Genomic DNA, 118087 nt, shown 5'->3' with positions numbered 1-118087 from the left:
AAATCCCTGGAATGACTTTTCAACTTCATAAAGAATAGACTGCGACAGATTCTCCTGCAGGGAGGCCCTCGTGCTCAGAAGAGGGAAATAATTGCTCACTGGAACCTTTCTTGGTCACTGATTTATTAACTATTTTATTGAACCCCTTTTATGTGAGACATATTGCAAATGGGCATTTGCTTATAATTGAGTGGATGAAACATGTGATCGATAAGCAAGTGCTATCATGTGAAATGCTATAAAATTTAGAGAAGAGTCCTGAGGTCAATTACAGCTGGTCTTGCCAGTCTGAGATGGAGCCAGTTTCTCTGCTGGTGTTGGGCACAGCATTCCTGGAGGAAAACGTTTCCAGTCATGGGGCCCTTTCCTGTAGGGGACAACAACCTGAGCCCCCCACAAGTAGTACCAACTCTGCTTTTCCCTATACACACATACCTATGACAAAGCTCATTTATGGACACAATAATAGATGAACAGGAGCCACTCCTAAAATAGAACAATCTTAACACCGCACTGTTATACAAGACACACAGACTTGCTGTCCCTCTCCCCAAATCTTATTGTATCCCACCACCGTTCCTCTTCCTGGGGTGACGTGGAGTGATACTTGAAGGAGGCACTGGGTGGCTTCTCTTTGGCATACCCAAATTGCCAGCACTGCTACTGCTTTTGTCAGCTTTTGTTTTGTCGTGACCAGACAAAGCAAATTAGAGGCGGGAAAGTTTATCTGGGCTCAAGATTTCCGAGGTCTCAGTCTGAAGGTGGCTGACTCCGTGGCTCTGGGCTCGGGGAAGAGCCCAGCGGAGGAAAGCTGCTCAGCTCCTGGTGGAGTCAGAGAGGGGACAGGGCCCCAGAGAAGAGGCACCCTTCCTGCCCCGCTCCAGCCATGCCAACCGACCTACAGTTACCACCCAGTCCGTCTGTTCAAAGCAGGATGGACTCATCCCCCTCTCATAATGCCATCATTTTACCTCTGAATATCCCTGCATTATAGGAGTTTTGGGGGATACCTCATATCCAAACCCCAACAACTCCTCTTGTTCTTTGAAGCCATTATTAAGGAAAATGAGGGTTACTTGAACACAAGCACTGGGATCTGATACTACGACAGGCAACTTGAAACAGCTACTAAATGACTAACAGGGGGGTAGAGCATACTGTGTGGATATGCTGGACAAAGGAGTAACTCACGTCCTGGGCAGGACCTCTTGGAGGAAACATCATGCTGCTCAGAATGGCATGGGATTTAAAATGTACGAAGGCTGGGGATGTAGCTCAGTGGTGGAGCACTTCCTTGCCTAGCCTGCACAGGCCCTGGGGCGTGTTTGAGGGTGGAGGATGAGGGGCTTACGAATTACTTCTGGAATTTTCCATTTAATATTTTTAGACCTTGGTTGGTCATGGGTGACTAAACTCTCAGAAAGCGAAACCACAGATAAGAGGAGTACACATAAGCTACTGTACACATAAGCCTGGAGGCAGGAAAGAGCTTGGCAAGTCTGCCCATCCAACAGAGGGACAGAAGCTCCGTGAGAGAGGGAGGTGGGGCCGGAGGCTGGTAGGGCCACAGGCCCGAGGGCTCCTCCACAAGTGCAATGGGGAATTATTACAGTATTTTTAGCAGGAGGTTGTCATGACCTACAAAAGGCGTACATTTCTCTATGCACAAACTCAGGTAAACAGAAATGTGACTCTCAAATGGAATTTAGCCCCACTGACTTTTCCTGCACAATTCAGCTGCCTCCAGCTCCCAGCAGCCTGTCTTAGGAAAACGCTTGGTTACCAGGGCTTCTCTCCAACCTCCTGTCCGTCCTTTCTCCCCAGGCGTGCCTGGGTTTACCACAAGGCTTCCGCGAAGTCCTGGGGTTGCCTGGGGTGGGACAAGAGGCTTTGTCTGTGCACACCACTGCAGGAATGACTCCTCATTCCCTCTTCCACACTTGCAGGCAGGGCCCTGCCTTTTGGGTGGGAACTGAGTCTCCATCTTTCCACGTGTTTCTCACTCTGATGGCAGAGGTGCCCCATTCTGTTCCCCAGAGGCAGTGTGACAGGGTCAGCACCTTCCCTGCAGGAGGTTAAAAACTGTCTCCATCAAAGCCCTCCTTGGTCAAAGGTGAAGCTTTGCCGTCTTCCCACTCAGTGTTCACCCCCACAAGCACCTCTGTCCTCTGCTCTGGGGGACTTAGGAGCATCTTGGACTTTTCAGACTATGGATTGGGTAGTCTTGGGGCCCAGACTTGTGTCAACTCAAACCGGATGGGGGTTGGCTTCTGCCCACCTGCTTTCTCCACCCACGTCTCGCTCAGGCTGCCTGAACTCAGCTCTGTGCTTTCACAACGTTTTGGGTTCCTCTGCCCCTCCTCTTCCAAGCAAGGCATATTTTATCTCAGCTGTGGAAGCTGCAAATCAGATCTGAATCTTTACATCGGGCCCTGAGACCAGGGGCTCCTGGACCTAGGAGTCAAATATTTGAAAACTCTCTGATCAGAAGCCGGTGCCTCTGCCTGTCTGACCTTGGGTAGGGGAAGAAAGGCCCCAGGATGACAAGTGAAGGACTTTTGCTGGGGGTGGGGGGGGTGCGGGTGAGATTGGAGAGAAAAGCAGGAAATTCACAGATGAATGCTTTGGAATCTGATAAGCATTCAGACTTTCTAAAATGTCCCCAGTGGCTGCATGGAACCTAGGGAAACAGGAAGGCCAGTGGCAGGCTAGAACTTAGGTGACTCAGGCTGAAGAGACAGGAAAGAACAGAACTATACTGATTCGTTTTGTATGTGTAAACCTTGGTGCACTCTGCGTGCCTCTAAATCTGGGACCTCCTTGCTTGTTTCCAGGCCCCTGGGAAACTGGTTCTGCATATTTGTGCAATTGATAAGTTCCACGTCAACCCATTAATCTTTTTAACCTCTTAGAGTCATCTGCTTATATTTTTGTTTTGCAGAGGATGAGCCATGCTGTGTGAATCCTGGTTACTGGCAAGGATTGGCCAAAGAAAGCAGCTGTCTCCTGTGACACACCCAAGTCTCCTCTCCTGGGAAAGCCCTCAGGAGGAGTCTCCTCTGTCAATAATTAAACAGTTCCTGAAGGCTGGCAGGCTGGAGGGAATGTGCATTTGCTGTTTGTTCTTAAAACGTGTCTGATTTCTGTGTCTTACTTTTATATATAATTATAATGTACTAATTAAAATAATGATAAGAGGAGAGAGATCAATAGAGTACAGCAGGCGAATGGGAGAGGGAAGGCAAAGCGGGTGAGATTGGCCAAGTCATGTTCTCTGCATGTAAAAACATGGCATGATGAAGCTAACGACTATATATAATTATAATGCACCAATTAAAAAAAATGTGCCTGGTTTCTCCCTTTAGGCCAAAGCCAGTGAGTTGCAGGATTGGGAAAACCCGAGTCGGATTAGCCTTGGCCAAGTCCTTGCAAGCTGTCTTCCTCATCCACCAGAAAGGAAAGATTTGCTGGAGGGTTGCCAAGGTCCATGGGAGACTCGCCCCTGACACTCATGTGCCTCCTGCCAAGACCTCCTGTCCCTTTGGTGGAAAATCTGCCCCTGCTGTGGGAATGATCATACCGTCTACAGGAGTCTGGGGGACAGAAAGCATGAAGCAATCATGCATGAAGAGCTAGTTCTGCTACCCCAGCCCTTACTGCTGTAACCACTACCCCTATCACATACTCTTGGGAAACAGGAAATCCTCCTAAGAGCTCGGTGATGACACTGGAGCTACTTCACCAACTCTAGAAGAGGATTTCTTAAGAGCAAAGCACGGCTCTCAAGGTAGAAAATCAAATGCAGAGCAAAGGGGCATTTGGAAACAACAGCTTTCAGGGTCCGTTTTCTGGAGTGGCAGCCTGTGACCTGAGACGTCTTTTATTTATCCTCAATAGAGGAGTGATTCTTCCTCGAGAGGGCCTGTAGGTCTGCAGCAGTGGGAAGCAAGCCCTTGCTCTTGCTTATTTAGCAATTAATCTTACCAGGCCGGATGAGCGGGCTGACTTACACAGGCCCATCTGAAAAACGCATTAGGAACCCAAGGCCCTCCTCCCCCGCCGCGCTGCTTTCTACCAAAGGTAACAAAGGCTGAAGTGACCCAGGATGAGGGGTGAGGCGTGCACACTGAAGCCTGGAAGCAGCACAGAAGCCTCTAGACCTGCGGTTCCCAAACCTTTCGTTCTCAGGACCTGCTCACCTTCTTAAACGTTTTTGAGCCTCAAAGAGCTTTTATGTTTTTTTTATGAGTTCTATCCATTGGTATTTACCACACTCAAAATTAAATTGGGAAATACGTGAAAACACAGGAATGTTCAAGCCTGGTGCTCTTAGGGGAAAGATGACCCTGATGCACATCAGCTGCGGCTGGGAAGCAGCACTGCACACTCTGTGAGTGAGGAAGGCAAAGGCTCCTTCAGCAGAACAGCGTTGACCTCAACACCTTGAGTGGTGCCCCTGCAGGGCCCCAGGGCCACACTTTGAGAACTGCTAACAGGAAGAAATGTACATGGTTCCTGGGTCCTAGCTGGAGGCCACTGACAACAGAATTCTCTGCACAGGGGACCCTCGATTATTGCTGTTTAGTTTAAAATCTATAGGCCAAAGAGATGATGACAGCATGCTATGGAAAAGAAGCGGATTTTTATTTTACAGGGATTAAAAATTTGTCTCCAGAGCAGGTTCATAGTAAGAAAAAAAATCAGTAAAATTAATGCCAACTTTGCTTCCACTAATTCTTAGTCCTTTGGTTAAAGTGCAGTGAACAGATGGTTTGGTCGCTGTGTTATTTAGCTTTCCATTGCTGTGTCAAAATACCTGAGATAAATCAACTTAAAGGAGAAAAACTGGGGGGCTCATGGTTTCAGAGCTTCCCAACCATGGTCAGTTGTTCCACTGGTGTTGGGCCTGGGGTAAAGTAGCACATCGTGGCTGTTCACCTATGGCGGCCAAGAAGCAAAGAGAAGGCAGGGTCCCATGTCCCCTTCAAGAGCAGGCTCCAAGGACCTAGCTTCCTTCCACGGGGTCTTATCTCTTAAACTTTCCACCACTCTCAAATAGGGCCACAGGATGGTGATCAAGGCTCCAGTATTGGGCCTCTGGGGACATTTAAGATCCAAACCATCACGGTCACTGAATTTAAAAAGCAACCATTACCACCACCCACATATTTGTAAGCAGCCCCTCTGGGAGGAGCACATGAAAGCCCTTTACCAGGTGCTCCATGTATCTGCAGAGTGCTGGGCGCTTCACTTTCATTAGTTATGACACTCTATGGACAGATGAGGAAATTAAAGTTCAGAGAGGTGAAGTAAACCATCCAGGTGGACCAGCTTGGGTGCAGGAAGCAGGGTTTCAAGTTGGGCAAAGCCTTCTTCTTCTTCTTCTTTTTTTTGTTTAGTGGTGGGGGACTGAACTCAGAAACTGAGCTAAATTCCCATCCATTTTTAATTTTTGAGACAAGATCTCACTAAGTTGCCCCAGATGGCCTTGAACTTGCCATCTCCTGCCTCAGCCCTCCAAGTTGCTGAGATTACAGGCATGTGCCACTATGCTTGGCTCCAGGATGTCTTCTTGCAAGCCGGCTGCTTACCCAGCAAGCCTGTGTGCCCTCTAACCTATCTGAGCATTCAGGGCTTCTGGATCACCCAGCCTCACCCAGGCTGGTCCCGGGTATGGGTGACCCGTTTCCACGTCAATTCAACACCTGGTGCTTACTCGAGTGTCATTACATGCCTGGCCTGGTGCTAGGTCCTGTGGATGAATCATGGAACATGTGTGGGAACAAAAATAATGGACAGTGTGACCCCTGCCTTTGAACTTACTAAAATAAATGCTCAAAAGTGGAAAACCACCCAAAGATAAAAGGTGGCACACAATTCGTGCCTCATGGGAGTCGGAGTTGAGGAAGGTCCTTGGCTTTCGGAGCAGGAGCCCACTGGGGTCCAGGGGCGCCCCCAAGGCAGCAGGAAGAAGGAGCCTTTGTGCTGGGCTGTTAGGAGAGTTTGTTTGTTTATGGAAGACGATTTAACTGGAGTCAGGAGCCAGGCTTGCTGGGGTCCCAGTCTGTCATTCACCAGATGTGTGAACTGGGGCTTCTTTCTAGACTCCCTAGGTCCTGCGGCAGCTGTGACATCTGCAGGCATCCCGGCTGAAGTTCGCCATCTCACTGGACGGCTTGTGCCTTTGCTCCCCCACGGCCTAAGGCACACCTCCCCAGGTCCTCCTCAGCGCCCGCCCGCCTGGGTGGGGGCAGCCAGCCCCTAGACCAGTGTGGCCCGGCTCTGCAGGCAGCAGTGCTGGGTAAACAGAGCTGCTGGCAGGCTCACCCTCTTCATAGTTTCCACTCTGAGCTCTGCTCTCTGAAATGCCTTTGAAGTCTCACAGACCTGGGCCCCAGCTCCAGCCCTTCCACTTCCTCGTTCTCTATCCTTAGGCAAGTTGCGTTAACCTCTTACAAACCTCATTTGTTCACATGTGAAATGATGGTACTGATCCCCCCAGGGTTGTTGTGAAAGCTGACTGTTCATCACCCAGGCCGGAGTGGTACCTTGCAGGGCCTGGGCAAGGTGGAGCTGTGAGCTGCTGCCCATCTTTGGAATGCTGTGCCTATAACCTAAATGGCAAGCAATTGAAGTTGTGAAATTTTGTATTGGATTAATTTATTTCTTTGTTTCAATTTTATAATCATCGTGAAACTGGGTCATTGTGGAAATATAAAAAGGAAATTAAAAAAAAAAACACTGCTGGTCCTGCTAAATCCCTCCAGAGGGAGTCGAGAGAAGGGAAGAAAAAGTGAATGAGACTGTGTTGTAACGTTTTCTGTTTTCATTTTTGGTTTTGGTGCTACGGATCGAACTCGGAGCCTCGTGCATACCAATAAGTGCTCTACCACGAGACACAGCCCCAGCCCTGTTCAACACTTTGGTTTTCAATAAGCAACAACAAATGCCTGTTTATTCCTGATGTGGTTTGGATGTGGTTTGTCCCCCCAAGGTTGCGTGTGTCGGGGGCTTGGGCCTCCGTGTGATGGTGTTCAGAGGTGGGGAGGCCTTCAGGAGGTGAAGCTGAGTGGGAGGTGGTCGGAGGTGCGCCCTCAGGAGGGATTAGTGTGTTCTCCTGGAGCTCTGGCTAGTTCTTGACTCCTGAGAGCAAGGCTGAGCCCTCCCCTCTCCTGGGCTTCCTATCCGGCAATGGGATCCGACATGCACTCCTGCCAGACGACACCTGCCATGGTGCCGTGCAGCCAAGGGGGGCCTTACAGTAGCTGCTGTCGCTGACAGCTCGGTCCTTGTCCCCAAAGCCAATCCAATAACAAGGACATGGTTTTGAGAAAAAGGAAAGAGATGGTTTATTGCTTTGCTAGCAAATAAGAAACATAGGGGACTCCTGTCCCAAAGGCTGTGATTCTGCCCATCCGCAGGAACAGGGGGCTTTTAAAGAGGTGATTCAGAGAAAATGAGGTTAGGGAGGAGAGATCCGGGAGGAGAAGGTCAGGGAGAAGAAGGCTGGAGGAAAAAACATGTAGTTTCAAAGCCACACGAGATACAGTCAAAGCCTCAAGTGTGAAGGGAAAGCGGGGGACAAGAGGCGGGTAAGGGAGAAATGAAAGACAGAGACCAGGCAGAGACACACATCAGGGTTTATTTGTCAGAGGTGACAAATAAAGGCCATCTCTCTGCAGCAGAGAGAGGCAGCACAGGCTTGGGTCCAGGACTTTTATGGGGCAGCTCAGGAGTCAGAGCTGGGCAGGTCCTAAAGCAGGTGATTAAGGGTGGGGTTGGTGTGAGGGAGTGGTGAGCCTTTCTCAGAAACACCCTTGGGCGGAAAAGTGAACATTTTTCCTTAAAAAGGTGGCTGTCACTTAAGATGGCCGTCCAGATGCTAAGCAAGGACCTTTGACACGGACACCATGCTGTTTCATCTGTTGGCCTAGGAAACCGAGCTCAATAAACCTCTTTCTTTGCACATGACCCAGTCTCAGGAAGTTTACTATAGCAACAGAAAACAGACTGATACAACACCTTTTCTACACTAAAGACTATTACAAGGACTAGTGATTGTAAATGTATAATAATTCCCTCACAAACAGAGGGTGGGTAGCCACAGAAAACCTGCTTTTTTTTTTTAACCCCTAGTCCCTTATGAAATTCAGCTCTCCTCATTGCTATTCTCCAAACAAAAAAAAGGAAGAAACGATGAAAGGAAGAAAAGAGAGAGAAACTGCTTTGAATGGCCCTTCATCCACTCCTGTGGTGGTTATTAGGCTACTGCTAATAAATCATTGATGCACTGAGAATTTCTGTTGTTTTCTTTCCTTTGACTCTTTTTTTTTAATAAGTTTCAAGCTAGGAGAAAAGATAGCTTGTGATTAAAAAATATATATATATAGAAAAAAGTTGAAACGTGTGTCCACGGCAGGTGAGACTCAGTGGTGATGTTGGAGAGGCTTTATTGATTATTGGATATGACTGAGTCATGCTGGAGAGTGTTGGTAAAGATGGTGCCCGGAGCGCTTCTCTTCCGGGAGCTCAGGTCCAGGACGCACTGAATGGCGTGCAAACCGTCACCTCCAATCCCTGTGAATGGCGCGAACTTTGAATGTCGCACCTCCAATCCCTGAAGTGGCGTGAACTCTAGGCCAATGAAGAAGTAGCAGCCCACTCGCCCTGCTCCTCCTCATCCTGCCTTAAGCCCATAAATATCAACCCCCTGTTGGTGCTCCCTCTCTCTCTTACTCTCCCCCTCTCCCCTCTCCCTCCCCCAACTCTTCCCCCCCTTCTCTTCTGCATTGGCCGCTAAGGTCCTGCTAAGATCCTGCTAATAAAATCTCGGACAGGTAAACGGTTGTTTTGGCTTGTTGGGTTTACAGAGCGTTTCCACCGTTCTTTACAAAGAGCTTTTTAGTTTGCCTGCTCCACTCACATGCGCTTTCCTATTTGGGGCTCATAAGTACCCTTGAATGAAGTTTTCATTTGGGATGCCTTCAGCCCAAGTGACAGATGACCCAATTCAGAGTTAATAAGAAAAAGAAGTTGCAAGTTTTTTTTTTTTTTTTTTTCTGGCTCACACTACAAGAAGACCAGAGCTCTTCTCCACCGTCCTCACTGTCATATCTTCTCTGACTACTGGTCCTGAGCTCATCAGCTTCCCATCCCTTCCTTGGTAGGGGGAGGGCCAGCTTCCTACTGCGGCGTTTCCTTAAGAGCAAAGATGCTGCTTCCCCGCTAAGCCTCAGCAATCCTCTCCCGGTGTCTCATCCAGGCAGGCTTAATCATGCCTGTTTCTAAATGGATATGGCCGGGGGCAGGCGTCTCTGACTGACATAGACTGATCAGCTGGGGTGTGGTCGATGCTAAGCAGTCAACCACTCGACCTCAGAGTCCTCTACAGACATCCAATTGGGGTCATATGATCACGGGTTTGCAAGCTCAGCCTTTGGACCAAATCTGACTGCCACTTTTTGTAAGTAAAATGCCCTTGGAACACAGCCACGCACAGATGCTTGGGTGTTGTTTATGGCTGCTTTCATGCCACGAGAGCAGAACTGAGTAGAAGTGACAGAAAACAGTCCACAAAGCCTACGATATGTACAATGTGGCCTTTTACAGAAAGTTGACTGACCCTTGTTCTAGATGGAGAAAGTGGATGAAGGTTCAACAACCTGTCCAAAGTCAAAGAGCTAATAAGAGGCAGAGAACAGATTCCAAGGCCCGCTGCTCTCCCTGCCACCAGCGTCTCCTGGGGACAGGCCTGGCATTCACACTGGCACAGATCTCTTGAAATGAGCACATCTGCAACGACTGATGGATTTTCAGACACGACACTTCCACATGCTCACAGTAATGGAGGGTCAAGAAGGGCATGAGGAAATGGAAAAGGAATTCTACAATTTATCCTAAAACATTTGACACCATATTTTATTTTATTTTATTATGGTACTGGGATCAAACCCAGGGCCTCTACCACAGAGCCACATCCTCAGCCCGACACTATTTTAAAAAGACACCAAACACTAACTGGAATTAGAGTAGAAATTTTCAATAATCAGTAGGATAAGATGAAAGAGGCTAAAAAACGAATGTCACAGAGATGAAATGTGGATCGATGCTTACTTCGACAAGTTCAGTTCACAGGATAATGTCAGTTTTTAAGTGAAGGAGAAACAGCGGCCTGAATGAATGAATGAGTGAATATAGTCCTCACGGCAGCTGGACTTAATGGGTTTCCAACTCTATGTTGGTGCAAGAGCCGGAAACACTCAGCATGAGCCATACTTGGGATTTTGATTTGAGTCTTTCACAGGTTCCTGATGACTTCCTAATGAGGTCACATTCTGAGGTGCTGAGGGTTGGGACATCGACATCTTTTGAGGGGACACGATGGAAACCTCAAGCCTGGTCAGGGCACCTTCATCCGTCCAGCCCCATCTGAGTTCAGCCTGGCAGTCCTCCTTCCTGCCCTCCATGTGTGGTCAGTGAGAACTGGATTATAGGGAGACTCGGACAAAAGCCTCCCGAATTTACTTCTCTGTAGGAGCCCCCCAAGATCCTAGACGTTGGCATGCACCTCGCTCACCAACCGCCTCCCACTGCTGCTTTGTTCTGACCTGGGATGTGGCTGCACAGGACCAAGCTCCTTGTCCCAGCACCCGTCCAAGGCAGCCTTCCTCCCACCTTCATGCTGCGTTTTAATCTTTGAACAGAAGTTCCCGGCTTTTCTGAAGATCTCTCTCTTCATGACTGAGCTCAAAGCCCCTCGTTTGGGAGTCCCTCTCACTCCTCCAGATAGAGTGAGAAGCAGAGGGGGTTCTCTGTGTCCCCGAGTCCCTGTGGGCCCTTACAGCCCCGCGTGGCTCACTGAGTTGTAAACTGTCTTTCTGCATAAAAATGTGAGTCCCTCCAGGCAGGAAATGTACCTTTCCCCCTATGCCTCCCTAGTGCCGAGTGTAGTATCAATAAAAAGATTGTGGCTGTTGGAATGACTTTACTGCCTTTTCTCCTACGGAGGCTTTCTGTGAAGAGAGCAGGGATCAATGAGCCGCCTAGTTCCTGTTTCAACCATGTCCCAGGAGAAATCCCGCTGGCCCAGGTCTACAGGTGTGTGTTTATCCATGAACATTCCAGGTGAGGAAACAGGCACCTGTCCTGTGTCCGATAGTGGCAGGTGCTGACCCACTAGCCCTGGGCTATTTGTAAGCCACTGGCCATTGTGAAAAGGGCTGTTTCTGCAGGCGTTGCCCGGTTCATTTTCACAGGAACTTCTCATAACCGAGCTGCAACGGTCCTCAAGTGGCAATTCATAGACACTTTCTCTTCCCTCTCGGCTCCTGGGGGTCCCCCTGGTTCTCTTTCTGCATGTCTGCTCCTTTGCAGGCTGATTTTCTCTTCCCCATAAACCAACATGCTGCTCTTTGGCTGTGGCAGATTGCACTTTCCAGAGTCAGCGGTGCCTGGACCTTGATTCCTACCCCGTGAGGGGCACTCCCCCGGACAGCTGCGGTCCAGGTTTCCTCTTCTGGGATCTGGACCGGGGCTGGTGAGTCCTTGAACCACAGCGGATGGCAAAACAGTGTCCTGTGATTCTAGGCTGAGTTCTGAGAAGGACGCTGCCCCTCTCTCTTCCTCGTCCTCTCCCTTTCTGCTAGACTTGGAGCCCTGTGTTTGAAGGAGTTGGGCCACGGGGAGAGGCTCCCCGTAGGCCTCCCAGCTGAGGTCTCTGCTGACAGACAGCAGCAGCCCCAGAGCGCAAATGGGGCTGTAGCCTCCGGCCTTCACAGTCACCGGGCAGAGGCAAACCATCCTGCCCCGCCTGTCTGAACTCCTGACCCAGAAACTAGCGAGAATCGGTGAGCAAGGACGAACTGGGGCGTCATTGGTTATGGACTAACACGGCAAATACACCAGAATCCCCTTGTTGCTCTCTGCCACTCTCTTCCCATCGTCACCTCCCCGGCCTCTGCAGGGGAGCCTCCTCCCTTGTCCACGGTCAGCAGGGCGTTAGAACTGCCTCTGGGGCACTTTCTCCCCAACAGCCTCAGAGGGTTCCACAGAAAGACACTCTGCATCTCCCCCACCAGATAGACATCTCCTGTTCACTGTTTCTGCTCTTGGCAGGACAAACCTTCCAATCCAGAAACCTCAGCAGTTCCTTCCTTTCTGTCTGTCTTGTCCAGCCATCTGTCAAGCATTGACTGGGTCACTTCGTCTGTTTCTGGCTGTGAGAAATACAAACGCCAGCTCAACGTGGTGTGGTGGTTTGGGTCCAGTCAGGAGACACACACAGAGGACATTTATTTATTTATCTTTAAAATTATTGTTTTTAATAAATTGACTAATGAAAATTGCATAGATTTATCAGGTTGAACATGATGTTTTGAAATGTGCAAGAACTCAACTATTGCAGTATAGCCAAACTGAGCAAGTAAATGTGTATTTCTGATCTATTGAGGGCAAGGTTAGTGTAAAGGATTATTAACGGAGAACTAAAGAGGTCAGGAAACCCTGTATGGCTCCCTCTGGCTGAGAGTGGACCCAAGGACGGGCAAGCCTGCAGAGATTCAGACCTCATTGGATAAGGCATGGGTCAGGCCAACATATAGCAGGGGACGGCCCTGGCCTGGCCTGGCTGGAGCTGGTCTGCCGTTAGGTGGGCCGGGTCACTGTCTGTTAATACATTCAGGGAGCAGGTGATCAACCCCTGTGGCATGAAAGTGCTGGAAATGGCAGGAGAATCTCTTCAGCAATGTTGTTATGGAGCCCTGGGCTCAGAACCCTAGACGTACACCTCACTTTAAAGGAGAACTGTACGTATAGCAATTCCTTTATTAGCACGGAGCATATAGCCAAGGGTAATAAATCAATAACCAGCACGCATGGCTTACACACACGTATTTATTCTTTCAAAGAGCAAAAGATGAGTTTCTGGCCAGTTCTAGGGTTCTGATGAAGTGGAAGGAGTGACCTCATCTCCTTTCATAGCTACTAGAGCAGTTTTGAGTGACTTCTGTGGACATCACTACATCCAGGGGCATCTCTTTGTACTGGAGAGAACAATACTTTCCAGAAGATCCCAGGATGCTTCCCGTCAAGTTCTGGCATCAGGACCTGATCACGTGCCCTTGTTCTGGGTGTGAGCACGGCTGGGAAGCAAGGCTCTTGCACCTTCAGCCTCTTAGTCAGAGTGGGCTTTTCCAGCCAAAAAGGGCATGGAGAGGCACGCAGGAAGGCCGCCCACCTCCCAACCTCAGGCCTCTGTCCCCATACCCCTCCATTTCCATGCCACTGCCCAGGCCTTTGGTGTCACAAGGCCTGAGATCCAGCCCTGCCAGGGTTAGCCAGTGGGGAACTAGGCACTTTTGGAGAAGATCACAAGGCTGTCTGCTGACTATTTTGTCGCCTTAATTTCAATACTTCAAGTAAAGCAGCTTTCAGTCCAGCCTGCAACCAGGTGGATCTTCCTGAAGTGTTACCGTGACAATCTCTCACACTGAGTCTCTTACTGAGGCCGCAACTCCTGAGTCCCAGAGCAGAGTTCACATCCAAGCTTTATCACTATCTAATTGCATGAACTTGGACAGGGTGTTTAATTTCTTTATGCCTGAATTTCTCACCTTTTAAGTGAGGATCATAGCATGACCCAGCTCACCAGATTCCTACAAGTAGATGATATGGGAATGAATCCTCTCGAGTACACCTTCAATATGCATTGTGGTGTCAGCTATTTTTCTATTTTTCTTCTCCATTTTTTACCAATTGAATCTACATTTATTAAGTAACCATTTAAGAACCTTTAGGAGCTAACCAGAATAAAATGTTTCTAAAATTATATTAAAATTGATTAATTCCACCAGATGGAGTGCTATACACCTGTAATCCCAGCTACTCAGGAGGCTGAGGAAGTAGGATCACAGGTTCAAGGCCAGCCTGGGCAACTTAGACTTTGTCTCCAAATAAATTTTTAAAAGGGCTGGTGAGATAGCTCAGTGGTAGAGCCCTTTCCTAGGATGCACAAGGCCCTGGGTTCAATTCCTAGAGCTACCAAATGCATACACGCATACATACATTGGCTATGAGCTCTTTGAGGAAAGGACTGAGCACAATTTTGGCCAAGAATGTTTTTCTCTATTGCCATGCGATTTCCATTCAAGCCAACACGCAGTGTGTTAGATTTTCATTGCTGTGATCAAGATACCCAACAGAAACAATTCAGAGGAGGAACAGTTTATTTTGGCTCACAGTTCCAGACCTTTAGTCCATGATTGGCCAACTCGACTCCATGGCTCTGAGTCCCAGGTGAGGCGGAACATCATGGTGGAGGGGTGGGTGGAGGAAGCTGCTTCATTCACGGCAGCCTGGAAGCCGAGGGGGAGGAGAGAGAGGAAGGAAGGGGCTTCCGGGGAAGAGGAACCCTCCAGGCATGGCCCCAGTGACCCCTTCTCCAGCCACACCCACCTGCCTGCATTTACCTGGGTCAGTCCACACACACTAGGGACGACTGATTAGGCTACAGCTCTCTAATCTAATCATTTTACCTCTGAACATTCCTGAATTAACACGGGAGCTTTGGAGAGATACCTCCTATCCCAACCACAACAGCTTCGCTATCTCTTCACCAGGCTTTGCACTTGCCTTTTGCCTTGCCTGTAACATCATTTCTCTATTCTGCTCTAACTTATTCTCTCAGGATTACCTCCAAAGCAATCTCTTCCATGATGGGATCTCTTTCCCAACTTCTCATTTTTTTGGGGGGAAAAAAGTCAAACCTACAGAAAAGCTGAAAAAGCAATTCAAGAGTACAGATATAGTTTCACCTACATTTGCAATGGTTAATATTTTTAACATCTTCTATCTACACACATTTTTTTTTCTGAATCACTTAAAAATTGCCAACATCATGACACTTATCACTAAGAACCAGGCCACTCTACATAATTGCATTACCATTATCTTACCCAAGATACTCGACATTGGTTCAATATTATTTACTACATAATTCTTTGGTAACAGTTTATTTCTCATCTTAGAAATCAAGGAGCACCCAAAAGAATGACAATGTGCTTTCAGGGTCTTTTTTGGTAGAGTCAGGCTCTCTTGGGTGTTCTGAAAAGTTTCTGAAATTTTTCTGTAAGCGTCTGCCTGAGTTCCAGAGACAGAGACCTGTTTATCCTCACTCTGACAGCTCCTGGTTTCTGTTTCAAAGGGGAGGTTACTGGCCTTACCTGCTGGTGCTAAGGCGCAAGACACTGTGCAGGGATGTCCTCAGCAGAGGTCTGTTTCTGTCCTTGGTCTATCACTTGAGCTTGTGTTTCTAGAGCCAGGCCAAATGCCAGGTGCAAGGAGATTGAGCCATTGCAATGATATAGTGGTTGGAGCACCTGGATTCCAAGCCTGGACTTGTCCCATGAGTTGAGGGGTGGAGCTGTGTCTTCGAGTTGCCATAACAAAGTGCCACTGGGTGGCTTCAGACAACAGAAATTTATTCTCACAGTTCTGGAAGCTGAGAGTCCAAAATCAAGGTGTGGGCTTGGCCCTGCACTTTGAAGGTGCAGAGGACTATTGTTCCAGCTTTTCTCCTATCCCTGGTGCTGCCTTAGGCGCCATTTGGCTCACGGATGCTTCAGTCCCCTGTTCTCATGTCTGGCTCCTCCCACTTGGTGGGAGAACAGCAGTCATGCTGCTGAAGAGCCCACCCTACTCCAGCACCAATTCTTCCTACCTAATCCGTTAGCAATGGCCCTATTGTCAAATAAGCCCACATTCTTAATACTAGCAGTTAGCACTATATCTTTTGGGGGACACAGTTCAGAGGGTCTTGGACTAATGTCTCTGAGTCTGTTCTCTCAAAGATTTGCTGCAAAATTTAAGTGAAATACAAAAGAATTATTTCTTATACGATGCAGCTTTAGAGTTTCTTCTTTTTTTTTGTACCGGGGATTGAACTCAGGGACACTCGACCACTGAGCCACATCCCAAGCCCTATTTTGTATTTTATTTAGAGACAGGGTTTCACGGAGTTGCTTAATGCCTCATCGTTCCTGAAGCTGACTTTGAACTCATGATCCTCCTGCCTCAGCCTCCCGAGCCTCTGAGATCACAAGCGTGTGCCACTGCCTCCAGCAGCCTTGGAGTTTCTAATATATGGTTTATATTAAAGATGCTCCTATTGTCTCCAAATATCTCTTAAACTTTTTTTTTCTTGGGTTTTTGGCTTCAATTATAGAACATGCGTAGCATTTTATTATCATGCCTCTTTATTAAGAAACTCCAGGAGCCGGATTGATGGCGCATGCCTATAATTTCAGCTAATTGGAAGACCAAGACACAGGTTCACAAGTTTAAGGTCAGCCTGGGTAACTTAGTGAGACTATCTCAAAATAAAAAATCAAAGGGCTGGGGATGTAGCTCAGCGGCAGAGCACTTGTCTAGTGTGCACAAGGCCCTGGGTTTAATCCCCAATGCTACCAAAAACATAAAACAAAATGCCCCCCTCAAGACTAAAAACAAAACCCCAATTTCCTGGGGTTGAGCCTGTAGCTAAGTGGTAGTGTGTGTACTTATCATATGTGAGACTCTGAGTTCAATCCCCAGCAGCAAAAATAAATAATAGAATAAACAAACAACAAACAAATTCTGGGTCTCATCTTCAGAGATTTTAATTCACTAGGTTGGGATGGGGCTCATAAATTGGCATTTCTACAACTTGGCAGGTGATGCCAAAGTGGCTATTGTAAAGGATCACTTTTGAGAACCAGTGAGGTAGACAAGTTTTTCCAGCGGAGAGCCATATAATAAAACATAAAATACTTCAGACTTTTTCAGGCCATGGTCTCTGTGGCAACTACTCAATTTTGCCATGGTAGTCAAAAGCAGTCAGACAACACCCGGGGAAATCGGTTGTGTATGAGCTCCAATAAAACTTCATTTGCAAAAACAACTACCTGGATTGGTGAGACCACTGGCTACAGCAGCCACCTTGACTACGACAGTGCTCCCATTTTTGGGGGAGGAGCAGTGGTGTTCTTCGAACTCTAACATTTTGGAATTGTCCATTTCACTTTTCTTTTAGAATGTTTCCCAGTATGAATTTATTGTTTTATCCCAACTAGATATAAGTTAAACTTCTTGGCAAGAATACTATCTAAGTGATATTGTGTACTGTATGGAAAACTTGTGAAAGGCTTTGAAATGGATTAGAAGTATTACTGGTCAATTTCAGCAGAAAGCTACTGTTGTCTAGTACACCCTTGTGGGTTTCAATAGTTCCTCCTTATCTGCAGGGGATATGCTCTAAGACCCCTAGTGCTTGCCTGAAACTGGACTGTATGTACTATGTACTATGTTGTTTTTTTCTATCATACATATGAGAAAGTTTATAAATTAGGATCTGTAAAGGATCAACAAATCAGAATAATTATAGCAAATTTTTAATGAAACTATTTAAAACTTATGCATGATTTGTTTCTGGAACTATCCACATAATATTTTCAGAGCAAGATGGACTGGAAAACTGAAACCGTGGAAAGGGGGGATACAATGATCTGATTCCATGGGATCACGTAGGTTTTATTCTCTTTGAGGTATTTATAACTATGTAAATTGTAAATACTGATGGTGATATATATGATTGATGTCAAAAATACAAGTTGTGTCCACTAGGCATACAGTTGATTTGTGAAGGACTTCATTTCAGCATTCCTGACTTTCTACGTATGTGTTGGATTTTCTTTGTATTCTCTGTTGAATCAGATATAACATTGCTGATTATCACAATAATGAGTTAAAGAGTATCTTTGACATATGTTCATTTCACATCTGCATCTGAGTCATGATTATACCCTCCTTTAAATATTAACCTTCACAAATTTTCATTGTATCACTTCAAAAAGCAGAAAATGCCAGTTTTTTTTTAAATTGGATACTAATTTTAATTACATGATTAAGGTGATTATGCCAGATCTTTTCATTGTAAAGATCTCCCTTTACCAGGGAAACAGACTTTGGGGTAATATTTGAAGACACAGATAAAATTCTGGTTCACAATAATTCTTCACTTGTTGGTTGTCAGTGATGACCCTTGCCTTTTCAATTATAACGTGCAGTTGCAAAACACCAACCCTGTCTTGATGCCCACAGTTGACATCTGAGCTGCTCCCTGGGAGCCACTCTAGGCTATACAGCAGAGCACATGCTACATAGCACATCAGCTATGTCACTGGCACTGTCTGAATTGGGCTCAAACCCTACCTTTTTCCATTCATTACGTACACCATCACGTAGTTACTTAATTTCTGCATGCCTCAATTTTCTTACCTGTAAAATGGGTAAAATAAAGGCAAGCACCGTACATCTCAGCTATACGCCCAATCCCTGTATCTTTACTTTTCCAAAAGCATGCAAGCTTCGGCTTAAGTGTCCAGATTTATCTTATTTTCACCGTGCCTAGCTCACAGCCATTCCTTAGTATGGCCTCGAGATGACAGCTGAATGTAGGAATTAATAAACCTTTGTCAAGTGGCACTTGCTCGATAGTGTTCCCTTCCATTTACATCTTACTGCTTGTTGCTGTGGGTCGCCTTCCTTGCTGCAGGAAGCCCATGCTTGGGAATAACATCTTCACTGAAGGTGTTGAGTCCCTCAAGGGCAAAGATTGGGCACCACATGCAGGACTCCAGGAAAATCGTGCTCTTTACGCCTACGGATCCGCAGACAGGGCTGGGCTAAGGTGTTTTCTGCAAGGGCACTTGGACTCAAGCCCCCTCATTTTGCCCTCCCAGGGGGTCGAGGCTGGGGACGGTTGTTCTCAGCTGGGAAGCGGCCACGCTTGGATCCAGACGGGCGCGCCGGCAGGGTAAACTGAGGCCCGGCTCGAGACTCCGACGGCAGCCTGGAAGCGTAGGCCTCGGCGGGCACCTGGCGCACCCCGCCCGCGCCGCTTCCTGTCCAGCGCGTGCAGCGCTCACGTGACCCGGACCGGGGCGGAGCCCCGAGGGCCGCGATCACCTGAACAAGGGAGTCACGTGAGCGGGGGGCGGGGGCGGGGGCGGTGCCGGCGGCGGTCACGTGACGCGGTTCCGGGCCGCCGCTGAACCCAGCCGAGCCGCGCTCCCCCCCCCGGCTGCAGCTCTCGCTCAAGCTCCAGCTCGCCCTCGGCTCCACCTCCGCCCTGGAGACGCGACCCTGCCCCCGGCGCAGCCCCGAGCGGCCGCCCGCCGCCTGCCCCGCGCCCGCCGCGCAGCCCCGGCCCGGCGCGATGGGGGCCGCCGCCGGCTGCAGCGCCCACCTGGGGCCGGCGCCCGCGGGCCGCCCGCCGCGCGCCCTGCTCCTGCTTCAGCTGCTGCTGCTCGTCGTGGCCCCGGGGACCGCGCAGGCCCAGGGCGCGGAGTTCCCGGAGCTGTGCAGGTAGGTGGCCCGCCGGGGCGCAGGCTTCGCTCGCGGTGCGCTCGGCCGGGGCCGGGGTGGGGGGCAGGGAGCGCTCGGGGAGGGACTTGGTCTCCAAGTCGCCTGTAGTCCGTGCTTGGATCCGCCCCGCCCCCGAGGGAAAGTTGCCTGCGTGGTGGCCGAGGAGAGACCGTAGGGTCCCGTGCGCGCGGGCGGGGGGCGCGGGAGGACGCGCCGTCTTGGCGCTGGCCCGCGGAGCCCTGTGCCTGGCCACTTGTGGCTGTCACTAAGTCAGGGCGGCTTTGTGTGCGACCGCCGGCCGCCCGACCCGACTGGGTGTCACTCTAGGCTCCTCTTGTCCAGCGCCTGCCCTCTCACACCAGTGCGTCTGCGAAGTTGGAGGAGGAAGAGCTATGGCTTCGCTTTTGACCTACTGCATGTTCCATTAAAGTTCCACCAGCGAGGCTTCGGCTAGGCCCCCAAGTGTGGAAAGACTCACCAGTGAGTCGGAACCCACGCATATGGCCTTGCAGTTGGGTCGTGTTGGTTTCGTTTGCTGATTGATTTCCTACTTACGGGTTTCCATTTTTTCTTTAAGTGGGTTTTTGGCAGTATATGACTTTGTTTTGTAATTCTTTTAATTGGGGGTCGGGGATGGTCATCCTGTGTTGGCTTTCAAGACTTTACCCCCTCACTTCTCCAAGCCAACTTCCTGTCTGGTTGCTCACATGATGTCATTGTCTCCGGGGTGGATTATTCTCGTGGAGTCTTCTGCTGTGGGAACCGCGATTGTGTAATCACTGGTCCTATCTAGGTTTGTTGGTGTTCCACTAGGACCAGGAGGTGGGCCTGGGGAACTGCCAATTCCAGGAGTTTTCTGACCTTCTCTGGACTGTTTAGATTGATGGAAAAATCCAGCTTTTATTTATTTTTTAAACTTGGGGGTAAAAAGCAAGCAGGACGAAAATTCTGAACAGTCAACAGTTTCTCTTTTGGCAGATGACTTTTCAGAATAAAGTGGAGTCTACTTTGAGCTGAGCTAGGGTTTATGGGGTCCTTATTTTACCTTTAACCAGATGTAGTTTTTAAAAGTAGTACTTTGAATTCAGAATTTGCAGAATTATTCTTTTAGGGAGGTTGAAGCTGACCGGAATAGAAACCCATCTGGGTTCATTTATTCTTTATTTGTTTACCTTTTTTTAGGGGAGGGGAGGATGGTGGGAGGGAGAGTTTGCTGTTCTGTAGTTTGTAGGCTTGTGAACTGGGAGAAGATACATTGTTGCTGCAACAAATTCATGATATGGAGGAAGGGAGGCAATTTAGGCAAGGTCAGGCCCACTCACTTATAAAACAGGAAATTTGGACTAAAGACTACTTGAACCAAGAACATCAACAAGAAATTAGCACAGTTGCACTAGTGGTCAAGTTGAAGTCTTGGTCTTGTTAGTTAATTGCATATTCGCTTTTTAACAGCTAAAGTTTCACTTGGCCTTGAGGGGAGAATGACATTGCTGTTTCAGGGGCCCTCACTTGTGCATTAGGTTAGTCACTACAGTGTCTAGAACCTGTGTTCACTCACCTTCTCTCCAAGTGGAACACGGGCCCACATTCCAGTATGAAGAGCCTTTGTAACTACATACTCCAGCCACAGTTACCTGTGGCATAATGGCCAGTGCTGGGGAGGGTTCTTAGGCAGATGAGCATTGTTAGCGTAAGATGTAACCTCTGTGGTCCTGGAATCGCTCTAAAGTTGTCAGATTTCTTCAGGACAGCAAACCTGCCAGTCACTTCAGAGGTGGGTTTTCACATGACCTTTCCCCAGTCACTGCCTCATAGTTGCACGTGGAGACTGCAGTGGCCCTAGCTTCACTCCTGGGGTGGGGTGCAGTTCCTGGTGCAGTTGGTTTTTGGGAGAGGTGAAGGAAACTGGAGGAACCATTTTGGTCGTGGCTTTCAGGACCGCTGTGCGCGTGGAGAGGCCTGCTCCTGCACAGCGTGGCAAAGCCCGGCAAGTGTAGCTGGCTCCAAGCAGCACTTTAAATAAGTGTTTGCTCTGTGAAGAGATTCGGTAATACGTTTTGTGAGTGGCCAGAGGAGTGCTGTGCCAGGTGAGCCCTGAGATGTGGGAAAAGTTAGGGATTGTCCTCAGCTGCTTCCTGGGAGCCAATAGAAAGGACTTGTTTCTTGAGGCCAGTGTGACTGGCCTGGGCAGAGCTCCTGGGGCGGGAAGGAATGTCCGAAGGTCAGTGGGGCAGGATCAATGAGAACAAGAGGAGAGGGCAGAGGCCAGGCCATGCAAAACCATCAGAAGTGACCAAAATGCTCTCTGCCCGTCTGTCCCTATATTTACTACCACATGCTTTAAACTTTGTAAGATGCTGTATTATGTATATAAAAGCAAGTTTTCACCCTTTACTTAGATGTTAACATCCTTAATCAGTGAATCTTAAGTGTACTGATAAGAAAAATGCACTGGTGTGGCTCAACTTTAGGTAGTACGATGCTTTAAAATTCATACAGAACACATTTTCCCCAAATCTTTTAGGTGTAAGGGTATAAATGCTGGAAAGTTTTTATTTTATTGAGGACAAGAGAATAATGAAGCCAGCTGGGAGTTGAGGTTGGTTAAGTTGCTATCTCTAAAGATTTTTTTTTTTCTCCTGCAGTTTTTCAAAAGGAACAGTGCTTATATGCCTAATCTGGGCCACATGTTAGCTTGGATCACATCCATTTGTGTATATGTTTCTTTTAACCATAAATGTGTGCAAAAGTCTATGCCTGATAATTATGGTTACATTAGGCCTCATGCATTAATTCTTAGAACAGCATTGCAACAGATTCCTAGGGAATGAATGTCTAATTGGGCTTCACATCTTTTATCAAAGTTTCATAGAAAGAAAGATTTTTAGAAGACAGGGCTGAGAAAAATAATTTTAGATGTTATCCTCTCTATTTCCACCGTGGCACATCAACTGTATTGTACTGGGCAGAGAGAATTCAGCAGTTTCAGAACTGGGTCCAGTGGCAGAGTGTATCTCATCACTTTGTGGGTGCTTTTGTGTGTCACCTTCTTTTTCTTCTTTGGATTGTCCCAGCCGTGGAGATTTCTTGGTAATGTCCCAGCTGGTCATGGATGGTGTAGGGGGGGTAGAAATAGCTGCTTGAGTTTATGGGAACTGCCAAGCTGTGATCCGAAGTGTTGTCCACTTGGCTTTCCCACCAGCAATGAGTGAGATTCCACTTTTCCACATCCTTGTCAATATTTGGTCTTGCCTCTCCCACCTCCAGCACGGGGCAGGGGGAGGGGGTTGAACCCCAGGGCCGTGGGTGTGCTAGGCAAGCACTGTACCACTGAGCTCCATCCCTAGCCCTTTTAAAATTTGGCATCAGTCTTGATGTGCTGCCCGGCTGGCCAATGTCCTTCTGCTTGAGCCCTTCCAGGAGCTGGGGTTGCAGGTGTGTGTACCATGCTGGTTTGCCAGTCTGAATTTTAGCTATTCTAGTGTGTTTATCAGGTATCATAGTGTTTTGATTTTCATATTCCTGCTGCTCATGGTGTTGGACAAGAAAAGAGCATCTTTTCTTGGATACCTAATGATACAGACTCACCTGGAGTGTCTTGTAGAAATAATGTCTTGCCTCCCCCACCCCTTAATGGTTTGTTTGGATCTCTTTATTGGGTTTGAGGAGTTTCTTAGGGGCTGTGGGCACAGGCCCTTTCTTAGATACGTTACATGTGTCATGCTTTCCTCTAGTCTTAAGTGATGTCCTTTGAAGAGCAGATACTTTTAAAACTTGATGACTCCAACTTACCTATTTTTTTTTTAATGGTTCATAACTTTTTGTAGCTTGAGAAATCTTCATCTGCTTCAGAATTTCACCACCTCAGCACTGTTATTATTGGTGCTAGATAATTCTTTGTTGGAGGGGCTTTCCTTTGCATTTCAAGTGTTAAGCAGCATCCCTGGCCTCTACCCACTAGATGCCAAGATCACTTTCCACCATGCACCCCTCCCCCAATGTAGGCAAAGAGAAACATCTCCATACATTTTTCTTTTTTCTGGTACTGGGAATGAACCCTGGGCATACTTTACCACTGAGCTCCATCCCCAGCCCTTTTAATTTTTTTTTTTTTTTTTTTGTGTGTGTGTGTCTGTGTTGAGACTAGGGCTCATTCTGTTGCTTAGGGCCTCACCAAGTTGCTGAGGCTGGCCTTGAACTTGCAATCCTCCTGCCTTAGTCTCCCGAGTTACTGGGATTACGGGATTGTACCTGGCTCCACACACATCACATGACCCTTGGGGTGCAAAATCTTCCCCAACTGAGAAACAGTGGTCTACCCCATGGTCACAAAAGATCCTCTCCTGTGTTTGATTCTACGTGTTTTAAAGTTTTATCTGTAGTGTTTATCACTATGTCTACTTTTGTGGTTTAATTTTTATGTATGATGTCAGGAAAGGGTGAAAGTGTATTGTGTTCCATAATATATGTAGTCTTATTTACTAATGTTGTATGTGGGATGTTGGCAGCTAAGCTTTTAAGTGAGCCTGGCTTATCTTTTGTTGTGATTTACTTGGCTGATGTTGTTATCAGGAATGTTTACTTTGTGGACAGAGCTGGTTAGCTTTTAGTATTTTTCTAAGTAGTGTCACTGTTTTCATACAAGTTGGACATTTTCTGTTCGGTGAATTTTGGTCAAGCATCATAGCAGCACACTCCTGAGACCTTGGACCCTAGAGAGGTAGAGTGTAATTGGGGAACAGTCTTTGATTATGATTTCAGTTTTTTTTTTTTTTCTTGTGGTACTGGGGATTGAATTCAGTGTGCTCTCTGTCAGCTCTTTTAAAAAATGTTTTAAGACAGGATCTCACTGAATTGGCTGAGCCTGGCCAAGAAGGACTTGGGGTCCTCCTGCCTCAGCCTCCAGAATTGCTGGTATTATAGGCGTGCACCATTGTGCCTGGCTATGGGTTCAGTTTTATCTACTCTCACTTGTCTATTCAGATTTTCTACTTTTTCTTGAGCCAATTTTGATAATCTCTTTTCCTAGAAGATTGTCATTTTAGTTATACATTTATATGTAAATATGTACAATGCCACTCTTTTCATATTTTCAAAAATACTCTTTATGTGTAGGTAAATTTAAAAGTTCCTAATGCTTATTTGTACACGTTTTTCTTAATTATATTTACCAAAGATATATTTACCTTCTTTTAGTCTTTCCAAATTTTGTACACGATCTATCACCAATTTTTATTCATGTATATCCTCTCTTTCCATTAATTTTTCTGTTTCTAGCTTGAATTGAAAGCAAAGATCTTTTATCTTAAATCCTTTTACATAATTAAGAAATGTTTAGAGCAAATGTTCAAAGCGATGTTTCTGAGCCCCACCGCCCACCCCCCATCTCCATCTTCTGTATATTTTGTTCTGGGACCCAAAAGTCTGTCTGTTTGGGCTAGGATGCAGTTTAGTGATAGATTTGATCCCCAGCACATCCCACCCCCTGCCACATACATACATATTTTTAGTAGTTAAAACTTTCTGGGTCCAGTAAATTTTTATAATTTTTTTTCCAGGTGCTGTAGCCTGGATGTGGTTCGAGTGGTCCCTCAGCTTCCTGTGTTGAGTTGAACCCCACTGTAAGGTGTTAAGAGGGTGGAAACTTAATCTAGCCCTGGTCATGAGGATGAGATAAAGCCGTCAGGGTGGAGGACCCCACTGGATACTGGTGACTGTGTAGGAAAAGGGAGAGCCCCCCAGATGCTCCGTCACCACTCGGGTCCCCTTGGTCCTGCACCCCAGGACCGTGAGCAGAGTAGACCTCTTTATAAAGTCACCTGCCTCACGTGCTGGATGGTAGTCAGGTAACAGCGTCCACGTCCACTTTAGGCTTTGAATACAGCCCTTGCTGCCCTGCTGCTGCAGTTTATTTTTAGAATGGTCCTGTTTCTCTTCCTTTCTCCCTGCTCCTCCCAAACTTCTCCCCTCCCTACTCTCAGGGGAAACAGGATCACCTTTCTTCCCCATTTTAGGCAGATTTATCCACCCTTGAGCACACACCCACCACAGGAACCAGGAATCCAGACTTTGGGGATGGCACCCAGAGATCTCAGGAATTAACAAGTGAATCACCACTTCCACAGAAGCCTTTGAATCACCTCTTTAAAAGCCCGGTTCCTGCCGATGGGCCTCTGAGACAGGAGTCCCCTGTGTTTCTCCTTTGCTAGCAAAGCAATAAACCTTCTTTTTCCCTTTTCTCAAAACGGTCCTCATTATTGGGCTGGCATCAGGGACAAGGACTGAGCGTTTGGTAACAGTGATGCAGCATGGACTCCTTCCTGCCCCAGGGTTGTGAGTAAGTGTGGTGGAGTTTCCCTGTGGCCTCACACCTAGGCAAGTCGGGGTGTTGTACGTGTTTGAAGAAACAGTTGGTGGGGGTCAGGGTTCTGGCTGGGCTGTTAAGCTTTTCCCTCCACCCACCTTGTTCCTCTTGACTGGCGGGTTGCTTGGCACTGGTGTGTGGCTGCCACTTTGGACAGGGTTGAAGGCGGCGCCTTGCTGCACTCCTGCCCTCCCGTTGGCCCAGGGTGATGTGTGCTCATGGCTGCCTCTGTCACCCTCCGTGCACGCTGCCAGGTTCTGCCCGAGGGCTGTTTGCTTTCCTTTTCCTTGGGAGTTAGTCACCTCATGGCGTTGTGTCCTCCTGGTGCCCGTGATGCGTGGTTGTGCCTGCTCTGCGCAGCGTCTCAGGGACATTTGTTGCTTCCTTGTGCAGCTGTGCAGGGCTGGGAGCAGTTGTTGGACCATGGCTGTGAATTGTGTTGGAGGGAGGGGCGCTGGGGGGCATGCCGGTGGCCGGCTGACCCTGCTCATGGCTCTTGGCAGCGTCTGTGTCCTGCCTGCCCCTGAGGGTTGAGTTGGCTTTGTCAGATCACTTCTCTCCGGTCTTCCTGGGACAGGTGAGAGTCACTTTGGGAAGTCACTTTTCTGGTTTTGTGTCCAGGTTCTTCCCCAAGCCTTGGGCGAGTTGCAGGACCTCAAGGTCTTGGTTTCCCCCTGAGTCAGATGGGACGCCACCATGTTTTCAGGCTTGGTGTGGGAGTTAGAGTGTTCCAGATGTGCAGAAGTGGGCTGGTGGCTCTCCCCGCTGGGGTCCCGCCCTGGATCAGTAACAGGCTTCTCCAGCCTGTCACCAGGCCTGAGGAGCTCTCTGTTGGTGTCCTGGAGACTCGGCCTCAGCTGGCAGCACTGATGCTTGCCTGTTGACTCTCCATGTGAGCTTCCTGTTGAGGAAGAATGCTTTCTACTGTTTGAAAAAAGTTTTAAAGCCACTAGACTGCGGTTCTCCAGGTCCATTTTTCATCCAGAATCCTGAGATCCTGAGTTATGCAGTCACCTGGGCTCCCTCCCAGCTCAGACTCCCTGGAACAATGAGGAGCTTGATAAGAGGTGTGGGGCTTGGGTGGGTGCCAGGTGCGGCCCTTCCTGCTCCACCCAGCTCCTGCAGTGAGTGGCCAGGGGAAGAAGAGAAGACCTCCTTGTCGTCTGTGAAGAAGTCAGGAAGTCCCCATGGCTTCTGCAGGGGGGTCAGCAGTCAGAGGGCTTCTGTCCTCACCTGGACCTACCCAGGCTTCCCTGAGGGCGGGAGTGCGTGCCCCCCCCCCCCAACCCACCTGGCTGTGCAGCTGAAGACCAGCTGCTGCTGCCTAAGGCCACATCGTGTCTCTGTGTTGGCCAGTGCAGGGGGCAGGTCTGCATGAATCCTCCAAAGGTGGGGGTCCCAGGCCCTCCCGTTCCTGTTAGCACAAGGCTGGCTGGTCAGACCAGCTAGAGTCGTTTGGTGGGATTTTTCTTTTCCCTTTTGTGGGCTTCTAGATCCCCTGGGGCAGCCATTGTTCAGTAAGGCGCTGTGGCTGGGGAGGGCAGTTCCTCCGGATGGGGGGCAGATTCCTGCCTCTCACAGAGGAGCAGAGCTGCCGAGCAGAGGATCTAAGAGATGAGAGACAGTGGATTTTAGGACCCAGAAGGACCAAGGGAAAGGTGAGGGAAGGTGTCAACCCTGAGCAGTGGCCTTTGCCACTGGGTCTGCCTGGGGGGCGCCTGGAGAGGAAAGTTGAGGCTTTTGCCTGCATTGTTCACCCAGTGTGTGTCCTGGAGCAGAGCCCTGCAGGAGAGGCCCGACCACAGGGTTTCGATTGTGTGTAAAAGTTGATGTGGTGCCATCTGGGTGCTTCAGCTTTCCTCCAGAGTCAGTGGTGAATTTTAGAACAGCTGTTTTGTACTTCAAGTGAAAACCTCCCTCGACACACCCTGGCCTGCAAATAGAACACCAAGCCCCCAGAAGAGAAGCGCTAGCAAAGCGGGTTTCCTAGAAATGACAGCGAGGCCCGTGAGTCACCCCATCCTTCCCCACCTCCTCCCTCCACCTGTCCCTGTTACTTTCCACACGCAGAGTGAAGCCGCCACTTCTGTCCCCGCCATGGACCTTTGGCTGTGGGGGCTCTCTACATGTCCCCAGTCCTTTCTGTGAAGTGCCCCCTTGCAGGGAGGAGCCTTCCAGGACCTTGTTGGGACACACCAGCGTGGCTGAGGCACTGGGGCAGCAGGAGAAAGCAGGGACGGCGGGGACAAAAGAGACCAGGGTCAGCTGGGGCCAGAGGCCACCGGGTGACTTTGAGGCTTTCCGAGATTTTGCTAGATTGATGGAGATGTGCAAGTTCTAACTGCTTGGACTTAGTGCTCAGCTGCTTGTTATCCCCTTAAGTTGGCCGTGTTTTCCTGGCCATGATGTGGTGGAGATAGCTCGTTCCCTGCGGCAGGGCAGGCCTCACTGGCTTGGCCACTTTCTGAATTTGTGACCTTGGGTGGTGGCCTCAGGAGGCTGGGGTGAGGTGTTGCACCTTGAGCAGCAAGAGAGTGGAGGGAGACGGTCAGAAGTCGCTCAGGAATCAGTGCCCAGATTGTTGGTAGGTGACATGCGGCAGCCCCTTTCTGTGAGCACAAGGTGAGAACTGACTGTTTTGAACCGGTTTCCCTTTCCACCGCTGGGTGTTGGTTTCTGCTGGGCTCAAGTGCCTGTTCCAAGGTTTGACCCCTTCATCTTCAAAGCAGGGACTTTTGTCCTGCGTCCACTAACTGGCTATTGTGAAGGACCAGCACCTGGTGGCCTCATTAGCCCTGTGGACCTAGAAGGCTGACCTCCCCGTGCTTAGGGCTCTACAGGAAGGGCACTGGGTCCAGGAGGGTTTCTGTGTCCTTGAGCAATGGACAGGGTTGGGACTGCGCTGAGCACGGGCTGGCTAGCTCCAGTCGTCCACGTATGGGGAGAGGAGCGGCAAAGCGCCAGAACCCAGACCCTGACTCTCATCTTAGGAAATCTCACGGAGCAGGTTGGGGTGGAAGCACTGGCCTATCCAACTGCAGCACAGGGAGTGGCCGTGCCTTTGTGTTGGGAAGGGCACTTGGCAGCTCAGTTCAGCAAAGCCCCTAGAGGAAGTGTGTCCTGTGTCTCCCTGCTCCTCTGGGCTCTCTTCTGGTGACAGCAGCTGGTGGCTAGGTGGCATGGGGTTTTCGGGGAGGCCCAGTTGCTGACCTGCCCTGAGCAGAAACCCCAGGATGCACTTGTATGTGTGTCTGTGTCACCTCCATGTCCTGGACTTGAGGTCAGCTCCATTGGCTCTGTTGATGTGGCCCAGTGTTGAGAGCCACAGTTTAGTTGGAATGACACCTGTCATTTTGCTAGAGGGAATGGTTGAAAGTGACCCTGCTCCGGGATTAGGGCGGATCCTGCTGCCTCAGGTGCCCACTACTTTGAAAGTCCCCTTGAGTTCTTGCGGGGTTCTGGGAGAATTGGCGCGTGGAGAGCCCGGTGAAGGGAATGTGAACCTGGGAAGTGTGTGTAGAGGGCTGGTGAGAGTTCGGGAATAAAGAGTTGCTGTTTGAACCTACAAGGCTTTGTGGTGGCACAGTTACTTGTGCCCAGCCAGACTGCGGCAGCCCAGGACTAAGCACCCTTCCAACTAAGCACCCTTCCCACCCGCCTCTCTAGTTCCTTCCCAGTGTCATGTGACATCTTTGGGGAGGCCTAAGCTAATTTACCTTTTTGTAAACTCAACTTTTAAGCAGTCTGAGTCCTCTTGATCCAGAAAAAAGCCTGGATCCCAGGTCTCAGAAGCCCTGTGTTCCTGGTCTAGGTTCGTCCCTCACAGTGACCTTGCGTGTTAGCTGGTTTTATAGACAAGGAAGTCAGGGCTTAGAGACTAGGTGAGTCTCCCCAGCCTGTTGCTCAGGGGAGGGACAGGGTTCAGGCCCTGGGGCCCTTCCCGCTGTTGGGAGAAGGGCCCTGTCTCGTCCTGGCTGTTTCACTTACACTTAGGATGCTGGCCCTGGTTGGCTGCCCTGTTCCTTAGGCCTGTTGCTGACTTAGAGACCATGGCTGATGCAGAGCTTCCAGCTGGGCCCCCTGTCCAGCCAGCTTCCTGCTTCCAGACCCTGTGTGATTGCCTAGGAAAACCAAAGGCTGTAATGCCTGGCACTTTGTGCCTTTAAAAAAAAAAAAAAAAAAACCAAAACAGGCCTCCTATCTTTATCCTCTTTGTGGGTTTGTTAGAGTAGGAAGTGAAGTACTTCCTATATAAGCCTGGGCCGCGCTGTGGCGAACTCCTGTGTTCCCCAGCCTCACACCAGGGTAGGGTCATCCTGCCAGATCAGATTTTCCCTGTTCTGCGGCGGGCCTGGGGGCCCTCCCTCCTCACGTGCTCTCCCCCTTCCTGCTCTTTGCCTTCTTTCTTAGTTTAGGAGACTGGTCCAGATTTTTGAGGTTCATGGGCTGGCCATGTGAGCTGGGACGCCGAGAATAGCAAGGGTCAGTGAGGAGCGCACAGTGTCCTGAGTGTTCTGTTAGAAAACCTGGATGTGTAGGTTGGAAAGACTTGTCACCCCCTGTCTCCAAGTGTGGGTTTGAGGCTCATTCACAGCATTCCTCGTGCTGGTGACTACAGCATCTAGCTGGATGGAGTTAGCTGTATGTTGCCAACTGTTGTTCTTTTTTTTTTTTAAAGGAATTAAATTACAGATTCACACATGATTATTATGACTGGTTCTGTCGTACCCGCCCGATATGCCAGTTATTCTAGGCCAGTAATACAGTGTTGAACAGCTACACGCCCATCACCAGAACTCCAAGGCTCACAGGGAATGAGGGAACTTGGAGATATTCCAAAAAGTGTGTGTGACAGTAAATGAGGAGGGGACAGAATGTGATGATAGTTCATTGAGTATTTTCTGTTGGAAGGGAGGGACCTAGTTTTCTGGGTTCTAAGATTTTTTTTCCTTCAAGGGATCGGGCATGTCGTACATTTTGGCCATAGAATTTTACTCACTTTTAGTGTTAGCTGTTTTAAAAATGAAAGAACTCGACATTATTTCTTGCAGTTTTACAAGCACTCAGAGGTGACAGGAGAGAGAACTTTGATATTGGTGTCACAATAGCTTGAAGCCAGTCAGTGGCAGTGGCTGTGCGGCTCTCCTCACTGCCCGTCCAGGTGCAAGGCCAGAGTGCTGGCTGGTTAGATTGGCTGCAGCTCTGCTGCCCCTCGCCTGGTCTGGGCTGGCCAGTGTGGGCTTTAGGGGTGACATTGGCTGTAATGGTGCTGGGAAGGTGGAAGCAGAGGCCTCCCCGCCTCTGGGTTGTGGGTAGTCTGCTTTTAGTTGTGTGTGTCCTTCTCGGTGGTGATCTGCCCTCACCTTTCAGGACGTTAGAAATATAAACCCAGTGAGGTCGAAATGGAACCTGCCAGCCGCTGCACAGGTGTGGATGGCCTCGGCTCTGCAGGGCGGCTGGGCAGGAGCAGAGAGAGCACCTGTGAGAGCGGGCATTGTCGAGCTTTCTGGAAGGGGGAAGGCGTAGACTGTGTGCTCGGCTCCTGCCCAGGTCAAGGGTGTATCTCAGCCAAATCAGAGCTGCCTTTTGAAGTCATTGGCTGGTGTGACTTCTGCCCCTCCCCCATTTCCTGCTGGACCTGATGGTTTGTAGGACCTTCCTGGGTTGTTGATGACACTTGTCACAATCTACTATTTGCCTTGTCAGCTTGAAGAAAGGGAGGAAGACGATGTAGAGGTTCCTTGGTGGAGTCTGCCACCATCTAGGATGCCAATAGACAGGACTTGCTGTCACTCCTGTGGAGGCCTGCGCGGTGCCAGGAGAGGTGGCGTAGGTGGCTGAGGTAGCACCTCTGGAGTTTGGCAACACAGACTACAGAGGAGAAAGCAGAGTTGGGCTGGGAGCAGGCAGTCTGCCCACAGGCTAGTGCAGGGCATCCAGAGGCTGTAGCTTCTCCCTGGAGGCCGCCCTGCAGGGGCCAAGCCTCTGGCAGTCACCTGCCCCGTGACCATGGAACGTTACACTTGAGAAGGGAATTTCCATTTCCATGCGTAGAGATGCGTTTTTCTGTGTAATTACTGTTTTAATGAATCAGATTACACAGTACTGGTTGGTTGCACAGTGTACTAGGAATTTGGAAATCTTAATGCCATACAGGAATCTGTCACCTTAATGGCACTTTGTGACAAAGTCTAAACACTGAATTTTTGTTGCCTCTTTTGCTAGTTTCACTGTGGTAATTCAAACTAAATACTTTTTAAAAACTGAAAATAATTCAAAGTTGAAAACAATGAGACTGTTTACCTTGGTGGTTCAGCTCTTGCCCATGGGGCTCAGACCAACCTGGATTTATTTCTGGCTTTGTCACCTCATGACTGACCATTGGGGTCTTTGACTTCAAGCTGAGGAACTTGAGAGATTGAAAATGGTGTCAGGGGTTGGGGCAGGTGTGGCTCAGGGTCAGCGCCCGTGGGTGAGCCTTGTCCAGTGCCTCGGTTTCCTTCTCAACCCATGGGTGAATAAAGGTTCTCTTGGGACAGAAATGCAGGTGACCTTCAGAGTGACCTTGGGAGCCACAGGTGGGAGTAGGTCACAGAGATTTAAGACAGAAGGAATTGGTTGGTGAGAACAGAGATCTTCCCGCCTCCATCCCAGGGTCTTCTGTTTTTACTTTATGTGAGAAACCAATGTCTGTTGTTTTGTTTTGTTTTGTTTTTAAAGTGGTTCTGCATTTGCTGGTGGTGGTTTTGGGAGGGTGGTGTTGCTGTCCACGTGGTGGGGTCACAGCCACCTGGAAGATGCTCCTGGTGTGGGTGAGGTGCCCTCGAGCTGGTGCCAGAGCTCACAGGGCGGTGCAGGTCGCCCAGCGGTGTCGCGGGGCATGCAGTGTCTTTGACCTGGCTTGGAACCTGAGAGCGGGAGGGTGGCAGCTAGCCAGCGGTGTACCCTGAGACGAGGTGGACCAGGGAGGATTTGGCTAGTTTTCAAAATTGGGGTTTTCGCGGGGCTCTGGTGTTCCCTGGAGGAGGCGCCTTCTTGAGGGTGGTGACTGACTTCTGCAGGGCTGGGACAGTGGGCAGTGATGGGCCATGTGTGCAGGTGGCCGGCTGCTTCCCCGCCTTCAGCTCTCCTGCCTGCCTCCCCCGTTGATGAGCAGGGTCTTAGAGGAGCCACTGGGAAGGAGTGTTCGTTTCCAGAACATGCCAGGGGGCCTCTTGCTGTCCTGCCAGGGAGGTTGCTGGCCGTAGCAAAGACATTTAAGCCACTCTGCGCATGCGCGAGTGAAGACGAAAGGCCACAGAGCTGGCCGGTATTTCTTCCAGAGCTTCGTTTCTTGTTAAAGTTCACAGTTTTAATGTTACAGCGTAGTCCTCTCTTTGATCTCATGTGTTCGCTGCGTTTTCCCTGCACCACCCCAAGTCTGTATTTTGCAAGCCGAGCTAGCTTAGTCTGGCAGGACTGTCCCGGGTCCCAGCCGAGCCGCCTGCTTGCCTGGTTGCTCCTGGAGCTGTGTCCTTTGGATGCAGGTGCTGCTTTTAGCTGTGTGTTCACTTTAAGGAGAGAATTTCCCATAGACCTTTAGACCAATTTCTCAAAGGTATCATCATACTCTTGGTCTGATACCTTTATTCTCTGGCTCTCTCACACCATCCTAGTGCTTTGACACTTTAGTATTAATTTTTAAAGAATGATTTGTGCCTAGGCCATTCTGGTGGCTTGTACTTTAATCTGGCAAGAAATCCAGAATCATCTAGTTTCAGATATGTGGAGAAAAATGCTTGAAAAGTGCTATTAGATATCTTTATTTAAATTTATTAACTTAAAATTAAAAATTAAAGTTTATTAAATTTATGTTTAAGTGTATTATGCAGTAGCTTTTAAGACATCTTTGCTACTCAGGGGAGTGTGTCTGCGTGATAGTCAAATCCCCCCAGGGTCTGTACCTGAGAGCGCATGATCGTCTGTGACCTCGAGTTTCCAGTGAGATCATTTCGGCTGAGTGACTGCGCCCGTCTTCGTGATGCCAGGCGCCAGGCGTGTTTGTTTTGAAGCAGACACAGCGCCCACTGGCTTTAGAGTATTTCAAGTACTGACAGCCTGCAGATGCCTTGTTAGCCAGCTTAGAAATGCGCTGTGACCATTCTTTCGTTTTTAAGTGATGTGACTCAGGTCTCAGATCCCAGCGCTTCGCTGTGTGCTGTGGTGTGTGAGTCTTGTGGAGGTTGCCAGCCCTGGGAAGAGCCAGGGTGTGGAGGGCTTTAATAACCTGTCCTGCCTGCTCCCAGCACCATGTACATTATGATAAGTCTTGAGGAAAAAAAGGAATAAAATGCAGATATGGGGCTGGGGTTGTGTCTCAGTGGTAGAGGCTTGCCTAGGTGGTAGAGTGCTTGCCTAGGTGCGTGAAGTACTGGGTTCGATCCCTAGCACCACATTAAAAATAAATAAGTAAAAACAAATAAAAGTATTGTGTCCATCTACAGCTAAAATATATTAAAAAATGCAAACATAAAAAGAATCGACTGTAACCAGGCAGCTGCCTAGGAATCCTGATTTCCAGGTGACCAGGACGATGTTCCTTGTTTTACTCCTTTCCATTTCTCTTCTTCCCAAACACATACTTTTTACAGTCACCTTATGTAAACATCACTCTGCAGAAACAGCAGTGTGTTTCTGGTTTTAAAGAAAAGCATAGCATTTTAGGTGCTATGTGGATTTTTTTTTCTTTCTTTTTTTCTTTTTGCAGTACTGGGGATTGAATCCAGGGCTCACACATGCTAGGCAAGCACTTCACCCCAAAGCTACGTCCAGCCCATTTTATTTTGCTTTGACATAGGGCTTGCTAAGTTGCCCAGACTGGCCCTGAACTTGCCATCTTCCTGCCTCAGCCTCTGGATTAGCTGGGATCACAGGTGTGCACCACTGTCCCCGGCCTGTGTGAATTTCTTTAGGGTGGATTCCGACTGGTTGACTCATTTAAAATTATACCTTTAGGTATCTATCGTGTGCTTAGGACTGTGAAGTACTTTAAGGAGGTCATGTTGAGGTTTTTAATCTACTGACTAGTAATTGGAAAAACTTAGTCATGGCTCCTCAATAAAGGATTAACATTTTTTTTCTGTAATTAACCATAATTAATAATAAAAAATTCACTAATACTTCACAAATAAAAACTTGAGCTTAAGCTTTTCAGGAAAAATTCAGTGTTGAGTGGCCTTCCTTTACTTGAGGTATTAAATCAGGCCCCTGCCTGACAGAGGGGTATGTCTCCCACCTCCTTGGTCTCGCCCATTGCCAGCCGCTGTCCCCTGCCCGCTTGGCTCGGTTCTGTTCTGTGCGTGTGGTAGGTTCCCTGCCTCAGCACCCTGCAGTGGCCGGCCGTCTGCCTGGTGTGCTCCTCCTTCCCTGGGGTTGGTCCTGCTGGTCAGGTCCCTGCCATTTCAGGAGACCCCCGTCTGCTGTAGCTGGTCACGTGCTCCCACATTCTGGTGGTGTGCTCACCGGCGTCTGCCCGCAGGTGGGATTGTTCTGAGTGTTCTGGAATATGCAGTCCAGCAGGCCAGGGACCTTTGTCTTTTTGGTTCAAGAAATACTTGGGGGAACCAGGGAGTGAGGGTGGCCCAGGGCAGGGAAGAATCCTGTGTGGGCCGTTTTCTCTGGGCTGGGTGATCCGCTGGGGATTTTCTCAGGTTTGATCCTCCTCACTCCAGGAGGCAGCTGAGCTCTCACTGATGTAGAAGTCGAGTTGAGTAACTGCTGTCAAACCTGTGGTCACCCCAAGGCTGGGCACTCAACAACCTGTTTTTCAGGTTTGTAGCAGTTCCCTGGCCAAAGCCTGCTGGGGACACGGCATTGCCTGTGTGTGCTTGCCTCCCCTGGCTGCTGGGAGGTGGATCGGATTGCTCCCCAGACAGAGGTTCACGGGGTGCCTGGTGCCTTGTTTGCCATTGACCCAGAGAAGGCTCTTTGGTTCCTCTGTTGCTGGACAAGGCTATGTGGGAGACATTCTAGGCTCAGAGGGTGCATGGGGTGTGGTTTTGTGCTGAGTCACTGCTCCAGAGCCCCAGAGACAGGTGCAAAGCTCTGGAAGTGGCTGCTTGTGTGAGCCAGCTCTTCCTCTCCTCAGAGGGCCCTGCAGCAGGGGTGAGCTGCAGGTGAAGGCTGGTGGTCTCACCCACCCTCGCATCTCGGAAGGCCGGGCCTTGGCAGTCTCCCTGAACTAAAGGCAATGAGGTGTTCTGCATTCTGCAAATAAGTTTTTAGACCCTGTCCTCCCTTTCTCTTTCTGCCTTTGCTGGGGAGTTGGTTGCATTTGACAAAACACACACACCCTTCTCCCAGGGAAGAGCAGAGAACAGGATAATTGGACAGAGGTGACAAGCCAGCTGTTTTGTTCCCTGTGCAGGTGCATTGGCCATCAGGTCCTTCTGGAGCAGCTTGCCTGGCTCTGAGGGGACAGGGAGTGCACTCACTCCAGAGAGTGGGCCTCAGCCGACTTCCTCCCATGTGGAGTCAGGTAGTTGGAGTCAGGTAGTTGTAGCTTATGCTGTCAGTTCAGATCTGCACTGTGACTGTACGAGGTCACATCAGAAGGAGGACTGTCTTCCATGCCAGAACTGGTTTTAACTATTTTTTTTTTAAGTAAAGTCTGCAAAAACTAAAAAGTTAGCCAACATTCACTTGGCTTTTCAGCATTTTGGGCCATTGGAAAAGTTACTCCCTTATGGTTGGTGTGATTCCTCAGCAGTTATCATCTTACTGGTCGATTTTAGTCTTGGTGATTGTTAGGTCCTGTGGTGGCTTCAGGGAGATCTTCCCAGAGAGAGGTGATATTTAGTGGTTTCTGCTCTGACTTCTTTTCAACTTAACATACTTGGCTTCAGTATTTTGGTTAAAGAAAGTATCTTCTAGTTTGTGGTTGTTTAAGCAAGTGTGACTTGAAGGTAAAATAAGAGAAGTTTAATTGTTGGCAAATCAATGACAAGTTGTTCTTTTTTCCTTTCTAGTTTTATATGGGAAGCTGTTGATACCCAAAATAGCATACTTTATAAAATCAGCATCTGTGGAAATGTGGACATTGGTCAGTGTGGGCCGTCCAGTGCTGTTTGTATGTACGACTTGAAGACCGGCATCTACCGCTCAGTGGGTAAGTATAAGCGACTGCAAGATGCCCTGGTGGCAGGACATCAGTTCACAGATGGCTTCATGTTGAGGGCAGTGTGTGATAGAGCTGGGTCCACAGCTGAGTATCTTATAGTACTTTCATTGTATGTTTTATAATAGTTAAAGTGTCATGTCCCCGATGAGATGATAAGATTAGGTTCCCTCCGTCTAGTGGATCTAGAGGATCGGATGAAAACAACAGTTGGGGAGAATTATGCAGATGTGTATTTAATGCAGAAAGATGCTTCCTGCAGGGCTCTCCCTTCCCATCCTCTTGCGCCATCTCCTCTTGCCCCCGTGCGTCTGGTTCCTGTTGTCCAGCTCCCTCCCCTGCGCCCTTCGTCCTTCTTCTCTGGTGTCTGATTCTTGGGTGGTGCGTCCTCACGGTCTGACCTTAGCTTGCTGGCCTTAGGCTTACATTAAAAATCAAGTAGTCCTGAGGAGTGGTGATCTCACGGGAAAGTGCCACTTTTCCTTTCTTGGACTCATGTCATTTCCCCAAATTACTTTTCGGTCAGGATCCCTTCCTGTTGAGGGTTGTGGGTCCCCGTGGATCGACAGCTCTGCCAGGTCACATGGAGTGGGGTTATGGCAGATGCCCATAGGAGGGGACACAGTGTGGTCTCCGAGGTGACTTCTGACCCAGGCAGTTGAGATGACAGGTGCTGTTCTGTCATGAGGAACAGTGGTGGAGTGGAGACTGGTGTCTGGAGCAGGGTCCAGCAGTAGTCAGAAGAGGGTGCTGGGGCGAGGGCTTACTGTGGCCGTCTGTTAGGAGATGCAGATAAAGAGGTGCAGGTCTCCTGGGAGGGCCGACTGTTCCATTTCCCTCAGCTGAGGACAGGCGGGAGGGCTCTGAGGCCCGGGATGGACAGCTGAGCAAGACCTGGTTGTGCTGGATTCCCGGGTCAGACCAGTTGTGTTACTTGGTGGTCCGTGTAGACAACTTGGGGGAAGATTGCCCGTTTCCTCATTGGGATCTTTTGATGATTCAGAGAGACCATGAGTGAGCCTGTTGGCCAGTGGTGTTTAGATTTCAGAAAGGGGAAAAGGTAGTTTTACTCTTGACTTTGTTTCTAATACTAGCGTATAATATTTTTGGCTAATGGAAGTGTGTCTGGCAGTTGGGGGCAGCGAAGTGCAGTGTATATACCATGCCTGACACAGGTGCAGAAAGGCCACCAGGAGGATGCTTATGAGATGGGCGTTGCTGGAAAAGTCAGAGACCAGGTTCTGTAGGCTGTGAAAGGCAAGAAGGAGGTGGTAGTTTCTGGAAGGTGTTGGATCCTTTATAGATTCTTGGTGATAGTGATAGAGAGGTGATTTTACGGGGGAGCGGGGGGAGCGGGTAGTTTGCTCAAGGGAGAGACCCAGGCAGCTAGATGAGTCAAGGCTAAGTTATGGTTGAGGCTCATGATTTGAATCAGCAGTTTCCAGGGTCCTTTTTCACCTGTGGACATACACGACAGGTACCTTTTTCGGAGCCTCAGACTCCCTGAGTGACGTGGATGTTAGCATGGGGGTAATCTGAATAAACGTGATTTTACTAATTGGAGTGTACAATAAAAACAACATTTGTTTGCATTTAGGTGTCAGGTCTCGTGTTTAAATAAAACATTTCATTTATTCAGCAGCCTTTTGAAGTAAGTGATTTCATATCCCTCATCTTACAAATGAAGATACTGGAGCCTAAAGTAGATAGACAATTTGCCACGTGTTATGCAGCGATGGCTGTAAGTGCTGACAGGCCGCCCTGGGGCTGGGGTGCTTACTCAGGGCTGTGTCCCAGAGTTCAGGTTTGCACCAGACCGGTAACAGTTAGAATGGGAATGGGGGGAGGTATGCACTACTCTGAGAGGCAGCGAGAGATTAACTTATGATTTTGCTAGAAAGCAAAAAAGGTGAACTTTCCAAACAGCCACAAAAGCTGGCTCCACAGTAGGTCAAGAGGAGCTGTGCCTGGCACGGGGGCACAACCTGAAACCCCATGAGGGAAGGAAGGAAGCCGGGGCAGGAGGATTGCAAGTTCAGAGGCAGCCTCAGCAACTAAGCAAGGCCCTAAACAATTAAGTAAGGCCCTAAACAATTTAGCGAGACCTGTCTCAAAATAAAAAGGGATAGGGATATGGCTCTGTGGTCAAGTGCCTCTGGGTGCAATCTCTTGTACAAAAAAAAAAAAAAAAAAAAAAGCTGAGGCCCTAGTGTGGAATAACCTGAACAACCTGAGGGTGTGGAGGCGCCAGTACATCTGCCCCAGGTCAGTGTCCTTGTCCATCTCCTTTTTGGAGTGCCAGCCTATTCACATGGGCCTCTGGGAGCTCAGCCCAGGCCTGGAGGCCTTGTGCGAGGACAGGAGGCATTCATGGGCTCCCCAAGGTGGGGCAAGCCCCTGCCTTGCCCTGGAGCTTGACCTTGCACTGCCTCCTAGGCGGCCTGTCCCCAGCCTCAACCCACCCTCCAGTGCCTGTTGCTCTGTCCATCTCCACCTGGCTTCCTAGCCCGCCCCACATTCCCTGGTCACACCCCTGACCTCGCCCAAGTCCTCTACCCTGTCTCCCTCAAGCTTGGCCACAAAATCCTCCGCCTCCCCCATGCTGCTCACCTCCTGGGTTCACCTGGCCCCGCCCACTTCCATGCCCTGTCCCAACCCCGCCCACCAACCTGCCACAGCCTCAGCTCTGGAAGCCTCCACAAGGATGGGCTGTGTGCTCTTTGCATGAGCTGGTCAGGAAAAATATTCTGCAACAGAAGGACGTCGGGCAGACCTTTACACTGATGGAGGCACAAGAAAGAACTGCCCTATTGTGAGTCCCTTGCTGTGGGCTTTCCTAAGGGGTTGACCTCTTGCTCACTGGCATCTTATTTCACCCTCTGCCCTCTTCAGCCTCTCCCGCGCTTGCCTCCCCAGGGCCTCAGTCAGGAGAATGAGGGGTTAAACCAGCTCTAATCTGAGTTCATGTCATGTTCATTGTTAATCTAGGGAGGAACCTTGACCTTTTCCTTCTTGAAAATCAGGTGGTTTTGTATACTACAGTGAAACCCACCTCTAACAAAAGGAGGATCTTGACAGCAGCCGTCATCTGCTCCCCCTGCACACTTCCCTGTTTTCTATTGGGAATAGTCATTAGTTCACATCCTGTATTTAGACGATTTTATTGCTATGTACTGTATCCAAAAATTTTTTACTCTTATTTCTAGAAAAACCAGGTACGTATGTTATTAATGTTATTTAAAACTATACCTTTTGCTATGCATAACTTTTTGGGACTTATGATAATAGTAATAGTGTGTTGCCAAAATATCCCTGGTGTTCACTGTGGTCTGCCACTTCTTACTGCTGCAGTATTTTGTAGTGTGTGTCTACAACAGCGCACTTCCCCACTCTTCTCCTCAGGAGCCTCTGGGTTGTTTCCAGGTTTTGGCTATCGTGAAGAGCAGTAGATAATCTTTCACATTTCTTGTTACAGATAGTTATGTAAGCATGACATTCCTTTGTGTGTATGCATACTCTAGACTGTTATAGCCCAGCCATGGTACAAGAGCATCCAATCTTAGGACAAATTGTCCTGCTAACTAAATAATGGTCGTACTAATTTACATTTCCACCAGCAACATAGGAGAGCCCTGGATCATCGTACTTTCAGCTCAGTGTTTAATTTTTGCAAACCAGGTAGGTAGCTGTAAACGATATGTCATGTGGCCTGATCTGTAGTTACTTGGTGGCCAGTGGTAAAGAACTCCCCTTCCTATCTATTGATGGATGGTTCTTTTATGTCAGATAGTGTCCTGTCCATTGTACATTGGTTGTTCTCTGGATGTGACCTGGCTTTTCTCTCTGGAAGCTTAGAATTTTCTTTGCCTTTGATGTCAGAACTCACTGTGACTAGACAGTGGCTTTCCCTTGGTGTGCTCTCCTCCTTGGTGTGCTCTCAGCTATAGGTAATTCATTGTGTATTTTCTTAAATTATTTAAAAAATCGTGTATGATTGTAGGTGATACTATTTATTTATTTATTTTTGATACGGGTGTTGAACCCAGGGGTGCTTAACCACCGAGCAACATCCCCAGCCCTTTTTACATTTCATTTTGAGATCAGGTCTCATGGGGTTCTTTAGGGCCTTGCTGAATTGCTGAAGATGGCTTTGAACTTGAAGCTCTTTCTCAGCTTCCTGAGTCCCTGGGATTACAGGCGTGTGCCACAGTGCCTAGCTATGTGTGGATATTCTTGATGTTAGTTCTTTGCTAGTCTGTGGATATTCTAGTTTATCACTTATTTGGTTCCCTTAGGCTAGTTTTTGGTTAAATTTCCTAAGAGTTAATTTTGCCTATTGTACTCTTAAGAAATCTTTGCCCACATTAAGACATGAAAGGTATTTTCTACAGTTTTTAAAGTCTGATTTTTAATGTTTTTCAATCCATTTAGAGTTTGTTTTTGTATACATTGGTAAGCAGGAATCCGGTTTTGTCTCTGTCTTGTGGATGACCATTTTGTTTCCAGGGCCATTTATTGAGTAGCCCCCCACGTCCCTCTGCAGGACTTCCTCCTAATAAAAGTTTGAGGTGTGTCTCTGTGCTCTTTGGTCTGTTGGCCTCTTTTCTAGTCTGTTGGTCAGTTTACCTATTCCTGACCAACCCTGATTTTATGTAGTTTATTCTGAATTATCACAGTAATGTCCCACACAAACCCAGACACAGTCACCCTACTTACAGGCCTTTCTAAAAAATCGTCCTTTCTAAAATGCATGTGCATTGAGAAGCATTAAAGGATCTGAGTTACGCATTTTGATTTATGTTTTTGAAGATAACATTGGTCGAAGATGAATGGGGAAGGGTGATGGTGAGGGACAAGATAAGGGTGGAGGCACGAGGTGGTAGAGCTGGAGAGATGTGGATGGGTTTGAAGTGAGGGACAAGCAGCTGAACTTTCTGATGTCCGAAGGTAGTAGAGGCTGGAGACAGGAGTCAGGTTGTGTCTGGGCCTGACTGAACACCTAGCCGGGGTGGGCTGCCATTCCTGAGGTGAGAATTCTGGGCAGGGATGATTTTGCAGGTTTATGAGCTTTCAGATGAAGGGTAGTGCCGCTTTCAGTTTGCTTCTCCTTGGAAATGGTTTTGTGGTTCTGTGTGTTTCATAGCCTGCTCATTCTCTTTCCAAACAGGCGACTCTCTTTTGAAAAGTGCAACCAGGTCACTTCTGGAATTCAACACGACCCACAGCTGCGGTCAGCAAGGCACAGGCCACAGAATCCAGAGCAGCATCACCTTCCTGTGTGGGAAAACCCTGGTGAGTGGCAGGTCAGGCCGAGGGAAACGGCCAAGGCGTTTCTGGGTATCATTTTAGGATTTAAAGCTATGACTGCTGCACCTTCAGGCCCATGAGCTCTCACCTGAAGACCTCTGAAAACAGAGCCACGGTTGTTCACTTTGGATCAGCCTCTGGGCTGCACTGTTACTCACACTGAGATCTGAAAAGAATCTGTTAGCAGCAGCATGAACTGGGAAGGTTTAGGTTGCAGAGTAAGCTTCTGCTCTTTAATTTCCCTCAAGAATCCCGTGTTCACGGGGCAAGAATCAGAATTGTGAAGAGCTCCTTGGTTTACGTGTGGGCTGTCGAGGTTAATCTCTCCTGAGTGGCATGTCTCACGGGTGTCATGGTTGGCCAGTCTGGAGTCAGCGCTGGTCAGTGGCAGGAGGAGCTGGTCCGAGATGGGAGTCGGTGGGTGTTCTGACTGTGTCAGGAGGCTCCTCACAGGAGCCTTTTCCTAGGAAGCATGAGGTCACGCTTTCCGCCTGATTTTGCTGGCGTTTGGTTCAGAGCACATTTGGAGTTTGGGAGCAGAAGACCCTGAGGATCGCGTCCCGGGAGCTTGCTGTGCTTGCGTGGTGGGGCAGTGGAGCAGTTCTGGACTGGTTACACTCAGATTCGAGCAGAGTTTCAGGAAGCCTTTGTCTCCAAATGTCTCCACGTGGGAACTTCTTGATGACCTAGTTTGACTAAAGCTGTTGTGTCCCCTGTCTTCTTCTGTATTGCTAGTAGCCTTTACTGTGCTCTCTCTTTAGAAAAGAAACTATATAGTACGGTAACAATTGTTTTTTTTTAAATAGGGAACTCCTGAATTTGTGACTGCCACAGAGTGTGTGCATTACTTTGAGTGGAGGACCACAGCAGCCTGCAAGAAGGACATCTTTAAAGCTAATAAAGAGGTAACAGAATTGAAGATCAATGATTGTGAAGTCTCTTCTGGGGACCTTTAGGATTTGAAATACTGATCCCAACTTTTCAGGGTGAAAAAAAATCTTTTAAGGTTATCCCACCATAAAAGGTGTAGTCATTATCACAGTGAAGTCAGGACAGAGGGCACGGGCTTTATTAAGATCTGCATTTGAATAGAGACACCGTGTGATTTAATTGTAAAGACTTTTCTGAGTGGTTCTTATTTTTATGATAGGGCATTTAAAATGTCACGGATTGTGATGTTTTGGTCTAGATTGGAACTAGACCGACTCACCCATATAAGGCAACTTAGTTACTAGTTTTTGGAGCTGTGTAATGAAGTAAGCTATGCCACATGGTTGGGACTGGGTTAAGTTATTTACTCTTCCCACAGGAGCCTTGCTAACAGCTTGTCCTGTTGAGATAACTGATTCTTCTCACACTTTTCTGTTAGTGTTTTTTTTCTTTTTGGTGCTGGGGATTGAACCCAGGGGTGCTTTACCACTGAGCTTCGTCAGACCCAGTGTTATTTTCTGTTTTGAGGCAGGGTCTTGATAAGTTGCCCAGGCTGGCCTTCAACTTAGAATCTTTGTGCCTTAGTCTCCTGTCACCAGGATGACAGGTGTGCACTGCTGCACCTGGTTAGCTTTTTGTTCTCAAGGATCAGAGACTGTTGAGAGCTGGTCACTTGCAGATGGCTTGATCAGTGCTTTTTACTGGCAGCCTAATATCACAGAGTTTAAGAAAGGGCAAAAAAAGATGTTTGTTTTTTAAAAATTCAAGTGACAAATAATAGATTATCACTGATTTTTCAGTTGAAACCATGTGTTGAAGAAGACAGTGACGTGGAGGAGGCAAGGTTGCCTCCAGAAGAGAGCCTAAAGTGTGCTCAGTGAGAGAAACGTTAAAGTGGACTAAGGGTGACATTTGGGAGGTTTAAACTTCATTAAGGTTTTAAAACTTGAGCTGTTGGACAGGACACCGTCGGTGGCAGGAGAAGCACTGCAAGCCACTTGGGGGCGGTCGTCAGGAAGCCCATGCAGTTGGCTGGCCCTGTCTGCTCTCCCACGAGGCCCTAGCCCTCTCTTGGCCCCACAGACGTTCTCGACGGCTGGGATGCCCGTGGTGCCCGTGGTGGTGTTCTGCTGAGTGCCCCCTTACCCTGCCTTGCCAAGCTGACTGTATGTTTCTTTGCCTGTGAAACAGTTACTTTCCAAACAACCATGCTCTAGCTCACCGGCCGAGCAAGAATTTTCTTTTACATTTTTATAGGGTTTTGAAAAAAAAAAAGAATCTGTGATGGCGATCTGTGTGGCCCACAGAGCCTGAGATATACCCCGTGGCCCTTGGCGGGAAGAGTGTGCCGGTCTCTGTGCTGAGCAGTTTTGCGGGTCGGCTGGCGGGGGTGCAGTCTGTGTTTTTGTCAGTGCCCTTTAATTTCTGTCAGTCCATATGCAGACCTGAGAGAATCAATTGCACTTCTCAGTTGTCCGTAGGTGTGGGCGGCCGCTGGGGCCTTCCTCACTTGGCTTTCGTCGTTGAGAGCGCGTCGTGGACGGAGCAGTCAGAATTCTGTTAGGTTTGCAGGTGGTTCTTTCTTTTAGGGAGCCTGTGGGCTCACGGTGCAGAGACCTGCCCTCCTGGCTGACCTGTTTCTGCTGTAGGGGTGGCTTTATTAGATGCGAAGACTGGAGAGCACAGTGACTGCTGAAAGTGTCCCACTGTCACCGGTAGCAGATCTTAATAAAGCTCGTGCCCTCTGTCCTGACTTCACTGTGATAATGGCTACCCCTTTTATGGTGTGATAACCTTAAAAGGCAGAGGCTTGTGTGCATGTGAAACATTCACCATCCTTCAAAACATCTCCGGCTGGTTTAGCGTCCCAGTCGTCCATCTCCAGTCTGTTGGTGGCTCGCAGTCTTTGCGAGTTTTCCTCTGTCACTTGCAGAGGGAGCTGACGGGCCTTCTTATGGGAGTCCCGAACAGCCCTTTAGAACTGCATGTACTGTAACGATTGCTCAGTGGATCCTGGGAGTGGTTTTTAAGATAATTATTCCCTTAAAACAACTGAATATGTACGTCCCCTATGCTAACACCCTCAGAGGCATAAATTGCACCACTAGCATCTCAGAGTTCTCGCTAGTTTTATAAGTAAGACCAAGAGGCGTGGAACAGTACCGGCCACGCTGTCAGAGTGGGTTTGAAGCTGGCAAACAGCCTCTCCCAGGCTGGGACATTCCAGCCTTCTGAATGTCCCCTTAGCTCTTTACAGTGAGGTCAGAAGCGGGAGCAACCCAGTAGCCTCCGTGTCCGGCTAGTCCCTCAACCTCTGGGAGAGTGAGACAGCCTGAAGTTGCTGGCTGGGATTCTTCCCAGGGTGGCCCCTGTCTTGCGCTCTTGCCACATGCCGTCTTGCTCCCTTGACTCACAGCGGTTTCCTGCGCTATCCAGCCAGCCCACTCACTCTCCTTGGAAGTGAATGTTTTTGTATGACCTTGCAGTTGGTTGACAAGCTTTAGTTTTGCAGGACTGGGGGCATGTGTGGTTGCTTTTTCCTGCAACTCAATTGTAATTGGCAATAGTAACCTTTTCTTTTGCCTTTCTGGGGGATTGAGCCGTCGGCTGGGCAGGGCTTGTGTGCCTGCTTACTTCCAGCTGGGGTCGGAGAGGCCTCCTGCCTCCTCCCACCACAGCCTTTATCAACGGGATCCTTCTGTCTGAGGAGCCTGTCAGGTGGGAGATTTTACCTTAGGGATCTGGTTTGCAGGAGTCCCGTGCCCCGAGGCTGTGTGGAGGTGAAGCTGTTTGATACAGTCCCTTGGCTGTCCATGAAATCTCTGGAATCTGGCCTGCCAGGGGAAGGTCAGTGGTCTAAAGCTTTCCTGCAGGTTTGAGAGCATCTTTCTAGGAAAACTTGAAAGCTAAGTATTAAGCAGTTAACTTTTGTACTTAGACCTGTTTGTGAATTGCATCAGTCTGAAGATAAGATTTTAGGGAATTTATCCATGGAAAGTTAACAAAGTTAAATACTCTGAGATGATCACAGAACACTGAGAACATGGATTTTTAGAATATTCTTTGGGACAATTAAAATGATGCCAGTGGGGCTGGGGATGTGGCTCAAGCGGTAGCGCGCTCGCCTGGCATGCGTGCGGCCCGCGTTCGATCCTCAGCACCACATACCAACAAAGATGTTGTGTCCGCCGAAAACTAAAAAATAAATATTTTAAAAAACCACACACACTGTCTTTCCTTCTTTTTAAAATAAATAAATAAATAAAATAAAACGATTCCAGTATATTATTTTGAAAATAAAACTTCTGAGAGTATTTCAAATGAAGTCCTGACAGTGGATGGTGTTCCCTTAGTGACGGGGCCTTTTCCGCTCCTGGCTGCATCTCTGGGCTTGCGTGCTTTGCTTCAGAGTGACAGAACACTCAAAGCACAGGTCTGCCAACTGTAATGGGTTCCTTGACGTTTTAAAAATAAAAAGCCATTAATTCATGGAGATGAGAGTGTGGTAATGAATCTAGAATTGGTAAGGGTGACTGAAGACTCCCGGGAGGAGCGGAGCTCCGTGTGTTATGGAGCAGACACTGGCGCAGCTCCTGTGGTGCCTTTGGCATCGTCCTGAGCTAGGTGAGGGTTACTGCCCGAGACAGAGCCTGCCTTCAAGGACCCACATTCTATGGGAGGAAGCCGACCGGTCAGCAGATGGCCAGCAGATCCGGTACCGTTCGCCTCTGCGCCTGAAGAATGGGCCTGAGTGAAGCCATGGAGGTGGAGATCCGTGTTTTAGATAAAGATTTCCCAAAGGCCTTACTAGGTGGTGACATTACTCAAGAGTGAGTGAAGTGAGGGTGAGAGCCGGTCAGCCTCTGGCTTCCAGGGCCACCAGGAGGCTTGCGTGGTGTGTGGAGTGAGAGGGCCGTTGAGGAGTTTTGGATTTCATCCTCTGGGTAACGGGAAGCTACTTGGAGCAAGGAGTGATGTGGCCTGATTTCCCTCTGAAGGATTGGGCCTGGGGCGCATCAAAGCCAGAAGCTGGGGACCAGTTAAGAGACGCTTGCCGGCAGGAGACCTGGGTCTGTACAGGGTGGTAATGGTGGAGGTGGAGAGAGAGCTAGATCCAGGGCTTAGTGTGAAGGTGGAAGTGGCAGAACTTGCCAGTGGTTGGATTGAGAATGTGAGAGGAAACAAGGGGTGGGTGTGGTTCAGTTTTGGCCTGGACAGCTGACTTAGTGACTGTCCCATTTACTGGGACCATTGGGGTAAGAGCATGTGTGGGGAGATATCCAAGCCCCATTTTAAATATGTGGAGTTTCAAACGCATGTGTGCGTCCTGGGCCGCCGGGGAGGATGGCGGGCGGGTGCAGGCACTGGCTCAGACGCACATGTGCTGCAGCAGTAGCTGCACATGCAGTGACTTAGCCAGGCCTTGCAGTAGCCCTGTGGACAGTCTCTTGTTCCCACGTGACATGTGGGGAAACTGAGGCACAGAGGTCAGTTCGCACCTGGTCATACTGTCAGCATCAGGTTTGAACCTGAGCGTTCTTGGGTCTGTGCTTAGAAACTCGGCATCTCTTGTGGGCTCCGTAAATCAGAAGTGGGAGAGGCATAGTCTGGGGTCATCTGCAGGTGTGTGGAGCCATTCAGGGGGACACCGAGAGGGTGAGCATACACAGGGACGACGAGGTCGGATACACAGCTGTGGAGCACCTCTGTTTAGACCTGTGTCGGAGGACCCTGAGGAATGTCCCAGGAGGCTGAGAGGTGGGGCAGAAGGAGGCCAGGTGCCTCTTGCCCAGGAAGCAAAAGGCAGAAACAGCTTCTGGGGGTGGCCGGGGCCGGTAGCGCTGCTTGCGGTTGGAGGGGAGTGAGGGGACTCAGAAACAGCGTCAGGTGCGGCAGCAGGGGAGGGGCGTGCCTGGGCAGGCCTGACGCCATCGCTGCGGGAGGGGAAGCACCTCCGTGAGGGTGTTCAGGAGAGAGCGGAGGTGCGGGGAGGTGGTGAACAGGGACGTCCAGGAATTCTGCTAAAACTTCAGAAGCAGATGGGAGCTGAGCGGGAAGGAGACAGGGAGGACGCCCATGGTGGGCATCATAGCCTGCTGAGTGACCCAGTGGGGAGGGCCACCGTCCGCCTTTGCTCTGTCCCCCTTTTCCTCAAGGGTGGTTGTGGCCCTGTAGCCTCAGGAATGGAGACCCTGTTGTGTGACACGATCATAGGTCTGCCTGACACAGTCCCCAGGCGTGTGTTGACCGAGTCTCATGCTGACCCCTCTCCCCTCTTCCAGGTGCCGTGCTACGTGTTTGACAGAGAGTTGAAGAAGCATGATTTAAATCCGCTCATCAAGATAAGTGGTGGCTACTTGGTGGACGACTCTGATCCGGACACTTCTCTGTTCATCAATGTCTGTAGGGACATAGGTGAGAACCTCAGTGGGCGTGAGGGGCTGGTGGTGGAGATGACCTGAAAGGCTGTCCCTCCTTTGTTCCAAGTTGTACATGGTGTCACCAGCTAGGCCCTGCAAGAGAGCTCTCCTCCCATCTGTGTCCCCAGAGAGCACTGCCCCCGGGTCCGTCCAGGCTGTTCCTCTGATCTGCTCTTCTCTCTGCCGCACTTTACACCGAGGGAGTGTTGGTCAGCCTGCCGGGGGTGCCCAGGTCCCGTGGCTTTGAGTGGCACGCTTGGTAGAAGGGACCATGGGGTGACAAATACTTTGGCCACTTGATCCTGAAGTGTGTTGGGGCTCTGGCTTCTTTGTGTCTCCCTTTGTAGTGTCAGAATGAGTGTGAGGAGCATGGTGTCTTTACCAAGTTTCCTGAAGCCTGTGCGTAGATGGCCTGCATCTGACGAGGGCCGTGGACTTGACTGAGCCTGAGAGGCAGCCGTGCACTGTCCGCTCCGTGTCCCTCGGGCTGAGTTGAGGTCCGCAGGCCAGTGGGGTCTTTCCACAGTGTCACCAGTGATAGTGCTGAGTAAACTTTTCTGGTGATTAAGTAATATAAAGGTCATTTTTAGTGTTTTCTTTATGCTTATATTTCTCACATAGTATATAAGACTGTCTCAGAAAAGTTGGGGAAATTGTTTGCTGACGGATGGAAGTTCAGCGTAAGTGTGCTCGTAACTGGGCAGCAGGCAGAAGCCCGTCAGTGGGCCTCTGAGCCGCCCGTGGGTAGTGGGCTCGAGAGCGGGAGGCTTGCTTCTCTGGTGTCAGCGGCGGCTCCTCGTGGTGGGAGGCAGAGTGGACACGTAAGCCCAGCAGTGCGCCAGGCACCGGCTGTACCGCGAGCCGCGCAGGCTGTGAAGCCATGCAGCTGTGGTGCTGGCTGGGCCACGGCCAAGGAAGCCCAGCACATCTGGGAGCATTGACTGGTGTGTGTGGCCATTGGTCCCTCCGGGCCTAGAAGGCCACACATTGGTCACCGGATGGTTCTATAATTAGACTGAAGTCAAAGAAAGTGCGCTCTCTCTAAGACGTGAGCCCAGAGCTCTCTGTAGGTTCTGTCCACCAGCCGAGTGTTTCTGCACCTCGGTGGGGCTTTTCCTGGTCTCTATCAGGGACGATGCCAAAGGCAGTGGGCTGATGGGAGAAGACAGGAGCAGTCCTTGGCTCAGACCATGCAGGGGGCCCTGGAATGTCTGGATGGGCACCTCTCGGGTCCTTTGCAGAGTAGTACTTTGTTTCTTTACCTGAGCTGTGTGCAGAGGGGGGTGGCTTGCAGGCTTTCAGAAGGTTGCTTATGGAGATTCTGCAACTCACTGATTTTCGTTGAAAGTACCCTGGGCCTTCATGAACATGCAAGGACCATTTCTGACACTTAAATCTTGTTTGTTTTAAATTTATTTTTTACTTTTATCTTTTTACATTACTGGGAACTAAACCCAGGGGTGTTCTAGCACTGAGTTACATCCTTTTAAGTTTGTATTTTGAGGCAGGGTCTTGCTGGCCTCCAGCTTGTGATCCTCCTGCCTCAGCCTCCCAAGTAGCTGGGATTACCAGTGTGCGCCACCACACCCAGTGTCTTGATCTGTTTTGACGTCGTGTGATGCTTTTCAGACTCACTCCGGAACTCAAGTCCACAGTTGCGGGCCTGTCCTGCTGGCACTGCTGCCTGCCTATTGAGGGGGGACCAGGCATTCGACGTTGGCCAGCCCAAGGAGGGACTGAAGCGAGTGAGCGAAGACAGGTGGGTTCGCGGCCAGAGGCTGGCCTGCGACTGCTTCATCCTCCGTGGGAACCTGACTGCGGGTGGTGCTGTGCCTTTCCGGACAGGCCTTCAGAGGCTGCTCCTCGCCTGCTTGTCAGATGGCTGGTCACTCACAGCCGAGCCACACTGGCTGGTCTGCTTGTTGCTCTCTCTGATCACGTGTCACTTATTGTAGCTAAAATAACGTGGCCCTGTTTGCTTCGGGAGCTAACACTCACTGAAGGCGCCTTCTCATTTTTTCCAGTGCTGCATCCACACTCACCTCTTCTTTAGCGCTCGGAGGGGCAGCTTGCAGGGTGCAGAGGTTCCTCCCGAGGGGGTGTGCTGGGTACGGGGTTCCCAGCAGGGTGGTCTGCTCCTTGCATCGGCTGTGCTGTTCCCGCGCTCTCCGGCGGCTCTTGCAGGAGGACGCTTTCTCTGCATGTTGGACGTGACCGCAGCCTGAACACAGATGAGGGTTTTGACTTTCTCTCATTCCTAGAGGCCTTGGGTCGGTGTGTCTCGCTGGCTGGGTTCTGGAGCCCGTGGGGTGCTGGGTGCTCGTAGGAACGTGTCCAGGTGCAGGTTGGGGCTTGCCCACAGTGAGCGTGGCCGTGATGGCAGGTGCTGGGAGTGTGCCACGTGGGTCTGTTTTAATTTGCTCAGGCAGCTGACTGGGCCTTAGACAGCAGAGCACTCTCCACGGCCTGGAGGCCGGAGTCTGAAGCAAGGTCCTGGGGTGGTTTCTCCGAGGTCCCTCCTTGTCTCATCAGATGACATCTTCTCCATGTCTTCATGTGGTTGTCCCTGTGTCCCTACCTAATTGGGACATATTCGATGTTGGAGCAGGGCCCACACATCTGACCTGATTTTTATTCACTTGCCTCCTCACGGTCCCTGTGCAGTCGCTGCTGAGATGAGTGTGGGGTGTAGGCTTCACCGTGTGAGCCGCAAGGGAGCTGAGTGACAGATGGGTGACCCTGGGTCCTGGCGGGTTGGCGAGAGTTTGGGGAATGTAGGGCTCTGTGCAGAAGGAAGCCTTGTCTGGGAGGAGAGTCAGGTCATCTGTTTTCAGCAGGTCTGTCGCATCTGGCAGCATGGATGGGCACCTGCCGGCCAGTGCTGGCCGTGTCCTGGGGCTCTGGGTGTTGGAGGAGAGCCCCAGTCTGTGCTGCTGGATCGGTGCTCTGGGTCTCTTCAGGCTTAAAGGCAGATCTGCAGCTTGCACTCAGGAGCTGTTTGAGGGGGAAAGACCATGTGACCCCCTGGGCAGAGAGATGCTTGGCCTTCGATTTTTTGGGTTAGGTCATTGAAAAAAAAGTTTCTGTTTTACTCAACCAGCTTCTCTTGGTATTTTCAATTTACATGTTGGTCGTCTTGTTAATTTGACTTTCAACAGTAGTGCTCATCAAAGTATACTTTTAATTTTTTTTCCAAATGGAGATAAATAAAGTTACTTTGTCCTTTGGCTGCTTCTGCAGTTTGCTCAGGGCAGTGCATTAATTTGATGTCATTTATCCTCATGTAACCCTCTCTCTATGCCGAATGTGCAGGCTTGTCCTGAGTTACGTGAAGGAAGGGCCAGGAAAGCCAGACTTCTGTGATGGTCACAGCCCGGCAGTGACGATTACATTCATGTGCCCTTCGGAGCGGAGAGAGGTGAGTGCCTTATTGCAGGTGACCTGAGAGCAGTTACCCTGAGCCTGGGTCCCCATGTTTGGTTTGGGACGGCGGCTGGTGTGGGGAAAGGCGAGTGTTCCACGGGGCCTGGACTTTGGGCAGCTGAACGGCCCGCTTCTGCTCTCCCACCGAGCCAAGGGGGGATCTCCCTGGAGCAAGGTGGGGTGTTTTGTCCTTTGTGAGATGATTTTAAGTGGTTCATGGAGAGATTTTTTTTTTTTGTCCTTGGGTTGATCTTGGCAGTGATTGAGAAGCATGTAGGCATCGTCTCAAGGCTGGATTTCCTGCAGGAGAGTGTCACTGCCTCCATCTTGCCTGTTTTGCCTTCAGCCTGTCCCCGTTTTGCCCGCTGTTATCTTTCGTGTATGGACAGATTTATTGTCCCTGTTCTTGCTGCTTTTTATGTTTTAGCTTATTTTTGTGGCACTCGGTGCTAGAACCCAGGGCCTGTGCACACAAGGCCAGTGCTTCTGGATGCCTTTTCCATATCTGACATACTTATTAGCCTCCTTGAGGCTGGTGACTGAGTCTCGTTTGCTTTGGGTCCTCCTCACCTAGTGGCCTGTGTGCCAGGCCTGTGTAGGGGTCACTTTGCTGTTTAAAAAGTACTTAAACGGGGAGCCAGGTGCTAATGGAAGGAAGGGACAGGAGCTCCCTGTAATTTACTTCTGCCTTTAGAAGTAGAGAGAAGTAGAAGGGGCTGAGCTCTTGCCAGAGAACAGCACTCCCCTCCTCCACACAAATGTGGAGCAGGCTCTGATTTCAGGCTGGCAGCTGGCTTGTTTGGAGTGTGGGATCTGGGGACAGAGGTGAGTGGAGGCTCAGCTCTCCTTTGATGTCCAGGCTTCTGCGTCCCTGTGTTAGCTCACCAAGGCCTACTGTCCAACATCAATTCTGAATGTGAATCTGAAGAATACAATACTTTCTGTTGGTACCTCCAGATGTGAATTGAAATCTTCTAAGCTAGTAGTGGTTTGGGATTTTTCATATGTACTGTGTTTGTAAGAATCATTTCACATTATCATGCTTAGGAGGATAGGGAATTTCCCTCCATTTTCCTTCCAGGGGGCCTGAGGCGCTTCTTGGTGCCAGGAGAAGACGCTGACCTGTTGCTGGTGGGGTGGAGGTTTCCTTTCCTGCTAGGCTGTTTGCTGGACAGGTGGGGTCAATGTGCGCGGTCCTGCAGTACCTATTTGGAGGGTCTGTCTAAGCATTTCCATGGACTCACTGAGTGCTCTTTTTTTTTTTTTTTTTTTTTAAAGAGAGTGAGAGGAGAGAGAGAGAGAGAGAGAGAGAGAGAGAGAGAGAGAACTTTTTTAATATTTATTTTTTAGTTTTCGGCAGACACAACATCTTTGTTGGTATGTGGTGCTGAGGATCGAACCCGGGCTGCACCCATGCCAGGCGAGCGCGCTACCGCTTGAGCCACATCCCCAGCTGGTATTTAGTGAGTCTTGGCAGCTGGTATTTAGTGAGTCTTCATCTTGCAGACCGGAATCTCAGCTTCTGGTCATTTTAAAAAGTCTTATTGAATTCACATAGTTAGATTAAAAAAGTATGAGTCAGTGGTTCTTACTGTGTTCACAGAATTGCACAACCTCCACCGTAGCCTTAACTTTAGAATATTTCCCCCACCCCAGAGAGAACCTCATGCCCATCAGCAGTCACACCCCAGCCCTGGCAGCCACATGACCATGAGTCCACTTTCTTGGTAGACATGCCCTTTCTGGAAATTTCACTAAGTGGGAACACAGCACGTGGCTTTTGTGTCAGCCTCCTCTTGCTGGTCTGTGGCAGGCTGCACTGAGCCACAGGCTGGGAAGCACTGGTTGTGGGCCGGACGGGAGGGCTGGGCCTGCACTCCGCAGTTGTGTGACCTGTTGTCAGCCTGGCACTTGGTAGTGCGACTACCCTGCAGCAGGTGCTCAGTAAATACTCAGGAATGATCGGCGCCAGCATAGCTATTCCTGGTACTCAGACCAGTGGTGTTTCTTCTAAGGAGGATTAAGAGGAGGGCCTGTCAGCACTCTTCACAGTTCACGCGGGAGCAGCAGTAGGCGGAATCCAGGCTTCTGGTTGGGTGATGGGCTGGCTTACCCCAGAGCAGACTGGAGTCCAGAGGAACTGGGCACAGACCCCTTTGTCAGTCCCAGGAGAGGCATTGCAGACTGGCCCAGCACTGGGCTTCGGGAATCAGTACCGTCACGACCCACTGCTGACTGCCTGGGTCATAGTGATTCTTGGGTGGCGCTAACTTCAGGGTGGACTTGCTGGCCACAGCCCGAGTGTCACCTAATGGTGACCAGAAAGAAAGTAGAGTTAAAGGAAATGGAATTGTTACAAGTCAAATGGAAAACAAAAACAAAAACAAAACCCAGTTCAATTAAAATCAAGACAAAAATAAATGTAGGAGTTATAGGTTATGAAATCAAAATGCATACTGGGTATTGATTAAAAGAACAGGAACAGAAAATATATAAAACCCAACTCCCCCTCTTTGAGCTTTCCAGTGGCAATCTGTATTTAATCTGCATGTAACATTTTTTATTCTCCTTCTTTCTGATTGTTTCTGACAGGGCACCATTCCTAAACTCACTGCTAAATCCAATTGCCGTTATGAAATTGAGTGGATTACCGAGTACGCCTGCCACAGGGATTACCTGGAGAGCAAAAACTGTTCTCTGAGCAGTGCACAACATGACATCGCCGTGGACCTCAGACCCCTGGCCCAGCCTGGAGGTGCGTGGCTGCTCTGCTGCTGAGGCCGTGGGGGCTGAGTGCACGTGCACCCCCAGGCTGGGGTCTCTGAGATGGGTCCAGACTTGTCTCTGGGGATGCTGCACTTTCAGACCTGTGTTTGTGTAAACAAGCCCCTCTTGTGTGTTCTCCTTTCTTAGGGTCCCCCTATGCTTCTGATGGAGACGAGTATACGTTTTATATGGACGTCTGTGGAGAAGCCGAGATTCCGGTCTGCAATAACAAAGGGGCTGCAGTTTGCCAAGTGAAAAAAAAGGATACCACTCAGGTTAAAGCAGCAGGGAGACACCAGAGCCAGACCCTCCGGTGCGTGCACACAACCCTCCGCTGCCCTCCACCTTCACCCCCCTAAGTACAGGAGAAAGGGAAGCCAGCCTTCCGTCCCGTCGACTTAGGCAGGTTGCCGTGTGTCACCAAGCAGGTGCGCGTTCTCCCTGACTTCACAGTGAGACTGACTGTTCGCAGTGTTTGCTTCTGAGCCTGTTTTTTGAAGGTACCATCCTGTGGGACGTTCTTCAGCTCCAGTCATGTGGCTTTTGTATTTTAAATGCATGTTTTTGAGGGGTTTTGATAATTCTCTGGAAGTTTGCGGATCCAAAATGTCGTGGGCATGACGTAAGAAAGTGGAACAGCTCAGCAGATTTGCGTAGTGTGACTCTTATGACCTTGACGCGGTTGCCGCCTTTACAAGAGCAGCCTGAAGATGGGTTCTCTGAAGTGGGTTTTGTCTGGGTCCCGTTGTGAGACTGCTCACAGCCAAGCTGGAAAGGCCCCAGTTCTCAGCCCAAAGATGTAAGATGCTGCGACACCATCCTGCAGTCTGCTGTTACTCTGCAGTGGCAGGGTGACGGGCCCGTGATTTGGAGAGTACTTCCTTTAGGACGTGTCCGCCTTTTCATGCCAGTTCTGACTTGTTGATGGTGTGCAAAAGGCTTCAAGTAGCCATTTTAAAAATTCAAGTTTCTTCTTTGGTTTTGCGTGTGTGTTCACAGATACTCTGATGGAGACCTCACGCTGATATATTTTGGAGGCGATGAATGTAGCTCTGGTTTTCAGCGGATGAGTGTCATAAACTTTGAGTGCAATGAAACTGCAGGTGAGTGCGTTTGGGGTTCAGGTCCCGCTGTGGCAGGAGGGTGTGGGAGCAGTGCATGCACGCGTCTTTCTCAGAAGGGGATGCTGGATGGCGCATCCATTTGGACCTGGCTGTCTCTGCTCCTTGGGCTGGATTTTTCTGTTGGAGCAGCATCCTCCTTGCCCCTCCCCCACTCCCCAGTGACACACACATCCTGTTTCCACTTTCCTCTGCTCTCCGTGTTTGTCTTGGGAATGGGCCCAGCACCAGGCTTTCTGGGAGTTTCTGCCTTGAAGTCTGGCGCCTGCACTGCACTGCGCAGGACGGGCCCAGCAGAGGTGGGTCTGCTGACCAGCTGTGTAGGCCTTCCTTTCACGTCACGAGTTTCAGGGGACTCTCTGCAGAGCGGTGGCCTGTGGTGGGGTTCAGGTCTGGGGTTTGCTAAATGTCTCCGGGAAGGTTTTTAAGTTGAAGGTGTAGCTTCCTCTGGGTGACAGGAAGTGTCCTTGAGTTGCCCAGGTGTCAGACACACAGGGCACCTGTGGAGAGGATCCCATCATCATAAGACCTGTCCTGTCCCTGGGACCCCTATTGCTGCTGAGGCCAACCCACCTCTGCTCCAGGCTCTTGTTCTGGAGGCCAGACTTGGTTTCCAGCTCATCTGCAAACACATGTGGCTGTCCCACCCCAGGGGGTCTTTCTGGCTCTTCCCCATGGTTTTTTTTTTTTTTTGTGTGTGTGTGTGTGTGTGTGTGTGTGTGTATTTTTCTGTGGCAGGTCTTGTACTGTTTGGTCATGGGGCCTGTTCCGCCATGATTGACTCGGATCTAGGGCGGGCAGCTCTGCATGAAGCTCACATCTGCAGTGGGAAGCTGGGGTGATTTCAGACTGAGAGCTCATGAACTTGCTAGCTGGCAAGCAAGCGGAGAGCAAGCCTGCTGCAGCAAAGCTCTCCATCACCCCCACCAGGCCAGTGCCTTGGTGGGGCTGGGGGCCTTCTTTGCAGTGTCTAACTAAGCCCTTTTGCTCAGGCTCTGTTGGCTCTCCTTCCTTATCACTCCAGGACTCATACATTTTTTAGTGCCTATTTGCGAAGGCCTGAGGGTGCAGTGGTGACAGATGGGCCTCCAGGCACAGGACTGGAAGCAGAGGGAGATAGAGCAGGGCATTGCTATCAGAACTGGGCTGCTGCCAGTGGCATACCCTGCCCTTCACAGGTCAGCATGGGCTAGTTGTGGGCAGCACGGGTGAGGTCGCTTGCAGGAGCAGAGCTGCTCCACTGCTGGACGAGGGGCAGCCCGCCAGGTGCCTGGGGGTGGCTGTGGGCAAAGGCTGCCAGGGCCTTCAGTGGCGCCAACTTGGGTAGCTGTGCGCAGGCCTGTGGCTGGGTGTGGTTGAATGTGAGCCTAGAAAGGCAGGGGAGCCTTGTCCAGAGGAGCCGCGTGTCCTGCGGGCCTGGCTTCATCGTGCATCCGTCCCTGAGGATTCTCAGCAGGGTCACAGCGGGCCTCTGACTTGTGAGTGAGAAGACTCACTCTGGCCTCTGGGTACACCCCCATCTGGCTGGAGTGTGCCCTGTCTCTGCAGGGTCTCCGTCTGTCTTACCTCCCCTGAGCCCCGCCTTTACAAGACCATCTCAGAATTCTGAGTTCCAGCCCTCCTACTCTGTGTTCCTGGTCCCGGGGCAGCGCAGCCGCAGTGGGCTCCCGGGCTCCCCAGTGGCCTCCTCCTGCACTGTCAGGTGGCTTCCGTGGTCTGAGTCCCACCAGCCTGTGTCCCTGTTCTGTTCAGGGCTTTTATTCATGACTGAGCTGAGATCTCTTGAGAGTGTTATTCTCTCTTTTTTTTTCTTTTTTCTTTTTTGAGAATGTTATTCTCATTTGGGGATGCTGGGAAGGTAGAACAACCATCCCCAAAGACCCAGGTGGCCAGGAATTTGGTGGGACAGCAGCCGCAGACTCACAGGAAGGTGTGGGGGAGAAGGGTCGGCCTTGGGAAGCAGCTGGCGAAGCCCTGGGCTGGGAACCAAACACCAAAGGCACTTTCTTACCATGGAGATGTCTGTGCCCACCACTCTGACCATCATTAAATGCTTCAGATACACCTTAGCCGTCACATCACCAGCCCCAGCAGAGGACGTTCCTTTCCGTGAGCTCGTGTCGTCACTACCCTGACAAAGTGAGCGGTACCCGTGGTGGAACAGCAGTGTGTGCACGGCTGCCTTCGTGGAGATTGTACCAGGAGCCTGCTAGACGCCCGGGGCTTAGTGGGTGGGTGGGCTTTGAGCCTTCTTTCAGGTGGGAGGTGCAGTATAAAATGTTCTGATCCCTTCCTGCTCTGTGATTCAGTCTCCATGCTTTTGAACATACTATGTACTATGGAATTACTTCACTATTGTATTCAGGTTTAAATGTAGAGCTTTTAGATAAAGTCCCATGGTGGAGTCTGTTTTTGGATGTGAGTGGGTGTTCAGTGGTACAAGTTTAATGTGGTTCATAGTTGAAGTTAAATCTCTAGGACCTATTTATGCTTATGAATCTAAGATTCATGTGTCTCTAAGACACAGAGGCGCGTCCGTGATTCTCTTGGTCTTTTTTAACATTGACATCCATGATCCACACCTAATTTGCTGTAAAGTGATGCCTTGTTATTGGGCATCCTGATAATTTCTTTAAAATACATTGTGAAAGGTTAAAAAAAAAAACTGCCCACAAATTTAAGTGAATCTTGGTACATTAAAGGTTCATTGCCCTTAGTACATTGGGGACAGAGGACTGGAGGTGGGGGCTGTGCCCCATGTGGTCAGCCATGGACCTGTACTCTGGGTTTCTGCAGAATGGGAGCAGCATCCCTTTGCTCCCTGGGGGACAGAGTGAAGCTTCTGGCCCAGTCCTTCAGACAGCGAGGCTGGGAAGTGGAGCTGTGAGGGGAGGTGAGCCGTTTCCCAGGGCAGCGCTGTCTTCTCCACCGAGGACGGAGGATGAATGCTGCCGCAGCAGGGGCACAGAGCGCCTTGGTTTTGCTTACGGGGCAGGCAGCAGGACGGCCCTATTTGGTGGAAGGCAGTTATGGTTTACTATTCAGCTAAAATTCTTGGAGAAGTTAAACAAGACAGGTCAGGTGCATTGCAGCGGTACTGCGGGGGAGCTTGGGTGCAGGAGGTGGCGGTGGCTGTTGTACGGGGGGGACAGCACAGATGCGTGTCCTGACAAGTCCCAGGAACGCCGGTAGCACCTGGAGGTGCCTCTCACCGTGGAGGCTGGTGGACCTGGGCCTCAGCTCATGGCAGGGCTGGCTCGTGGAGTCCTGTGCACTTCAGCTGAAGCCGCTGCCAGCGTGCCCTCTTCTCTGGCCTTCGCTGTAGGGACGAGTCCCGGGGCTTGTCTCGCTCAGTCTCATACAGTGGCACTCTGGGACCCGGAGCTCTGCTCTCCGTCCTCCTCTCTGTGGACCACTGGTCTCACCCAGAGGGGTCCATAGGGACTTGCAGGCTGGTGAGACCCTGCTGCCTGCACGGTCCTTATTTGTTCTTTCAACTCCTCTCGACCGTGTTGTGATGGCCCTCTGTGAGGCTGCTTGATGCCACTCCACCAAGAAGAAAAGGCGCAGGCTGCCAGTGAGGGCCTGAGTGTCCACGGCTTGCTGGAGTGGCCCTGATATCGCTCAGGCCTGGGGCTTTTGACTGACCGCTGGGTGGTTCCTGCTGGCTGTGCAGATGTCCCGCAGCTCAGGTGACGGGGCTTGGTGCTTCCTCTTCACTGCAGGTAATGACGGGAAGGGAGAGCCTGTGTTCACTGGCGAGGTGGACTGCACCTACTTCTTCACCTGGGACACGAGGTACGCCTGTGTCAAGGAGAAGGAAGACCTGCTCTGCGGGGCCAGCGATGGGAAGAAGCGCTACGACCTGTCTGCACTGGCCCGCCACTCAGGTAGCACTCCCCCGATGCGGACCCAGCCCTGTGTTCCCAGGACAGTACCCCTGAATACGTGGGGACACTGTGACTGTTTCTAATCACCGACTGGGTCACGACCCCTTTTTCACTTCTTTTGTAGCTGTCTGGATTATAAGGAGCATGGATGTGGGAGGTGGAACCACCCATGTTCAAGGCCAGCACCATCATTTTCTCCTTGGTTTATCTGGGCCCATCTTACCAGAGTTTGATGAGAACGGCCCTGTGCCTGTTGTGTTAGGCCACCTTGTACTCTGTGCTTAGAGACATTAGTAAAAAGTGCTTGGTTCTCCCTGCAGCCTTCCACCGGGCAAGGTTTCCGTGGGCTCGGGCCGTGGAGGCTGGTGGACCTGGGCCTTGGCTCATGGCCGATGCCCATTCCTCTGCCTCTTGCTCTGACCTGGGGTCACAAGCCCTGCCCCGTGCCACACACAGCTGCATCATTGTGGGTCAGTGTGGTGGGCCTTGTCCTGGGGAAGGCCTGATGGGCCTCAGGGGCAGGCAGCAGGACGGGCCTGGACTGTGCGCCTCTGCCTTCGTGGGGCTTGGCATCTGACAGGAGAGAGGGGGCGGGGTCATCGGAACGGAAGCTCTGGCCGGTGGCCTGACCTCGCAGGCGGAGAGGGGCGCCTGGGCTTAGCGGCTCTGGTTTGGGTAGACGGGAGCCGTCGCATCTGTAGGGTGGAGAAGGAGTTCTAGAGTCACGTAACCACCAGATGTGACTGTGTTCTGAGACCCTTTTCAGAGGTACCACCATGAGGGGACTCCTCTCTGTGGGGGCCGGGTTTCCCCTGAATGCACACAAGGACTCTGCCCTGAGCCCAGTCAGCAGACTGCTCTGCAGTACGTGATCCCTGTGCTTGGTGGAAGCCCAGAGCCGTGTTCAGTTCCACGCGTGCGCTACCAGAGCGTGGTGGTCTGGGGGTCGGAGACCGGGCTGAGGACTTGTGTGGCCGAGTTGAGGGCGACTGCCTGACGGTTCCAGGCTGGAGCTCCTTGCAGTGCGCCCAGCTGGTGGCAGGTGCTGGGAGTGGACGCTTTTGTCCTGTCACTGTGGACAAGACAAGGCAGTGCAGGGGCTGGACTTCCCAGCCCAGCCCTGGTCCTGAGGAACCTGGAGGGTTGGTAGCATTTGTGTGTAGCCAGCTGTGAGGTGAGAGCTGAAATTCTGCCTGCTGCCCAGACAGCCCCGTCAAAGACCCCGCAGGCCGCCTGCACTGCAGCCCAGCGCGGCACTTGGGGCCTCGCACTCACTGCCGTCTGCATGGCTCCTCAGGCCATTGACACGAGAGGACGGGCCTCCCCAGCCGGGCTGCAGGCTCTCCTTCGGCAGCGGGGTGCTCTGCCTGCGGTGACCGCCCTCTGTGCTGCTGTGTTCTTGACGGCAGCCGAGTCCTGCCTCTGTTGGCCAGCAGCAGGCTGGCACCTTTGGATCTGGTGACCCTACGTGTCCTGCTTACTTCCGCGGCACCGCTCCTCGGGTCCTGCCCCTCGCTGTTACCCAGAGGCTGTAGGTTCCTTCGGCCGCGTTGGCCTCTCCAGGACCGAGGCTGGCTGTGTTACCGATGGCTGTTGGTTCTTCAGGCCCCAGACCGGCTGGCTTTGGATTTGGTTCTCAGTTTCTGCTTTTGCACTGTGGGGACTGGGAGAATCTTGCTTCTTAATTCCCTGTCCCCGTGAGCCTGTTCTGAGCCAGTGGTGGACTGGCTCACTTCTGTCACCCTCAGAGAAAGCGGAGTCCCTCAAGGTCCTGTGCTCTGACCTTCCCAGGGCTCAGAGGTGGGCGTGCCTGGGACTCCTGACCAGGAGCTTAGCGAGCTCTGGTCTGGTCTCTTGACCTGTAGCCCGGTCACCATTTGTGTTGTGACCCACGGAGAACAAATTCCCTGCCTTGGTTACAGAATCAGAACAGAACTGGGAAGCCGTGGTGGGCAGCCAGACGGAGACAGAAAAGAAGCATTTCTTCATCAATGTGTGTCACAGGGTGCTGCCAAAGGGCAAGGCCTCAAGCTGCCCCGAGGACGCTGCTGTGTGTGCCGTGGGTGAGTTGGGTGCCGGGGACCCCCTTCCTGAGGGAGGGTGGGCGGCGGGACCTGGCTGCCTCAGACCCTGCTGAAGTCCATCTAGCTTGCTCTGTCTGGGTGCCACATGGAGACGGTGAAGAAGCAGCCTCAGTGACACAGACGTCAGGCCCTGCTGGGTGCCTCCAAATCCTGAGACTGGCTGAAGCCACCTGACTTTGGCTAAAGCTGTAGGGGGGGACAGAAGGGACCCACTGGAAAACGCTTGACCATCGCTCCGTTTGTGACCTGAGGACCGACCCTGCCTTTGTAAAGTGACACTGGTTGTAACAGCTTTATGGTCCACCTTCCGTGGTGGACGGCAGCCAGAGCCACGGGAGGCACTTGTGCCCCAGGTTCCTTTGCCCTCTCCAGCTCGTGGCCGTCACACAGACGTCTCATCAGGGGCACAGTGTGTCAGTAGCTTGTTTTTGAAGGTACGCTTGAAAAGGCCAGGAGAGGAGAACAGGGACACTCCGCTGTGGATGTCGGAAGCTCAGTGGATGTTAGGGATGGCCCCAGGGCACGGTCAGGTGTGCCTTCAGGCAGGTGCGTTGCTGTTGGAGTCTCAGCAGGACTTGGAGCAGAGTTTTAGTACCTTATAGAGAACTGTATATGGGATGCACCCCAGAGCCTCCTGCGCTGGGAGCCACCCCCAGCCCCTAGTGACCCTTGGGAACCATGTTTTCCCTTCGTCTTGCTTTCTCTTTTCCAGATAAGACTGGAAGCAAGAATCTGGGGAAATTTGTCTCCTCGCCCACAAAAGAGAAAGGAAACATCCAGCTTTCTTACTCAGATGGTGATGATTGTGGTGGTGACAAGAAAATAGCGACTAACATCACACTCGTGTGCAAGCCAGGTAAAGGTGTTAAGGAAAAAGAAGTGTTTCCTGGCATTGGCCAGAGGGGTGATACGCTTCCTGTGTCCCTGTCTCCTGCTCCCTGCAGAGGGTCTTGGACTTCAACCCAGAAACGGAGAAACCATGTGGTGTCAGCGGGGAGTTGGGACATTGTTTTCCACACGAGTCCTGAGCACAGTGTCCTGTTCCTTAGGACTGAGACAGGGTCAGAGACGAAGTGCTCAGCAAACTAGGAGAATCTTCCCTCCAGGGGGAAAGAACCACAGTCTCACCATGTAAATGCCTTCATCTTCACCTACTTTACTTAACAGGTGGACGTTGTTCTTGCCGAGTCGAGGTCTCTGTCCTCACCTGCCTTAACTTCCTTAGTGCTGTCTCCTTTGTGTTGCCCTGTTTTCTCTGGTTTTTAGGAATTGCCTTGTTGATATGGCATGGTTTCTCTGTTTTTAAACATTTCCCGTATGGTTGGATTACTGGCATGTTTCTGGTGCTGAGAACTGATTCTCTGCACCATCCATCGACTTCCCACTGAAATATTTCCTTTGGATAAATTCCTAGCAGTGGGAGAAGATTAAAGGCTATGACTATTTTTTTCTTGTTTATTTTTTGGTAGTAAAATGTATGTTACATAAAACTTAACATTTTAATCACTTTTATAAATTCCGATGAAATAGGCATAGCCTAAAATTTACCACCTGGCCCATCTTGAAGCGTATGGTTCAGTGCATTAAACACATGACGCTGTTTTTGCATCCCTCTGGAGGCCATCTCCAGAACTTTTAATCTTCCCAGAGTTAAACTGAGTGCCACTGAACAAGGACTCTCCATTCCTTGCCCCCTGCTACCAGTCTAAGGCCTGCTCTCTGGGTTTGATTGTTCTGGATATTTCACAGAAGCCAAATCATGCAGCATTTGTAAGATCAACCTTTTGTCCTTGAATGTGCTGCATCTCATTTCCTGCTGTCCTTCCCTAGTCTGCTGTGTGTCTGTGCGTGTGCACGCAGCACCAGAGGGTGAGCCCAGGGGTGCTCTACCACTGAGCTACATCTCCAGCCCATTAAAGGTTTTTAAAACAGTTCGAAACAGGGTCTCACTGTCTTGTCCAGACTGGCTTTGAACTTGCAGTTCTCCTGCCTCAGCTTCCTGAGTAGCTGGGATTCCAGATTGCTTTTAACAAAGCAAGAGTAAGGAGAGATGTTTCAGAACAAGCAGGTTGATAGGTTTCTTGTCTCGATGCAGGTGATCTGGAGAGTGGCCCGGTGTTGAGGGCTTCCAGGGATGATGGTTGCTTCTACGAGTTTGAGTGGCACACGGCAGCTGCCTGCGTGCTGTCGAGGACAGAAGGGGAGAACTGCACCGTCTTTGATTCCCAGGCAGGTGTGTGTCTCAGCAGCACCTCTAAAGATTTTTCCTGAACATTTCTGTGAGTGTTTTAGAGGGAACCTGCTTTAGAGTTTAATTAATGCTATTTGCCCAAAACCCTGTGTGTCTGATGTTGGGGCTAGACCTGTGGATGGTGCCTTGGGTTCATGGTCGAGTTGGGTTTGCTGCATGCGACACCTTCGGAACACGAGGGATGGCTTAGGTTTGGAAGGCTTTAGTACGAGGCCTAGCCCAGAATCCTACCTGGGAGATTCTGCAAGAAGGATGTTGGACTGTGGTCATCCTGCTCGGATGTACTGTGGCGTGGGAGACGGCGACTGTGGGCTTTGAGTCGGGCTGTAGGTTACTGAGTGGGGGGGGGTGTGTCGGCTCCATCTCCAGGGGGAAGCGCTGGTAACCACAGGCTGCTGCTGAAGCTGCCTTTCGGCTGCTTCTGGGGAGTCATCTCCTCTTCGCTGTGGGGTGAGGTTGCCCCGAGGACTCCCTTCCGCCTGGCCTCACATGCTTTTTATTGTTTGAACTCTTACTTAGGGTTTTCTTTTAATTTGTCACCGCTCACAAAGAAAAATGGTGCCTATAAAGTTGAGACGGCCGAGTATGACTTCTACATCAACGTCTGTGGAGCCGTGTCCCAGGACTCCTGTCAGCCAGACGCCGGGGCCTGCCAGGTGGCAAAGAGGCAAGTGACTTCTCTGCGTTTGTCCTGGGCCTTCTGTGTAAAGGGACATGTATTCAGGAGTAGGTGGGTACCTCCTAAAACCTCGCTCCACCGCAGGCGTTAATGGCTGAGAGGACCTCAGTGCGGGACGCCGGGAGCCTTACTTGCTAGAGACCGCGTGCCACATCCCAGGGGACGAGGAGGGGCTTACGCTTGCCCCACTTCTGTCATTTCGCACATTTTAAACATTACTGTGTGCATTTCTCTTTTCTGTGTGGTGTAGTGAAATGCAGTGAGTCGAACCTTGAGCCAGTGGCGCCAAGAGTGGGTTTGGGTCCTGGTGGGGGCAAGGAAGGCCCTCTTTCCCTGCGGTTGGAAGCCTGTGGGCTTCCCGTGGGCTGCAGCCCGAGTCCTGCTCGCGGGGGCTTCCCCACTCTGCCCACCGGCCCTTCCTTCAACTCCACATGGACCTGAGAATGCATCTGCTCATTAGGGCTTTCTCAGAGACGTTTCTTGTGTTTATTTCAGTGATAAGAAGTCGTGGAACTTGGGACTGAGTAATGCTAAGCTTTCGTATTACGATGGGATGATCCAGTTGAACTACAGAGACGGCACACCCTACAACAACGAAAAGCGCACTCCGAGGGCAACACTCATCACTTTTCTTTGCGATCGAGAAGCCGGAGTTGGTTTCCCTGAATACCAGGTAGGAGCTGTCCTGTGTGGTTTTCCTGGGGACATTTGCCTGTTGACCCTTTATTTAGAAGCAGAGCTATTAATAGTCTGGTTTTCTGGCCAAATCATCTTAATTATTCCTTTCAGATTTGCCAGGGTGCAGAGGCAGTATTTGTTCATTTGTTAAGCTTGCTTTCAGTGGGCCGGACGCTCATGATTCCCTCAACCCCGTTGGTTTGGGGCATAAAACTGCAAACGAATCAGAAGTCGTCCTTATCTCCACTGAACCGAGGCTGAGTTTCCATCTTCGTGGGCGTCTTCTCTTTACTGAAATGAACGGATGTGGATGAAGGAGACTTTCTCTCATAGAGTTTTCATTTAAAACAACACCCTTGTCGTATTTTGAATGTTGTCTTTGATAGCATTTCTTTTTGCCACCTGTGCTGGTCAGCTCTTGTCTATACAGCAAACATGTGAGATGATCAACTGCAAAGGGAAGAGGCTCACAGTTTTGGAGGCCTCAGTCTCTATCTGTTTGGCTCATTGATTTGGGCCTCTGGCGAGATGACACATCGCGGAATGTGTGTGGCAGAGTCAGGAAGCAAGAGAGGTGGAGGAGGGGCCAGGGTCCCACAGCCCTGTAGTGGGCGCTCCTCCAGTGACCTGAAGCCCTTCCACTAGGCCCTGCCTCTTAAAGGTCCACCCCTCCCACTAGTGCAAACTAGGGACCGAGAATGGACACATGGGCCTTTGGGGACATTGAGTATCCTAACAGTAGCACCGTGAATGTCTCTTCCCTTGTCTTTCACTAGGAAGAGGACAGCTCTACCTACAACTTTCGGTGGTACACCAGTTACGCCTGCCCAGAGGAGCCCCTGGAGTGTGTGGTGACTGACCCCTCCACACTGGAGCAGTACGATCTGTCCAGGTGAGGCCTGGCCCTCTTTGCCGAAGTCCCCTAAATGTTGCTGGTGAGCATGTAACCAGCTTATGTCACGTTGGCTCTGGCAGATTTAGCAGTGCTGCCCACTCTTTGCTACAGCAAGACCTCAGCCTGAAGCTTTGGTGTCTAAATCGGTGGTTGGCGAGGTGTGGGGGCTTACTGAAGCAGACTCGGGGTAGGCTGTGCAGAGCGTGGTGACAGTCGAACGCAAGCCTGTGTCCCCAGTTGTGTGTCTTAGCAAAGCGTGATTCACTGATAGGTTCTCTCTTTAGGAATACCTGCACGCAGTGGGTAAACTCTAAAAAAGCACAATCTTTCTTGAAATTTCAGTCTAGCAAAGTCTGAAGGTGATCACGGAGGGAACTGGTATGCCATGGACAACTCAGGGGAGCATGTCACTTGGAGGAAGTACTACATAAATGTGTGCCGGCCCCTGAATCCTGTGCCGGGCTGTGATCGGTACACATCCGCCTGCCAGATGAAGTATGAGAAAGATCAGGTGAGTCTGTCTTCCCTGTGTCTCCTGTCCCCCCTGGCTTAGTGATTATTTTGGGACCCTAGATCACAGCTAGCTTGGCTGCTCAGGTGCAGCCCTCTGCATCAGACCGGGCCTCTGTGGAAACTGACCCGCCTCCTGCACAGAATGAGACATATTTGAGTCTGTTCAGATTTGAAACTTCAAGAAAATGCCAGTGCATTGTTCACCTTTGAGCAAATAAAGGGCGAGGAAAGCTCTGAATGATGGTGTGGGGCCTGAATTCAAGTGTCTGGTTCAGCTGGCTTCTGTAAAAGAGTTTCTGCCTCCAGGGGATTATCAGCCTGGGGAGCTGTGTGGATGTTCTAGATCCAGGCCTAGCTCTCACTCCTGCTGCTGAGCTGCCCTTGGCAATCCAGTTGGATTCAGTGACCTCCAGGACCTCTGCATGTCTCCTTGTGAATGGTGACCCTCACAGTGAGGGGGTGCCTGCCGTAAAAACAGCAGGCAGGAGAGTATTTCCTTGGCACACGTTAATGGCACTCTGGTGGTTAAGAGCTGAGTTCCTGGTGTTTGGGGATAAAGCCCAGTGACAGAGCATTTGTCTAGCTCAGATGAAGTCTGGATTCAGTTCCCAGCATGATAGTTGGATAGATCCCCAGCACAACACATAAGTAGCTAGATCCTCAGCATAGTAAGTAGGTAGGTAGATAGGTAGGTTGATTGATTTTTATCAATCCCCAGCATAACAGATAGATCCACAACATGATACATAGATACAACACGATAGGTAGATGGGGAGATAGATCCACCTCCAGCATGATAGAGAAATAGATCCTCAGCATGATTGATGGGTAGGTAGGTAGGTAGATAGGCAGGCAGGCAGGAAAGAATTGTTTTTGTGTACATGCAGTGGTCCTTGTAGGAGCAGTGACCTCAGAGAATCGCCAGCCCTCATTTCTAGTTCCACATTGTGAATTGGCTTCCTCAGTGTCATTTATAACCCCCTGGTCAGCATACAGAGTGCTTCCTTGGTGGTTCTCAGACATGCACAGTGGCCCAACGTGCATGTTCCTAGCTGAGGTTGATGAGTAAGGTGATGCGCCATCCTGTCATTCAGCCTCCTGCTGAGATGACCAGAAGGTGGAGTGGGCGGGGGGTGCAGTGCAGAAGCCGTGTCCGGTGCCGGGTGGACTGGGGTCTGTGACCTGACCTGCACCTGTTAGTAGGACACCCTTGGGCGCGCGAGTCACTTAACATGTCCAAGCCTCAAGCGGACCTGTCAGGATGGGTTGTGCACAGGGTGTAAGACTGTGGCCTAGGTGAGATGCAGACAGACTGCCCAACTCCCCTGGGAGCAGTACTTCAGTGTCCAGTGATTCACTGGGGCGACTTTGCGGGTGTGTCCACCACAGATGAGAGTGGCTTGTGGGGAGACTGGCTGTCCTCGGGGAGCCTGACCCACTGGTGTTGCAGGGCTCCTTCACCGAGGTGGTGTCTGTCAGTAACCTGGGAGTTGCCAAGGCGGGCCCCGTGGTGGAGGAGAGCGGCAGCCTCCTCCTGGAGTACGTGAACGGCTCGGCCTGCACCACCAGCGATGGCCAGCTGACCACCTACAGCACCAGGATTCATCTCATCTGCTCCAGGGGGAGCCTGGTAAGGCGCTGCTGGTGGGCGGGGGAGAACGCCACAGAAACATGCTTCGGGTCATGATATACAGTCACAGTGACGTTTGTTTTTCATCATGGTTAAATGTAAACGACACGATACACCCTTTCAGACATTTTGGGTAAGAACGTTAAGGCTGGGCGCGGTGGTGTACTCTCTAATCCTAGCCTCTCAAGAGACTGAGACGGGCTCCCACATTCCAGGCCAGCCTCAGCAACTCAGGGTCTTTTGAGCAAAACCTTGTCTCAAAACATAAAAATAGCTAGGCATGTGTGTAGCTCAGAGGTAGAGTGGCCCTGGGTTAATTCCTAGTTCAAAAAATTTTTAAAAAGGAAAAGAAACATAAAGTACTTGTGTGGTGCATTTCTTACCAGGACCCGTTTCCAGAACTTTTTTGTATTGTCCCAAACCCAGTTGCTTCCTTTACTGGGAGCTTTATGTATATAGCAGGGCCGAGGGTTTTTGAATACCCGAGTCAGTAGGGTAAACTGAGGATGGCAAGTCTCACGTAGATAGTGCCCGTGCCACCTGGTGCACAGGGAACGCTGGCGGGATCGACTGGCCTCGGTGGCTCTGGCACTCTGTTGGCTAGATGATGGTTCTCTGCACTCTTATCCTGCACTTGACCTTTCAGAACACCCACCCGATATTTTCTCTCAACTGGGGATGTGTGGTCAGTTTCCTGTGGAATACAGAGGCTGCCTGCCCTGTGCAGACGATGACGGACACCGACCAGGTACGTGTTGCCTGCCACCTGGCCCCTCGCTGAGCTTCCTGCTTGATGGTCCCCTGGTGTTCAGCTCTGCACCAGCCCACCTTGCATCTGCTCTGATGGATAGCAGGTGTCTGGAGCCCCTCCTGCTATCTCTCCCCACGCTGGAGGCCCAGATCCAGGATGAGAAACAGGAGCCTTGCTTCTGCTTCCCGCTCGCTGTAGCCCCTCCGTTCTCTGCCCAGCTCTTTTGTGTGGCAGCGACACCCACCCGGTGGGCCCTGGGGCTCTCCATCCCCACAGAGGTCTGGCTGGCTCGTATGTCACTCCATCTTAGAACATTGCGGAGCCCTGGCTGTGGGCCACTGGCTCTCGTGATCCCTGCATCTCCCTCCCAGCTCTCTCCTCCTTGGCTGGCAACTGCCACAGTGCCCAGGCTGGTTCTGCTGCTGTGGCCTTGGCCCTGCTCCTCCCAGCTGCATGCTGTCCTGCAAATGTGGCAGCAAGCTGCTGCTGTGGGCTCTACCTGCCCAGGGCAGTGGTCTGCACAGAGCGGTTCCTTGTGGTGGGGCTTGTTTTCCTCCCTTCCTGGTAACCTCTCCCCAGACTGCAGAGTTTCTGGCAGAAGAGACCTTGGCTTGTCCCCATGGATGAACCCAGCTCAGGGTCCTGCTCGTAGGTGCACCATGAGGGTGGGAACATGGGGTGCCAGGCACCTTACCTGTGGTCGGCGCTTCTGGGACTGTGATCAGTGCCCCATTCCCTGTGTTTGGGGGACACTGGAAGCCCATGGCAAAGTTCCTCACACCTTAAGAGGAGGGAACGTGGTTGAAGTTACCCTATCATGCCATCAGTGCCTTTCTTTCCCTGAATAATTCAGAGACAGAAAACAGAACTCAGGATTTCTTCAGATGGTTTTTAAAGGAATTATTATAGTCGCCGATAGTTCCCGCTTACCTTTCCCCTGGGGGGACTATCGATACTCTGCTTATTCAGATCATGCAGTGGTTCAAGAGTGTGTGGGCAAGTTGCGCACCTCTGAGTCTGTCGCACTTGGTGTGGGGAGGCACAGTACTGGAAGGTGTGGGTGCACTCAGGGCTGCCTTTCTGGTAGCTCTGCAGAGCTCAGCGGCAGGTTTCTGAAGGTGCCGTGTTTGTCGTGCTGCTGAGGAGTTGGACTGAATTTCTCCTCCCCCCGTTTTGCCTCCTGTAGGCCTGCTCCATAAGGGACCCCAACACTGGATTTGTGTTTGATCTCAACCCACTCAACAGCTCCCAAGGATACGTGGTCTCGGGCATTGGGAAGACCTTTGTGGTAAGAGTGATATGATGAATTCCTAATTTGCTTGGAATCAAGGAGACAGTGCATTAAAGTCCCCTGAGAAAGTGACCTGGGGTGGTAGGTGTCCTCAGGAATTCCAGGCACTATGATGGCATCCTCCCCCGGGAGATGAGGAAGTACATGGTCAAGGGGAAGATGCAGTGACCTCGTCCCCGCTGTCCTGCAGCAGTTCCCATGTGGCACACTGTCCTCTCAACCCAGTGCTGTGTCCAGCAGCAGTCCCCAGAGCTGCTGCGGCGGCATCCCTGGGGCCTGTTAGAAGTCCAGGTCATGGCCCCACCTGAACCTTGTGAGTCAACTTGGGCTGGGCCAGCAGTGGGGCTTCACAAGCCCTCCAGGTGATTGGATGAGCAGTGGAGTTTGAGACCTTGCGGTCAAGAGAAAACAGTGATTTATTGGTCCCGTAAAAGGAAGACCACATAGATGAATGTGTTCTAGGCTCTTCTGAGAGTGCTTTCTTCAAAAATAGTTCCTGTGGTTTGCCTGGGTTTCTAAGGAGGACGATCTCCCCATTAATGCTGTTCTTTTGTAAATAGCACCACTAGCAGGGGAGAAAACTTTTCAGACATCTTGGTTTTGGTTTAAATTCTTAGATCAGTGTCTACTTTTGTAATATGCTTTGAGAACTGGTCTGTAGTAACTGGATGTGGAGGAGGTCCCTGGGGCTGAAAGAGCACAGGCAAGAGGGCACACAGCCCAGCCCCCAGCCAGGGAGACTGGCCAGGCCTTGCCCCTGGACAGGCTTTGGCTGTGTCTCCCCATCCCCTTTTCCAGCATGTTACCTGGAGTCGTTGCCATTTCATAATACCAAACTACAAATGTTTAATGGCCCAAGTGTGTGTTCTGGTACTGTTTGGTTTATAGAGTAGCTGCTACTGCAGAGTCTGGTTTATACCAGGTGGTATTGATGGGGGAAGGAAAGGGAGAGGCTGTTTGGTTGCCTGCACTGGTGTGAGGAAGGTGAGAACCTCACTGAACTGCAGAGAGCATGCTTGGAGAGATGACCAAGAACCCCATAGAGAACATGCTAGAAACAGCCCAGAGAGGTCCTGCCTTGTGCACCTAAGCCCAGGGCATTAGGAGGCAGCTTGTGAATATCAGGAATGTCAGAGACAGTGAGTGGCAGAGGTAGGAGTACAGTTGACTGGTGGAAGGGGCTTGAGGCTCCAGCGTTGTTCCAGGACAGGGAGCCACAGCATGGACGTCACTGTCCACCAGCCAGTTCTGCATGGCTTCTTGCACCCTGTCCTGCTGGACCCACTTGTCCTGGATGCTCCCCAGCACCTCCTGGGCCCTGAAGCTGCCACGGGAGGCCTCTCTGAGGCCCTGACCCAGCCTCTTTGCACTGGAGGGTGTGCAGGTGTTGGGCAGCTGGGCTGCCCGCAGCTTCTCCCAGCTCTGCCGTTGGCTCGTAGGAGAGATTTAGAAGGAAGAAAGGGGAACTGGCTTCAAATTCGCACCATCACACACCCCTGGATGTGGCCCCAAAAGCTGTTAGAATACTTGGGTGAGGTCTAGCACTTATTTTCTCTCTCAAGTAGGAAACAGCAGTCTTTAGGAAAAACTCTTGCTGTGTGTGGTCACGAGCTCTGAATTCTTTGCCTATTAACATAAACAGAGAGAACTTTTCCCTTATGGATCTTCATATCAAAGAGCATAGTCAGTTTTGTTTTCATAACTACAATAAATTTAATTTTACTGAAACTGTGTCAACTTAACGAAATATAGGGACATCGATTTGTATTCACTTGTAATTAACAAGACTCCAACTATGTGTACTTTCTCTGATATAATTAAAAATACCGTCAAGTTATGGCTTATCATATTTCCTCCATTATATATGGGACATTGCTATGTGCCACGTATCTTATGCATTTTATAAATACAGGGCAGCATAGATGAATAAAACCGCGTATACTAACACTTAAAGAACACTTATTGCTCTTTAGACTTTGGTGTTTGCCATACTTAATAACTAGGATTTCACTGCCTCAACGTGGCGAGAAGGTAAACTAATATCCAGTGGGCTCTGAGGTTGCCAGGGCTCCTGCGGGGCCAAGCCCAGTAGCCTAACCGGCCTGCCCGGCTCTCGCCCTCTGGCCTCCAGTTCAACGTGTGCGGCACGATGCCCCTCTGCGGGACCTTTGGTGGGAAACCAGCTTCTGGCTGTGAGGCAGCCACCCAGACAGAAGAGCTGAAGAACCTGAGGCCGGAAAGGCCCGTTGGATTCGAGAAGAGCCTCCAGCTGTCCACTGAGGGCTTCCTGACCCTGACCTATAAAGGGGCTCCTCCTGCGGACAGAGGTGAGCCTGGGCTCTGTTCTTAAGCTGACGGGGCTCCCGCCTCAGCGGACCTCTCTGAGTCCGTGCCGCCAGCACACCTTTGCTGTTCCCTCGGGGCCCGCCCCTTTCCTGCCTGGTCTCCTGTACATGCACATGGCCGCCTCTCACTATGGGTGCCTTAACCGGCTCCTTTCAGTGTAATTCTGAGATTCTGGAGAGGTGGCCCTGAGTTACTGGTCCCCAAGATGCTGGCCTTCCTTCCCCTCCCCTGGCATTCCTTTCTCCTGCACCCCCAGTTCTCCCAGTGGACTCTCTTACCCGTTATCACGTTTCTTTTAGGTACTGAAGAAGAGAGGGGTAGGGATGAAGATCATAAAAGTTACTGTTTTTTCCTAAGTTAATTTCTTGCTTCTGATTTTTCCATTCGATCTTCATGGTTTCTTAAAATATGATTTTGCTGTGTAAATTTGTTAGCATTTCTGCTCCTTTTCGCGCCTGTGTTGGACAGCAGAAACCATTGGCGCTTTTTGGGTCATGAAGTGCAAGATCAAGCCCATGACCCTTACGATGCCAGCAGCTGGGCCAGGACAACAGCAGCTACTGCATGTAGCGTACTTGCTGTGTGCCAGGCCTGTGTTAAAATGCTGTGTGTACCTTGTCTGGTGCGTTCTCATGCCGGCTCTGTGAGTCTTATCCTCCTCGTGTTTATGACCTCTTGCTTAACCCTGGCCTCATTTTATACGTGCAGTAATGAAAACTGGAAAGGCCACGTCCGGGGACATAGGCGATGGCTTTTTGGGTGGCATGAAAGTAAGCATCCAGACTTCTGGGATTCCAATGCTGGCTCTGCCAACAAACTCATCCTCAGGTCCCCAGAGGTGTGGAAACTTGCCCAGGGCCACACAGCTAGTGAGCAGCAGAGCTGGATTTTTGAGTCTACATGTCCAGTGTCACAACCTCTGCCATTGTTAAACCCTTACCATCATGCCTTGCTAAACTTGGGTAGAGACAGTGGTGTGGTGTGGTTGCTAAGAGTGCTGCTGCCATCCTGGCAGACATCACCAATTTATTGCTATCTTGGATCCATCACCCCTGTGTCAAAAGTCTTCCTTTACTTTTATACATGGCACCTCAAGCTAACAGAAGTGGAAAGTTCGACGCTGCTGGGAGAAGAATAGCCAGGGTAGCAAAGGAGTAACTTATGAGGTAGTTTAAGAATTCAGAGTCTTGGAGAGAGGTCAGCAGGATGGTTGACAAGAGGAGCCTGGTATGCCTCCATCCACACTAGAGGACCAAGCGAGGACAAGCAATACCTGATTCACTCGAGTGAGCAAAGCAGGGTGCCAGAGTGCGCTGGGGATGTGACAGAGACAGTGCAGGGCACAGAGCTACAAGGTGACCGAATACAGAGGGAGATGAGCACACAGCATCTGTAGTCCTGTCCCTCAAAATCAACCCTGAAGGGCTGGGGCTGTGGTTCAGGGGTGTAGAGCACTTGCCTAGCATGTGTGGAGCACTGGGTTAGATCCTCAGCACCACAAAAAAGTAAATTAAGTAATGGTATTGTGTTCATCTACGACTAAATACATATATTTAGTGCCATCTGAGATCCCACTCACTTGGGGTCCTGTGAAGGAGATTCACAGCAGCTCACCTGACTCAGGCCTATGAGCCAGCCAGGAGACCCTGCTCACTCTCCCTCAGCTCTAGGAAGCATCTGGTGGTCCCTCCTGAGCATCTTCAGACTGCAGAGGCCCCCATAAATGGTGCCTCCAGCCACTACCCTGGGAACACCCAAGTGCTCGGCCTTCTCGTTCTTGGCCTCAGAAAGCAGCTCAACAACCCTGCCCTCCTCTACCATGGCCCGCAAGTAGTTGAGCAGTCTTTACTCAGAAAGTCATCTCACAAAGGTCCTGAGAAGGGATGTTCAGGCCCATCACCTGCCCGTGGCCTTGGGAAAGAGCTGAGCAGATCTCCTTGAGTATATCAGCTCCTGAAGGCTCTGCATAGTTATCTGTGCAGCCCTCAGGCAATGACAGATTCTCTGAGTCCATTAGTGTGGCATGGCTACCATGTGGTCCTGGGACATGGGCAGGCCCCTCATCCTGCTGTCCAGCATGCTGTGCTTCACTCACAGGAGCGGTCCCATCCTCATATGACTCTCAGAAACCAATGGGTACTCCATACCCACCATTGAGCCCACGGTATCTGTCGCTTTCAGCAAAACCCACTTCCCCTAGGGGAGCTGCATTCCAGCGGGTGGTGCAGTCCCACAGCTTCTTCAACCTGGGCCTCTGGGACACCTGCAGACATCACCAGCTTTGATTACAGCCACAGAAGCTGTGTGTACACTATGCCGAGGTACCCACCAGGAACGAGAGCCAAGGCAGAGTGCCCAGCCAGCATGAGGACAGGCACGGCACGAGCATACTCTTCACTATGAAAGTCACCCTATAAAGTTGGTAGAGGCAGCTGACCCACCAGAGATGTAAATGACAATGCAGGCACACAGGGAACGTGGAGAAGTACCGTGCTGCCTGCAGAATAATGTAACAACCCACTAGTGACAGACAAAAGAAAAGGAAATCATAAACTGCATGTCATAGAATTCAAGATAATGATTATTAGAAAAATAAAGAACCAATCAGAAATCTTGGAGCTAAAAAACTCAAATGAAATTTCAAAAACAGTTGAGAACCCTAATGGTGGACTTGATAAGAAGGAAGAATTTCTGAGTTAGAAGAAATAAGGATTCTGATTTTGGAGACAGGTCTTTTAAAGTAACCTTGTCGTATTTTGTTTTTAATAAAAAAGAAAAAAATATGAAGGAATAAAGAAAGTCTTTAGAACACAGGATATCATTGAGTGAGCAAATGTTTGTATTATGTGTATTCCAGAAGGAGGAGAAAAGGCATAGACAATGCATTCAATGAAATAACTGCTGGAGACTTTAGACATGTTGGTAAGTTGTATATGTCCACAAAGTCAAAAGAACCCATTAGTAGATTTGACCAAAATAAAAAGGTCCTGAGATACACTGTAGTTAAACTGTTGAAAACCAAAGGCAGAATTCTAGAGATAGCAAGAGAAAGCATCATGTCACTTGTAGGGGAAGCCCCGGCAGACGTAACAAGCAACTTCTTTGCAGAAACTACCAACCTGCTGGAAATGTGATGGTACAAAGTCCTGGAAGAAAAAAATTGCCATCCACAGTTTTTATATCCAGCGAGGCTATAGACTTCAGAAATAAAGTAGAAGGGAGACTTTCTAAGTGAAGGGCTTCTGGCTCTACAATAAATGCTTAAGGAAGTTCTACAGTGGAAGAGAAAGGTTAACTGTGATCATGAGAACAAGCAAGTCAGCAAAGAACAGCGATGAGAGAAAGAGAATCAAACCGTAACAATAGAGAAAAGTAGGAAACGGCAAAGATGAAGAAGAGGAAAAGTGAACAGAGCCTATACAAAGTGACAAGAAAGAAATTGACGGAGACAGAAGTATGCTGCTACTTGTCACTAAAAACCTCCAAGGTGGGCTGAGGTCGTGGCTCAGCCGTAGAGCGCTCGCTTAGCAAGTGCAAGGCCCTGAGGTCTATCCTCACACCATGTAAAAATAAATAAATAAATAAACGAAAGAAATAAAGGTAAAAAATTGAAAAAAGAAAACAAAAAAAACAACCTCAAATGTAAGTGGACTAGATTCCCCAGTGAAAAGATACAGACTTGTTAAAAGGAACCCCCAAAAAGTGATAGGGTGACTATAAGAAACTTCCTTCACCAGTGAAGACGGGCACAGACTGAAGAGGTGGAAAAACTACGCCAAGCAAACAAACCACAGGAGGTCAGAAATGGTCAGCCCTCCAGACCTAGCAACAGAGAAGATCCAAGGTGAACTGTACCGAGGGGACTGCAGACGTGTCCAGAAGGGTCACCCAGAAGGCAGGAGCACGTTTTCCTCATCCACACACGGAACATGCTAGGCCAAGACACAGGTCTCAACAGAGTAAAGACAACTGAGACCACAGGATTCATCTTCCTTGACCTTAGTGGACTAAAATCAGAAATTAACTTGGAAATCAGGGGAATGTGGAAATTAATCAATAATGTCTTGAGCGACTCATGGGTTGATGAAAAAACCAAAAGGAAATTTAAAAAATCTCTTGAAACAAATGAAAACAAAAGCACAACTTTTCAAAACCCATGGGAAACATAGGAATAAATGCCTGCACGGGGGGGGGGGGGATTTGAAAATAAACTATCAAGATGCAACTCAAGGAACAAGAACAATCTAAACTCATGATTAGAGCAGAAGTCGGGCGTCGTGGTGCACGCCAGTAATCCCAGTGGCTTGGGAGGCTGAGGCAGGAGGATCACAAGTTCAAAGCCAGCCTCAGCAAAAGCAAGGTGCTAAGCAACCCAGGAGACCCTGTCTCTAAATACAAAATAGGGCTGGGGATGTGGCTCAGTGGTTGTGTGCCCCTGAGTTCAATCCCTATACCCCCCCCCCAAAAAAAAGATTGAAGCAGAAATAAGTGAAAATAAGTGTAACTAAAAAGTTACAATAAGATCAATGAAGCAAAGAGTTATTTTGAAAAAGAAATGTTTAGATTATTCAAGAAAAAATAGAGAAGTCAAGTAAAAACAGGAAGAAGAAAAGAAGACAGTCCAGTGATAACACAGGAGCCACTGGAGCCACTTTATGCCAGCCTGTGGGGAAACGTGGACACGTGTGGGCACACATCCATGAGGACACAGAAAACCTGGCAGACCAATTAGAAAGAACAATAGCGAATCACTAGTAAAGTTCCCAACCAAGAAAAGCCCACTCTTAGATGGCTTCACTGCTGAATTTTACCAGATGTTCAAAGAACTCACGCCAGTTCTTCTGAAACCACCACAGACGGGCATGGAAGGCACACTTTTGTAGGAGGCCAGCTTCCTGGGTACAAGAGTCAGGTGAGGACATTCCACCAGAAGAGAAAGCTCACTCTGGACTCCCTGGGTCAGAGCCATGAGCACAGGGCAGAGCCGGGGGGTGGTGCTCTACAGATGGGGGCCTGAGACTCGGCCACCGTCCGCCCTGCTGTCCACGGAGCAGCACGCCCTCCTCTTGTCTAGCTCTTTTGCTCTCCATATAGAGCACTGTTTTAAAAGAAAATAAGCTCATCATTTATCTGTGATGTCTTTTTCTGGCTCCAGTTTTGAAAACCTCGTGTCTCACAGTGTTACCAGGTTTACAGTGTGGTCACACAGTTACCAGTGGTGGACATTTCCTGATGGCCTGACAGTCAGGCTGGAGTGCTCCATGGGCTCTGCTCACTTATATAACCAGGGCTTTACCCCCTGCCTCAGTTTCCTCTTATAAGTTGGAGGTGATGATGGACAGCCCTGGAGGGTCAGTGTAGCTGCAGCCCCTGCCCCACGCGCCCCACTGCCCGGCCTGCGGCAGGCACTTCCTTCCCTGCTTGCTTTGCCTCACAGACAGAATAGTCTGTATTGGATGCAGCAATGATTTTACTTATTTTTTAAATGTTAGATCACACGAGTCCCTTACCAGCTCAGAGCCTTGCTGCGTCCCTCCATGGTGCCTGGAGTAGAAGCCAGTAGTCCCTCAGGCCGAGGACACTTCTGGGCTCCCATGTGGTCTCTTACTGCTCTTCCCACCTGGCCCTACCTCCTGCATGTTTCTGGGAGATCAAGGGAGGCCCATTCGTCCCCACTCCCGGCCTGGCTCTGTGGAGTCACCGAGCCCTCTGTGGTCCCTGTGTTCCCTTCCCCCTCGTGGGCAGCAGAGCTTAGTATTTGTTGAAACCCAGTAAATGAGAGTCAGGCTGCTGCCTGGTGTTTGGACTGAGACAGCGCCGTGGGGTTTGGATGCTTCCTGCAGAGCAAGAGTGCTGAGACTTAGGCCTGTGACACGAACCCCTGGTGACATGGGTCACGTGCCACGAGTGTGGCCACTCAGGTCCCCGGGCACAGACCAGCACGTGCGGTGACTGGTTCCCAGGGTGGCGGTGTGTGGTGCCGGGCAGGGGCTGCGCTGCGCTGAGCTGCTTGTCAGCCCTGGCTCCCTGCTCCCCAGGCACTGTGTTCATCATCCGCTTCCTCTGCAACGCTGACGTCTACCCAGGAACCCCCAGGTTCCTGCACCAGGACATCGACTCCACACGAGGCATCCGCAGCACCTTCTTTGAGTTTGAGACGGCCTTGGCCTGTGTGCCTTCTCCAGTGGATTGCCAAGTCACCGGTGAGCCGGGGCCTAACAGTGATGGGCTGGGTGAGAACGGTGTGTGTGTGTGTGAGAGATGCGTGAGAGCACGTGTGCGTTCTGAGTGTGTATGTGTGTGTGCGCTGAGCGGTCGTCTCGGGCCGGCCCTGCTGTCTCTTCATGTGGGCAGTTTAGGGACAGCGTGGCTGTCCTCCTGCATGGAAAAGCCTCCTGGTTGTGGTGGCTCTTCTGGGCCTTGGGGTCACGTGGGTGAAAGGTGGCCCTGGAACTGAGGAGAAAGGGTGTTTCAGACTCGGCCGGTAACGAGTACGACCTGAGCGCCTTGAGCACTGTCCGGAAGCCGTGGACGGCGGTGGACACCTCCGCAGGTGGGAGGAAGAGGACCTTCTACCTGAGCGTCTGCAACCCCCTGCCTTATGTGCCCGGCTGTCATGGTGAGCCCTGCTGAGCCTGTCCAGTCCCTCTGCAGGGCTTCAGGTGGGGGGCAGCCTCCTGTCCTCCCCTCGCCCGACACCACCCTGTTCTCTCAGGCAGCGCAGTGGGGTCATGCCTGGTGTCAGAGGACAACAGCTGGAACCTGGGTGTGGTGCAGATTAGCCCCCAGATGGCGGCAAACGGGTCCCTGAGCATCGTGTATGTCAACGGCGATAAATGTGGGACCCAGCGCTTCTCCACCAGGATCACGTTCGAGTGTGCGCAGACCTCGGTGCGTACTCAGGGGCCAGGCGTGCTGCGGGGCTGTCTCCCTTCACTCCCAGTCGGCTGTGCCAGGAAGCCTGCCGCTTCCTTCATGGTTTTTGGCCACCAGTGGGGTTTGGCTGGAATATGATGTTCAGCCCCGGGTCTGGCTCCATGCTGGACTCACAGGGGCTCGCATGGGGTATTAGTTGTGGCCATCATTTGGTTAACTTTTTAAAACTAAGTAAGTGGAAAACAAAGTGCGCCGTTGGTCTGTGTTGTAGGGGTCGCCCACGTTCCAGCTGCTGGACGACTGTGAGTACGTGTTTGTGTGGAGGACGGTGGAGGCCTGTCCCGTGGTCAGGGCGGAAGGTGAGCCTGGCCTGTTCTTCACCGTGACGTAGGGTAGCAGCACTGCACGTGCGCCTGAGCTGTGAGCCTATGACGGGCACTATGGAGGGGACCGGGAAGCACTTCCAGCGGTGGACAATGTCCTGTCCTTGAGTTTTTCCTTTTACTGCAGCTTGTCAGTGACCCTTTCCTGCACAGCTGCGTTCTCATACTTACAAACCCTCGGGTTGGGTTGGTTGGTTGGCTCTGATGAAGTGGGTTTTATCCTGAGGCAGGCTTTTCTCAAAAGGCGTTTGAGGGACAATTTGTAGTTTATATGTAAACAAAATAGTGTGGTGTTGGCTTTTGATGCCTGTTTTAAGGCCTGTTGACCTGCCTGGGGGCAGGGCTGTTGTGCCGTGGCATTCGCCTTTGCTTGTGTGTTCCTGCAGGGGACAACTGCCAGGTGAAGGACCCCAGGCACGGCAACCTGTATGACCTGAGGCCTCTGGGCCTGCAGGACACCGTGGTGAGCGCCGGCGAGTACAACTACCACTTCCGCGTCTGCGGGAAGCTGTCCTCAGACGTCTGCCCCACCTCCGACACGTCCAAGGTGGTCGCGTCGTGTCAGGAAAAGCAGGGGCCAGAGGGATTTCACAAAGTGGCAGGTACCATTCATTTTTCTTTTGTTGGACTTGCAAGTCCAACAGAGAATAGAACAAAATGAAAATGCAAAGAACATAATTAAAATGTCAGGCCGTTCCGCCGGGGACCGCGTTTCTCTAGAGCAGGAAGGAGCGCGCGTGTTTTGCGGCGGCAGCAGCAGCGTGTGAGTGATGTTTCTGACCCCAGGTGCCTTCTTGGTCGGAGTTCACACTGAAGCATGTCACTCGCTGAGTGTGTTTCTGACTCCAAGGTCATGTTGCTCTGTAACACCTGGGGGACGCACTGAGCAGCTAGTGGGTGTTTGGAGGTGCTCTTTTCTGGGCTGAGTCACAGGGGACACATTCAGGGTAGGGTTTGGCCGTAATGAGCAGACAGTTACTTCTGGCACCTGGGCCAGATTTAATCAGCTTGGGAGCTCTAAAAGATGCAGTAGAACAGCTCCGTGGTGAGAACGGGCAGAGACAGCCTCTCAGGACTGGGCTGAGGCGTGCTGGCACGTCACCAGACCTGAGGTTAGTCTGCTGTGCTGCGTGCTGGGCGGGAAGAGGTCTGGCTTCATGCCTCCTGTGTTGTGATGTGACGGGGGGTGGGTGATCCAGTGCCCATGGTCCAGGGGTGCTTTGCCCCCCAGCTCTTCAGGTTGCGACTTGACACAGCTTAGGATGGGTGTGGCAGCCTGGAACTCGTGAACTGAACCTGGCTTGGTCTGCTGCTTCTTGAACAGGTCTCCTTACTCAGAAGCTGACTTATGAAAATGGGTTGTTGAAGATGAACTACACCGGGGGTGACACCTGCCATCAGGTGTACCAGCGCTCCACCACCATCTTCTTCTACTGTGACCGGACCACACAGAAGGTGAGCGCCCACCCCAGCCCTGCAGAGTCCCCTGCCCTCCCCCAGCTGCCCTTGTCTTAACTGAGTGAGTTGGCTCTTGGGTCTCATAAAATCTCCCGGATAGCTCTGTTAAAAACGTCATTTACAGGAAATGTGTTGGAAGCGCGGTCTGTTCCTCTGGGCTTTACTGACTCCTTGTTTTCATCCTGAAGCTCGGAGTGTAAGCTGTCGAAGCTCTGCATTCCTATTCTGACCCACGTCCATCTTCACTTTGCAGCCAGTGTTCCTGAGGGAGACTTCGGATTGCTCCTACCTGTTTGAGTGGCGAACACAGCACGCCTGCCCACCCTTCAGTGTGATTGAGTGTTCGTTCAAGTGAGTTGCTGTGTGTCGGCCGGCTCCCTGGGTGTGCTTTGCTTTAGCACATAAGGTCAGTTTATCTGGCCTTCTTCCCCAGCCACCTGGCAGAGTCTATGACTGTCTTGAGTCAGATGCACATGAGGTGGTGACCGGAGCAGAAGCAGAATGTTTGAGCGTTGGCACCTCTCAGGGTTCCCGGGCAGGGGAGGAAAGAGCGGGCCAGGTTCCCTGCTTATGTCAGGGACTCAGCTTTGGGGACAGTGTGGCCCTTTGCCCAAGTCCTTGCAGCATGGAGAGGGTGATGGAGGGACACAGGTGGGCCGGGGTGAGGAGCAGGATGGGGCAGCGCTGGCCGCCAGCTTTTCAGGGCTCCCTGCTCCTGGATCTTTGTTCCCCGTGACCCCAACATGCTCCTGAGACCCATGTCCAAAGCTGTGGGTTCAGTTCATAGGACAACAAAAACAAGTCTCATACAAATTTCTCTTCTGTATTCAGTTTTCTTCTTTGATTTTCTAAGCCATGTTCCGAAGTATTATTTCAGGGCAATCTTCAGTTTTCTGGTATTTATATATGTAATTTTTATTTTCTTTCTTGTCCTAAAAATATGTCTATACAAAGTTTTTGAGTGGAATTAAGTCAAAGGAGAATTCCGGATTATTTACAGTGAAAGTTTTCGTGTGTGTCTATATAGTAACATACAGTAAAAGTGTATATAAGGTGAAATAGCTCCTTCCCCATCTTCTCCCTTCAGCCTTTTCCACTACTTATATAATTTCTTGTAGTTTTTTTGGAACCCTCTGTAACTCCAAAGGGCACGGTTTTAGTCGGCTTTTTCACTGCTGTGACTAAATGACCAGAACACAGCGAGTGGGAGGAGAGCAAGTGTCTTTGAGGGCTCTCAGTGTCAGAGCTCTCGCCTGTAGACAGGAGGGTCTGTTCCTCGGGGCTCGAGGTGTGGCAGAGGCAAGCCGCTCACACGATGATCAGGAAGCAGAGAGACTCCACTCTCCAGATACAAACTGTACACCCTCAGCCCTGCCCCGCCCAGTGCCTCCAGCCACCACCCAGCTGGTCCCATCAAGGATCACTTCATCTCCTAGGTTAAGGCTGTGCCCCATCTTTTCCCCTCTGAACCTTCTTGCATTGCTTTGTATGTGAGGCTTTGGGGGACACCTCACATCTGAACCATAACAGGCACCTATGTCCCTTTTGGTCAGCCTCCAGCAGTATCGTTGACTGTTTCCAAGATGAAGATTGTAGTGAGGTACAGTGGCGCACACCTGCAATCCCAGAAACTCAGGAGACCGAGGCAGGAGGATTGCAAGTTTTAGGCCAGCTGGGCAACTTAGCAAGACCTTGATTCAGAATTAAAAATGAAAAGGGCTGGGATGTGGCTTAGTGGTAGAGCACCCCTGGGTTCAAACCCCAGGAGGCCAAAAAAAAAAACCCAACAAACGAAGTCATCCATGGGTGTCCCTGGGGGACTGGTTCTAGGACCCCCTCCCCCACATACTCACACTGCAGTGTCAGGGGCAGCCCCCCACCCGCGCTGGCCTGGCACCCCTGCAGTGTGGGTGCTGTGGGAGAAGCCCGCGTGTTCAGCAGTTTCTTTCTGAGCCCCTCCGCCTACAGTTGGCCGATCTCTGGCCCCTCCCCCTCCTGCCCACGGGTGTCAGTGCCATTTTCCTTTCTCCCATAAGGTCTTAGGACCTTAGGAGCTTCCGGACCCTGAGCTCTCCTCCCTGCTGCACCTCTGGCTGCCTCTCGGCTTCTGCTGACTCCGCCTGGTTCCACTTTCTGCCTCTCCTCTGCCTGCTGCTCTGCAGCAACTGCTCTAGTGGGCTCCCTGCCCCTGCCCTTGCTGAATTTCCCACTAGTCAGTCGTGTAGTTGACACGTGACCGTGTTAAAGTGTCAGCCAGACTGTGTTGAGACTTCAGTGCAGGGAGGCCCTTGTCATGTGGAAGCTTGAGCTGCAGTTCTCACTGGGATTAAGGACCCCAGTGCTGTCCCCGTGGTGGGTCTCTGACTCCCCCTGTCCCACTGGCATCCTGGCCTTTCTTTGAGTGCACCAGGCTGTGTGCCTCAGGCCCCTGGCTCACGCTGTTCTTCTAATGGTGCTGCTGCTCCTGGGCCTCAGGCTGTTCCGTTTCTTCTGGGGTTTACGCAGAGGTCCCCTCAGTGAGGCCTTCCCTGGCTGCGCTCTCTACAGTTGCCACTTCCCCAAGCTTCCCCCTCAGCTCCTGTCACCATCTAGCACGCTCTACACGAAAGACCTGGGTTTTGTCCATGGTCTTTCTCACCAACAACGTCTGCTGGCTTCCTTAGGATAGGTGGTTCTACGTGTCCAGGCGACGCCCTGGCTTCGCCGGCACTTTCTGGAGGAATGGGCGCTGTTCATTCTTCTGTAAGTGCTGAGCCCGAGGGGTGGGTCTGCAGTTGCTCAGCTGCCATCCTGCTGGGCTTGGCACGTGCTGGTACTCAGTGCTGTGCACACCTGATGCATAGCAGCGCGTCTTCATCCTGGGCCCGAGGTCAGCACAACCCGTTTTTCCTTCTGTGCCTGTTTGAGGCCTTGGGTTTGGACAGCAGGTGGCCTGCCGGGCTGCTCCTGGAGTGGCTGGTGTGCCCTGAGTCCTTAGCTGCTGGCTACTTGGCCAGCGAGCTCCGCCTCTCGTGGCCTGTGTGTGCCCAGCACTTGGAGATGTTTTTTGGATTGGACTTAGTTTTGTTAATGTAAGATTTCAAAATTCAGTGGTGTCAAGGCGGTCTGCCTGGCTGGCCAGGGGCATCCTCTGTGACGTTCTCTCTGTCCCTGGGTGAGGCCTCACCTAGGACAACATTGGAACTCTTCTGGATGGGGTGCTGAACTGACTGTGGCCTTCTCCTCCCTGCAGGGATGGGGCTGGCAATTCCTATGACCTCTCACCCCTGTCGAGATACAGCGACAACTGGGAGGCGGTGACCAGGACGGGGGCCACTGAGCACTACCTCATCAATGTTTGCAAGTCTCTGGCCCCACAGGCCGGCACTGGTGAGCAGGGCGGTGACCTGGGGGCGCCTCTGGGGCAGGCAGGGTAATTAAGGGTCTCGGTGACTGGTCTCTGGTGTGGCCCAGGCTCCCCGCTGTGGATGGCTTAGGTGGGAACGTGGCCACTTTGAGTGTGAGGATCGGCAGTAGGTGGAAGGGAAGGAGCAAGTGCGTCTTCACAGGGTGGGAGGTGGAGGCTGGGACAGGCACCCTGGTGTGTGCCCTGTGCTCGTCACCATGCAGGGACTCTAGTACTAGGGTGGAGACTCAGGTCAGGGGCCTGTGTGGGCCCATGAGCACCTCAGAAGTCCAGGCGCCAAGCTCGGGGTGCAGCTGTTCTAACTGCGAAAAGGTGTTCTCATGGGTGTGGCGGGAGGCTGTGGCCCACTTCCCCTTGTGTGGGGTGGGCTGTGACCCTGTGGTCCTGCACTGTGGTGTGGGCTGCTGCTTAAGCTGGGGCAGGTGGCACAGCGGTTTTGGTGACTTGGAACTGGCAGAGTGTTCTTGGTGAATCTTGGATACAGGGCACACAGTGCAGACCACTCAGAACATCCTGTTGACTTAATGAGGAGTTGGGCCTCCCCCTGTGTGGGGCCGGGAAAGGATGCATCTGTTGTGTCTTGGCTGTCCCCCCCACACCCCATGGCTGCTCCTGGCCCTTCTGTGGTAAAATAGCCCTTCAGGGGGGAGAAAGTGCTGTGTGAAGCGGAGTGGCATTGGGATGGAGGCTGGAGTGGGCGAGGATGGTGACCGCTGCTGTCCCTTTGGGTTAAGCTGTGTTTCTTACTTTTTTGGAACTGGGGGTTGAACCCAGGTTCCACTGAGCCTCATCCCCAGTTCTTTTTATTTTGAGTCAGACTCTTCCTAAGTTGCTGAGGCTGGTTTCACACTTGGGGTTCTGGTGGGGCCCCTGTGGTCACTGTGCCTGGTGCCAGCAGAGCCAGACTGAGTCCCTGCAGCTAATGCCTCGTCGTGTCTCCTCACATTGCAGAGCCGTGCCCTCCAGAGGCGGCCGTGTGTCTGTTGGATGGCTCCAAGCCTGTGAACCTTGGCAGGGTAAGGGACGGTCCTCAGTGGAGAGACGGCGTGATTGTCCTAAAGTACACGGATGGCGACTTGTGTCCAGACAAGATTCGGAAAAAGTCAGCCACCATCCGGTTCACCTGCAGCGAGAGCCAAGTGGTGAGTGGCGTGGCTTCCACGACGGTGCAGATCGTGGCCAGCGAGATAGGCGTCCGTGCATCCCTGGGGTGCAGGTCACAGAGCTCCGTGACGCAGCTGGGCAGGAGCTGGGTCTGCTATCCAGGGGGACAGTCGTGACTCCTCGGGTGCTCAGCCTCGCAGGGCCAGGCTTGTTAGTTGGTGCTCTGTGGAGCCAGGCTGGGTCCCAGAGGCGTAGAGCAGAGTGGTGACAGCTGCCCACCCTCTAGGAGGCAACTTGGGAGGAGGCCTGTTGTGGGGGTGCTCTTGCTTCCTAGCTGCGAACCTGGCTCGTGACTTCGTCCCACCCTGGAGCAGCCCTGCCTTGCTGGCTGTCAGGAGGGTGGAGGAGACGTGGGAAGTGGCTGGTGTCAGGCGCAGTGCGTGAGGGCTCTTCTTCCCCTGAGCTCCGTTCTGCCTTGTGCGCGCAGCTGGGCAGGTGTTGGCCACGTGACCACCTTCTCCGTCAGGGGTGGTGTGCTGCTGAGTGTGAGGGTGGGAAACGGCTCTCAGGACACAGGAACCTAGGGACTCCTAGAACCCGGAGCAGCCCCGCCCGTGGGAGGGATGGCTTGCCCGGTCCTCTGGAGCCAGTGGCAGTGGGGGAGGAGCTGGGTCCCAGGGAGCTCCAGGGGCCAAGCCTCCCTCCCTGCAGCAGCAGCGAGGGTCCTCCTGGACGTCCTCAGAGCTCAGCCAGGTTCCTGGGCAGCTGGCCTGCAGCCTTCTCGGCCGTGAGGGGCTGGGCACTCATGGTCCAGGACCAGAGGCCTCCTGACATGCAGGAGGGAAGGGAAGGGAAGGGCTCTCCCCCACAACCAGGGTCCTGGACCGCAGGGTACTGCTGGGTACAGCTCTCTAGAGGACGGGAAGTGTCCGAGATGAACCGTGAGCACACTGCTGCCAGGGGAAGGGCTGATGACCAGCCCTCTGGGTCTTTTGTTTGAGCCGCAGCAGAGGACAGCTCGCGCAGTCAGGGTTCCGTCAGTCAGCCTTGCTTGTGTCGCCTGGGCCCCCCCAGAGCCTCTCCTACCTGCTGGGCCACCTTGGTCCTCTCAGCTGGTTTCCCTGACCCACCCGTGGGGCCCACGGGGCGCCTCAGCAACAGGTCCCCACCCTTCACATTTGCTGACCTGCCCTGGTCCCATAGTGACACTGAGCAGGACTTCCATGCGCTCGTGGGGTCTTGCAGGGTGAGGGTTGGCACTGCCCGCAGGGCAGCTGTGTGACGCCGGCTGCCGTCCGCCTGTTGCAGAATTCCAGGCCCCTGTTCATCAGCGCCGTGGAGGAGTGCGAGTACACCTTCTCTTGGCCCACGGCCGCCGCCTGCCCCGTGAGGAGTAGTGTGCACGATGACTGCCAGGTCACCAACCCCAGCACAGGTGAGGGCGGGGCTGTGCCAGGCAGCACAGGTGAGGGGGCGGGGCTGTCACCAACCCCACACAGGTGAGGGCCGAGGGAAGGCGGTGGGCAGCCAGGCACCCTGGCAGGAGCATCCCAGGGCTGGGCACATTGGCCCTTCCTCTGGATCGGCCTTTGTGTCCACTCTGGTTCTGATTCAGTCTGGGAGAGGCCACCTGGCTCTCAAAGCCGTTCTTGGTCCTCCCATGGGGGTGACGAGCTCCTGAATGCTACCTCTGGACTCCAGAGCCCACCTGGCAGACAAGACGAGCCGGAGGCTTCTGCCTGCCTCTGTCTGGGTGCCTGGAAAGGAGTGGGTGGTGGTCCCCTGGCAGGTAGATGCCATCGGGTTGTCTGCAGGCCTTGGGAGACCTTGTGGCTGCGTGGTACTCCAGCAGGAACAGGTGCTGGGAGCCACAATGGCCTTCGGGGAAAGGTGGACCATCTCCTAAAGCTGGGGACGGTGGTCACATGACATGCACTGGCTGGTGGGGGCACTTTGGGGTATCGTCAGTGGAGATTGGTGGGGAGGGGTTGGGGGCCTGACACCTGCACTGACGTATCCGCATGAGCTTGCTGGAGATGGGTTCCCAGAGTCACTGTGTCCCTCCCCTTCCACCACAGGACACCTCTTCGACCTGAGCTCTCTGAGTGGCAGAACTGGTTTCACGGCTGCCTACAGCGAGAAGGGGCTCGTCTACATGAGCATCTGTGGGGACAATGAAAACTGCGCTCCTGGTGTGGGTGAGTGCTGCGGCCCCTCGAGTGTCGTCTCCCTTGACTGGCGGTCCCCAGCCCAACTTCTGGCACTTGGCAGTCACAAGGAGAGCCAAGACCCACACCGTCATCTCAGCAGTACTCAGGCCCGGGGGGCTGCATTGTGAAGCTCAGCATAGTGATGGCCAAAGCCAGACTTAGTGACTTAGGACTTTGTGGAAAGGTCTCAGAAAACTTGGCCACCGACTCCCTAATGTGCCTTCCTCCTCCTCCCACATGCAGGGGCTTGCTTCGGACAGACCAGGATCAGCGTGGGCAAGGCCAGCAAGAAGCTGACCTATGTGGACCAGGTGCTACAGCTGGTGTACGAGGATGGGTCCCCGTGTCCCTCCAAGTCTGGCCTGAGCTATAAGAGTGTCATCAGCTTTGTGTGCAGGCCTGAGGCTGGGCCCACAAACAGGCCCATGCTCATTTCCCTGGACAAACAGACGTGCACCCTTTTCTTCTCCTGGCACACGCCCCTGGCCTGCGAGCAAGCGGTGAGTCCAGGACGGGAAGCCCATGCCCGAGCCCGGCCCCCCAGCTGCTGCACTTCCCTCGCCCCCCCCCCCCACACACACCACCACCAGGTACTGGTGGCCTTGTCCACTCCCGCCCCTCCCGCCCGGTGCTACAGAGTGAAGCACCGGGACCCTCTGCCTGCCCTGTGCTCCTGTGGTTCAGCTCTGAATCCTTACCGTGGGAGCCTTAGGAAATCTTCCCCTGTAGAACCGACGTGCGCTTTTTCCTGTTGAACAGACAGAGTGTTCCGTGAGGAACGGAAGCTCCATTATCGACTTGTCCCCGCTCATCCACCGCACTGGTGGTTACGAGGCCTACGACGAGAGTGAGGACGACACCTCCGACACCAACCCGGACTTCTACATCAACATTTGCCAGCCGCTGAACCCGATGCACGGGGTGCCCTGTCCCGCAGGGTCTGCGGTGTGCAAAGTTCCAGTCAGTGGCCCCCCGATCGTGAGTATGCAGCCTCCAGGTGGCGAGGGTCTTTGCGGGACTATTGGCAGAAACCTTTGTGTTGTGCTTCTTGCCTTTGGGGGTGAGTTAGTCAGGAAAAGTGGAGAAATGAGCTGGGCTATGTGTTCTGGGTAAGGTGAAGGGTTTGGGTGTTGAATGATCAGCCTGGAATGGTAGCCAGACAGTCATTACTCTGTGTAAGAAAATGTGGACCTATATGTGTAGGTAGACTTTAGTGTTGTTCTAGGAGTCTCAGAGTACCCTGATCAGGGGAATCCTTTTTTTTTTTTTTTGGTACCAGGGATTGAACCCAGGGATACTTAACCACTGAGCCACATCCCCAGCCCTTTTTAAATTTTCATTTTGAGACAGGGTCTCCTTAGGTGCCTCACAGTCTAAGTTGCTGAGGTTGGCTTTGAACTTACGATCCTCCCCTGTCAGCCTCTCAAGTTGCTGGGATTATAGGTGTGCACCACCATACCTGGCTAAAGAGAAGTCTTCAGTGGTAGGAAGGAACATTGGCTAGATTGGTTTCTTAGTCTGAAATACCTGTGTAATGAAAATGCTTGTGAAATATGGGCACTTTTTTTTTTTTGTAGCAATTTATAAACAAGGGCAAGAGTGCAGTTGCTAACAACTCTTCAAAGTGTTGGTTTACACTTGTACCTTTTACTATAGGTTTGGATTTTTAAAAATTACATGAGCTATATTCATATTTTGTCAAATTCTTGGGGTGATTTTGTACTTGAAATGTATTTCAAAAGTTCTCTGTTTCTGTACTTGTTGTGTGTCTGAGTGCTCCTGAGGGCGAACCCTATGGAAAGATGTCTAGATATGGGTTTTAGAGAGATAGGCAGGATACTGTTTGTACCTTTGGTGCAGAGGACATTGGAAGTGGTCTGTGGTACAGGCTACAGCCGTGAGCAACAGGGCAGGTGAGGGAGCTTCAGTTGTGAGTCATTTTTTGAGAGATCTGGCCTGCTGGATTCTCCTGCTTGGCCATCCTTCATCACATTTCTAAATGTTGTCCTGACTTTCTTTAACTGAAGAAGGTGTTGTGTCAGTCATGTGGTCTGAACATGCTCCATGGTGATGAATGAATAGCAGCCAAAAACCGAATCACAGGGAAGAAACACATGTGCAGTACATGCGTGTTCACACACACGCTCATGCATGTTCGCTCATGCACATGTCCACGTATTCATGACATGTCCCTTTCCTGGCCATTCACTCTTCTTTCATTTGTTGTTTATTCACTTAGAAATTCTAATTGAGCAGCTACTGTGTGTGTCTGTGGCTGCACTAAGCAATAAAAATTGGTGAACCAATCTGTTCCCTCTTTTGAGGCCCTGCCCAGTGGGTACCAATGAGCTGAGGGAATGGGTAGGTCCAGGGCAGCATGGGGGTGGTGGGGTGGGCGTAGCGTGGGCTCCCACCTCCACCATCAGGTAGGGAGGACCTTGAGATGGCCAGAGACAGAAAACCCAGTTACATAGACTCTGAAAATTGGCTGATAGAAACACCTGTCGTTCCTGAACAGATGACCTAGTCACACGGGGCTTCCCTGGGTCTCTGTGCAGATTCCCACTTGGCATGGCCTTGACCCAGTGTCTTTAGGTGCTGTTGGCTTTCAGAATCGGTGAAGTGTGAGTTTCACAGTTCTGTATTAGCTCTCACTCCGCTAACCTTGGAACAACTAATTTCCTGAAGTGCTGTTCACTCTCTCCTTTGTTTAGGATATTGGCCGGGTCACAGGCCCTCCGATCCTCAATCCAGTGGCCAATGAAATTTACCTGAATTTTGAAAGCAGCACTCCATGCCTAGCGGACAGGCATTTCAACTACACCTCGCTCATTGCCTTCCACTGCAAGAGAGGCGTTAGCATGGTAGGTGACCTCCGGTCAGTGTAGACGCTTAAGTGTGGGTTGGCGAGTCAGGCTGGATAACTGTGAAGCACGTTTCAGGTCAAAGGGTACGAAACACCTGTCTTGGGTAACGAGCTCAGTGTGCATCTGGGTCTGAGGAAGGAGTGCCTTCATCCTGCGGGGAGGCTTGTTGGAATTCAAAAACTTGTGACCTTTGAGTGTAGAAATGGCACCCGGCATTGGCTACATGTATTTAAGGGTCTTACCTTTTTTTTTTTTTTTTTTTTTTAAACTGACTTCCTCCTTATAGAGAGGTCAGACTTTTGGGCATCATTCTGAACTTAGTCTAAATTCAAAGGTCAGCAAAGAACAAAAGCACAGCTTTGGTGAAATAGTGCGTTTGACTTTAGGAAGTTATTGACCTTTCTGGTGCTTTTTAAGAATAAGACCAATTTCCATTACAATGAGAACTGTTCTGTGATGAAGAGTTTGTGTCTGCCGGTTGGTTCCCTTGAGCCCTCCACCCCAGTGTGAAAGGAGTCAAAACGGGAGGGTCCGGCTCCTGTGTCTCAGTGACTGGGGTGGCTCTGTGGAGGCAGAGCAGGTCCAGCTACTGCTCCCACGGGCAGCTCTTCCTGGGTAGCACGGCCTCAGCCCTGGTCTGTGCCTCTGAGGTCCTTGAGGCTCTGAGAACTTGTCACCCCTTTAATAATGAGTGGACTGAAGCTTCTTACGATCTGTATTTGTCCCATCTATTGTGAAAATTCACACGTCCTGCTACAGAAATATCCATGAGCGTGATCACAGGGTTTGGGGGTTGTGCTGTGTGATGAAATAACTAATCCTGCGTTGCCTCTGAGAATCCTAAACGCCATGGGTCCCCAGGCTCATCTCACCTGAGGGGCGCAGGTGATGGATCATGGTCTCAAGGAAGGTGACCCTGGCATCCTAGCTAGAGCAGGTTTGATGGGAAGGTCACTGTGCTGGATATGGATGTGCTGACAGTGGCAGGAAGTGACCTGGTGGCCCCCGGCACGAGGAAAGTACAGTTGTTGGGGAAACTCCCATCGCTGCCCTGGCTGCTCTGTGCAGGAGTCCCGAGGGTGTGCCTCCCAGCCCTCAGCTGTCCCGTGCAGGAGTCCCGAGGGTGTGCCTCCCAGCCCTCAGCTGTCCCCGTGTAGGAGTCCCGAGGGTGTGCCTCCCAGCCCTCAGCTTTCCCCGTGCAGGAGTCCCGAGGGTGTGCCTCCCAGCCCTCAGCTTTCCCCGTGCAGGAGTCCCGAGGGTGTGCCTCCCAGCCCTCAGCTGTCCCCGTGCAGGAGTCCCGAGGGTGTGTCTCCCAGCCCTCAGCTGTCCCCATGCAGGAGTCCCGAGGGTGTGACACGGGGCTGAGTTGTGCGCCCTCGTGAGCGTGTCTGCTGTGGGTGTCGTCTGCACTGCTCCAAACACTCAGCAGGTGGCAGGTGGACAGAGCCTCTGTCACTCGGCCCTTAGTCCCTCCTTGTCACAGACCCCCTCTTCAGGGAGTCAGATGGTCTCACACAAGCAGATAAGCCCGAACTGTCCTTGGCTTTAAGCTGCCATCAGGGGGATTTGGTGGAATTAGGGGGTGTGATTTAGGAATTCCCACAGCCGCTGCCCCGTGAGAGTGGACATGCTCACTTGATTTTAGAAATGGCATACTCATGCTGAATGTGTCCAGTTTTGGAAAGATTCTGAGTAGACTTTCTTCCCTGTAGTTTCCATCTTTAGTGGAAGTACTTTTCCATTTGAATCATAGGAAAACAGGTTTCTGTGGCAGTGGCTGGTGGAGCTCCCAGCCGCGTCATCTGTTTCTGCTGCTCTAAGGGAAGAATAAACAGGCAGATTCAAAGTACTCGGCCTGTGGGATGTCTGGCCACATGGTGCCTTGCCCCTCCCTGGTCACATGCATCCCCAGCATCTGGACACTCGCCTCTCCTTAGCAGTGGTGATGTTCCCCTCACAGACTTGTCTCTGGATGTTGAAAGACACCCTTTCTCCTATGAACCACGGTGTGGCACGTCCCCCACTCTCCTGTCTCAAAGCAGGGAGTGACAACCTGCAGCTAGCAAGGGTGTTATAGGGCTGTGCGAGCAGTCAGCGGTGCCAGCCTGCACCCCAAGACTGTGTTGGGCCTGCTTGGTGTTCCCTGGGGAGCTGCCCCTATGGGTCACAGGTCCCCATTGATCCCCGCCACTGTGGCTGCAGCCCTGCCCTCCTGGGCACCCGGTAGGCGTTCAGGGAGTGCAGCGTGTGGCTGCCATGCTTGGGCCCTGTGGTCTTTAAGACCTGTGCTCTTCCTGGCCACAGGGAACTCCTAAGCTGATCAGGACCAGCGAGTGTGACTTTGTGTTTGAGTGGGAGACGCCGATCGTCTGTCCGGACGAGGTGAAGACAGAGGGCTGCGCCCTGACGGACGAGCAGTTGCTCTACAGCTTCAACCTTTCCAGCCTCTCCAGGAGCACCTTCAAGGTAAGCAGCTCTTCCACAGCCTGGCCGCCTCTCGTCCCGCCTGCTGGCTCCGCCCTGACAGTGCCTGGCGTGTGCAGCTCCGTGTGGGGCATCCAGGCTCAGTGCGGCAGGAAGGCGGCCGGAGTGTTGGCTAATGGGCACGGCCGGCGCTGAGTTGCAGCTTGTGGGTTGGAGGGTTTCTGAGCTTTACGAGGATCAAATGACCCTGTGAGGCAGGCGATGAGACCCTGTCACAGATGGAGAACAGACGAGGCATCTCGGGACATGCAGGGGACCACACGTCCATGGGGCAGGGTCAGATCTAGCTTGGCTGGCAGAAATCCAGAAGGAACAGCTCTTCGTCAGCCTGGCTTTTCATCATAGAGGCAGCTGTCTTCTGGCCAGTGGTGTGACGTCAGGGAGAACCTGGCAGCTGCCCCCCTGTGAGAAGAACTTGGTGTGGAGCTCCCTGTGCCGGAGACCCCGGCCTGTGTGTCTGCACATCAGCCGTCAGCGAGGTCCCTGTCGCTGCCAGCAGAGCTGCTAGACCTCTTAGCTGAGTCCGTCCAGGGTGTGGTCCAGGCTACAGGGTCGCTCTCGCCTCAGCCTGGCAGCCAGAGAGTGGCTAGCCCTTGTGTCCCTGCTGGAGCCAGTACCCTGGTTCCTGGGACACAGCCTCCGGTGTGCGGCAGGGGGATCCTGGGAGGACGGAGTGGGCGAGGAGAGCACGTGCACGTTTTCATGTGGAGCATCTGCTGGGCTCTGGCTCAGTGTCCCAAGTGAGGGGGTGCCTGCTTCAGAAAGCAGGTTGAGCCTGGGGTCTCATAGGGGCCCCTCTCTTCTGGGCCCAGTTGGGGAGGACAGGTTAGCAGCCACATTGGGCCCCCCCAATCCCGGGGAGAAGCAAGAGAAAGGAAGATGGCCTGGGCCGGAGGGGCGGCACCTTGTGGTGGCCACTCGGAGGTGCCTGGAGAACCCCAGGGCATTACTGGTTGCCCTGCAGGTGGCCCAGGGCCTGGAGAGAAAGTGAATGCACGGTGGCCCTGAGGCACCTGGGTGTAGCTTGTGGCCACCACTGCACAAGCTGCAGTGACGCTTCTAACTTGGAGTCCCAGGTGCTGCCTGCAGCCATAGCCACGTGTGCTGTCTGTCCTTGCAGGTGACGCGAGGGTCGCGCACGTATAGTGTGGGGGTGTGCACCGCGGCAGCTGGCCCGGAACAGGGTGGCTGCAAGGACGGTGGCGTCTGCCTGCTGTCTGGGAGCAAGGGGGCGTCCTTTGGTCGGCTGGCATCCATGCAGCTGGATTACAGGCACCAGGACGAAGCGGTCATTCTGAGTTACGTGAACGGCGACACTTGTCCTCCAGGTAAATTTTAATTTCCTAGTAAGTGTGAGAGTAGACTTAGCAGCGGGAACAGTCCGAGGAGTGAGCTGTAAGCCCCGTGAGTGCTAGAAGCTTGGGCTTGAACTGGACGGGTCACGTGGCTTCCTCGGGCATGAGGGCTCCTGCCACGATGTGCTCGTCCCGTCAGGTGCCCTTCGCGTTTCGGCAGGCGCATCCCGGTTGTCCTGGGTGGCTTGGGCTGATGCTCCCTTAGGTCTTCTTCCCGGGGTGGCCTTGGGTGGCTGCCGTCCCTGAGCCTGGGTCTTTTGTATGTTCTTCTTCATTCCAGAAACCGAGGCGGGCGACCCCTGCGTCTTCCCCTTCACGTTCAACAGGAAGAGCTACGAGGAATGTGTCCTGGAGGGTCGGGCGAGGCTTTGGTGCAGCACCACCGCCGACTACGACCGGGACCGCGAGTGGGGCTTCTGCAGGCAGAGTGAGTGGCGGTGCGGCCTTGGTCCCGCCAGGCTCTGTCCAGCCCAGAGCTGGGTGGACGTGCGGGTGGCCGGGGCATCGTCCTGCCGTGTACATCTCTTTCCCTTCTTGGGACTGTTGCCCACAGGAGACGCTGTAGTTGCTCTGGGTTGAGATGAGCTGGGCCCCTCCCTGGCCTGGGGACTCGTGTCCGCTGCAGTGCTCAGCCCTGGAGGTTGAGATCATGCCCAGCAGAATCACTGCCTGTCATGGGTCAGGGTGGCTGGCGAATTCAGGAGAAGCAAGGGGCTCATGGTGGTCTTTTGTCTGGCTGGCACACACGGGGTTCAGTGGCTGGGGGGGCCGGGGCCTCGGCCGTATTTAGTGCCCTTGCTCCTGTGAAGCCTGGAGCCGCCTGTTGTGATGGGAGTGTCCAGTAAGGGCGAGAGGAGGTCACTGTCAAGATCTGTCGTTCTGGTAAATGTCAGGACACGTTAGGAGCTTAGGTGTAAGATCACGAGGGACACTGTGCTTCTGCTGCTGGCTTTGATGGAACACCAGTTACTCCTGGTCTCTGATGACGCTGAACTTTTAGGAGTGGCAGGTGTTTTATTGCTTGGATATTTTGTTCTCATCACTGCGGAATCAGGTGCTGAAGCTCAGTGAGGACCTGGGTTAGTGCTGTGGGGCTGGCCTGCGGGGCCAGGTCTGCGCAGACTGGGATCTGCATGAGAGAAACAGACAAGGAGTGCCTTAGCTACACCTAGGGGACAGCTCGGTGACGGGGTTGGGAGGAGCTGGGCGAGGGTGAGCTGTGGGTGAGGGACCGCCCTGTGACAGGAGTCAGGAGGAGCCTGGTGAGGGTGGGCTGCACCTGGGGGACAGCCCCGTGACAGGAGAGTCTGGAGGAGCCTGGCGAGGGTGGGGTGGACGCCAGGGACAGCCTGGTGACAGGAGAGTCGGGAGGAGCCTGGCGAGGGCGGGGCTGCATCTGGGGGACAGCCCCGTGACAGGAGAGTCGGGAGGAGCCGGGCCAGGGTGACTGTAGGTGAGGGACAGCCCGGTGACAGGAGAGTCAGGAGGAGCCTGGCGAGGGCGGGGCTGCATCTGGGGGACAGCCCCGTGACAGGAGAGTCGGGAGGAGCCGGGCCAGGGTGACTGGGTGGGGTGAGTGCCCGGGGACAGCCGGACGGGAGAGTCGGAACACGCCTACTGCTCCCTAGCCAACAGCCACCGGACGTCGGCGATCATATTTAAGTGTGACGAAGACGAGGATATCGGGAGGCCGCAGGTCTTCAGTGAAGTCCGCGGGTGTGAGGTGACGTTTGAGTGGAAGACGAAGGTCGTGTGCCCGCCCCGGAAGATGGAGTGCAAGTTCGTTCAGAAGCACAAGACCTACGACCTACGGCTGCTCTCCTCCCTCACCGGGTCCTGGTTCTTCGTCCACGAAGGAGCCTCGTGAGTACCCTCCGCACACAGGTGGGAGCTTAGGGTCCCTCCAGACTGCAAAGTCACGTACGTGTGGTGCTGATGGTGCCTGTCACTGTGGTTGTGCTCCTGGAGGCAGCCCGGAATGTCACCTGTGTCTACCCAGTGGCTGTGCAGTCAGAGGAGCGGAGGTGGGTGAGCGGAGATGACCCCTCAGACCCAGAAGCTGGGCCGGCTGAACAGGTCGGCTTGCCCCTTGCTGGGCGGGCCACCTGCTGCTGAGTGTGGGCGGGGGTGGGCTTTCTCAGTTCTCTGGCAAGAGCTCCCTAGGCTTGGCCTCTGCCGGCTTGGCTCATTGTCCTGACTGTGCCCTGTGGGGCTGCCCCCTGCTCTCCAGGGCCTCACCGCAGGGCAGGCCGGGAGCTGGAGGAGGAAGTAGCATGAAGGATGGTGGGCCACTTGCCAGGATTGGAGCACTGCCCGTGCCCCGCAGGCCCCTCGCTCTGCCCCGTGTTGGTCTGCAGCAGGTGTGGCGTGGGCCACTCCCTTCCTCAGCCCTCCTCAGCTGTGGCTCGTGGGCCTGGAAGAGCTGTGTCCGATCTGCCTCCAGCAAGGAGGTGGAGCCAGGGTGGAGACCTCCCTGCTCACCCCTCCTTTGTCTTGCTGTAGGTACTTCATAAATCTGTGCCAGAGAATATACAAGGGGCCACTGGACTGCTCGGAAAGAGCCAGCATCTGCAAGAAGAGTGCGTCTGGTCAAGTGCAGGTCTTGGGACTCGTCCACACGCAAAGGCTGGATGTCATAGGTGAGGCTCCGAGTCCCCGTCTTGCTTGGTTCCAGGACCTGGACTGGAAGACGGAGCTATCCTGTGGTGGGAGGGTGCAGGACCGTTGCTGGAGCGTCCTGTTGTGATTTCCGTCTCTGAAATGTTGGCAGTTCCTGGAACGTGGAGGTCTGTGCCAGTTTGTATTCCCTGAGACTGCGGGTCCAGTCTGAGTGTCCAGTTCCTCTCAAGGTTGTGTTCCACTCATGGTTCTGTTTCGGAGGGCAGATAGTGGCATGAGGACTTAGTGGAGATAGTTCAGGGTACATTTTAGATGGTTTAATGGCTTCGACAGAGGGTTCATTGTGCAGTTGGTTGCTCAGTTGGTGGTTCTTCCCTGATGGAAGGAGGTGACTGGGTTTGCTAGAGGCATCGCCTGCCTGTGAGGCTGCAGTGGGGTTCTGGGGCTCGGGCTGATGAAGCTACAGGACGACCAAGTGAGCTTGAGGTGTGGGAATGGAGAAAGAGAATTCTGAGGAAATAACTGTAACCTTTGGTAAAAATCAAACCGAGGCTCTGCAGGTTGCAGCCGAGGGAGAAGCCAAATCCCCCGAAATCACCCTCCCTGTGGAGAGTTGGGTTCTATTGCCGCTGTTGCCGCACTGCTCAACAAGGGGCTGTGAGCCAGAGTTTCCAACACAGACCACAGCGTGCTGCCCCCAGCTTCATGTCCCCTCCCGTGAAGTACATTTGTTCCAACCCAGTGCTGCAGTGGGCAAAGGTGTGACTTATGCAGGCCAGCGGGAGAAACAAAGAATGTCCACGTGCTTCTGCCCTAGTGAATGCTTTATTCACTCAAATCCCTTAATACAACTTAACTCTATAGGTTCCTGAGCAGGAAAATGATAATCCTTAATGCTAGGCACTGCAGTACCCATAATCAATTCACAGAAACAATTCCAGATTAACGAGTTTACACAAACAGTTCTGGATTTAATTGATTCTAAGCACTGCAAACATACTTAATCATGCCAGGCTCACGACAGACATTCCCTCTGTGCCGAGTTCAAATGTCAAAAGTCTCAGGGCTTAGGCTTGAAGTCCAGCAGGTGTGCACTCAGACCACGGCAGGCTTCTCCTGGGGCGGAGCTGACGGCCGGCTGACGAGAGGGTCAGCTGAGGAGAGGGTTGTGGGGAGACTCACCAGGGACAAGGTGTGGCTGTAGAGTTTTGAGAGCGGTGAGGAAGATGCAGAGGATCGGCAAACGATGACAAGTGTGGGTTGTCAGTCCAGGTCCTCATCAGGCCCTCAGCATGAAGGCGTCAGTATCTGCTGGCCGAATGTCTCTTCATTTGCTCCATCATTTATACCAAATTTGGGGGCTTTTAACGCCCCCCCCCTTCAGTCCTTGTCAGCTACCACCAGATCTCCCAGTGACATCTTTCCCCCGGGGTTAGAACATCTGGTCCGGTGGTCTCACCCTGATCTTTCGGCCTTTCCCTCTTATTGGGCGAGGACAGCCTGCCAGAGGCTTCACTCTGAGTTTGTCAGGGGGGAAAGTGACTGGTTTGTGCCTGAGGGCCACACTGGAGGGCTCTGTTAGGGGTGCCTGGCAAGCCTGCAGGTTTCAAACTGGAGTTTTAAAATGGGGTTTCTTGGGTTCAGGCCTAAGGCCATCCTCATACCCAGTAACCTCAAAAGTTTGTTTTGTCACCATCTAGAAGTTCAGAGTCCATTTCCATCTAAATTGTATGTGGCCGAGCTCCGGACACAGTCCATCCTGAGGCAAACGACCCTCTGGCTGGAAGCCTGTGGCATCAAAGCAAGTTGTATGTTTACAGAATCTAACACAGAGATGGGCAGAGCATAGCCCTTCTATTACCAAAGGGGTAGCAGGCCCCAACAGGGCAGGGAATGTTACATCTTAAGGCTCCAGCTTGATCTTCCCTCCCTGTGCCCACTCCTGGGCACCCTGGGACCAAGTGGCTGCCAGGTCCAGGAGCAGCCCCCCCCTCAGCCTTGCTGGCTGGTTGCAGCCTCGGGCTCCTCCAGGCCTGTGTGTGTCGGTGGCTCTGCACTCCTGTGGCCTCGAGGCTGCTCGATTCACAGTTCCACCGGGCCTTGTCCTGCTGGGGCCCCTGCGGTGCTCCTGTGTCGGTGTCTGCCTGGGCCCCGAGCTGTCTGGCTCAGCCTTTGGTGTCTAGGTGGAGGCCACTGAGGCCCGTGTGCAGCAGGACTCCACTGGGCTGCACTGGGCTGCCAAGAGTGCAGTGGGATGCAGGGGACACCCCAGGGGTACGGGGCCCAGGCCGTGAAGGCTGAGCTCCTGAGGGCGCCTCTGGACATTTGCCCTCAAGGACTCCTCTTGCCTTGAAGTCCCTGAAATGCCTTTGGGTGTCCTTTCGCCTTGGTGCACACAGCACCGCTTCCTCCCATCCACGGGAATCTGCCCGGCAGGGACGCGTGGCCGGCCTGGTGGACTCTCTGGAACCTGCCTTTCCTTCTCTAGCTGGCCAGGGTGGCAGTTTTCAAAGGTTTTCTTTCTGTTTCTCTCTCAACTCTGCACGTCATTTCCCGCCTCTCCTTGACTGGGACAGCTGGGTGGCCCGTGGCACTGCAGCACCTGGCTGCGCAGTGCTCTGTGCCAGGCGCTCTGGCTCGCTGCTCTCCAGCCCTGCCTTCCTTAAAGCCCTAGGACTCAGCAGTGCTCGAGTGGCTTGCGGCCTGTGACAAGGATGGCCTTGCTCCAAGGGTGGCTTCCTGCTGCCGCACCCCTTGGTGCCCGGCACCTGTCCCTCAGTCCCTGGGGGCAGGGGCTGTGCTGTCCTGCCCCCTGCCTCCCAGTCGCCCAGGGGTTTCCCAGCCTGCTCCTGCACATTCTCCCAGCCTCCCCAGGTCACGGGGCCCAGGTGCGTGAAGGCAGCACCCTGCCCTCAGGACCAGTGTTCTGCCAGTCCATGTGTGCTCTGTCACAGAACACCTGGTTTGGGGTGATTTTTAATAAGCAAGGATTTGTTTCTCACAGTTCTGATAACTGGAAATCTAAGGTCAGGGAGCTGGTATCTGGTGAGGGCCTTCCTGGGACACCATCCCGAGAGGTGGGAGGAAGGGGGAAGGGGCGGAGCTCCTCCTTCCCCGGGACCCCTCTCCCGTGACAACGGCCTAGTCGCCTGTTGAACGCTCCATCTCTTGGCCCTGCCACACTGGGGCTAAGCTTCCAACACACGAGCTTTGGGGTCACGTCCACATAGCAGTTCTCCACTGTGTGGGTGGAGCATAAACCAGGTCTCAGGGAAGACCCGGGTGAAGGCTGTGTGTGTCACCGGGGAGCGTGTGGCGTCTGAACTGTGTGACTCAATCCTGTGCTTGTTCTGTTTCTCTCTCAACTCTGTCTTCACATCGTTTCGCTCACTGGAAATAGAGAACGCCCATTTCCTGGGAATCCTGAGTTTTTCCTTAGAGCAGTGGAAATTTTCTACCAAAATTTTTATTCAGAAACCCAATATTTAAAACAAACTGAACTGGAGCAGCTCTGAATTGGGTGCATGGCTGAGAACTGAGCCATCTCACCTCCCGTCCGCAGTTCGTCCCTGCTGCCTTGGCCTCTGCCTGATGGGAGCCAGGTCATTTCACCCGTGTGCTCCTGTGTGTGGGGGGTCTGTGGCTCTCAGACGTGGCCCTCCGTAAGACGTGCTCCTGCCCTGTGGTGGCGTGTGTCTGCTGAGCCAGGCCAGGCCCTGGCTGCTTGCAGGACAACAGCAGTGGTACTGCTGCAGTGACCTGGCCACAGCACGTGGCTTGGCACTTGGCTCCACGCCACCTAGGATCTCTGCCACTTAAGAGTATAGGCCCCTTTTTCTCTCTGATTCTGGAAGTTGCAAGGCTTATTGATTAATTTTCCCTCTCATGCCACGTTCACAGGTAGAGCTTGACTTGATCCAAAACACCCAGAGTTGCTCTCTGGGTTAGGTTTCTCCCTCTGACCCTTGCTCTGTTGTTGTGAAGAGGCTCAGATGAGGGGCCAGGCAGGAAGGCTCTAGAGTGGCACTGAACTTGTGTGGGTAGCGATGGTCACTACCATTATCTAAGGTCCTGCCTGGGGTTCCCTTAGTGGAGCGCTTGCCCTGCACCCAGATTCCTGAATCACATGGGTTGGGAGAGTGTTTCCATTCTGAGGTGTGATGGAGGCCCACAGGTCAGCATTCCAACACACGGAGCCTGTGAGTGAAGGACGTGAGCTGGAGGCCAGGTCTGTGGCCGTGGTGATGGTGGCGCAGGCCAGGCGGCCGCCCTGCATGGTGGTGCTGAGAGCAGGTGGATAACCCTCCGCGGAGCTGCACACGTGTTTTGTTCTTGCCCTGAAAGTAGGTGTGGTCTCTGACATTGAGGCTTTTCCAGTGCACTCAACTCATGTCAGTCATTTTCCTGTTTCAGATGACAAAGTTGTTGTCACTTACTCAAAAGGCTATCGCTGTGGTGACAATAAGACTGCGTCCTCTGTGATAGAGCTGACCTGTGCGAAGACAGTGGGCAGGCCTGCATTCAAGAGGTGAGGAGAGGGGCTCGGCGGGATCGCAGAGAGCTCTCTGGTTTCCATGTGGGGCTTTGGCACACACACTGGGGCCAGAGGGTTCGGGTTGTCAGTGTGGGGAGGGGCTGGCTCTTGAGACTTGGGGCCAAGGGGCCAGGGCTGCCCTCCATGGGAGGGAGTCCCAGGTGGAATGCTGACACACAGTCACAGACCAGTGCGATTTCTCTGGCCTCACTGTCCTTAGAAAATATGCTCCTGCTCTGGGTTTATTGCTGTGTGAGCCAGCGGAGCAGTATGTAACTGGCCACTGTCTTTAAATGTCAGAGTAGAACCAACGGGCCTTGATGGTACCACTCAGCTGCTCAAGCAGTGGGACCAGCAAGCACCTGGGGTGTTCTTAGACAGAATTCCCAGGAAGCAGTGTGTGGTGCTAGGAGTTTGGCCAACAGGGGGAGCAAGTGAGCTGCTGTCTGGGAAGAAGCCTGTAACTTCTGGAATCTGGGCTTGGAAAAGGGGAGTCCCAGACACTGTGGAAGGACTGCTCTTTTTTGGTAGAGGGGACTGCCCCCAGGGCTCTTAACTGAGCTACATCCCCAGTCCTTTTATTTTTTGAGACAGGGTCTTGCTAAGTTGCTGAGAGCCTCGCTAAGTACTAAGGTCCATCTTGAACTTGGGATCCTCCTGCCTCAGCCTCATGAATACCTGGGGTACAGATATGCACCTCTGTACCCAGCATCAGAGGACTTTTCAATATGTAAATCTGAGAAGTTTGTGAATTAGAAATTCTAAAGTCTAGGAGCAGATTTTAAATGTTGAACAGGGTCTAAATTTTGAAGCCTTTGTATGGAATGAGTACCTGAGTTTCACATTACTACTGATAGGCTGTGTGGTCATCCTCCTCATTGTGGTGCTGGGAAAAGGTGAATCAACAACCTTCCTGGCCCGTTCTGACCCCAGGACTGCTCAGTGTGGGGCCAGCAGGTGTCCTGGGAGGCCCAGCTGCAGTCAGGAGCCTGGGGCCCAGGGCTCCTTCAGGGCCTCTGCAGGTTTCTGGTAGTTGTTTGCGTGTCTGGCCAGAGGGTGACCGGCGTTGGTTTTCTCCCTCTAGGTTTGATATCGATAGCTGCACCTACTACTTCCGCTGGGACTCGCGGGCTGCCTGCGCTGTGAGGCCACAGGAGGTGCAGATGGTGAACGGGACCCTCACCAACCCTGTGAATGGCAAGAGCTTCAGCCTTGGGGATATTTATTTTAAGTAAGTGAATCCTTTCTCTTCTGAGCATTAAAATGTACTCGAGCGTAAGCCAGCAAGCAGTTTCCTACCTAACAGGAGCCCTGTAAGATAAATAGGTCTCTGTGTCTTAGTTACGGTTGCTGAAGCAGCCATCATATTTTGCTTAAACCAAAGGAAAGCATTACTCAACTATTAAGGTTTAGCGCCAAAGATGGTAAATTCTCATGAGTGTAAAAATAAGGTCCCCCTCCTTCCTCACTTCCTGGGAAGCCTGGGGTCAAAGCCAAAGCCCTCTGGAAGCATGGCTGAGCAGGACTCTTCTGGGCTTATCAGTATGTGGGGATGGAGGTCTGTTCAGCAGTGTCCCTGGGCTGCCGTGGGGTGCACTGGCCCTGGTGACCAGCCATGCCCACTGGCTGTACAGGGCAGCGTGAAGTGTGTGTGGCACTGGAGGTGGCATTGGAGAAGTGGCTCCTGCCAGAGTGTGGACCCAGCGGGGCAGGACAGTGAGATGGCAGATGGAAGTGGGTGCCCTAGTGGTTGTGGGGTCACGGAATTGCTGCCCTGGTTTGGAACAAGGAGACAGGAGGCATCCTGGACCCTGCAGCTCCTCTGGGGACTGGGGATCGTGTGGTCATGTTTAAGCATCCTCCCTGAGGGACTTCTGAGTCACTGTGTGTCTTCGCAGGTTGTTCAGTGCCTCCGGGGACATGAGAACCAACGGGGACAACTACCTGTATGAGATCCAGCTCTCGTCCATCACCAGCTCCACTAACCCCGCGTGCTCCGGAGCCAACATCTGCCAGGTCAAGCCCAACGACGAGCACTTCAGTAGGAAAGTGGGCACCTCCGACAGAACCAAGTACTACGTGCAAGGTACCGCTGCGCTCCCGTCTGGCTCCATGCCAACGCATCCCGAAACCGCCTCCATGGGAGCATCAGATCAGGTTAAGATAGAAACCTGGCGGGTGCTGCGTCTCCACAGCAGGTCCCAGGGTGCCGCAGGACCCGAGCGTCCTGTGTGGGTGGAGCTCGGCTCAGCTCACCAGTGGGAACCAGGGCGTCGCCTTTGACTTGGTCTAGGCCTGGCACTGACTTCTTCAGTAATACGAGGACGTTAGAGGGGAGCGGGAGGCCGCACATCACACCAGGAGCATCCCAGGGAACGGCGGGAGGGCCCGCCAGCCTGAGCGTGAGAATGAGTGTGAGGAGAGGCCTTGTCCTGGCTGATCACGGGAGTGTTCTGGAGGGCAGTGTGTGTTTCACTCTATACCTTTTATGTTTGACTTTTGAGCCCTCTGGATGTCTTAACTTTCAAAGTATGTTGGAAAGCCCAGCCTGCTCTGGGGTAGGGCTGAGAGAGCCCTGCCAGGGGGAGGCCGCCTGCCCGGAGGGTCCTAGAGGAAGCACCTGTCCAGTGCCCCAGAGCTGAGCATGTTGCTGGTGCAGTGCATAACCCGGGCGCCCTAGATGGCCGGGCGAGACTGGCACTGGTTACAGAGTGTGACAGGCCTCGGGCATCAGGAGCCCTGCCTTGTGTCTGCTCGCACAGCTGCAGTCCCTGGGGAAAGGGAGGGGTGCACAGGCTGCTGTGTGGGCTGGTGCTCAGCCAGCTCCGCCGTCCCTCATCATCCCACAGGTAGAGTGAACGCCTCCTTCTGCTTTCTTACACTTCAGTGACTCCTCCAGTAATTTGGGGTCACATGTGAAGGTCACCCTGCCTGGGTGTGCCTCTTGCTGTCCCACATCCTCGGCCTAGGAAGAGCCGAGTTCATGTTGGTGGCCAGCTGTGGGATTGCATTGTAAGCCTTCAAGATGCCCCCGTAGGCAGAGGAGGAGAGGCCCAGCCCCCTTCCTGTTTGGCTCAGAGGACCTCCATCCTGCAGGCCTCTGGTCCCCCAGCTCATGGCTCAGCCATCTGTCCTCCATGAGCTCCGTGTCCTTCTGAAGCCTGGTGGCCTGATCTGTGCAGCTCCTTTGTTCCTCCTGCCAGAGCCACCCCCATGCCGCCTCCTCAGGAAGCCGCCCTTCACGAGCCAGGGTTCCCGCCTCGTGGTGGGTCTGGGGGAGTGCTGTGCTGGTGAGGAGTGCAGCCCCTCGCTCCCCACAGGGTCTGCTCTGGAATCCCAGCCCTCGGGGTTCTGTGTGCCGCGTGCTGTGTGCTGACACAGTCCCTTTCAGACTCCTCAGTGTTCCCCTTTCCTGCACCACAAAGTGGCCAGTGAATGAGTGAAATCTGCTCATTCACCGCAGCGGGAAAGGGAGCCCGCGGAGCCCTGTCCTGTCTGGTTGGACAGGCAGGACCATCTGCTCAGTTCCTGCTTCACCACCCTGCGTGGGGACACGGGACTCTTCCCCAACTGGCCGTGCGCCAGGGCACCCGTCTGTGGACCCGCACACCAGCCACAGGTTCCCCTTGTGCTGACACCACTGGCCAGCTCAGCAGCCCCCAGACCTGCCCTCCCATTCTGTAATTTGACACAAGAGCTCACAGCACTCACTGGGCACATTGGCCTCGTGCTCACGGCGTTCAGCAGAACCACAAGGGTGGCAGGCAGGCCACCATGAGAAGACCCCACAGGCAGCATCCAGCCCACGGGGTCAGAGGCCTGGGCCTTTGCTGTGATCCCCACACTAACTAACGCGTGGCACCCTGGTATCCAGAACCTCTGTGGGGCTCCTGTGAGTAGTCATGGTTGATTGGTTGTTCTCAGTCACCAGGTGGACAGGTGGGGCCTGACCAGTCCCACTCCAGACCCTGCCGTTAGCCAAGGCTGGAGGCCAGACCTCTTCAGGGGGAGGTAAAATCTTTAGTGCATGCTCATTGTTGAGGACAGGAGCTCTGTGAATCTGCAGCAGGTGACTTTTTGTTGTTTGGTTTTTAAGCTCTGAAGGCAGAGTGCTTGTGGGTGGGACAGTTGATGACATATCTTGACCTGTGATTAGGAGTCTGTGTCAGCTTTTTGCAGACAGTGAAGTGTCAACTCAGTCCCTTACTGAGAGGCCGATGGTGACAGTGCCCTTCCCCTGACAGATGGTGATCTGGATGTGGTGTTTGCCTCTTCCTCCAAGTGCGGGAAGGATAAGACGAAGTCCGTCTCCTCCACCATCTTCTTCCACTGCGACCCTCTGGTGAAGGATGGGATCCCAGAGTTCAGCCACGAGACCGCCGACTGCCAGTACCTCTTCTCCTGGTACACCTCGGCCGTGTGTCCTCTGGGGTAAGTGGCGTCCTGGGTGCTCCACCCCTCTCTGCTCAGTGTGCGGCTCCGGGGGGAGTCTGAGCTGTTCCCCCGTGCAGAGTACTCAGACACGCACACAGAGTGGAGGAGGACAGACCTCCCGCAGCCAGCGCCCTGCTGCAGTGGTCAGGAGCGGGAGGCGCCTCTGCATGTCCTTCTCATGACCCACAGCTGGCACCTCTGCCCAGGACCTCCTGTAATAATGGATGGTCTCCTCTTGGTTCCCTCTCTTCCTGCCTTCCCCGGCCACCATCCCCTAAGCCTTCTTTCCTCTGTCCTGTGACCTTGAGGACAAGAGGAAGACGAACCCTCAGCATGTCATGACCTGAGAAGGGTGCCCCTGCCATCAGGCAGCAGTGGCAGGGGTGACGGGGGACTTCTGGTCCCCCTTCTTAGCTCCTGTTGTTTCATTTTCACTTTCCGTGGGGACTAGCTCAGCAGAAGAGGCTTTTTCCTAATTTGTCCCAGGCACATGGACACAAGGTCTCTTGTCTGCAGCATCACAGAGGGGTCTCGGGGCTGAGGTTTCACTCGTGACACTTGAGCTTGTGAATATGTGTGGTGTTTGGGTGAGGTCATGGCAAATACAAGGGTTAAAACTAGAAGTTCTAGAAAAACATTGAAATTTAAACATGGGCTTGCGGCACTGTTGGTGGAGGCAGAGATGCGGTGAACTGTGTTGCCCCGCCCTCTGCATGGAGGAGTCCAGCCCAGGCCCGGGCCTCAGTCAGGCCTGCTGAGACTGGCAGATGGGGGCACGCCCCGAGGGCACAGTCCAGGGCTTCAGGGATCCATGTCAGAGCCAGAGAGGAGCTTCCACGGGAGGCCCCTTTTCACGATGTCGGGATGTCGGGCCCTCCCTGGAGTTGCTTAAGCCCCTTAACAGGTTGGTAACGCGGTGAACGCTGGGGAGGGAAAGCATGAAGTACCCACAGCAGGCACACTGCCCGCTGGAGGGCATGGTGGCTGTGACCGCCACGTGGCGGTCAGGCAGAGCAGTGTCTGCGTGGCTCCCCCGCCGTCTTCCCTCACATTTTATCCAAGTATGGTTGTACCTTTTCTTTTTTAATAAATATTTTTAGCTATAGATGAATACAATATCTTTATGTGGTGCTGAGAATCGAACCCAGTGCCTTGCACATGCTAGGCAAGCGCTCTACCACTGAGCCACAACCCCAGCCGAATTATAGTTGCCCCTTTTAAAATCAGATATAAATGTGGAAGACGGGTAGCAGTTGTCCCAACGAGGGCCCTTAGTTCTGTCAGCTGTTTCCTGGGCACTCACCTCCGTGTTCCTAAGGAGTGTGTTTAGGCCTCGTTGACCTCCTGCAAGGCCAGGTGCAGTCAGCTTTCTCACAGCTTTCTCTCTCTCTCCCCTGCCTTCCCCAAACGGCTCTTCACAGTTTTGCAGTAATCAGTGCAGATGTATTTATGCTTTTACAACATTAAAAAAAGAACTCTTCCATAAAGTTAAAAACCTGCATCTGCAGATGGAGGGGCCCACCACTTGCCCCGCACAGGTGCAGCAGCCACAGAGAGGCCCACGGCTGGGAAGTGCCACACCAGTGCGTGTGAGAAAGACTGGAAGCTGCAGGGAAGCTCATTTACTGGATTTGAGAACAGTTTTTTAAAAATATTTAATTTTGGGTTACAGTTGGACACAGTACCTTTATTTTATTTATTTTTATGTGGTGCTGAGGATCGAACCCAAGGCCTCGCTAAGCAAGTGCTCTACTGCTGAGCCCCAGCCCAGCCCGGATTAAAGAACAATTTAAGAAGGATTATGATATTGGACAACAATATCAGTGAGCTGTATGTAAGCAATAGTTTCTTGTTAGTTGGAGGTCCAGTTTTGGACTTTTTATCCTGGTATGTATGTCAGTACTTCAGAAATAACCAACACAGTAATAGAAATAAGCACATAACCTCAAACAGTAGAGAAGAAAAGGTGCAATAAAGAAACTAAAGTCTCTGCAGGAAGACAAAAACGGGAGCAAAACAGAAAATCAGAGACAAGAAGAAATGACCTAAGGTGGTGGGAATAGTTGTCAGGTCAGTCATGGTGGTGATGCCCACAGGCTGACCTTCTCTTACAAGACACATGGTGGTGGGGAGGGGGGGGCTCTTAAGAGCAGCTGAATTTGCAGGGAGTGCAGGAGGCCTGAAAGACCAGAGGTCAAAAGCTAAGAAAACAGACCAGGCAAACCACAGTAGGAAGGGAGGCTAGACCAGTGGAGAGGGAGGACTGCCGATTTTGCAAGGGCCAGCTCCCTGCAGATACAGGAGAGCTGAACTCAGCCCACCTGGGCCAGGAAAACAGAAACCCACAGAACCACACTTGGGCTGAGGCCTCCTTTACTGGTGTTTGCTGGGTCAAGTTCACAAAAAGTAACACCTTGAAAAGACGGGGGTGAGAGTGAAAAGGCTGGGTTGAGCAGGCAGACAGAGAACCCTGTTCCCAGCCGCCGGGAGGCACATTGTCCAGCTCAGCCTCACTTAGCAAACTGTCACAGATCAACCACGGAGGGGCGGGTCCCTGAGTGGCTACATACGGACTCTGTACAGACTCAATACCTGACCCAGCTAAGTCGGGAACCAAGGCAGCCGATAACCAGGAAGTGAGTACAGCTGGGAACAGACCCCCTCCCCCCGCCCAGCGTGAGGAAGACCTTGACACAGCCTGAGGACCCTGGGTGATGGACCTGGGCTGGGCCGTCCCGGGCTCCTGAGCAGCTGCACTGGTTTGGCTGCTCTGCTTCCGGCCTTGAGGGGAGAGGCCTTTGGGGCTGAGACCACTATCCACGCAGTGCATTCCCCCTGAGCAGAGGCCAGTGGGTAGGGCCCGGGGCCTAGTCACTCAGAAAGCCAGTCCCTCCTGCTCTTCCTTGCCTTTGTGGTGCTGTACGAGGCCGCTCGGGGAGGCTGAGCTTCTGAGCCTGGTGGCTCAGCCATCGCTTGGTTGCTCTCAGTTATTTCGGAGCCAAACTTGTGACGGTTAAGTCAGTTTCTGAAGGAGCAGCCGTACTGTGGGCAGCTGTCCTGCGATGTGTGGTCAGGTACCTCCATCACCGGGGAGGACCAGGACCCTGTTCTGCCGTTCTGTGTCTGCATATGGTGACCCTGAGTGACGGGAAGCTGGCAGATGAGCAGCTCAAGGCCTAACCCGCTGTCCCAGAGCAGAAGGGGAGTTAGCCAGGCGTCCCCCACCCCACACTGCTTCCAACTCTTCATGTCATGAAAGCGCGCCGATGTCCCTGCCGGTCTGAATGTCGGAGCGTGGGGTTGGTGGAAGGCGTGGGGTGCTTCACGCGTGCTCCTCCAGGTGGGCGGGGCTTGAGAGGCCACTGCCTGGCGTCCGTGGCCAGCTTCTTCCAGGTTCTTCCCACCCAGTTTCTGTTGGTGTTTTTTGTGTCCACTGGATCCGCTTTCACTGGCCGGGTAGAGACTGGCGTCTGTCCAGCCAGGGCTGGCTCCTTCCTGGGAACCCTTCAGGGCTGCTGTGGCGGCTGCACCATCGAGTGACTTTGTGTTCCTAACTTGTGACATCCTCCAGGGTGGGCTTTGACGGCGAGAGTGCTGGACCCGACGGGCAGGGGCACAAGGGGCTCTCGGAGCGGAGCCAGGCCGTTGGGGCGGTCCTCAGTCTGCTCCTGGTGGCGCTCATCGGCTGCCTGCTGGCCCTGCTGCTTCACAAGAAGGAGAGGCGGTAAGGAGTGCGTCCTGACGGGGCGGCGGGGGCCGGGGGCGGTTCAGAGTCAGGGCTCGGGAGTCCCACAGCATCAGCGCCTCCTTGTCCTTGGTTCAGAGCTCCGTGGAACTCTGAGCAGGCTCCACAGTGGTGCTAAATGTCTGCGCACCGCGACACCAGCGTGTGGTCGCCCAGCGCTGTGGCACCATTCTCAGGCATGGCTCACCCGTGTCGTACACCTTGGCTCCCGGCCCGGTCCATGCAGAGCCAGGACACTGAGCTCCTGATGTGCCCGTCCCCTCCCAACAAAGGGAGAAGTGGTTGGGTGGGTCTCCAGTTCAGGAGCCGGGCTCCGAGGCGCGACAGTGTGAGCTGGCCTCTGGGTACTCCCAGCACCTACCTCTCATCCTGCAGCCCTGGGGCGCAGCAAAGTGGTCTGGTGTAGTCACACATGAAAAATTAGAAACGAGATGTGAGTGACACGTTGTAGAACTGTGACCACTGAGAGGTGAAGCAGGACCTGAGCCCTGCTCTGTCTCCCTCCCAAGCCTGTGTTCTTCCCATGAACCGTGAACATCATCCGGTTACAGGCTGGCTGTCATCATTGGTGGTCACTCAGAATGCCATGCCCTGAGGGTGATATGTGCTGGGCATGTAGCCTTGTGACCCAGTCCTCAGCAGCTGCAGATGCTGGGCAGGCGGGCTGTGGTGGGTGTGGAGGGGGCTTGTTCTACCCAGGACCAATGATGGTCTCCATTTTCAACAGGGAAACCGTGATTAACAAGCTAAGCAATTGCTGTCGAAGAAGCTCAAATGTGTCCTACAAATACTCAAAGGTACTCGTCAGCTGAGCCTCTGGGGCCTGCTTGCCCGCTCGTCAGTCAGTGCCCATGGTCAGCACCAGGGTGTGTGCTGCCCGGAAGACCACGCGGTGGGGGAGGAGGCTTGTCCTTCACTCAGCCCTCACCCAGCACCCTTGCTGGCTGTCCCCTCAAGTCTGTCCTGCAGGGGGGCAGCGGTTTTCTTAGGAGTGCTCGGTGCTTGGGCTGTCTGTGTTGGGGCTGTTCTTAAGACGCTGTGGTGGTGGAAATGGTAACTCCCAGAAGAGGCCCACCTAGGCTAGTACTACGTCCGGCTCCCCCTGCGCTTTGCATTGCCAGATCGCCTGTAAAACCAGACTCTGCAGAGTCCTCCCTGTGGCTCTCCACACACCACGTGTCCCCACCCTGCCACCGTCGGCCCCTTGCCATCCAGCACTGCTGAGGGGGTGGGTCTGCACAGCGCTCCTCACGCTCCTGCAGCCCTTGGCGTGGCCTGCTCTTACTGTGAGCGGCAGTTGTCCCCAGCCCTGCGGGGCCTGGGACCTGGAGGCCCAGGTGGGGACAGGGACAGTGATGGGCAGGTGTTCACTCTCTCCCTGGCTCCTGCAGCAGGGTGGCCCCTGCTGTGGGGAGGACGTGCCAGCAGAACAGCAGAGGGGAGAAGGGTGTCCGCTGGGGCTCACGTGCCCTCTGCTCTTGCTTCCTGGCAGGTGAACAAAGAGGAGGAGACAGACGAGAACGAGACGGAGTGGCTGATGGAAGAGATCCAGCTGCCGGCCCCCAGGCTGGGCAGAGAGGGGCAGGAAAACGGCCACATCACCACCAAGTCCGTGAAAGCGGAGGCCCTCACTTCCCTGCACGGGGACGACCAGGACAGTGAGGATGAGGTCCTGACCATCCCAGAGGTGAAAGTTCACTCAGGCCGAGGAGCCGGGGCCGAGAGCTCACAGCCCGCGAGGAACGCACAGCGGAGGGCCCTTCGGGAGAGGGAGGACGATCGGGTGGGGCTGGTCCAAGGCGAGAAGGCCAGAAAAGGGAAGCCCAGGCCCGGACAGCAGAAGACGGGGACCTCAGCCATGCTGGCGTCCTTCCACGACGACAGTGACGAGGACCTCTTACACATCTAACTCCGTGGTGCCTACAGGAGCGCGTGGAGCCGTGGCACAGCCAAGCACCTCCAACCAAATAAGACTTCTACTCGATGCTTCTATAGTTTGCCTTTAACAAAAACTGCTCCAAAGGGAAGAGTTTTTGTGACGGGGGAGGGTGAAGGAGGCCGCACCACTCCTTCCTGCTGGTTTACAGGCCTCGGGACAGGCCTGCTCGAGTAGCCGGCGGGCGGTACCTCGTCCTTCCCACGCTCCGCCGCTCAGCGCTGCGCCAGTGCATCCGGAGCAGCGGCCGCGTGGAGGGAGACCCTTGCTGCTTCAGACCCGTAGGGTATCTGACCATTACTTAGCATCTTAATTCTCTCCCCCTATTTATTGACTTCGACAATTACTCAGGTTTGCAAAAACGTGAAAACAGCTCCGTTTCTTCCTGCCGGCAGGGTGGGGTCCACGGCGAGGGGGCGGCTGTGCGGGCGGACTTGGGGGGCTCCAGCGGGCCGGGCCGGCAGCGTGTGCAGAGCTGGCGAGTGAGCGCCGTTCTGTCTCTTCCTTTCTGCTTCCGTTTCTCGAGGGCACACAGGGTGCACAGGGTCCCCGAGTGCCTGGGTTTGGGGGTTCGCCTGCTCTATGCCTGTGGCTCTCTGCAGGACACCTTCAACCCCAGGTGGCCGCAGCACATTCGTCAGTATTGCTTCCGCTGGCTGGCGAGCTCCGCAGCCCACCCAAAGATTGGCGTTGTTCTTTTGTCTTTCTGTGCCTGTGAGTGGAGTTGAGGTATCAGAGGAAGGAACTTCTCTCCAGGTTTGGGCTGTAGGTCTCATCTCTTCAGAGTCTCATGATACACCACCTTTACTGTGCTTATTTTTTTAAGAAAAAAAAAAGCGGTTATCAACCATTCGACCTATAAGAAGCCTTAATATGCACAGTGTGTGACTTACAGAAATCATGTGAGACTGTGGGCCAGCATCTCACCCCGCGCTGTGCTTGGATCCGGCTCCTGGAGCCAAGGCCGGGGCACCCAGCGCTGCAGGATGGAAGGGCGGCCGGTGTTCCTCCTCTGCTGTGGACTCCTTTCTCAAAGTGTTCAATGAATGACTTTTCTCGAATTGTAGAATTGTACATAGACTCAGTGGTATTCATATACTGAAAAGCAAACCACCCTACAGAATTTCTTGGTTTGTGCCCAGTTTGGCTGGCTTGTTTGATTTCAACATGAGTGTATTTTTTAAAATTGATTTTTCTCTCTTTTTTTTTTCCCAATCAACTTTACTGTAAAATACAGTATTCAGCAATTTCAATAAAAGATAAATTATTAATTGGGCGCTCTCGCTTTTTTCCTCCTTGGTAGTGAAGAACTTGCTGAGCTAGTGGCCAGTCTGGCCTTCTGTTCAGAACATGTTTGCATTTGGGTGTTAACTTCAGTGTCCTGTTGAGCAGCGCTGAAGTTTCCCTCCGTGTGTTCCCCGTTGCTTGTTCCTTTGGTTCCCGTGTGCCTTCTCTCAGCTTTATCCAGATCTAATGTCCCCATTCTTTCTAGTGGAACTTAGTCTCTTGTTGACCAAAACAAGGACTGCGGTCATTTTACAGTTCTACAATAAAGCATCTTGGTATACGGCCCTACCTACCGTGGGAGTGTTCCTCCTGAATAAATCCACTGGTCTCCTCTCTTAACTTACTGATTAGTTATGGAGAGTTTACCTACATTTGACATAAAACAGAAAATTACTATAGTATCTCCTTTTTCCAGCTTCTCTGAGGTTTCAGGTACCCTTGGTCAGCTGTCATAGAAAAATATTAAAGGAAATATTTCAGAAATAAACAATTCATAAGTTTCAGGTTGTGCACTCTTCTGAATAGATGGAATTTTGTGTTTTCCCACTCTGCCTACATGTGCGTCATCTCTTGGTGCAGTGTATCCACTTCATATATACTGTCCACCTGTTAGTCACTAGGTATCATCGTGGGTCTGGCCATGTTTGGGTGTGTGTGTGTGTGTGTGCGTGTGTGCGTGCGTGTGTGCGTGTGTTGGGGGGTAACTGGAGGTTAAACCCAGCTTCACACATGCAGGCAGGTCCTCTACCATTGAGCTATATTTTCAATCCTTTTTACTTCTCATTTTTGAGAGAGGGTCTCTCCAAGTTTCCAGGCTAGGCTTGAAGTTGTGATCGCCCTGCCTCAGCCTCTTCATAGCTGGGATTACAGGTGTGTGCTGACATGCTCACTTCTCCATCTCATCGCTAAATCACACATTGGTCTTACCTTTTGTGTGTACATGTGATTTTACAACGTTTCTCCTGAGACAGGTACCGCAGGGTCTTATGAAGGTTTACGTCATGACCCAGGTCACTGCTGCTCAGCCATCATGTCCCGGAGCTCTTCTCCAAGCCATTCCCACTTCTCGCCAGACATGAAAGTCCTGGTGGTAAAGGGAGGGGGTTTGCAGGGACCTGCCGTCCCTTGGCAGGCTTGGTGGCCGGCCCAGGTGGGGTCCTGCTGCAGGGCAGCACTTCCTAGGCCCCTCAGAGACGAGGGAGTGCGTGTTCACATGGACTTCTTTCCTCGCCAGCTGCTCTTACAGGTGCTTTGGGGAAACCTGCCCTGACAGCAAATAGGAGTTCAAATGTTTCAGAGAAATGGTCATTCACTTTTCTCCTAATGAGATTTTCTGTGCCCCGACTTCAAGCCTGTCCACTTGAGGGGCAGGGCCACAGGATGCTTGGGTGGCCTGTGGATGCTCAAGCAACCCATGAGAAGGAGATCTGCAATGAAGAGGAAATGTGACTGAAGAGCTCACAAACGTGAAGCCCGAACTTCACCAGCCACCAAGACATCTCCTTACACAGATGGGTCCTTTAGGAAGGGCACCTGTCAGTGTCCCTGATCATCTGGAATATTTGGGGTGGTCTGATGCTTTGTACCTGATGGGCCCACAATGGGCCAGTGTGTGCAGGGGAGATGACGGGGACACAGTAGATTTCCTGAATCCCCTCTGTCTGCTCCTGAAGGATGCCTGGGCTCCGTGGGTGCAGCCTGGGGTCTTGTATTTCTCTGAGTCCTGTGCCATTGGCTTCTCCTGCCCTGGTGCCAGCCTTGCTGTGTGCCTGGACTCTGTTCACTAGGATCAGTACATACACAGCTATGGCAAGCAAGAGGGAGCCAGCTGCTGTGAGGTCAGCAGGGGCAGAACAGGGCCAGGCAGGGGCAGCTGGCCCAACAGAGGCCCAGGAGCACGATGGCCACGTTGAGTTTGGGGACATGACTGGAGGGGCAGCAGAGGTAAAGCTGAAGCCAGCCCAGAACTTGGAGCCTTATAGAGTCATAGGGAGGCGTTTGGACTTGCCCTGAGTGTGGCCAAGCTGCAGAGAGGTGGGGTTTGCTTTGGACAAAGTGGAAAAGAAGAAAGCAGGGGAATGGAGACCCTTGGCCTCTTGCTGGCAGGGCCGGGCAGGGAGGCCCTGGCTGTGCCGACGCTGAGAAGGAGGCTTGGGCTGGAAGGAGGTCCAGGGAAGAGCACGTTCTCCTTAGATGGAGGAGAAGCCCAGGCTAGGCTTTGGGGGTTGATGTTTGTCTCTCATTTTTACCGTGCACCAGCCAGATTCAGAAGAAAACGTTACCACGCTACTTTGACGGTTCTGGTGCCAGAAGGAATAGGATCGTCTGGTTTCACTGGCGGTTGTCCCGGGTGGGCAAAGATCTGGGCCTGCCCAGCTTGTCCCTCCAGCCAGGGATGGCCTTGGAACCCCCCAGATGCTCTGAACCAAGGAAAGGAAGGTGGGTGCAGGAGGCAGCGCTGCTCTGTGCCCAGGAGCTGGAGGAAGCTGGGGGCATTTCAGGTGGGGCCTGGGACATTTTCCTGGGCTCCAGGTTTCTTTCCTTTTTTCCAATTTGGAGGCAGAGCGCATTGGCAGTTCTGCTGCACAGAGCACCTTATGCCTGACTCACCCTGGTGGTGCCCTCGCCAGACACTTGAGCACGGCGCCTGACAAACCGGGGCCTCTGCACGTGGCCACGGGGCCAGCCCCAAAGCCAAGACACGAGCATGGCTGCATCGTCACTGTAAGCCTCAGGTCCCACTCAGGTGACACCAGCTGTCCCAGTGCCTGTCTCAGAAAAGGGCCTGCGAGAACTGCTGGGTCCAGCCAGTGTGGCCCTCCAGTTTCCTTCACTCTGGAAAGTGTCTCTTAGTTTCTGTGACCTTGACCTGTCAGGTCATTTTCCCATCCCACTCGGGCTCTAGTGACCCAATATGCACCCTCCTCACTGCCCCCCCCACCACCACTGGGAGGAAGCCTGCTTGCTCCACCCCACCTGGTGGCCTTGGGACTTGGTCAGGAGGGGTCAGGGAGAGACCCCCGGGTAACTGCAGAATCCTACCTGAATCGGAAGTCTTGTGGGCGGAAGGTGTGCGCTCGCGTCGCAGCATCTCCCACAGGGTGCCCCCTACACGCCTCTTGATCTGTATGATTTTAACAGATGTACAACAAACACACACAACAAAACGGAAAGGACCTGGGCTCAAATGAGTTTGGAAAATGCTCGATGGAAGTGAAAGCCTTTCTTGCTATGAGATCTTTCAAGAGCTTTTAAGAAGCAGCGCCTGCTGAGTGCACATGAAACTGCTGAAATAGCAATGTGTCCAGGGAGCCTCCCAGAAGGAGGAGATACGTGCAGTGCTGGGAAATGCTCCCCTGGGCAGGGTTGGCTGTCACCCAGAGGGCCGAAGGGACTCCGCGGTCCATGGCTGTCCGCAGGAGAGCACGCTGGGGGTTCACAAATAAGGGCCACCAGGGATCAGGGGAAGCACTCAACCTCACTGACCAGGAAGGGGGGTGCAGATCAGAACCACAGTGAGCTACTTCCTCAGCCCTACTGACCTGGAGAGAAAGACAGGAAGTGAAGTCAGTGTCTCAGGAGACACCTGCAGGCCAGGTTCACTGCAGCACTATCCACACAGTAGCCATCGACAAAGGAATGGGTCAAAAGAAAGGTGTGCGCACCTACAGCAGGTGCTATGCAGCCTCTAGAGAGGAGGTTCTGCCGTCTGCAGCAATGAACGAATCTGGAGGACACTATATCAGGTGAGACAAGCCAGGCTCAAGACCATGCCCACCACCTCACTGTACGCAGAATCTTAAAAACTCACAGAGGCAGAGAGCAGGATGGAGGAACTGGGAGACGTGGTCAGAAGCCACAAGGGTCCCCTGTTATGAGGTGTGCAAGTTGTGGCAGCCACCCTAAGGGTGACAGCGGTAGTTACTGATACTTGATAGTGCGCTTGAAGTTTGCCAGAGGGTAGACCCTGCGTCCTCCCCACGAGGAGGTGGTTAGGTGCCCGGTGTGTTAACTGGCCCCTCTGGGGACGCGTTTCACAGGGACGCACATCTGAACCATCACATGAGACACCATAAATGTGTCTGATTTTTTTCTGTCTGGATGCCTCAGTAAAGCTGGAAAAGCAAGAGACATGGAGGCCTGAGAGAAGATCAGTGCCTGCGGCCTCAGAGCCCCTTTCCCCAGAAGCCTCCCCTCTGCCCCAAGCTCCCCCTGGGGAGTTCTGACCCCTGGGTCAAGCTACCCAAGAGTCGACCTTGGCAGCTGCGCCGAAGTCCGACTGGTGCTTCTGACCCCTGCTTCCCATGTTCCCCTGCATCAGAGAGCCGGTACGGAGATTGCTGCGGGTCACCGTGTTTCTCTAGTTATCTTCTGAAGTCCTAACCTCGAGGACCTCAGAGCGTGACCGGATTTGGAATCAGGGTCTGTGCGGAGATGATCGCGTTGAAGTGAGGACATTAGGCCACTGTGACTGCTGTCCCTGTGGAAGGAGGAGAT

General features: G+C 52.3%; 1 protein-coding gene and 2 long non-coding RNA genes across 3 annotated transcripts; 2 read left to right on the top strand and 1 right to left on the bottom strand.

Moving 5' to 3' along the window:
• Positions 1–2015: 2015 nt before the first annotated feature.
• LOC144365967 (uncharacterized) lies at positions 2016–3195 on the top strand. Its single transcript, XR_013424707.1, has 2 exons — positions 2016–2518; positions 2942–3195. It is a non-coding gene; the product is annotated as an uncharacterized LOC144365967 (long non-coding RNA).
• Positions 3196–14204: 11009 nt separating this feature from the next.
• Positions 14205–20146, bottom strand: LOC144365966 (uncharacterized). The gene is made up of 2 exons (XR_013424706.1): positions 19280–20146; positions 14205–18999 (listed from the first exon to the last, which is right to left on the bottom strand). It is a non-coding gene; the product is annotated as an uncharacterized LOC144365966 (long non-coding RNA).
• On the top strand, positions 19042–113574 carry Igf2r (insulin like growth factor 2 receptor). Its single transcript, XM_078018796.1, has 48 exons — positions 19042–19398; positions 36769–36908; positions 42085–42209; positions 43031–43129; positions 48437–48569; positions 50204–50333; positions 51887–51992; positions 54590–54752; positions 54911–55076; positions 55763–55866; positions 59610–59774; positions 61697–61837; positions 62571–62714; positions 63954–64091; positions 64629–64776; positions 65284–65461; positions 66243–66358; positions 66704–66872; positions 68325–68504; positions 69151–69252; positions 70442–70543; positions 72678–72873; positions 78931–79095; positions 79368–79511; positions 79608–79783; positions 80040–80127; positions 80538–80753; positions 81476–81606; positions 81863–81960; positions 84842–84978; positions 85967–86157; positions 87428–87554; positions 88198–88317; positions 88573–88829; positions 89089–89307; positions 91044–91193; positions 93501–93662; positions 94801–95008; positions 95316–95462; positions 96664–96898; positions 97538–97674; positions 102068–102182; positions 103273–103419; positions 104087–104274; positions 106433–106619; positions 110194–110346; positions 111095–111164; positions 111860–113574. Exons 1-48 carry the CDS (start codon positions 19250–19252, stop codon positions 112274–112276), a joined length of 7479 nt encoding a protein of 2492 aa, XP_077874922.1. The 5' UTR covers positions 19042–19249; the 3' UTR covers positions 112277–113574.
• The last annotated feature ends 4513 nt before the right edge of the window (positions 113575–118087 follow it).

The sequence above is a fragment of the Ictidomys tridecemlineatus genome, chromosome 8 (genome assembly GCF_052094955.1).
Source record: "Ictidomys tridecemlineatus isolate mIctTri1 chromosome 8, mIctTri1.hap1, whole genome shotgun sequence".
NCBI classification, from domain to species: Eukaryota; Metazoa; Chordata; class Mammalia; order Rodentia; family Sciuridae; genus Ictidomys; species Ictidomys tridecemlineatus.
Note: the sequence above shows the minus strand (reverse complement) of the source record. Positions and strands in the feature narration are given on the sequence as shown.

Excerpts from the sequence above, each read along its gene's own strand:
- Igf2r (XM_078018796.1), top strand. The coding sequence starts at position 19,250 with ATGGGGGCCGCCGCCGGCTGCAGCGCCCACCTGGGGCCGGCGCCCGCG. Across the intron at positions 62,715-63,953 it reads CACACTCGTGTGCAAGCCAG|GTGATCTGGAGAGTGGCCCG; the intron begins GTAAAGGTGTTA and ends GTCTCGATGCAG. Across the intron at positions 87,555-88,197 it reads GGTCACCAACCCCAGCACAG|GACACCTCTTCGACCTGAGC; the intron begins GTGAGGGCGGGG and ends CTTCCACCACAG.